Source organism: Aquila chrysaetos, chromosome 5 (genome assembly GCF_900496995.4).
Source record: "Aquila chrysaetos chrysaetos chromosome 5, bAquChr1.4, whole genome shotgun sequence".
NCBI lineage: Eukaryota > Metazoa > Chordata > Aves > Accipitriformes > Accipitridae > Aquila > Aquila chrysaetos.
The window spans coordinates 65,439,171-65,583,349 of record NC_044008.1 but is presented as its reverse complement, the minus strand read 5'-3'; the positions used below and the strand labels follow the sequence as shown (position 1 = coordinate 65,583,349).

Here is a 144,179-nt window from a genome sequence, read left to right as displayed (position 1 = left end):
TTTCTGGGGATTTTCACTTCTCCAGCCCTCCTTCCCCACAGGTCAGCCTGTCAGTCATCCAACTCTCCCACTGCAATTCCCTAGAAGCAAAATTTCAAACAAAGGGGATGCTCGGGCATGCTAACTCCAGGGCCGGTGACTTTCTACCACGGCCCAGTGCTTGGCAGGGCATAACGGGATGGGGGAACCGGTAATGGGGTGCCCCAGTCACTGCACTGTGGGGAGGCAACCCGGGGTGCCCTGAGTCCCCCCTCTATGGCAGCACAAATAGTGAGAAAGAGGAAAGAAGTGCAATGGTCTCTAAAGAGGTAGAGGCTAGAGAAGAAATCTCATTTAAACTATTACAGAGGTGCTGTTGGGACTCCGTAGCCCAGTTAGTCTTTGACTTTGGGGATTAAACCTTTTGATTATTCATGGAGAGTGCAGCGTATCTCCATCAACTGCATGGCGTCAGTGGAGAGCTCAAACGGGGCTCAGATTCACAATTAAGTCTGTTACTTTGTTTCTAAGTTAAAGTTAATTGAAAATGCCCCTTAAAGATAAGGCTTGCTCGAGAAAGATTCTTGATTTGCATCCTGTCAGCAGGTTATTGCCCTGATCTGAAAACTGCAGGAAAAATGGGGAAAGCCAGCAGACAGTGGAGGTTTTGAAAAAGGAGAGAAAAACATATGGAGGGGGAACCTATAGTCCTGTCCTATAAGGAGGTGGTCCTACAGCACACCTTGTACAACTGGTTTGGCTGATTCACAGACAACCTCAATTCAGAGGAGACAGGACATGCAGATCTAGATTTACCACTCTCACTTAAAATTTTATTCTAATCTCTTTTATTTAACTGGTCTATTAGGAGCATAGAGACTGCTTTTCAGGAATCCCCCCATGAAAGGCAGAGGCAGACTTGTTTTTTCAGTATCTCATTATACTGACCATATTTCCTCACAGCTTTTCCTATCTTTGTATGATCTATAGAGGTAGAGCTAGCACCTTTCCTTAGTAGGGTGTTTTGGGGTTTGGGGGTTTTGGTTTTTTTATTCTTTCACAGCTACCTCAAAGCAGGCTGCCTTGGTTGCTGAAGTCCCAGATTCCTCCCCTTCCCAAAATCCTCTGAAAAGTCTGGTGGTTAAGTGGAGGCAGCTGTCTGGGTTATTTTCTTTCACCCGTGTGAATGTTCACAGCATCATAATCCCTTTTACAGAAGAACCAGAGCAATCGCAAACACATACAGAAGCTACAAATAGAAGTACATTTCTGCTTTCTTATCATAACTTTCTCTTTCTTCAATGTTTGTGACTAAATAAGACTGATTTTGAATACGTGGTCCAAAATCAGTGGCTGAAATCCCTGTTTGGAGTAAAATAAAGAATCTGGCTCTAGTCCTGGCATTTCTGGCTAGATATGAACCAGATATAATGAACGCAGAACTGCTCACCCAAGCCTACAGACAGCCTCGACCCACAGCTCACGGGAAAGTTAAATGCCTCATTTGTTTCAACTCTGAAGCCTAAAGATGATCTTTTAAGGAAGAATTTTACAGATAATCAGCATTAGTTTGATACGTTGCCAACTGAAAGTAAGTATTTGTCGATGGATGTACGGAAATGTGATAGAGTGCTGAATGCACTGGAAGATCTCACCTTTACACGTCAACCCTGGAGCAAAGCTAATTCTCCTGCATGCGCAGAGTATCACTGTAACACAAAGGTGCATCCTTCCATTTGGAGGCAAAAGTGTTTATTTTTGGGTGTCTCCACTTCTCCTTCTGTTAATTCCCTGCTGAGCACCCCAAGCATGAGCAACCGCCACTGTTTCACCACATAAGGCAGCTTCTGCAAATGCACAGAATTACATTTCCTCCCCCCTCTGCCGTCTCCCGCCATTAACAGGTGGCAAATGAAGCTAGCTTCACTCATATGTTTTGCATCAGTTTGCATCATCTACTACAAAGCTCTTACAAATGAATCTGTCAAGCCTAGCTGGCACCTTTCAGGATAAATGATGCAAATCGGGGGCCGCGTGAGGCAGCCTATGCCCACAGCACCATCCATGAGTGCCTTCAGCCCGAGGAATGTCTTTGCAAACATCTGTTGTAGTTTGAGGAGAGATGGCAGAAGGGGGAGGGGAAAATCCCCAATAATGGATGTTCTTGAAGTTTTTGGAAGCTCAGTGGGAGAGAGGAAGTGGGGTGGGGGAAATCAATGAGAGGGAGGGAGAATATTTTGCCTGGCAGTCACTCATCACTCGAGCCAGGTGATTATTAATTATCTCTACGCATTGACACAATTTGCTAGTTTTCTGGGTAGGTGGGTCCTGCACTTAGTCATCTTGGCATTTTTAAAGACGAATGAAGAATTACCCGGGATGTAGAGCCAGGAGCGAGAAAGATAAATAACACCAAGAAGCTGATCGCTGCCCGTCTGTCATAAAATTTCATTAGTTCTGACAGCCTGTACATAAGCAATGAATGAATGCTAACTACACTTCCTCTCCGTCTGCTTCCCTATTTCACTCATATTGCTTAGCTCGGAGAAAGAGCTGGCCAGACAAGCCTTGAGGATGAAAGGAGGTGCTGGACCATTCACAGGATCAGGATCATACCTGGAACAGGAATACTGAAGGGTTAAGTTTATTAGAGTTACTTTGCCAAGAGCGTTTTTCATTGGGCACGGCTGGAAAAGACAGATGTTGATCCGTGCAGGTATCCAGGAGGATGGCTTTCCTTGCAGTCCTGCAGGAGAGTGAAGGGGCTGAGAAGACTGTTTATCATCTCAAAGCCAGATCTTTTGCTGGGGTAATACCTCCTCCAGTTTGAAAATATTGGGAAAATCAAGTCAGGATCCCAACCACACTCAGGTTTCATGGTGTTGTGTACAGACCATCTCCTTGGTCTGTACAAGAGCAGCCATTCTGAAGTCCTGACCTGTATCATCTACATTTCAGCTGGAAACTAACAACAGAGACCTCAAGACTTCACTGAAATATCCATCAGCCCCTGCCACGGGCTATCAGAACTGTTCTTCACTTTGGGGCCTGTAGGCAGCTGACACAAGAGAGGGTTCTCCCACCTGCAGCTGTACCCTGGAGCCATTGCTGCCCCTTTCATCTTTTAAATCCTAAGTAATGAAAATAAATATTATGAGGTCTATAATAATGACGTGGAATGGGATGTTTTGATCATATTAATTGCTCAGGCTGTTGCAATACAGGATCACAAATCAATGTTTCCCTAGTGGCTGGCTCAGCCTCCCTGCGCACGTTTAAACAGATGTGACCTTGATGAGCAGAGATACTGGGGGCTCGAGGCAAGCTTGCAAGACAAATGAATGTGCTCTGGCAGATTTATGAGAAGTTATTCCTTGGTGTAGAAAAGTCTATCTTCTTTCACCTAACTGCTCCTCCAAAAGTGACTTTTCCTGTGTACAAAACACGAGCAACCTGCAGAGCTAGTGACAATGTCAAGAGGTCTTTAAGGAAAAATGTTTCCATGGGGCTGCTGGAGCAGGGAGGCAGCAGAGTGAAAACAGAGGTGTGATTCATTCAGAACAAGGTGTCCTCATTCATTTATAGCAGTTTGCTCTCCCCGTAAAGGATATCCTACTCGGACAATGTGGGTACTTTCTTTTAATCTCTCCCTGCATCAGAAGAGATCTTGGATCTCTTCCTGTGCAACTGAGACTCTTTCATTTAGTGTCACCTTCCATCATGCCAAGAAAACCCACAGCAGCCAGTGGGGTTGAAAAGGGTGTCTGTAAACACATGTTTACTGATACTACTGGTAAACCAGCCACTGAGTCATCACCTCCCGCAGCTGTATGTTTCAATTCTTCCTAGTCTCAGGCAATAACATCAGGCTTTCACTAGTTCCTGATGAAATTAGGGACTAGAAGCCCAAACACTGTGTGTATGTGTGAGGGAGAGCAAGATGGAGATAGGAGGTTGGCGTGGGTCTGGGAGAAAATGCTTTGCCTCTTTAACCTTCTGAAAGGAAAGAGCCAAAGTAAATCAGTAAATACTAATGACAGATAGGTGTGAGAACAATAGGCTTGTTAGCATATTTAAAACCTCTAATTAGCATCACTGCTGCTGGCATGTGGGATGTACAGGAATCTGTCTGGTCCCAAGGGTCTGGAGATACCCTCATCGATTTATGAAGGTCCAAGTGCTGAAGAGGAGGTGTTCTTCTGCTATATCCACCCTGGAGTCCCTGCCTCTGGGACCCTCTTGCAGCTACATCTCACAACTTCAGAGCCCGTCTTCTGGATTCCAACCTGGGATGACTTTGGTACATCCTCCTCAAGTCAGTACTGATGTGGTCTCATAAACATTACAGAATCATTATGATCATCCGGTCTCATACTCCTCGGCTGTAGGACTTCTCTGGACTCATTCCTGTTTGAACCACAGCATGGAAAACCATCCCATCCTGACCTCAAAAATTCCAGTGATGGAAAAATCTACCATAACTTTTGCACATTTTTCCAATGATTAATTATGGTCACTGCTAGAAATGAAAAAAAAAAAAAAAAAGCATCTTGTTTTTAGTCTGCATTTGTTTAGCTTCAGCTTTCAGGCCGTCTGAGGAGAGCATCTATAAATGCATTTGGTTAACTGTGATTGAGTAGACTTTCCACCGCTACCAGCACGGAGAGGTTGAAACGAATCATACTGGTCAGGCAACCCTCACTTGAGAGGCCTAATTAACATGACAGATGGGGTTATAAAAGGTTAAGTCTCTGCAGGAGGAGGTAGCCCTCCTGGAGAGAGAAGTGGGGATTTCCTGGCTGGGGGACTCTGACACACAGCTTTGGCTAGAGGGCACCTAAAGTGTGGCTGTCATGAAAGAAGGGGTGAGAATTAGCCAACCCAATGAAGGGACATAGCGAGGTCTTGTGCTCATGTGCTGCCTGTTAGGAGAGAGAAGCGAAGGCGACTGGGCTGGGATTCAGCAATTGGGACAGCCCTTCCAAGGGTGGCTATGCTCCTAATACATGGTGACTCCTGCCTGCAGCTGCTGAACTGCCTGGCAGGGGTAGGAAAGTGTTTATACGTCGGCACTTGAAAGCAGAGTACCTACGGCCAAGAGCAGCTGAAGGACCTGCTCTGCATCCCATCCCAGCTGAGACCTCCCAGGGACACCCAGGGCTTCAGGCAGCACCAGAGAGGGATGCAAGTACACAGGGAGAGGGTCTGGGTTGTGGTCAGGACTTTCATTTGATCACACAGATGCAGAAAACTCCCAAGGCTTGTAGACTGGAAACAAGACTGCAAAGAGCTGCACTGATCTTACATGGCAGGGTGGGAGGACCAGTTTCCCAGTGCGCATGGTTTCTGTAGACTCTCAGTGCAAACCCATGGTACATGAGCACTTGCCTATGCTGGGCTGACCCCAACCTTGCTCTGCCAAGGCAGAGTAACAAAGGCAAGAGCAGAAAGGGGATTTCTTGCACTTCATCTTTACTGTAAAATAGCCCTGGGCTATGAAAATGCAAGCATGGATTCTGCCTGAGATGGCTGCATCCAGGTGTTTCACAGCTGCAACGGAAAGGAAGATCTTCCTAATCACTTCTGTAATTTGTTGACATATATCTTGCCACTGTAAGAAGCAATATCCCTTCTAAATCCTTGTTTTCCCTAGTCTTTACTGTAGTATCTCTGGCCAATGTTAATTCACTCAACCCTTGGTTTTAATCCTGGGCAGTTCATTCCCTTGATCTTGTGGAAGACTTCTCCATGTGCTAATTCCACCATGCCATCCTTAGCCAGTGTAAGAAACAGCATGACTCTGACTACTGCAACAAGTAGCCCAGCAAGAGTCAAAACAGGGTAGCACATTAGGTAGGGTAATTTCATGAATTCACCACTTTTGTCTTTAAACTGAAAATACCCCTAATTAACAACTTTTCTGCTCATGACGGATACTTACTTCCCAACAGGCTGCAAGTTCATCAAGAGGGGATACTTGCTCCTAGAGACAGCATCCTTCCTTACGATCACTGTGACTTGGAGTTGTGAAAGTTTGATTATCAAAACAATTTGTCCAGTGTTGAAAAGCTGCGAGGAAAGAAAGAAAAGTCAATATGTTTGACCTCACTTCTGGGAGAGAAACTCCTGGGAGCCATTACAAGTCAACTGTGGAAGAATCAACACTCTGATTTTAATGGATGAGTCTGAAACAAATTCTTTCCAAGAGCCAACATTCTTCTGTCCTTCAACCCACACCTGAATGAGCAGAGAACGGAGGTCGTCTTCTACAGCAAAAGGCCTCTGCTTCCTCGGGTATCTGAGGAGAGAGCAGGGGGATAAGTGGAAAATATTTTATCGGACCTGAAGGGAAACGAAGTTTGTCAGGATTTCCTCACTGTTGCAAAAGCAGCAGCAATATATTCAAATGTGGTCAAACGTGACACACTCATTTTTCTCACTTAGGTCGTGGTTCTGGAAAACGTCTTGGAAAAGCACTTCAGTATGTGCTGATGCTTAAACCTGGGTGTGAACCCCATGCAGACTACTGAAACTCAAGCACGTGCTTACAGATAAGCATGTATACACTCAAGTGCTGTCCTGATTAGGGCATATGTTTAAGTGGCTCCTTGAGCTGGAGCCTCTGGCTTTGAACAGGCACTCCTATTCTTTGTGCATTATGCAGAAAGAACTAACTAAATACTCGCTTGTTTTCTATAGCACTGACCAGAACCACCTCAAGCGCCAGGGCAGCAGACATAAGCAGGAAAATTGACTCTGATCATCCCTGGGGTCATTTAAGTAAAACACACATTTCAGTCGAGCCAAGTGTTCACCAGCGCTTTGCAACTCCCATGGTGTCAAAACAATTAGCAGATCACAGCAGCACCGATTCACGGGTGCTCCAATAAAAGCATCTGGCCAACACATGGAAATTTAACACGAGCACCGACTAAACTCCTCCACACACCGTCCATTGCCTGCAGGACAATACGGTTTGGATGATTCTTGTATCACTGGACAGGTTATGCAATTCAACTTAACCTTTTGAAAAGAGACCACTGCAGAATCCCAAATATGTACTGATATCATTCAAACTGGAACCTGGTAAGGGGCACATAAACTTACTTTCAATGGATTACCCCTGTCAGAATTGTTTAACAAGTTGGTTTTTTTCTAAATCCAAGACCTTCTGTCCATTTGCTGTTAGTTGCACCCCCATCTCACCTTGGCAATTCCACTAAGTATAATTTGATGCTAAAGAAATTATCACTCTTTCAGGCTGGTGGATGAAATCATAGCTGTCAGATTGGAAATACGCCACAACATGATAACTAGCCTGATCATTTAAAAGGCACAGGCAGGGAAGCAGTCAGTCTATGTAGATGAAAGTTAGCTTTGGGACACATTTATGCATCTGAAATTCTCATATAAAAACAGAAAAAAAAGGGGGTGTGGATGATGCCAAGTGTGTTTTTAGGCTCTTTTGTTAGGGAAGACTACAAAATCCTGTGGTAGGGATGATCAGTGTGTCTCTAGTTAACCTGCTTGTCCCTGTTAGGGGAACTGCAATGGATTCATCGGCGAGATGCGAGGGGCCCAGTGCTGCTACACAAGGGAGTTGCTCCAGTGTTTCCTGTGTTTCCAGCAAAAGGTGTCAGACTGGGTAAATGGCAGCAACAAATGTACTATGTGGGTGGTTCTGGAAATACTATTTCTTCATAATGAAAAGAAAAAGGTATCTCATCTACTTACTCTGGCATAGTGTGCATTTCTTCTGCTGCTGGAATGATTTACTAGCATGGGTGGAGCGAGCCTCTGTGTGCACACCTTGCATCAGCTGCTGGGTGACTTCAGTTCATTGTTCCAATCTCCAAAGGGGATGAAAAACTCCAAGTGACCTGCAGCATCTCCTGCCAAACAATCTATGAAAAAAGCCAACCAGATAGCAGATCTTGTGAAATATATCCTAAAAAGCTGAGCTGCAAATACTTGCCCAGCAAGAATAGGACACAGATGGATTGTCAGTTGATTATAAAAGTCCCATTCAGTCAGAAATGGATTTCATTAATCAAATGCATTTTTGACATAGCTTCGGACCTGGCTGAAAACGTTCCTTCTTATTTTATTATATGGCATTTATTAACACAGCTATTAGTTATGTTAATGCAACCTCAGTGGTATTTTCATTGACTCCTAACAGACACTTCTTGTGTATACCACATAGCAAATGTGACCAGAAGGAATCTGACACAACCAACCCTTCCTTTGCAATCAATGTGGGATCCAAAACAAACCTCTGGCGCTCCCAGCATCGCTGCCCAAGGAACGAGGCATCCTACAAATAAATACTGAATTGCAAATCTGTGGCAAGTTGAGAATAAATCTGCTTCACCTGAAGTGGAAGAGAAAGCAGAGTTCAAGGCTGCTACTGAATTGGTGGCCAAATGCCAATACTATTCACTTCAGGGCAGTATAAAATGATTCATCTGACAGGCTGACCCACTAGGCTAGGAAAATAAGGCCATATAACTTTCTCCTCTATGTCCCGCAGCAGCAGTCCTATGCCCTGCTGAATGGCATCCATCTCCCTCCATGGGCCATTCACTCATGCAGAGCCAGTGCAGGACCTCTTTGGAATGCTTTCCAAAAGGCTGTTACTATTCAATGTTGTTGGTAGGTTGCATTTCTGCACCTCTTTTCTGCGTACCTCCTACAGCTTATTCATTTGCAGTCTGCGAGCTTCCCTGTTCACCTTTCCCGTTTACATATTTTGCTTCACTCAAATGCTTTTCAGTCGGCTTTGGGTTTGGGTTTTTTTCTGCTTTCTTCTCTTCCTGTGCGTGTGCAGTAGCACACCTTGCCTAGCCCCACAGCAACAGCATGCCCATTAGCTGCAGCTCACAAACAGCAAATGAACTAGGCCATAAAATGTGCGTGGGGAGGAAATTCATTACAGGATTGCATGCCAAAACATTTCAGATCCAGATTTTTTTTTAAGAAGCCACACATGCAAGCACTGGAGTGCCATCTTTGCACGTTAATTGCTTTTTTTTCCCCTCCATTGTCCTTGTGGTAGAACATCTGTTGTCTTATCACTAACTGTCCTCCCATGGCTTTGGCGTCTCTCAAGAGGATCCTGCATCGTGCTGATGTAGCAGTCTCTGGTATCCTCTGTGATCTTTCAGTGTTCCCTGGGTTTGCCACCGCTCACTGGGTTACCTCTTTCTGTCCCATTTTGACATCTTCGTTTGACCCACTCATCATCAGTGCAATAATGATGATACCTTAAAGATGACACATGGTCTTCTCGTAAAAACACTGACACCGCAATCGGGACACCTACCTACATTTGTGCGCTGGCTCTGGCACCTACAGTCCTGCAGGACCCAGGCAAATCATTTAATCTTTCCCTTCCCATAAATCTGTGAGCACATGAACACATGCGCATGCTCCTGGGTCACAGAAGGGAAGGTAAGCTTGGATTTCGCAGATGCCCGTTGGCAGCCTCTCTGCTAGTCAGCCCTTCCTCTCTAGACCCCAAACGTAAAATAATTGCATTATTTTCCTTTATCCAACTTGTCCATTTAACATAAGCAGGGACAGACTCCTCATGCATTGGTACAGCACCTTGCCCAAGGGTGCCATGTTTTCTTATGTATCACTTTCCGTGCAGAGACCTTACACGTGTGTGAGGCATGACTTTGGGAGAAGAATTCATATACCCATGTTAGAGATCAGGAAATTTGAGGTGCTAGGAAGTGATCTGCTCCATATCAGCCATGAGGTGCCTGTGGCCATCACAAATAGGACCAGAATCATTTATAGGACCAGGAAACATTTCTTTACTGAGAGGGTGGTCAAACACTGGAAGGAACAGGCTTCCTAGAAAGGTGATCAATGCCCCAAGCCCATCAGTGTTTAAAAGGCATTTGGACAATGCCCTTAATAATATGTTTTAACTTTTGGTCAGCCCTGAAGTAGTCAGGCAGTTGGACTAATGATCATTGTAGGTACCTTCTAACTAAATATTCGATTCGATTCGATTTGATTCGATTCAATTTGATTCACCATTTCTTATTTCCTCACCCCCAAATCATCCTTCCTGCTTATGCAGCAGTGCCAGACATGAGACCCAATATTGTGTTATCCTGGCAGCAGGGTATTGGTTTGGTCCCTTATGGACCTTTGCAATTGATTTTTAGTTTTCCCTCTGAGCTGCCGCCTTTGAGGTCTGCTGTTGCTTTAATCAAGTAGTTAATTCCTCCAGTGCCTTTCCCACAAATTGCCTTAAACTCCTTCAGAATATAAACCAGAGGGTGCATTACGGGGTAAAGAGGACCCAGCCCTGCTGTTGGGAGGAGCTGGTGCCCACAGGCGAGTGACAGCAGCGCCGTGCAGTGCCCTGATGCTCCCGCGGCCACAGCTCCGTGGTGGCACGTCGTCGTCGGTCCCTGCAAGACAGGTACGGGGACAACTGGGTGCAAATCTCTCCCGAGCCTTCTGGGAGCTGCACTTGAACAAGGACTTTGTCTGCCTTCCCTCCCTCTCCCATCCCAGGCCCTTGTGCCGTTACTGATGCCCCGTCGCATCGCACTGATGCTGAGAGACTGTTCCTCTGTGGCTCCTGGGGCCTGCTGTGCTGATTTTATAATTTTACCTCTGAAATACCCTCCATGTTTTGACACTCTCACTCTACACTACAACTCCCTTCTGCTTCTGCATCTGCCTTTAAAGCTGAAGGTTTTGCTGTTTATTTTTTGCGGGCACCGGGTCAGATTTATCCCTAACAGAAGGCGACTGTTCCCAATCTGTCCTTAGGGCTCCTCTGTAGCCTGCCTGCCGTCAGGGCTTTACCTTGCTCTTTTCCAAAAGTGCAAATGTTACTATGTTGCGTCAGACCGGGATCTGTCTAGCCCAGCATCCTGTCTGGCACTGAAGGCTTCAGAGTTGCAAGAAACCCCAAATCTACATTTACAGGCTAGCAACCCCCCTTTTCCCAAGTCTCACTGGCAATGAGAACAGATTTGGTGGCTGTGTCCCGCTGCATTACTATTTTTGCTCTGCAGTTTGCACTGGAACTAGTTCAATTTTAAATTCTAATCCGTGGATACTAAGGATGCAGTAGTTCTCTTTGAAAAGATTTACTACTAATCTCTCCGGTGTCTGTGACAAAGGACAGTTTCTCAGCATTACCTCAAATGTTAAAATATTAATGAGGAGAGAGTTTGGTAGCTGGGAAAGGCTGTCTTCGCTAGCACTGGAGATGGACTTAATGATCTCTGTGCCTTTGCTACTGCAAAATGAACATCTTACACAGGAGAGATTAGACAGACCTGACACCTTTAATAAAATATGGCCTGTATTTCTACAGATGTATTTAAAGTCATTTAAATCCTTTAATGTTTTATGAAATAGCAAAGCTTTGTGTGAATCTATTTAGAATAGTCTTTAAGCACTGCAGTAGGTTTTATTTCGACCCAGCTCCCATTTGTAATGTGTTCACTCCTTATATCATGTTTATATATATATAATTTTTTTCCACCCAGATGACTTTTTGAAATTAATAAAACGCTCATAAAAGGTGCATGGTTGATAGCACTATAGACTATAGCCAAGAGTTTCAAAAAGGGCTGCCTATGAGAATCTTAAATCTCCACTTATGGGCTGAAACAAGCAGCCTGATTTTCCTCTACGCTCAGCACCAATGATCCCACTGAGCCCCGTCTCTGCCAGGGTATCACCTTGTACCAGGACACAGCCACCGTGGGCACAGACGTCTTTGGAGAGAGACTGGCCACCAACAGGCAGCACTTGGTGGCCACTCTCAGTCAGTACCCAAAATGGTACCTAGGAGAGCCTGGGGGTCTTATCTGAGTATCTGTCTTTGTATTGGCTTCACTTGATTTGGGATGAGGACAAAGCTGCTGTTATTTAAAACTCTGAACACTCAGTTTGTTCCCAGTGTTCATAGGGGAAGGCAAGGCAAGGCAAAGCCCCAGTTTCCTTCCAGCATCTCCTCGGCTTACCGTAGAGTCAGGACTGTCCCCTCATGCTTTTGATGGCACTGTATTTCTACAGTTCCTGCTGCAGCATAAGATCCTAGTAAGGTGGATCCCTGCCCCTTGGGGAATGCTGGCATTCTGTTCTTGAACAAAATACAAAAATTTCAGCTGCTCACGTAGAAAATTATGGCTCTAAAAAGTCCCAACATGCAAAGACAGGCCTGAAGCAGAGAAACTGCTGAGAGCAGCAGAGGAGCCCTCCTTGCTGCAGGCTCGACCAGCTCCGGCTTGGCCACCTCTCCCTCCACGGGTCACCCGTCATCCCCGGGCTGCGGCAGGAGAGCTGAGAGAGCACCTGCAAGAACGGTGCTTGCCTGAGCTCACTGAGCTTGCTACAGAGAGGCAAGAGCTTTTTAATTCAAGGGTTTTCCTCGCTGCTGCCTGTGACGGGGTCCTGGTACAGTTTTCAGCCGCATAAGTGGAAAGCCCTGTGCTTTGGGGCAGGGAATGGAAAGAAAGGGGAAGGCATTACCATAGCAGGGAGGTAAGGAGAGGTGAGGTAAGAGTGAACTCCTCACCCAGGAGATGGTCTCCCACTCACTTGAGGAGGCAGGTTCAGTTGTCCCCGCAGTGCTGAGCGGCCCTGCACAGTCACCTGGGGCTCAGCTCCCTGGTCCAGCCTTGGGTGACAAACCGCTGACTGTGCAGCTCTGCTGCGCATCACCGGGGCTGCCTGTCCTCAGCCCCAAATCATGACCCTCCTCTCCCCCTCTGCCCACACAGATGGGAAATACTGGACACAACTGATCTTTTCTTAGTTCACTGGTAATTCTGAAAAAACCCCCACCCCCAAACTTACAAAAGCTGTGTGGCTTCAACTGTGTTCCCAGAATTCAAACATCTCTGCTTAGAAAAGGAATATCATGTGCCCTAAAGCCTACGTGGAGGACAGGGAATCTCCCATTTCCCTGCAGCAGATCAGGAACGTGGGAGATCTAGTTCAGTTCCCACGACTGCCTGATTATGATTCGAACACTCTTCTCCCATAAAACGGCTCCAGCAAGAAGACCATTAATGCATGCTCAGGCAAGCTCCATCCATCCCATCAGTGGGACCAGTTCCACTTATTGCAAAGTATTTATCTAGTCGCTGAGACAAGGGCCAAAAGGATGCAACTGACCCCGCAGCCTGCTAGGTAGGCACTGCCCGAGGAGGGGAGTTAGGCGGTGCAGATCCCTCTGGCACACAGGAGACCTGAGCTGGGGCTGCCCACATCCCTTGTGAGCAGTCTAAACCCTTGAGATGTTGGTAAACCAACTCTCTGTTTCCCACACTCCTTTGAAGCTAGATTTGCATTTCATTTGCTTTTGTTACAGTGCCTAAAACTAGCCTTTTTTTTTTTCCCTAGAGGGAGCTGAACAGAGCATTGCACAGCCACACATTTTTGGTGGATTGGCTCAGAAAAGCAAGCTCTAAACTCAGGCTTTGGTTCCCTCCAGCCAAGAGCTGGGTTTCAAGTCCTAAGAGCCAGAGCTGTGCCTGCCCATAGCCGTATGGACACGTGGAGCACCAGGTTCTGATGCTAGAAAGAAGCTGAGGTCCCCCTTGCAAACAGGCATGTGAATTTGTCAAACCTTCAGAATTTTCCCCCCAAATCTGATCTGCAATCACAGAAGACTTTAATAAAACGAGCAGCTCCTGCCAGTAATGCCACTTTTGTTTCTACATTTGTTGCAACATCTCAGGATAAAAATAAATATATATAATTGTAGCTGGGCTTATAGAGAGCTGCTTTATGCAGGCACAGCCTCTTCGTTGGCCTCAGTCTTCCAGGCCAGTTATGGCACAGTCAATGTGTTGTAAACGCCAGTGGAGTGGGTTAGCAGCTCTGCCCATAAAACCAGCTCAAAGTCTCTCACTGTTGCTATGCATTTAATTTCCCCATTCAGAGGCTGGTGAGAGCAAGGCGACCTGTGTATGGAAACTTTTAATTAAACTACTAATACAGAGTCGAGTCATTTCTGGTGGAGGTTTAAGTAGTCTGTGGGAGAAGTGCTGAGTTGTGGGAGAGGAAGGCAGAGTTTGTCTCCAGTCCTGGAATTTGTCCATTCATCAAACAGTCGTCCCAGGAGTTGAAGCTGATCCAATTGCGTGTCAACAACATTGGCCATGCCTCATTAGAAATCAGTTGTAAAAAGTTTTTTAAAAGAGCATTAATTCATCTTGTTTCTTTTTTTCCCCTTTGCTGTGGATTTTCATCACCCGTAGTGAGAATTTTAGGGGAAATTGTTTCTGAATGGCTATTTTCCAGGGCAGATAATTTCTTTTTTCTCTGCCTCTGGTAGAAATTCAGGCCAGTCTTTTTAAAAATGAGTATCTAAAGTCAGGCTTCCAAACCCACAGCTTGATTTGCAAGTTGAGCAACAAAAGGACATCAAAGCAGCTCAGCTAGGCCAAATATCACACACTTCCTGAGGTGCATCACCATGAACTCTGAAGTCCCCTGTTTTTATAGCTCCAGCCCAGCCTCGACGATGCAATAAACCATCGATAAATGGCTCCATCTAGTTTTCCTGAATTTTCTTCGTGTCACTGACTCTACTGCCGAGAGAGCACATTAGGTTACCACTGAGAGATGGTGCTGTTTTACTTTATCTTCCGTATGCAGGTATAAATGGATGCACCAACCATGAGGCACTACAGGACATGTTTGCAGGGCAGTCTTTCATATACCTTCTCATCTCTGTGCAAATGACTATTATGGGCTTGACGCTAGTGTCTTTTCCCCACTGAAGCTCTACTGACCTCAGCAAAAGGGTCTTCTAAGTTACACTAGATCGGACCCACCCCAAATTCACTGGCATTTTGTACCCCTATTAGTTGCTCATATTCATCCAAGGGGAAATGAATCCTCCTTGTACTTGAGGAGGTCAGAGAACCACATACTCCCCTTGCCACGTCGAGGGGCTGCGAGTGCCTGGAGGTGTCAGCTAGCGGCCGTTGTCTTTCCCAGCACTTCCTGAGGCTTCTGAATCTATATTTCTTCCGTATTGGGATGAAATGGAAGCTTTCCTAATGCCTTGTATGGAAGTGGAAGCTGTCCTTGTCCCAGCCCACTCTAGAGTGGGGAGAGCAGGGACCAGTCTTTCTCTGCTGTACAGCAGGGAAGTTCTCCAGCCAGCAGGCTGGACCCCTTGTCTATCTCCCCATAGAAACAACACCATAAAGAAACTTCTTTCACAAACACGTGGAAGAAACCAAATGTCACCAACAACATACTGTCTCTGTCCTGGCTCTGGGCTGTAGGCATTTACCCGCGGACATGCCGTCTCAGACTGTGAGCACTGTCGAGGCACTTCCCTACAGCTGGGAGGTACTGAACCATTATTTACCATTCTTTGTTCCTGTTTATATTTAAAAACCTGATGGCATTATTTTTTTAAATTAATAGTTGCTGCTACCTAAAGAAAATATTTAAGTTTCTATAGCAAGTGTATGCTCCTAACACACCCAGCCCATCTGGTCACCCACCCACATGTTTGAACCCATTTTTACTCAGCTAAGAAACAACCTTCTGTTCCTTCTGGAACAGGTATTAATATTCTCCAGCTCTGGCTTACAGCTTATCTTCTCGCAGCAAAGAGGAGTTCAGCAACTGTCAGTTTGCTACTGGGATTTCTGAGCAAGCCACGGGACACCTTGGCCTAATTGAAGGTCATCGCACTGAAAGGCAATTTGATTAGGAAGAGACAAAGTAATTCAGCAGTGTGGGGAGTGGATCCAAAAGAGAAATCTAAAACTTAGGCAACTGAAGCCTTCCTGGCATTTCTGAAATTCACAAAGCAGAAACGAAGGGCCAGATCTGCCGCGAGAGCCGGGGCTGGCAGAGGTGGCACGGAGGCGGCTCTTGATGTGCCATACCTGTGCGTAGGCAGGAGGGCTCTGCCAGTCTCTCTGTGACCCAGGACAACTCACCTAAGGAGGATTAACAAAAGCAATGCTGTGAACTAGGCTCTGCGTGGGAGCTCAGCCATTAGAGGTGATTTTGAACTCCCCCGCAAATCTCTTCTTGCTTTACTTCCCTTGGTATAATGGGAAAAAGATATTTCCCTTTTGGCTCATCTGTAGAGTGCAAATGCTTTGGGACAGGGACCGTCTCTTGCTGTGCCTGTGCCATCCGTATCAGAACTGGGCCACCACTAAGTCCATAAGGACTGAACTAAATTACAGTCATGCTAATTAATACTAAATGACTGCAACTGTTACAATACTGTAATACAGGCGTAGGAGAATTAGATTTCAGACAAGATAGTTTGGGGAGTCTGGTGAACACAGTGTGCTAGGAAGGGCAATCTTTTCAAATGAAAGGGTGAGCGATGGTCCAGGAGAAAGTAGGACAGACGCAGAGCTGCTGTCAGGCAGCCCAAACCCCTGCAAGGGGAAGGGGCTACACCGCTTTGTGCCAGTCTGCTCCCATCCTTAAGGATGTTTTTACATGGAAAGAGGAAGACGCGATGACCGAGGAGCAGCAAACAAGGCAGAAAAGGGAGATGGCAGGAAAGCCGGAAAGAGCACAAAGTTTTCTGGCAGGAAGGAGGAGCGGACGGAGAAACACACGCACGTCTTGCCGAGGAGGGGAGGCTTTCAGGGAGACGGCAAGGGCAGCCGAATGAGTGACTGCTCCCGGAGGCATCGGGAAGGCTTTTAGAAATATATCATGGGGACACAAAAGGCAAGAGAGAAAGTAGCTCCATCAATAAATAAGGAGGAAGATTAAATTAATGGTGACTCCGAAATGGCTGAGCTGCTGAACTCCCTTTTTAAAAATCAGTCGTTAACAAGAAAAATAAGGGAAAGAGGTACTGTACGGACAATTAATTAGGAGTTCGCGTTGCGGGAGCCTGGCGAGCTGTGGCACGTCACGATCCTCCCTCCCATGCTCAGCCCCGGCTCAGAGAGCGGCCGTGTCACCAGGACCACCGCAGCCCGGCTCTGCTCTCGGCAGATGGCTCGGGTCATCTCTTTAATAGAGAAGAAGCCTGGGAGCCACTGAACAAACCACCAGAGCTGAGTGGCAGCCAGGGTGAGAGTCTCCAAACCAGAGCCCCAGGTGGTTAAGTCAAGAAGTGTTATCTGCTCTGTGCCCTCCTGGAGCTGGTAGCAGACACCTGTGCTGAGGGAGAGGTTGTGCATGTCACACGCAACATCCACGGCAGTGCCTGGCAGGAGAAGGGAGGGTGGACCGCTGGCCACAGAGCCTGGCTTCGGCAAGGATGGGTGCCCAGATCAGTGGGATGATGTGCCACAAAGAGACGCCGTAAATGAACGTATTTACACCCGTGGACTTTGCAGAGTAGAAAACATAAATAGAGGTGTCCTTTGAGGCTGTTGCATAGGTAAACAAGCAGTTACTATTACACTTATTTAATATCATATAAAACTCTGCATGCCTGTGTGACCAGCTTTTACTCATAATACCTAGAACAGAAAAACAATTACAAATGTGTGTAAAGGACAGGGGTGAAGAAATTAAATGAAAGCTGTGTTTAAATTCCTTACAGGACAAATCAGAAAGGTTTCTCCTCCCTACCCAGCTGATTTGTTGTCCTGACCTGATGTACTTTTTTGAGCATGATTTGCGCCCATGTTTGTACACGACAGTGATGCTGTGTTTGCACCCTCCAGCAGAGACGCACCCTGCGGAGGGTTTTCCTCTGAGACCCTCCTTCGTGGAGGGGTACGTTTGCTCTTACACTTTGTTTCTCCTTGAAGTCCTTCAGAGGCCCACCTGGGTCTCCTCTTTCTCCCTGAAATGGCAACTGTTCCCTCATTATCGAGGCGATGGGCTGGCCTGCCTTTAATTGGAATAGGGTTCGTTTCTGGGAGATGCAGATGTTTCAGACTAATGTCATCTCCTGAGTTGGCCTGGCTAATTAACAACTCCTTGTCTCAACAAACCCCATCTCTCCAGGGCTCATGGGCATGTTTGCGCGTGAAGCATGTCTTACGCTGCCCCTTGTACTCTGCATCCATCTCTACACTAACACACATAGTTGACACGAGTGTCTTTATGGGATAAATTATTATTTATTACTGGTTCATTACTGGCAGCCCAGCATAATGGTGATTAACCTTTTGGAGGTTTCAGGAGGCTTGTGGGGGCGAGATGTTCTGCCACAGCACCACAGCCAGGGTGGTGGGCTTCCTCCTGCCACCGCTGCCGCCGGCTGCCTGCCTGACCCGTGCAAGGTGCAGGGTCAGACCCTCGCTGGGGTCTCCTCTCCCACATCCCCTCCTTCAGGGTCCCCACCTCTGTGACACGTGTTCCTCCTCTGACCGATGTGAACAGCCCCTGGAGACAACCCCACTAACGATGGAGAAAACCTGTCCTCTCAGCTCAGGCTCCTATGTTTGGTGCCTGAAGTTAATTAGTGTGAATACTCCTTTCTTCGTGTCCTTGCTCCCCATCTGTAAAGTGGTGATAACAGCGCTTCCCTCTTCCCTTGGTTTTATCTGCTTGATTTTACTTATCTATGGCCTGGGCTGCATCTTATGCTGTATTTATATAGCACCTAGGGCCATGTGATCTTGATCTTGGCTAGCATACATAGTGAGCTTAAGTCAAGTAATATGTACTGAGAATAAAAAAAGCCCTGGCCAAAATCAGAACATTCCCTCCCAGATACAGCCCATAGACACAAACTTGGATTTGCAGTGCATTTCATGAGTATTAAATTGTATTTTAAAACACTGTCATGAAATAGAGTGAAATAAGTTGAGAGGGTTTTTTTATTTAGGAAGGGAAAGTTTATGATAAAAAGCTGAATTTATAGTGTAGTTCTGAAAAGAACATTTACGAGAATTTTAAAAACTCAGAAAGCTTCCTTAATGCTGTAGTAATGAAGGTCCCCTAAGGGATTTAAACTATGCAGTAGCCAAATTCAGGTCAGATAAAGTTGCTGTTAATGATGCAACTCCTTCAAATTTCCCCATGTAACAAAAACAGGCTTAAACTTCACTCATTTTTGCAGAAGTAAGAAAGAATTGGTTTGAAAATACCAAAGACAAACTGCTTGGGCTGCATGGAAAATTACAAAGGTCTCCTGAAGGTGAATATATGGCCCAAAAGACCTGGCCTACCACCACATATAAATAAGTCATGTTGGCCTGTTTTGAAAACAAACAGTGCCTTGACAAACCAATGTAGGACTGGTTAATAAGTGATACTGGCCAGGCTGATTTTACTCAGTCTCCGTATTAGCTACAGGCAAGTGGAAAACAGTTTTTCCTTTATAAAAACCTTCCTCTTTGTTGCTCCAGCTCTTACCTGGGTGATGGCACTCTGTGAAGCGTGGCCGTCCCCTCCCTGTCTCTTTCTCAGAGGTCCAGATAGGGCAACCCTGTGATTATCAGTTCTTAAACCCAGGGTAGTTATACGTATGGGGAAATGGTCTAACGGACAGAGCACAGAGGTTTTTTCATGGTATTTTGGGTGAATCTGAGCTTCATTTCCCTCTCTGCGTGACAGGGCCGATGACACTGATCTTCTGAGACCTCTGAGAGGCATGTGCTATTTCAGAGGTTGTTTTTCTTATTACACAATCACCAATCTCTCCACACCACCCAGGTACAACAACATATTGTGGTCATACCCAACTTCAGTTCTGGTTTCAGCAGGTTTGTCTCATCCTAGCTTTAATGGACACTAAACTTGTTTGCATCCAAGCTCCATGTTTCTCCAAATACTTTGCAAACCTATCCAACAAGCCTCTGAATCTTTTTTTTCTTTCCTCTTTTTCTTTCTTCTTTTTTCCTCTTACATTTAGAAGGTATAGAGGGTATTTCTGAGCTATCTTCAGTAGCTTCCTCTACTGCTGTGCAGTTCTCCTCAACCCAAACACTGTGTTTTATGTTTCATGTAGCTTAGCACAGTGTTACTGGAAACCATTACTATGAAAACTTTGTGATCCATCAAGCTGATGATGTAGGCTCCATCAACTCCCTCCTTCCAGATTGTGGATAGTGATTCACTTTGAGAAAATAGCTCTCAAGAAGCAACTTTTGCAGGCTCTTACTTTATTTCAGTGGCACACGAAACTACTGTCCCTTTGTTCAGATGGGTATTTGGTAAGAGCCCTTTCACAGAACAAGGACTGCACATCCCATATTGCTTGTCACGGCAGAAAACACAGCTCTTTACACCTCAGAACAGTCTTTAAATTATGGACTGATAGAACAGCCAGGGAAGAAACGTCAGCCTCTATCAGTGAATCAAAGCATTCAGCTGCGTTCACTGTCTTACGTTTCTTTCCACTAGGTCGGGCCAAGCAAAGCCAATGCTAATCGGCTGAGAGAACTGCAAATGTTTTGAAATACTGTGGATTAGGGAAAGTCCATGATTTGGGCAGACATGAATTATTGTGTGTAGATATAAATAAATATTGTTCCCAGCTCAGCCTCTGGCTCATGTCCAACATGCCACAAATTCATCAAAAAATGAATGGGTTAGTGTGTTAACAAGTGCCTGACAGACTATGAAAACTGCCCGGGGGGTGCACACGCTTTACTTGACCAGGCACCCTTGTTTGCCAGAATTAACCCTTAGAATATGGTAGTACTGAGCGGAGCCAGCCCACGGAAAATAAGGCTGAATTTGATGTGCGCTCAGGCTTGTCGCTTCGGCAGTGTACAAGAGATGGAAGGTGGGTGTGAGCTACATAGAGCTTTTTTCAATATCTATGTGATAGCTGCCAGAGTGAAATAAAGAGCCCTAGGTGGAAGAGAGCTCTCACCCCGATCAGAACAGCCTACCTTGTTATCTGCAGAGCAGCAAGGACAGATCTGTGATAGCTAAAACTTGACTTTTAAAAACAGTGTTCTGAATTACTGAGGATCTCAAAATGGCTTATCTGTAGGCTGCCTCTTTCATCTCTTGCTATTTTTAATAGCCCATTATGAATCATTTTGATATGTTCATAAATGTTATCCTTTCTGCAAGTTCTTTGCTATGGTTGTCAGCTGCTGAGGCTAACATGAACATGGTTAGTTGGTCTGGGATGTGAGAGCATCAAAAAATGACTGCTTGGCTGCATGATTTATAATAACTCTGACTGCCCTAAATGTCCATAAATAAGGAGAATATGTATTCTGCTTTTCTATAACCAAGACATCCTCAGTATCCTTTGTTTAAGTTGAGGAGGTTGCACTGGACCTGGTTTGTCTTTCAGGATGATGTACACCATGGGCTAAATGTTGCCCCAGTTGAAATCAATAGCAGCACAACACTCATTTTGGAGGGATGAGGACCCTCTGCAGCAGCCAGGAACCCAAACAGGCAGCCTTTGAATAACATAACTTGTCTGGCATATAAGCCTCCTTTCTGCACAGTCTGCCAACATCTCCATGAGACACTCTTCCATGGAGGCTCAAAGCCAATGGTGAAGGTGTCCAGCATCACTCTGCTCCCTGGAGCAGGGCTGCTCAACCTGCACCCCTGCAGCCCTCCCCCACGTGTCATCCCGACCATGCGCTCTTCCTTTCCTGAGTGCCTGGTAGGAACAGTCTGCAGGCAGATGAATTGTCCTGACCATGACAGCCTTCTCCTGGTATCAGCTTGCTTAGAGCCTTGGACCTGCAGCCTGCAGGCCACAAACAGCTTGTGGAGTTTGCAGTCAACAGGACACATATGGTATTTCTCTAAAAAAGAGGTTTGCTGTGTCTTGGATGTATTTTGTGACGTAAAGATCGACTGGAAACACAAGCAAGGCATTCATTTATTTTGGCCACCTAGCATCCCAGGCTGCAAGACGCTGGGGAAGGACATAGATTACTGCTAAAAGCAGTAGGGTTGAGGGGTCTCTCCTGCACCTCCTGTTGCCAACTCTGGTGTGTTTCTCTTACGTGACTTTTTTTCCTCAGAAACTAAATTGATTAACACACAAATCAGAAAAATATAAAACATTCCTCCCTTCACAGTGAGGGAGAACACTGGAGTTTCTCACTCTTCTCCCACGAGGGACTCGTCTAGCTTAACACCCAGGAGAAGGAGGGAAACCAGACAGCCCTCCCATCTCCCAGCCAGGGCGGGCTGTGCTCACTGGTGAGGTAGGTGTGAAGAAATTACTGCGAGGAAGTGCTGCTTCCCAGGGGATCCAGCGCTCAACCAGGCAGCAACTAACCAGCAAGGATGGGAAGGCGTAAGGGGAATAAGATGATGAGTGGTTACAACCTCAATTATGTTCCACACCTGAAAGGCCTCCTGCCACGCCGTGCCCCCGTACCATGCTTGGGCACAGGCTCGGCACCGATTCAGAAGGAAAAGTGCCAGCGTCTGAGTCACCAGCACCACTTCTTGTAGCGCTACGGGTTTTCCTTAGGTATCAATCCAAGTAATAACAAGACCAAATTTCACTTAACCAGTACGATGTGAGAAGATGGCAGCCCCGGGTGGTAGGACTAGCTTGGCCGCCTGCCATGTACTACAGCTCAAGGCAGTAAGTGCATGGGCGACGTGGTGGGGATAAAGCCTGAGCAACCCTTGCCCGCAGCACACCCTGTCTTACCACTGGCACCGTCCTCTCCTTCGGTGAGCCGTTCAGTCTCACGCTGTTGAGAAGTTGCCAAGGGCTACATTATTTATACCAGGATCTCCTATCACTGCACTCATACTTTTTTGAGGTGAGGATGAAGTAAGCAGAGGAGCAGATAGGAATCCTGACAGTCAGACAGCACGGTCATCAGGCAGCTGGGCTTTCCATAAGAGCAAGGTTGCTCCCACACCTACCAGGTCACAAAATAAAACAATGTCCTTTCAGCACGGAAAGTGGGTATTAAGGTTCTCCCTAATCTGACTTTGGGTGTTCTCATAACTGCTCAGAACTATAAAAAGAATAATTTATGGAATCCCTAGATCAATTATATAATAGCATCACCGCGCATAATTGCAAAGCTCAGGAGTGTCGTTACCCTTGCAAGTCAGTCATTTGCACTTACGTGTTTGGTGCTGCTATGACAGCAGAAGGCATTTTTTTGCTGAATCCAGAAATTCTGCTGCAGAACAACTGTCCAAACAACTGAGTGTTAAGGGGCTTGTGATGCTTCTTACATAAAAGCTTGAAATAGTACAGGGCAGGAGAAAGTAACACGGAACAGGAAATTTGCTGGAAAGCTGTTAAGGCTGTGAGACAAGTAACATGAGGTGCTGAGCAAGCTGTGCTGATGTTACAGGCACTAGAGCTACGGCTACCACAGGAGAGGACACGTCTTGCACAAATCCAAGTGTGAGCAAGCACAAGGTTGCCAGTGGGGCTTCAGTCACAGTTTTCACTGAGATAGTTGAGGAACTATCCTCCCTCACCTCAATGATGCAGTGGACAGTTAATTAGGGATGTGTGAGTGTTAGTAGTGGATCTGATTCAACTTCTGTTTAAGTCAATGAAAGCATTTATTGATTGATTTCAGTAAGAGCTGGTTCAGGGCTTAAGTTTCAAGATGAAGTCTATAGATGTGCAGAAATACAACTGGTTCTCTGAAGTTCAGCTGAATTATCTAAAAGACCAGAATCTGCAAAGGACATATAATTATAACGAATAATCTGTAAATATCTGGGCATGGTTTTGCTGCTTTCTCACATGCTGGGTTGGGCAGTAATTCAGACAGTACAAATTGTCCTTTCCTGACCTGGGGCAGATGCCTTCAGGACCTACACTGGCGGGAAGGCTTAGAGCACTGGCAAAGGTGCCTTAGGACAACCATGGTCTTCCACCGCTGGGTAAGGAGGAGCAGGCCACGCAGGCTCCAGCGGGTGTAGGGACAGGGTTCACAGACATTGTCAGGTTGCGGATCATTTCTCAAAACTGTGCTCCTCTTGTGGTGGCCGTCTCCATTCCCAACCCTCTAAGTCCACAACATCCCTGCACACCTGGTTGGGATGGCAACAAACGTGGAGAAAAACTGCATCCAAGAAGTTGTAGGGGATAGGGTCTGCACTGAGCTGCAGGGGACAAAATCTATTTGCTCCCTCTTCATTTCATTTTGGAGAAAGAGTAGGAAAAATACCCAGAAGCTATGAAGATTTGTGAGAGGTCTTCTATGAAAGAAACCATAAGAAACCATAAGTAAAGTGCAGAAGCTATGTCAGTGGAAGCAGAAGTGAAAGAGCAGTGTTGTGCTTGGACTCAGCAAGGGAGAAGCAGGGAGATGCCTGGTGAAGGTCAATGGGGACTGGTGGAGCTACTCAGTCCAAAATCTACATTCAAGGAACGGAGGCAAAGGCATCCAAATGAGGACAGTACAGAGAGAGAATTGCTTCCAGGAGCTCGAGCCCACAGCGACTGAATTAGGACTGTTTGGGCATCGTTTGAAACGAGGAGGAAGCAGAAGCTGTTTCCTGGAGCTTGGCACAGGGGGCTTCATCACGCTCAGTCAGCCCCCGCAGAGGGATGGCAGACAGGGACTGAGCAGATGGGTGCTGCCTTGCCTGTCATATCTCTCAATGCGAGAACTGCTGGGGCTGAGCGCTGCCTACCTGGGCAAAAATGCCGCCGAGGGAGAAAAATGAGTCAGAACGGTAGTCCTGCCAACATGGGTGCTGCAGGGTGGGGTGTAAACCTAACCAAAGCAGGAAGGTGGATAGGGTGATGGGCTGATAGGGATAGCAAATCATGGCCTTAAGGTGAGCGAAGAAGCGTGATGGGGCAGAAGGAGGAGAGGCAAAAAGAGCCATCCTATAGGTCTCATAGAACACACATATCACTCCCACTGAGAGCTGGTGGTGGGCAAAAGCAGAGAGATACTGGCTGTGGTGGGGGATACTGGGCTGTGGAGCTTGGAGAGTCTTGGTGCCTCAAGCCCCTCTGAGCAGTGTTGCCCGGGGAGCCTCTGCCGGTGCTGGGGGAGGTCTCCCTGTCCCAAGAGGTAGGCAAAATGAGTTAATAGTGGGTTAGCAAAACACAACTTTGCATCTGGTGCTGAGAAGCTGCGAGCATGAGCATTGGTGGGCTTCGTGCAACTAATGGCCATATCTGCAGAGAAGACACACTCTGCAGACTGCTGCCTGCCTTTTCTGGCTATCAGGCTGAAAAGCACTTCCACAAAACAGTTAATGTGTGTGTACCGAGCACTTCCTGAGCAGTTGCTGAGTATAGGAGATCAGTTATGCAAGCTGTTTCTTCAGTTTTAATCTGATTTCCTGCCTCTGCTCTTAATAAATCTTATTTTATTAGATCTTTTGAGTCCTAGGCAGCTTGGGAATTTCACATAGATTTTCCAGGAAAAGAAAGACCTCTGAAAGGAGGTATGAAAAAAATAGAAAGAGGCTCTGGAGATATTCAGGCAGCAATTCTCAGCTGAAAGAGCACAGGACACAGGTCCTTTTCTTCAGAATCTTGTTTTCAGGGCAAAGGGCTGCTGGAAATAGCTATTGTTGACTCTGGCTGAGAACTTTAAGGGATAATAGGTATCACTACTTGTCAGAAACAGCAATGTCAGGGTGAGTTAAAAAGGGAAGGCTGATGTGATGGGGGATTGCAGTGGGTTATGTAGCTCCTTTGTGAATCTGGGTGGCTGGTTGCTGCTGCCTTAAGGCAGATCTTGCCATTTATTAGGGGTGATTCCTCCCACGCTCCCCTCGGCAGGGTTCATCCCCAGTCATCTTGGTGTTTGCTTTCCATTGCCTACATGTTTGCACCAGATTTGACGTCCACTCCAAATCTGATCACAGCTGAATTTACACCAGACACTCGGCAATGCTCTACCTAAGGAAAGACTGGAAGTTTTTTCTTGAAGCAAGCTATTATAGCTTGTAGTCCACTGCAGGTGGTGAGCTAGCAACACAGGGCTTGCCAAAAAATGGCATACCACAGGGTCAGCACAAGGCCACCTTTGACAGCTGGGAAGAGGCAGCAGTTTCTAGCTTCTGCTGATTTCCTATGGTGTATTTGAACTCTACTTTGGGAAAGAAATCAGTCTGGCACACCACTTCAGAAAAGCTACTGAGCCCTGAGCTACCAGGACTCCTACTTCACTTGGTCTTGGAAGCTTTAACTACTCCAAAACACTGGAATCGGAATGGTGGGAACTGGGGGTTTTGATGTGTTTTGTTTTGTTTGTTTGTTTTTTAACCTGCTACTTTCCTCTTGGGAATTATTTGCTGAGGGCAAGTCTTTAATAGCATGGAATTGGCATGTTTCAGGCTCTCAGTTGGTACCAGTACATTTTGCTCCTGGTTGTGGGATTTCTTTAAGACCAAAATACATCTATGCTTCAACCTTGCATTGATACAAAGCTTGTGCATCACAAATGCTGATTTGTAGAAAATCACAGAAACCCCCAAACCCATGCCATTACAAGTGACTCAAGGAACTAGTTAACTGGTCATCAGGATCACCGGGAGTTTCTCAGCCACTGAAGCTGGGACAAACCTTGACTCAAGGAGATCTCACCAGGGATGTAACTGTAGTGTTGAGCAGAGACCTTTTTCTCAGTCGAGATGCCTTAAGCAGCCAATCAACTTTCTATCATTACAGTCTGTCTTGGCCTTTAATACTTTCTTAGTTCTTATCTGTTATTTCTGTGTTTCTGATATGTCCTAGTGTCCTTCACTTTGGACATCATTTCTCCTGTTACATACTGGGCCCCCAAAAAGCAAATACAGTTGGGCTTCAGCTGATCGGGGTAGAACTGCACAAAGCTCCAGCTTCCCCCATGGTGTATTACTAAACTACACAACAGTCACAGTTCTGAAATGATCTGTAAAGGTTACCACAATAACAGCAGGATGCCATCTTATTTATTTTGCACTTGGCTTTTAGAGTTCCCTATCTGAAAGTACATCAAGTCTCTGTGGAGCTCTAACATCAATGCCACATTCTATGAAGCAAGGAAAATATAATATTTTTACAGTCGGTCTTTAAATCATTTTCTGACAACAAATCAATCTTACAAGAAGCCTTGTTGGTGTTATGAGTAAAAGAAGGAGAGATTTTAAGATTAAAGTATAATAATAGTTTGCTGTCTCCACAAATTTGCCCTTTCGTGTATCAAACTATCGCATTCTGCTGCTGAGATCTAATTAAGCCCCACCAATCAGATTTATGATAGTGCTAATAGGAAAAAGGATCGTATAATGCTGTTAATATGTGCTCTATAATTAACATTAATGGGAGTCTTGTGGTTAAATGCCCCTTGCATCACCCTGAAAATGGACCTGTAGGTGCAGTGTTTACTTTATAACTGCGGGGAAGTAGCAATAGATACCGAGCAACTGCCCATCTTAGCAATTAGCAAAAAGTTAGAGACGCTTCAGGAATCACTCTGCCCCACAACACTGCTTGACCTTGGAGCCCCATGACAGGAGATGAGTCTTCTCCTGCAACCCTCCACGTGATCCTGTGACATTGGTACCTGGGCTTTTATGAACTAGATTGCGGGAGCTGAGCGGGGAAGGTGCTGAGAGCTCCCTGGAAGGGCAGTAACCCCTTTGCTGTAATCCCTTGCCCAGATGCTCTCTGGAGCCTTCAGTATTTTGTGGAGCCAGCTTCTGCAGAATCAGCACTTTGCAGACCCGAACCTTCAGTAATGAGATCCAAAGCCTGTGGAGCCATTTTAGGCCGACATACAACTCTGACATTTGGATACTTGTGTCCACTAAAAATTCTAAGATTTTTTTTTTCTTTCTAGGAGTAGCTTTAGTGGTTAAACCCAATCGGGTATGTGACATTCTGTGTGCCCTAAATCATCATTATTGTTTCACAAGGAGGTTTGCTCTGATTGAGGCCAGTGGATAACATTCTCCTTAATTAGAAAAGTAGTGTTTTACCCCCTCTCTCCAGGGGTGCAATTTATTGCCCAAGTGAAAGGCAATGAAAATCATTAAACCTTAAATCTCAGCCCTGACACAGAACACTCGGCTACCTCAACCTTTTCCTCTCTGACCCAAACTGCCCTAAAACCAACCAACCATTCCAGCCCTCTATGTAACCATTGTGTGTGTTTGCTACATGATGTTTATTTTATTTTTGCAGGTGTAAATTTGAGGCCTAATCTGTGGAAGTTACAAGAACTAGAGCCGCAAACAGGAACTGCAAAGTGATATATGCTCAGTGATGAGAACTCGGAGTAAAACAGGATATTAACTGTAAGAAATGTGAAGTCCTAATTTCTCCCCAGCTCCCCAAATAGAAGGAGAGTGGAAATAAATGCTTCAAAGTAGGATATTCTTGGTGAATTAGAGTGAGTGTTTTCATTTTATCTTCCTAATAATGATTTAAGATGACTTTTGCATGAATTTAAGCACTATAAAGAAATGAAAGCCTGGGAGGAAGATGGTTCTGAGGAAGATTTCCATGTTAAAATATTGAGAATGATTTTCAAAAGCATTTAAGTGACTTATAGCCTACATCTCCTGAACTTAAACTCTTAAGAGAAAACATTTTAAAGATGCCTGGGGGTCCAATTACGCTTTACAGCTAGAGCAGTCCTAACCATTCCCTTCCCTTTCTGTTCAGACTCCAGACCAAGGCCCCTTCCTCTGTGCCTTGCTTCAGCTTTCGACGTATCAGACCTTGCGCATGGTGAGTTCAAACAGTTAAACCAGCAAAACAAGCAATTTTTTTCCCTTCAGGTTAGCAAGTTGAGTCAGCTCAGCAAAGGATCCAGCCACCCTCAGAACTTGTACAAGGGGAGGATGAGATGATGGCTGGGTCAGCTCTTCAACCTGACCTCCTGCAACGCCTAACTTCACCCAAGGCGTATAGAAATCAAACTTTCATTTTCAAAAATTACTTTAGGAACCAAATACAGATTCTATTTAATTTTTTTACCAAGACTTTGGCTCTTTAAAGCTTAGGTCCTTTTGGGAATGAAACTCCATGTCCTCAAAAATTAATTTTTTTAATTAGACCTCTCGGTTGTTTTACAAGTACTATGCGATCTCCCCACGAGTTCCACGGCACCCTCTCTGTCACGGACACCACGTCAAGTCTGCAACTGTTAACTGAAAATGAGCCCAGGGATGCAGATGAGGGAATTGCAACCGGTGCCAGAAACAAGCAGCTGTGAGGATGCCCGAGGCAGGGCTCTGGGCCGCTTCTTCACGGGAAAGGTGTATGAAGTCTCCAGACCGGCCCCAACTCCCACCTGAATGCCTTAATCTGCTATCATCATACCCCACAACCTGAAACCCACCGAGCGGTTCTCCCCCTCGGGAGCTGTTTATCGGTTTACAGGTGACGCTCGGCGGGAAGCTTCGCAGGACCAACGCTCAACCACATCCCCCGCCGGATCGCCTCTCCACGCACAATCCAGCCGCCCGGGGCCGTGAAGAGCTTCTCCCCCGCGTTGCAAAACCACGGGGAGCAGGAGGCGGCGGGCTCGGCCCCTGCAGGGCACCCGCTCCGCCGGCCCGGGAACGGCGGGGCCACAGGCGCCTCCCCGCAGCCTGCCTGGGCCCGATCCCCCCGGGCTGCGGCCTGTGCATACGGGACAGCCCGGGCCCGGGCCCGGCTTCCCCTCCCGGCGGAACGGAACGGAACGGGCCGGGCCGAGCCCGGCCGCTCCGCTCCCGCCTCACCCCGTGACACACATCCCCGCCCGGCACCCCCGCCGGAAGCGCCGACCCGGAAGGCGTTTAGAGGTCATGCCGGGCAAGATGGCGGCGCCCAGGCGGTGAGGGGAGAGGGCGGCGGGAGCAGCGCTGCGGCTATGAGCGCCGCCCGCCGCTGCAGCCCGCCCCGGGCGCTGGCAGGTACCGCCGCCCGCGGGGCAGCGAGGCCCCGACGGGGTCTGGGGGTGGAGGGGGACCGCGTCCGGCGCTGTGCGAGGCCGGCGGGGTGGGGCGGGCAGGGCCGGGCTGACCCCAGGGCTGTGGGTAGTCCCCGGGGCTGGTCTATATAGCGACGTACAGAGCCTCTCTGTATTCCCCTGTGTAGGGATGGGGGTGTCGTGTCACACAGGGGTGTCCTCTTGGTGCGTTTGACTTGGTGCTGCCCTGTGGCAGCTGCTTGTGCCGTTTTGCCAAGATAATTTTGTCGATAGCATATAGAGATAGTAATGGAACAATAAACTAAAAATGCATCTCTGGGGAACTGAGAGATTTGGAAGAACCCCCCCCAACCGTTTGGGCAAGCCTACGCTTTCAGTTCTCTCGCCTGGAGCCTGCAAACATGTTTCTCTCCACCTGAGCAGCCCTGGTTCCTATTTTTTGGGATGTCTTGTGTCACAGCTGACAATAGACACTGTACTCTGAATTAGAAGCAAACTCAGTGGCAGAGAAGGAACTGGAATCTAATGTTCTCCCTTTTTTTTTTTTTTTTAAATAGGATTATTTGTCTGGCATCTGAAGAACACTGGAATACGGCAGATACCATGCCAGTTTGTGCATCTATGCCATGTAGCCAATAACAGATTGATTACATTTCAGTACTTTAACTTTCTCAAACGAATGGTAAGTCAGGGAGCGTATTTATTGCATGTTTCTCATTCTTTAATTCATTTTGTTCCATGTGATGAGTCAAAATGGAGATTAGTTGATAAAAATAGTATTTTTCTTATCAGGCAATTCCAAGCGTCTCCGTTCCTGCACTGCACCAGGGTTAAGCGCTTGGCATCTAAGACATCTGAGGCTGGAGGAAACCTGATGTAGCAAGGACAACGCCTTGTGCTGCAGTGTGTCCTCTACTTGACAAGGGGCTTTCTGTGCCTTTGAAGAAGGGCGCTTATCTCCTGTTGAGAAACATGAAATGATTTCTAAAGTTATTTATATATAAAACTGCTAATAAGAAAGTCAGATCTTGGCTAGCAGTCATACAAGTGGTAGATGGAGCTTGCTTGTGGAGGTAGTGTGTTCTGACTGAAGAGTTAGTCAGTTAATTTGAATCAAAACTCCTGAGCTCGTTAACTTCATGGGTTACGTTCTATAGTGTGCTGTTAGTTTTAGGTATTAAGAGAGCTGTAATTATAGTTCAAACCCTTGAAATTGTATCTTCTTCTTTGAATGGTTGTATCACATGTAAAAGGATGGTGGTAAAAGACATCTTTTGCTCTTCCCCAAGTTGTGTCCTGTTCACTGTACTTTGGAGCTGTATCTATGACATACGGATAAGACTAAGTCTTACAGCTAATGACTGCTTTGACCGCAAGGAGCATGTACATCTGTTGGTATTTTTTGAGCTTCAGTCCTGTGTGAAGCAAGAGATGGGGGTCTCTTCCATGCTTCTGGGGATCACCAGCACTTCTCAAATTGTTTGGTTTTTTTTTTTGCTATTGATTTGATCTGTGTTCACATCACTCATTCAGAGTTTCATATCCCTCTTCTTCATTATAATTATTAATGTGTACTTTTAATCACATTTAGTTGAAAGCTCAGCCTTTTTATGCCTATATAGAATATTTTGGGAAAGAAAATAGAAAGACTAGAGAAGCTAAATGTTCTTTTTCTTATTCTGTGTTTTATTCTGTAAGCGTTCTAAAAGAGGGGAAACAACTATCTCCTAACTTTCTGTTCAATATATGTTCATTTGAACTCCTCTTGAAAATTGCTGTCTAGTTAATTAGTATAAAGTTTGGCATAAATAGTAATGGCCTAATGTGGGAGATGATTTTATATCATAGGAGGTAGATTGTATTTTCTGGCATTTTTTCTGATTTTTTTTCATATCTTAAAGGTGCAAAAAGTTTAGTGGTTATATTTGGAGACTGGAGTTGTTATGGGCATATGTGTGCCTCTGTTTAAAGGCGAACTGATCAGTTGTAAATCAAACTATATCATCTAATGGTTTTGACTATGAATAAAGTAGAGTTTGCTGTTGAAACTGTGGAGGAGGAAGTAGTTTTATCCAGAAGCAATTCTTCAAGCTGAAGTAAACATTGATGCAGTTGTGAGTTGAAAAGCTGTTTTTGTAATACCTTGTCCAACTTCAGAAACTTTTTTGGATGTGGAATAAGTGTTTGAAATTCAGGCTTACTCAGTCGTGTCATCATAGGAAGTAATGCTCCTAGCAGTAAGAATAATATAGCAATAATATTGATGTTGTTAATAACCTGAAATGGACAGAAATATCTTATTAACTATTTGTCTTAACATTTCTCATTCTGTTTAGTATGTAACGCAATACAACAAAGACCTCAGCCAACGAGCCAAACCTAAGTCAGATTCAGTTGCATCTCCTTTTTGTGACCTTCAGCAGTTGGATCAAGAAAAAAAGGTTATACACAAGATTAGACCAATTTCACCTGTTCATCAACCTTTGTCTAAGACATCAAACAGAAATGAGTTGAGAGAAATGAAGTCACCTGCAGAAACTGAAGACTCAGTCACTCAAGTAAGAGCAGAATCCAAAGACGACAGACAATGGAAAGAAATGAAGCTACGACTGGATGATTTGCCAGGAATTTTGGCACGCTTGTCCAAAATTAAGCTTACAGGTACTACTGGTCATTTTTTTTTTACTTCCATGCATCCTGTTTGATATCGGAGTTCTTTAGCATGTTACTGGTGCTGTGTAGGTTTTTGTGTGATAATTCCCACCTTACTGACGGAAAGTACCTGGGTCAATTCCATTGAACGTGTGCAGGCAAAAAAATTGTTTTATGGAAGCATTTAATAGTTTTCCTATTAAATTTGTTTAAAAACAGTGAGGAGGAGCTTGCGTCGTACCGTCAGCTAGCTCTTGGGAATCATAAGCAAGCAAGCGTTAGTACAAAAAAATAATGTAAAACTGGGTTAGGAAGTGAATTTACAAGCATTGTATTAAGTATTTAAAGTCGTCTTGTTTAAGTTTACCAATGTTCTGTCTTTCTTACTTACCTTTCACTTTAGTACCGCTTATTGTGAAATAAGTGAAATTAGCCAATTTCTGACAAAAGATAATCGGAATAATTTCCTATCTTACAAAGGAAAAGTTTGAGTGTGACCAATTACCTTTTCTAAAATAAGGTATAATTTACTTTTCTAGTCAATCATAATATTGTATCTTCAAACCAGCAGTTTGTTAAGCAATTGCCTTGTAGCTTAACTACATTTTCCCTTGTTCTAATAGTAATACTTAACAGCTATAAATTATTTCTTTGCCAATAGGTAGTGCTATATATACTTTTATGTCTAAGGAAACTCATGATCTGACCAAAGCCTTACATCTTGTTTGTATCAGGGCCAAGAACAGAAGTACAATTTCCTAAGTCCCTACTGTGGTGCTCTCTCCAGTGGGTGAAATAAATTCTTGATAATAAAACTGTTGTTCTTTGCCATAACAATTTGTTATAATAAAAATCCTGAACTCAGTTTACTTTTTGAAACTTTTTGTCTTGCAATATATACGTTTTCGTTGTTTGTTTCTCCATGCAAAAATTGTACTGACCACATACAGTGTACAATGGTCATTTAAATTTTTCTCTAATAAAAAGCCTTATAGTTCTCAGTGTTGATGAGATCTCATGTTTTGGACTTGGCAAAACTGATCTTGTCTGTGTGTCCAAATGTTCTCCCTCATTATTTTTAAAAACCCTCAAGGCATTTATTTTGTGCTGGTAAAGAGTTGGGTTAGTAGAGTTGAGGGATGAAAAGCATGGCTTTTGATACTTTACCATGTCACTTTTATGTATTAGCCTTGGTAATTTCAAATGTAGGTATATAAAATTCTGACTAGCGCATTCAGCAGTTACCAGGATTATTGTACTTCAGATTTGCAACAGCTTTGGGGCACATACAACCTCAACTATTGCCTCTTCTTTCTTTCTGCATAATACAGGTCTTGCCTTTCTCTCCCCCATGCTGTTCAGTTTTAGTAATATTTTGTTCCTGTTGGGCTCACCATGGATAACTTGTAAGTGCTATATAAACAATTAGATCTTCTGGCATATTTTCAGTGAGGTGATTTTATTTAAATTGCTCTTTTATGTGAACCTGAAAGCTGTGCTAGTTATTGAAGTAGAATGAAATTTTAAAAATCTGAATAGATCCAGAAATGACAAGGTAAAGTGGCATGATTATGTGACCAGAGAGGGAGAAAAGGAACTGTTGTTTTAAGCACTTGAAATGTGCGTTCATATGTTTGCTGATATTCCTTATGGCTAAGCTCCGTGTTAGTACCACATCTGCATATCACTGGTGCTCTTCAAAATGGGAGTTTCAAAAACTGCAGCAAGATGGAAGAGTGTCTTTTTCTGGAGAAAATAATTTTATGTGATACTTTTTGTGTGGCCTCAGTGTTGCCGTGAAACATTTCAACAGTTTCTAGTAGGCTCTTTTTTAAACGCAAAAGGCAATATTGACAGGCGAGCAAGTACCACTCTGGTTTTAAAATAGGGTGTTACTTGAAACCTGTAGAAGGCAAAGGTTACAGAATTTCATTCCCTTCAGGACTGTTGTTTTGTATGAGTCTCCGTTTTGAGATGTGCTGTTCTTGATCCAAGGTAAGCGTAGTAAAACTTTGTACCTGTTGAGAAGGTATATAGAGATATAGAAAAAAACTTAACCTCTCTTCTTGTTGTGATCTTTATGTATTTGATGGGGAAGATGATCTGGGGTGGGGAGATTTTTTTGGAAGTAGAAAATGTAAAAGAACTTGGATTAAGGGGGTTTGTAGGAAGGGAGTTCTGTTGTTGGTCTTTATTGGTCATAGGATAGCGTAGGAGACAAGCAGGAAAAGTACTGGGTGTAGTGTGCGGAGCAACGAAACAGAATTAGCTTTTTTTCCAACTTGTGTAATCATTTAGACAAATTATATATTCTGTAAAGAATATGGTGGTGCAGTTCTTTGATTTTTTTTTTTTTTAAAAGAAAAATAAATTCTCTGAGGTCAGTTTTTAAGTTACAAATGACACACAACTCAATTCCTTTCGCCCATGAAGTTCTGATAGATCTCATATCCTGTGTGGTTTTTTTGGCAGACTCTTTATTTATACTTTTTAGAGTATGAAATAACAAAAAAACAAACTCTGCATTATGCTAAAAATGGGACTTCCTTATGCCCTTTTCTTTTCCCGCTGCTGAAGTAAAGAGAATGTTTGTTTGTATTCTGAACTGTAATTCACCTTTGAAAGGAAATGAGTTTAGCTATTACCATACCCTCCTGCTTCATGTAAACTCCAGCTCTTGTGACACGGCCATTAGAAGCTCTGCCTTACCAACAGGAAAAGATTTTTGTTTATATTCTTTTGCCATAGAAAACAATTAGGGGACTTTTCATTACTTGTCGCATAATCTACCTTTTTGTGTTCAGTTTCCATCCTTTCCCTTCTCTGGTGTTCTCTGTTGGCTGCTGTCTGAACAGCTGTATTGTAGCACCCAGGCACATGGAAAGCTAATGCATCTCTCTGATTAAATTTTCAGAATTATAAATGTCATTGTTTTCAACTTTAGGCTAAAGTTCATGTGTAGCTGAAAATAGGAAAGAGAGATGTGAAGGTATGGTAATAGGAGGAAATTCTAATTTAGAATGCAAACACATTAAGAATTTCAGGTTGTCTCATCTTCTTAAATTTAACTTCAAGTTTATATTTAAGTGATGTTTTCCCCGGTGATCACAGATGAAAACTAAGATGAGCTATATGCAAAAACACAGGAAAATTAAACTTCAGTTTTTAATTTGGGGGAAGTGTGATGAAGGCACAATATGAAAAATGCTGAGTGTTCTCATTAGATATTTCTCGAAAGTTTGGGAACATTTTGTCATTGTTGCTTCTGTAGAAAGGATGTCTTGCATGTTGGTCTTTTGGTGAGGACAACCAGGTGGATGTGTAGCACCTGTCTGAGAATTGGATGTATCATCATGGGTCAGATGCAAACTGCTAATTTCTAAACGGCTGTAGAATTTTTAATCTAACTTGCAAGCCTGTTGAGGAAGGGGCTGTGTCTTTAGCATATCTCTATCTCTACTGTGCCTGGAAGAGTTGAGTCCTGACTCCAGGCTACTGTAACATGGATCTTCTTCAGAAAGTCATACTAAAGCCCATATGTCTCAAACATTTATCTACCTTTGCTTTGTCTGGTGTTTTAATATACTACAGTTAATATTTTTATTTGTGTTCACAAGCATATTAATTTGTCTAAACATTATTTTTTATTCACAGTTGGGTATTAACGGTGGTTGTTTACCCAGAGATCAAATGCAAAGTCACAGTCTCTCTCCCAAAGTCTTTATATTCTTTTACGGCATCTCACTGCAAAGCACTTTTACCTTCCAATTCTTAAAAGGTGTTTTAGAGTTTTGGTATAATTTTCTTCAAAGTACATTTTAATAGTCAATCCATTAAAGCATGATGAACATTGCTTTTCTGTTCTGATTACTGAAGACTTGCTTCAGATCTCACCAGAGCGACTTCTGCACTTGGCATCTTGCTTTGGTTCAGTGTGTGCAGTATCCATGCAGAATCATGGGGATTAAAAAGGGACACATCAGGAAGTCATCTAATCTGTTTTCCCTCAAGGCAGGATCACCTTTAGGTATATCGTTCCCGACTTTACGTTGCTTTGTCCATTCTTAAAACCAGCCAGGGAATATACAGCTTCCCTGAGCAGCGTGCAGCAGTGTGTTACTGCTCTTACTGCTGAAAAGGGGCTCTTTGTGTCTAACAGAGACCCTCCTTTGCTTCACTTTAAGTATGTTACTGTTTCTCCAAACACTAAGAAATCTGGAAACTTTCTCAAAGTAAGCTTGTGTTTTGCTGCATTTCTTTCATTGCAGATGTGAGGTGGTGTTTGCTTATATCTGGCTCTCAAAAGAGTTCAGCCCAGTGTCCTATTAACGTTATGTAAGAAGAGTTGAGAGTAAATGACCTCTGCTTTTGTCGTGGTCTATACCTTAGAGCTAAAATAGGCCAGCCTGAGGTGTTTACATGTCTGTAAATCTGGAGTAATTAGTCATCTTTAATAGAGTCATTCTGGGGTTTACCATGATCAGATCAGAATCAAACCTATTGTGCTTTTTCCTCATCAGAGTGTAATGTGCATGTTATGGACAGAATCACAAGGCTGATATAATCAATTCTCTGAGGAGGCCCATAAATTTGTTTGATGTTTGTTTTTAAGGTAAAGATTTACATAACATTTTGATGCCATCTGATCATTAGTAGCTCCTTCCACAGGAAGGAGGATGTGGACATTCGCAATTGGGTGCCAAAATTCTTCTAAAGACAGACTTGGAAGCATCTATGCTTTAGTTTTCAAATCTTTTTTTAAAATATGTCAGTCTTTGCACAGAGAAAACATGTTTCATAAATTGAAACGGGAGGTTCTGGCTTGACATAGGGAAGAAAATGTTTCGCCACGAGGACAGTCAAACTTTAGAGCAGGTTGCCCAGAGATGATGTTAAATTTCCATCCTTGGAGATGACAAAGCCCTAAGGGACCTGGCCTGAATTCAGTGTTGACCCTGCTTTGAGCAGGAGGTTGGACTTGATGATCGCCTGAGATCCCTTCCAATCTGAATTACTCTGTGTTGTTGCTAGACAATGTTAGACAAAAACCTAGGAGTAAAGACTACCAGCTACAAAATTGTGCATGGCTTCTAAGTCACAGACTTACTGGCCTACATTTAAGATTTGCAAAGTGGACAAATATGATAATTTATGAGCATTTTCAGTTTCGGAGACTAAACTAACATGTTTTTTCATATGTCCCCTTTTAAGACAATAATCCTGTCTTGTTTACTAGAAAACAGCTGGAATTTATTGGATGTATTGCTTACATATGAATTTGTGTCTGTGCATTAGTGATCCTCTAGCACAGAAGTGTTGAACTGGAAATCAGAAGCCTGAGACATTTGCTACTAACTTATGATGTGATCATGAACGTGCTGCTTCATCTCTATGTCTGTTGTGTATTTGTAAAATGAAGGTGATGAATGACCAGCTTTGTATAACGACTCTTGAGTGTTACCAAACCTCTGTGTAATGGAGCAACAATGACTAAATAAGGTGCCTATGTTGTGTTTGTAGGCTAAAAATCTGGTAAGAGCCACTCTAGTAAAAAAATCTATTCGCTTTGGTGGACTTCAGTACATTTCCACTTTGTTCTGGAATAATGGCATTTATTATGGCATTTATTCTTTAAATGGTAGCTTTAATATAGCCAGAAACTTTGACAAAGGTTTATCGGTATATATTGTTTAGATTATTACTGGTCTACACTTATTCTCAGTTCTAAATATATTTCATATGCCTGTCAAAGTAGTTCTCATTTTGTGATTATTAAAACAGTAACTATTATCCTATCAAAGAAACAAAGCTTAATAGTTGTAGCTTTCTGGCAATTTGTTTTCCATGCTACAAGGAAAAGTAATGAAATAAAAATAAACTATCATTACGGTTTATTTTTTGCAAAGCATTTTAAAGTTGTTCGATGGTAAAAAGAGATTATCTGCTCTGTTTGTAATATTGCACTTGAATTTTATATGATATGATGCAAAGACTTGTTTCAAACTATTGTCCCACATTTAAGTTTCCTTCAGGAGCTTGGCCTTCTTTAGTATGCAGGTTATCATTTACAACAAAACTTAGATATGTCTATACCCAAACAAATCTAAATTTATAAAAGAAACATTGGTCGGTTGTATAGCACTAATACTGATGCTACCTTTAGCTTTCCAGAAACCAAAGTGTGAAAACTATGGAAGGAAAACTCCATCAGCTTTTGGAGAGCTAGTTTCCTTTAAAGAATATATAAACATTTGTAGTAAAACAGTGAAATTGTTTCTTAAATTAAAGTAGGAATGTATTTGCTTTTGTTCTTCCATATGTACAGATACATCATCTGTACAGGAGTAGAAAGGAAATCTAAAGCTGAATTAGTTTGCTTTGGCTTTCTACACTTTTATTTTGGCTTGGCTATTTTTTAATAGGAGGTAAACAAAATATGGCATAGTGATTCACATGCTATAAATACAAATACAGGGATTTATAAAGGCAGATCACGTTACCATGAAGCTGAAGAGGAATGTAAAGAATACACTGTAGACTTTTGGAATGTGTTTTTATGCTAGAAACATTATAATTCACTCTTTGTCACCAATCCATTAGCATTTTCATTTACATTGAAATGGGAGACAAATGTCCCCCGTTAATTTTTGTTAAAGCTGAAGATGTTTAAAAGACTGAAAATTAGATTTAGGCTGAGATCATAAGTTTAAATCCTGGCTTCTTTTTGAAGAGCATATATAATGCCAACTCTCATCAACAAATCTTGAAAGGATCAATTCCATCTATTATGCAATAAAGTGAAGTTAATTTGGCCCCTAAAGCACTAAACTAACAGGGATTAAAAAACAAACAGAGTCAATGACCTCATTCCCTTGATGTGATCTCAATTAAATATACTTTTCCTCCATGAGGAAAGTAGAAGAGTAAATTATCGCTTCCACAGTAAAAGAAAATAAACTTCCCAATCCAAAGGGAACATTTTCTTATTTACTCTTAACGTGTTGCATTTGAATTGCTGGGTGATGAGACAAGCAGGGAATGCCTTGTGTTCAGAGCACTGCCCAAAAATAACTGTTTCAGTGGGATAAGTGAGAGGATGTACTACACCTTTTTTAATGAGATCCTGATAAGTCACACTGAAATGACTGGCTGAAATTAATCTGGAGAAATCAATGGGGACTTTAATTAGTGCTGTAGCTGTACAGTATTAGAATTTCTTTAAGGTCAGTGTAATCGTAATGTTACACTGACTGTTTGCCAATCTGCTCCACCTTTCTTCTTCAGTAAATGAGTTGGTGTTTTCCCATAATAAATTGGCGTAAAGTGCTTTCTAAGATAAGTTTTAATTAAATTCTTGTCTAGAGTGAACATGTGATTTATTATGCAAAAAAATGAATGCAATCACTCTTAGAAATGCAAACGCCACTGTTTCGCTGTCATCTTTTCAGTGTATTTTTAAACTATCAGTTGTAAACCAATGCATTTCATATTTTCTTGTGCGCTCTGCTAAGTAGAACCCAAGAGTTTTGAAACCAAGATGCTATTGTATTTATTTAATAAATGGGGTCCAGTCTTTCAGAAGTAATCAGTACCTGCATGTCCGTTAGTCTGTCCAGTGGGGTTACAGAATCAGTGGCTGTTTCACCGCTTCTCAGAGGGGTAAGGCTCCATTGTCGATTCATTGTATTTTAGAAGTAGCTGAAGGGGCCGCAGTGAGAGCCAGGTGCTGTCTTGGGGAATCAAAGCCCCGGGACTTACCTGGGTATCAGGCAGGGACCCTCATGCAGCACTCTCGCAGCCAGCTTGTGCGACAGCCATCTGTACAACACCCTGTGAATCCATAACAAGGCTAAATAATTAATGTTTATAACAATATTATGTATATTATAATAATATTCAGCTGCCAATGGATTTTAATACTTAGAGAAAAGTTTTGATGAGCAGCAAGTTTTCTTCAGTGTCTTTTTAGGATTAAATCCTAAGGTTCTTATGCAGGCACAGATCTTAAAATTACTACTTTGCATGTGCATCCTTGCTAGCAGGTCTCTGCCATAACATTTAGTTTTTCATCTCAAGTAACGCTGCTTAGTAGATAATCGCAGTATTTTCAGTCAGCAAAGGTTATTTATTCATCATTTAACTTCAGACGAACAGGAGACTTTGTAGGAATCAGGAAGATAAGAACATTTTGATGCTTTGATTTGAGCTAGCTGAAGTCTGGAACATGTAATTACATGCAGAATATAATTTAAATACTTTCTGTTTAATAACTATTAATTTCAGATTGTAAGGTTCAAGGTCATGAGCAAGATATTCAGTAAGTGTGCTGACTTGTATAAAATTTTTCATGTCATACTATTTCTTGCCACAAGTGACGTTTGTAAGACCTATTATTTGGGTAATTACAATATTAGGATTGAGACTTAGGTAACTTACATTTTAAGGATGTGATTTGCAGTACTGACTGTACTAAAGTTATAATTTTGGATGACAAAACTGAAATGGATTTTTATTAATCCACTCAAATTTTGAGGCCTATGAGAGTTGCTGGGTCCACATGATGATGTGATTGTAACTTCTGCCTGAAGTGGGAATGTCAGATGGGAACAGTGTGGGCAGGTACTTGTACAGTGAAATTACTGGCTTCACCAGCTGTAGCCTACATGCCCTGAGTCTCTTTTTGACTATCTGCACTGCTTAAGTTCCTGCTATAATTTGATATCATGCATATCTCTCAGTTCAGGATTTTTCTTACTGTTTTTCTTCCATGTTAGACTTTGCAATGGCACGTGAGTTACTGGAACGAATGTGTCTCCTGTACATGTTGTGTAAGGCAGTTTGATCCTGTAGCAAATCCATAAAATAGGGAATACAGAGGCATAAGTTTTATTCTCGCCTCTTCTAGTAATGTGCTGACGCTTCTGGGTTTCTCATTTCATCCCTGACAGTTCTCCTTCTCATTTTTGACTTTTTTATGTAGGGTGTTAGTATTAATTGTACGCAGTTCCTGGAGCTACTTTCATGCATAAAAATAGCAAAAAGTTAATCTGCACAAGGGTCCTTAGAGGGTCTTAAAACCTTAGCTCTGTGGTGTGTACAGAGGAGATGGTTTCTTGTTGATGCTTTGAACTGTGCTCTCGCTTGTGTTGCAGCTCTGGTTGTAAGCACCGCGTCAGCTGGCTTTGCCATGGCCCCGGTCCCTTTTGACCCAACTTGTTTCCTACTCGCCTCCCTTGGAACTGGACTGGCATCCTGTGCTGCCAACTCCATCAATCAGGTCAGTCCATCTCTTCATCTGTACCGCAAACTGGTGTCATCCTGGCTTCTGAAATGCTGCCAAGCATTGTAAACGGATGGCTGGGAGTGCTGTGCCTTCAGCTGCCATGCGAGCTCTGAGCCACTAAAACTGACACTGCAAAAGGAATATATGTCTAAGAATTAAAGTATAGTTGCTAGGCACTGTGCGTTTATTCATAATGGAGTTGATGAGGTTTTAAGCCTCCCAATAACAATGTTTATCTTGATAATACTAAGCCTGGGTCACTGAAGATGACATGGGAAGAACTGTGTAATTGGAATATCAGAATAGCCATCAGGGCTCCAGCCTTATGGGCCTGGTTCTTTGGTTGTGTTACTGTATGACCTTGTCAGATCTGTCTAAAGAATGGCTCAGAGCACCTTTGTAAATGTCTGTAGTGGGACTTCAGTGGGGTTTGTGTGTTTCTGTTCAGGCTGGAATCAGGGTATCTCCTGTGCATCTACTAAACGCACTGAAAATCTCCGTTGTGTGGTAGCTGTTTCATGCTGGAGATCTTCCAGGAGCCTGAACTTGAGCTTTCTTGCATGTGTGAACGTGCCTGTGGAGCCTGATGCTGATCTCTTGGCTCTCCTGCAATCCAGCTGTGAAGCAAAGTTGCTGTTAGGCTCTTCCTAAGTCCCAAAGGAGAGCCTAACTAGTGAACAGGTAACAACACTTGTGGTGTTGAATGGAGTTACAAAGCGTAGTAGCCACAGTCACTTTCAGCTGTAAATATGGCCTGGAAAAAGAAGTGGCAGTAGCAGTGCCACCTTTGATAGCACTTTATGGTTTCAGCAATCGCTTGGGAGATGGGGGAGGCTGAGTCCTGGGACCCTGCTAATGGAACAGGGCATGGAGGTTTCCTGTGATCTACATCCTGAAGTCACTTTGACTGAGTTGGGCTCTTTGATGTTTACACCTTGCAACACCTCAGTTGTAGGCACCCGATGTGCTTTTTGAGATTGCACCCATAAACACACTTCTTGCTCAGACTGAAGTAAATACAGGTTTTACTGTTTGTTTTCACTGAGCTTAAAGTTGGCGTAGGCAGCTAACGTTGTGTCTGTTTTCTCTGCAGAATAGGAAGGATGCTGCATGATTTTTAGTTGCTTGGAAAAAAGGAGGTAGCATACCTAACTTGAAAACACTTAGGTAGCCTTGAAAAATAATTTTAAGTAAGTCACACTATTTTCTGAAGTATGCATTTGGTTATCATGTACATGTTTTTCACATAAAGTCTGGGTAGAAAAGCTGTCATAACTAAGGTGAAGCTTTCTTGGTTTTGATACAATTTGAGAGGTACACTGTTTTCCTCCCTTTTTTCCTTTACTACAGTTTTTTAATATTAAAAATTCATTTTGTGATTTATTAGTCCTTTGAAATATTTTCTGTCATATTTACTTTCACCTTTGATGTGGATACTACTGGACTAAGAGGAGGATTAATTATTGCTTGTTTATAGACTCCTGTGCAACTTGTCTTTCTCGAGATTTTGATAGATCTTCCTAGAGATGATATTCATGCACAAATAACTGGTTTTCTTTGTCTTCAGTTTCCACGTATTGCTCAGTGTTGTATTTTTTCTCAAAAGTAGCCACTTTTAAAAAATCTTGGTTTTTTTAAATCTTGAGATACTTGGGAGTACCAGGAATCCTGTGCCATAATTTGGAGTTTGACACTTTTGAGGCTGCTGGGATGGAAAAGGAAAGTTAGGAGTGCAAGAACTTTGTGCTTGGACTCATAATTCACTATTTACTCACTGCTATCTCACCATAGGAACAGCTGTTAATATGCCCTTAAATAGAGAAGGTTACTCAAGCCTCACAAAGTATAAAACTGTCTTTCACAATCTCAGCTGAATGCTTTAAATTTGCACACTTGCTTGTGTTGAGCCACTTGCCTATGTAGACAAACCTTCAAGGCAACCACTATTATTAAGGAAAATAAAGAAGCAGAGTTGGTAACAAAGCAAAAGAGCAGAGCTGTGGTCTATGACCTTGTTTATCAATGGATCCTTTCAGTCAACAAGTGTCCCTTTCCTCGTGTTGCTGTTGGTGCAGTGTCTGAATTGGCTGTGAATTTAATTTTCAATAAATACTGTAAGCTTGGGTATCCGTCTCGACCTTTGGGAAGGAGCACATTTGACTTGGAACTTCCTTTATTGCTACTTTGCTCTGTCCATTGCTCCCCATACGCATCCTCTTCTCTGGCAGCTCATGACTCATGTTTCCCTTGTTGCTCCTTGCTATCCCTTAAGGATCTTTTTATATGATAACCGTCTTTCCGCTTCCCATATTGCTATAAATCTGTACATCTTTAAGGGCAACTCGTCTTTCCCACTCCTCATTTCCCTGATAAATCTGTGTTCACAATTTACAGTCCTCAAATATGTCGTGGGAAGGTAAAGTGTCGATTGCATAAGATTCCTCCCCGTGATTTAGGACAGGATGTGAGGAGTCTGGTCCTGTGAAAATGTAATAGAGATTATGTAATATTTGTGGAAGTATTGATACAAACTTGTAACTGTTCAAATTCTGTGGTTTGGGGTTTTTTTCCTTCTCTCGACCACTTCATTTTAGCAATCTAGTAGGAGCTGAGGCCAGTTTACCCCCATTGAATTAAGCTGAATTAACTATTTAAGTTGAATTAACTACTGGGGAGCGAGCCAGGTCTATGCTAAGTATCGCACAGAGACCAAGAAGTCATGTTTTGTTTCTTTACGAAGCTGGTCTAAAATAATCTTTTAATTATCCCTTGCTCTCTTGATTTCAGATGGCTGTATGTCATACTTTCAACATTTTTTTCCTAACCGCAAGAGCTAGAAAGTTACAAAAATTTACCAGAGTGGAGGTTCTTGCCCCACTTTCACTGTCCTTAACAAGAAACCAATAATAAAAAAATGATGAGAGTTGGCAACATTGTATTTTTCCATTGTTTATGGAAGTACAGTGTGGTTATTTATCAACCAAAGGCATGTGTTTGCAAACAAGTTTCACAACCCATAAATTCTAAATTCTAGCTGTACTTTCCGATGCAAGTTGAAATAATGTATTTTTATGACAATTCTGTGAAATCGGATAATTATTTTTAAGAAGCTGATGACTTTTTTACTGTCATTTTGCAAAAAAAAAAAAAAGTTGTGTTTGAAAGTACAGAGATGAAAAGCACTGGAGCATGGGCTTGCATTAGGGCTAAACGTGGTGCCTGTTCTACAGCAAGGTCATTCTGGAAACGTTTGTGTAGAAAATGTCAAGAGAAGTATCTTGGTATAATTTATGTTAGACAGTAGTTTGATAGAAACAGAATCTCTCAGGCTGGTGGAAAATGTTATGAATTCTGAGGATCTGGATAAGTACCAGAGGGTCCCTGGGTTTTCCTGTAGAGTGTGTTGGGTCTGTGGGCTCTAAGGGAGTAAACTCCTGCTGGAAGGTGCCAAGGAAAAGATAGTGGTTTATTTCTCTGGTCCTCTACCAGCAGTTCTGCCTCTGCCTCACTCCTTCGTATCACAATACTTCAGAGTTGTACTTCACACCTAATCTAGCATTTTAGTGGCATGCTAATCCAGCAGTCCCTGGTTCTCTTCCACATCATGCAACACTGCGTTATATCCTTCAGCCCTTCAGTATTGTACTACAACATGTCACCACTTCTCAGTCCCACCTGCTAAAACTGCTTTCCTCTTTTTTCTCTTTTTCTAATGGCACTTTTTTTTTTCCCATTATTGAAGTAACTTAAAATTATTTTGGACAGGTGTTCTTTATTGGTGTTCTATCTTTTCAAAATAATAAATATTTTACAGTGGTTTTTAATAAAAAAAAAAAAATCACTTAATGCGTATACCAAGGAATAGACTGAGACTCATTTTTACTGTCACATTACTAAGCTAGCCAAAACCACCGGAAAATCTCATTGTAAGAGACTGGTTTTATTAATTGCAGTTATGGTAAGGAAATGGAAATATGTTCTGTGGTTTCATCTTGTAAACACTGCATGTTAATCTTGAATAAAACAAGTAATTATTTGTAGCATATCACTTTTTTATACTGTCTGCTTTCCTGACTCCTTCAGTGTTGTGTATTGGTATGGATACTCAAGAAAGTATTTTACCTTAGTGTTGTTCCTTACAAGTGACAAAAAAGGATAATCAAAACATTGGTTTTCTGATTGGTGAAGACCAATTGTGTAACTTTTTTTTTACCCATTCTATACTCATGCTGTCATAGAAATGGTATGGGAGAAAATGATATTAAGTTAGTTGATAATCTCTTGCTTTTTCATAGCTCTGGTTTTTGATGATTTTTGAAAGCTGACTCAAGTTTCAAGGAGTAGAGTCTTACATTTATATTATGAGAAAACATGTCATTTTTGAGACTTCTAAGATACTAGCCTCTGATTTATGGAGAAGGAGATAAAACATGAAGAGATGTTTACAACACAATACACGGCATTAAAATGTTAAAGGAATCACATGCACATTTTATATGTCAAGTACATTCTTCTGTAACTGCAGCATGGTTAAAAAGTGGGAGAGAGCTATAAAGATGAAAGCAGGATGTTTAAAATGGTTTGAATTTAGTAACTGAGAGGTACAATGATGTGGTTGGATTTGACTGATGATACCTTGAAAAGGAGGCAGAATGGACTGAGTATCTTAGCTGAAGTTAGAGAGCTGAAAGTAAGAAATATAGTAAATATGTTTACCAGAATGAGAGAACAAATGTAAGACCAGTTAACGTCCCTGTCCCTTCAGGGTCTGATCTGATGGCTGCATTTTGCTCTTAATGTTATTCTCTCTTGACAGTGATGTTCCCTTAGAAGTGTAGCTGTAATGGGAAGGATGGGCTTGGTGTTAAAATAATGGAGTGAAATTCGGGATCTGAGTTCAGTTGCCAGCCCGTTAACCCTGTGTGTGATCTTTTGCATTAAGACAAACTGTGATGGTCATTTGGAAACTGCAGTGATGGGCACCAGGCTAAATGAAGTCAAAATAGAGCAGCCTCTCCTACAGTTTTTAATCCACTTACTACCTCTATGCTGCCAGAAGGATAGCTGTAGTCTTTACCTTTTATGATATTTTGCTGTTCTGTAATGACTTGATTGACCAGTCCTCACAAAACAACTTAAAAAATGCTAGAAAAGTAATAAGCCTACTTGGATAAGCAAATATTGCCCCATCTTCCAGAGAAAGGTCAACCACAGCTTACAAATACAGTAACATTTTGAAATCTTCATCGTGCCTCAGTTGCCTGTAGATGAAGCTGTGGTTCGCTGTGCTGGTGGTCTGAAGTCAATGTTTTTACAGTTGTTTTTGGAAATATGGGTTAATTAGCAATACTTGGACTCCAGGGAATAAAATGGGCAAATTGATCCAATTCAGATAAACAGTTCATACCATAATGGCCAAGCAACAACGTCATCAGTTGGAGTCATGCTGATGTGCTTGTATTCCTGTGCTCAATGATAACAAGTTGATCTTTGTTGTGTATTTGTACGTTTCCGAACTACCTGATGTTCAAGGTCATGTAACAGGATGAAAGGAGTAGGAAAAAGTAATTTTGAGGGTTTTTTGAGTTTTGAAGTAAATGTTATGAAAGAATGTGTGGTACTGATTGTCAGAAGTCCAACACCTTGTTCCTTTCTCAAGATATATTGGCTGTAACTGTTTTAGCTTTGCTGGGCCAGTAAAAACTGTAATTCATTTTTCAAGGAGGGGAAAAAACCCATGAGGAATTAGTTATTGTGAACACCTGCATTGTTGGGAGGAGGAGGGCAGTTGGGAGATGTGCCACCAGCTTCCTTGGCAGAGCAGTCTTCTTATCAACTCTACGTTTTGTTTCAGGGTTGTCAAGCAGTAATGATGATGATTTTATATGGATGAGATGCAGCATCTGAAATAGTTTTTAAGTATTAACTCAACCCTTCTTTCCCCTGTTGCCCCCTGCCCCATCAAACAGCTTTTGTGAGTGAGAAAGAACCTGTGAGGTTTGTATGTGGTTGGGTCCCACAGATCTGGTGAGCATGGAGTTTTCTCACTTGTATCTTCTTTTGTTTCTGCAAGTTTTATAAATATTCTGGTTTTAGTTTGATCAGAGGCCCTGCAGTACTCCTTGTTTCTCAGTTTCCCCGTCTGAGAGATGTTTAATGCAGGGGTTTTGATCATAGAAGTAAAAATGGTTCACATTGGACTGTTAGACCCCAAGTAAACTGTTTGCTTTCTGTGGCTGTGAAAAATAATGTAGAGTGATGTGACGTTAGTACTTGAGTTCCTTTCAGAGAGCGCTGCTGTGGTTTCTCAGCAAATCTATAGAGAAATCTCTTATAAGGATTGAAACAATAGAAAAAATAAAACAAAGGCTAGACTAATGTGCAGAAAGTGGTGGTAAGTGATAGATGCTTGAATTGTTGAAGAAGTGGAAAAGAAAAATAGCAGCAGTCAGACCCCTTTCTATTTCCCAGTGAAGAAATTCAGCACAAAAGAGCACAGCAACAGTTCTTTTTATATTCCCCCAAACCAAGTGGTTTTTTGATGTTATCTCATCATGCCTAAACTTCTCCTACCAAATACGTGTTTTATTGAATGTCTGAAGGCATGTAGTGGGAACTTTTTATTCTGATGCTAACGTTATTAATATGCTCTCATTCAGACCCAAGTTGGAGGAGATGACCTCTGTCAGATCATCCAGCCCACCTGCACTCAATGCAGGAAGTTTTTCCCAAGTAATCTTGAAGTTCTGTCTTGTCCACTTTTCGAAAGCTCTGAAAAAAAATTTTTTTTTTTGCTTCCTGCCCTAGCAGATTACTACACTGACATGTTTGAATGAGAGAACTTGTTTTAAATGCCAGCAAGATTTGCTCCATACGAAGTATTTGAAAAATCAGATAGTTGAATGATTAGTTTAAAGTGATTTAGAAAGAGCCTAAAATGACTTTTCCAAGGTTTTGGGTTTCCAAATTAAAATATTTCATGCCTAGCTAATAGCACCTTTCCCTTCCTGCGTGCATCCTGAATGAGCCCACTGGCAGGCACTTACCCTTTTTCGGCTGGAAATGGAGAGCGAGTCAATCGGCCCGCACTCCTGGTTGTTCATTTGAGATTAACACCTGATGCATCTCTGTCTCTCTCTGAAGTCCCCTTTGTTTTGACTGAGCGGATTGCCTGCAGCAGGCGGCCTCGCCTTTCATCTGCCCCCCCCAGCGATCAAAAGATTGTCAGGAGTGGTTATTAAAACCTGGTGTTTAACTCTGGAGTACAGGACTGTCAGTGTTGGAGGCAGCCTGTGATGTAATTTACAGTATATAATAAATATAAGAGAAGTGCAACACTGGAAGTCTATCTTGTGCTCTAAAGTGTGCTGATATATGCTGCTTTGATACTTTAACTGCTAGGCAACCTTCATTAGTGGTCATTGAAGATCATAACTTACGGCTACGTCAGATGATTCATAATTGCAACAGTTAGATCAAGTTAGCATGTAGGAATCCTTGATATCGAGTAGGAATGGCTCAGCTTGTGAAGATGTATTTCACGAGCAGTGAAAATGATGAGCACTAATGAGAACCAACCTCTGAAGGACCGATAAATTTTAAATGCAGAGATTATCTTTGCAAAGCATAAATTATTTGACCTACAACTGAAACTTGATAAAGGATCTTGGAAAAATATTATAAATTAATGCATACCATTGTTGGAAGAAATTCTCTTTCCTCATATGCATATTGTGTGAGTATGGTACATGAAGAGTCTTCGAAAGAAAGTGGATATCTTCCCATAGCCCCGGAGGGAGGGACACTTAGACCCTAGTCACCAAAGTATGATGTTCAACAAAGACAATGAAAATAAATGAAACTGCATCCTTTTTCACTACTTTGCCTCCTTCAGTGGCATTCACCATTAGCATAAAGCTTCAGATTTTAGAGGAGTTTAAATCAAAATGTTTTGATTTGATTCTTTCTCTTATGTTACATTTTGTGTATATTAAAATCCAACAAAAAAACTGTAAAGAGTGGATAAAAAGTTATATTTAATGTTGTGCCCCTTCTTTGTGAATCATCATGCTTCCCGATTTGATAAAGAATTTTTTTCTGTAGATGCACAAAGTAAGTACGTCCCATTGTTTGTTATGTAGTTAATAGGGCAATCAGTGTACGTATTGGGTGCACACTTTTTCTTCCTGGTTGCATTTGTTGATGAGCATCTTATGTCCTAAATGAACACCAGAAAGTGGGTAGGATGGTAAAGGGGATTTTATGGAGAAGTTGTGACAGTGGGGACTGCAGCCTCCTCTGCACTGCTGGGACAGTGCAAGGGAAACAGCCCTGTGGTCCTGTGTTTTCTTTCTCCCCAGCTGAAACTGTCCTTTCATCTGCATAGGCTTTGGTGATAGATATGGTCTGAGAGTGAATACAGAGAAAATTCCTGTCGTTATTCTGAAATATCAGTCTGACAGGAACTGTCGGGTGGTAATGGCAGAAACTGCTTAACTTCTGTGCATACATGAATCCTCAAGACGATGCGTTTTGATGCTACAGGAAGTTTTGTCTCATTAGCACCACACTAAAAGGTTCTCTGGAAATACTGGGGGCAAGTGAGGTAGGGGGGAGAGAAAGAAATAATTTATCAAATGATTAATTGTCAGGAATGCTTCAGTGGTGTGGGGTTCCCTTTAGATCCAATGCCAGATTTCCCCTGGAAACCCTGATCACAGGCAGAACAAAGGCATTTCAAAGGACTGAAATGATGGAATGTGGAGAGAGCACTAGACAAAAGGGAAAACCTAGTACTTAATAAGATTTATCTGGCCTTTTGATCCATAGGGGTATTACCTTTCTAAGCTTAGAAAAGGAAAAGCGAAAATAACTAGTTGATTTTTTTTTTTTGTGTCAGTCTTTAAATACATGTTTTGACGTTTTCCAAATAACTGAAAATTTCTTCAGCAATGCAAGTATTAAATTTTAACCTTATTAGATAATTAGTGAAATGTCATTTTCTTTTTGTAATTTAAATGGTGTTATATTAATCCTGTTTATTGCCTTGAGTTAGACTCCTGACAGTTTCAAAAATGGCAATCTAGTATCTTGTGTACTGTGCTGTACAAGAAATAACGAGTGTGCGGTGAAGTATGACTCACAAGGGTTAAGGAAAATCATTTTCTGGTTCCCTGAAACAGCCTACCAATACCATTTTTTTACAGAACAGCTCATTGAAACACAAACCCAGAGCATTCTAACAATCCCTTCCCTTTTGAATTATTTTAGAGTTTTCTCTTCAAATTTCCGTTATTAAAAAATACTAAGTTAATGCCACGAATTCAGATTCTACTTTGTCTTCATAATTTTGGTTAGGATTTATGCGCAGTGAAATGGAGTAAAAGTCCTCTTTCTTTCATTTTGCATGACTGTCACTGTTAATACAAAGTTTTACTCTGCTTTGTCTTTGTTCTGTGCTTTTTTATACGTTATCAACAGCTGTGGCCACGAAGAGTGGACCTAGTTATCAGAGCACTGATCATGCTTTGCACCTAGCATTGGCAAAGGCAAGTAGGGCTGGAGCAAGCACTCGTAATGTTCTTGTTTGTATGGGCTGCGAGGTGTTAATTTACCTTATGTGGCTTCCGACTTATTTTTTCCAAAGCTGCAAGATTTTACAGTAAAGCCTAGTGCAAAGTTGATTCTGCTGACCTGATCTGCTGGAGCTCAGTAGTAGGGTTTGGGCAAGCAGGTGTCCCAAGGGAATAATCTCTTTCTCTGTTGTAGCTGAGTAGGGAGAAGGAAGAAGAGCTACCTCTAGGTTTTGAGGAAAGGGATGAGGAGGGTCTTGGCACACCTCTTCCTAGGAAGGAGGGAAGGAGCAATTGCTATGGATGTTCCCCACTGAAAGTGGAAGGGATCTTTCTTGTGTGGTTGCTAGGACTGCTGCAGCTGTGAGGTTGAAGATATGCACTATTTTATTAACAGTGAAACTCTTATTTTCTAGGGACTTCTCATGTGGGGAAGCTCAGAGTAACTATTTCAGGTTTCCATAGGGGTCTGCTGTAAACGGATGCATGTGTAGTGCATATTTGGGTGAATTTCTCTGTAGCCCATGCAATAACTAATACTAGAAAGTCTGATGACAGTGAAGTATCAAGTGCTTAATTATTTCAACTCTTCTTTCCTTGGTCACATTGATCCTTTCTTGTTATCTTTATATAGAATTTAACTGTCCTGGTAGTTTGACACAGATATCACAGTGACATAATTCTTTTGATTTTTCCTTCAAACTCCGTAAGTAGTTTGTTGGAAAAGCACTTCTAGGATTGTCAGGGTAGCAGGTCACTGAGAGCATGATAAAGCGGTCTCTGACAGAAGTGATGCACCAATAGGTGGGTTTGGTTCCAGTTTCGAAAACTCCTGTCATATGTAATAGCATTCATCTGCTCCTGTGTCAATGCTATGGCATTTAAACATTAAATTTTTGAAGGTACCATAACAGGTCTTTGAAGTAGAGTCTGCGGATCACAGCAGATATGAGTTACCAGAGGATCCTTCCCTTCATATCTGTGGTGGTAGCACAGAATTTTATTATTTAGTATCTGTGTTGCAATAGTGTCTTGAGAGTCTGGTGATTTTCCAGCCTAAGAAGGTAATGGTGTGTGTCCTGCAGAGTTTCCAGTCTGGGAAGCTAGAGTGTGAAAGTAGGAGGGTTTGCCTTTAAAAACCAAAACACTTCTCTGAGTCACATACTTTAGTGTTTCAGGGGAGCATAGAGGGAAGATTGAAAAGCGAGTTGATTGGTCTGTAGAAATCAAAGGAGGTAGTTATTGTCATGAGAGATGTAGTCTTGAATGGAAACAAACTGCAGTAAGCATGTAAAAACTCAAGCACCATCCATCTTCTTTCTGGACGTGACTTAACTGAACCTTGAAGTGCTGGAGGAAGTATTAAGATTTGTCAAAGCATGTGTTTGTTGGTAAGGCTACTTACTAGCGTCAGCCTAGAGTTTACTAAAAATCAACACACGTCACATCCTAGAAGAAACAAGAAAGTCATTGAGAATTGATTTATGCTGATTAAAATTCTTACTCATAAAATGCTTTTTAATTTTTCCCTATATTCCTGCTCACGGACTGGTTGGATGTTGCTCTAGGCACTAGCAAGGTATGTTGCTTGATTCTTGGAAGCATGCCTATGCTATGCAAGAGGTTTCCAATACGTGATCCACCTAATTTATGGTAGGATGAGCACACAAGGCATGTACAATATTGATGTTGCCAGCTCGTGGGGCATTTGTCAGTTGTCCTAAAAAGATCTCTTCTACCCACAGTTGCTGACGGTTGGATTTTTGTTTTAAAACTTGTCATGCTTTAAGTAGATGGGCATCTGACACATTCCTTGGGAAGGTGTAGAATATATGTATATTGCTCCACGATTCCTTGGATTCTGGTGGGAAACGGCTGTCCAAATTGCACCAAAAATTCAGCAGTATCCCCAGTGGGATTATAACACTAGTATGAATAGAAAGCTGTAGTAAATTCTTTTAAAAAAAAATTTATTTGTAGTGTCGAATAGCCATTTACCACTAAGTGACTTTTTAAGAGGATTCTAAGCGTAAGCTGTTTAATGAACGAGTAAACCACAGCTCTGGGCAGTAATCCATTTCTTCTGTTTTTTTATGAGATCTGTATGGAAACTGAAGGAGGAGGTTAGTTTTCAATACCAAAATCATTAGGTACATCATCCAGATTAAAAAGCACAAGGCATGTTGGAAGTATCATTAAACTAGGACAAATAAAATGGGACACGTGGATGGAAATGTAAGAGCTGCAGCAGCTTAATAATATAAGCTTTACTTTAAACCGAATATGTTTGCAAATCTCTGAGGTTTGGTATTCTTAGGTCACTAAAGGCTAACTCACTCTGGATCTGTGTAGATTATGTAAATTTTTGAAGCAAAACAGACTTCTAGAAGATTAAAATCTGTCCCTATATTCCTCCTTTTAAGACTTCTTTCTTATTACAGTTGAGATTTATGTTGATGCTCCTAACAGAAATACGACAATCCGTTTTAACTTCAGAGAGTATCATAAAGGTGATGGCATTTGAAAGCAGGCTGAATAGTTCAGCTTCAAACTATTTATGTTCTGAAATTAGATACTTTTAAAAATAATAATCTTTTACAAGATGCATTAAGACTTAGAATGCCTTGTGTTTGTTAAAGGGCAGTAAAAGCAAAATATTATCTTTGAAGAATGCTTATCTGAAATGGTCTTAGCAAAGGAACTGAATTGGAAATAGAAAACAAGGTTGCAGTGAAGTGGAGGACTCTGCTGTGTTCAACTTGCTGCCTGTGCTGGTTACACCTCGATTCCAAAAGCCTTTCTACCATCGTTTTCAGCAGCTTCCTGACAGCAGGAGCGTGCAGGGCAGGGACAGCCTCTGGTTCATCCAGGCTGTCCCTGCTCAGTTCAGTTTTTCTCACTCCGAGGAAAGTTCCCATTGGTTTGTGGGTAAGTAGCAGAGCAGTGTCTGGAAGGGACCAATACAGAGTATTGCCTGGCAGAGTTTCAGCTGTAATGGGGAAATGTTGAACTGCTATCTGTGTTAGGTTCACATTCTTCACCCTTGATTAAAGTCTTCAGAGCGAGGACCACTCCTAGTGGAAATCATTTGTGCCTCCTCTGTACGATGACGGTCGACTTTAACTCCCTCCTGATCTGGATGTTTCTAAAGTTTCTTTTGAAGTGGGGCCAAGAGGTGATGCAGACACTTATGAGCGGGGCAGGGTTTGTAGGGAGAGTTAAAGTATTCTGTTAGAAGTACTGCTGGAATCAGAGAAAATGGATAACCTGTAAAGCACAAACTTTCTTCAAGTCATCATGCAGATGTGGTTCCATAGCTCTGGTCATATTTAGAGACTAATCATCTTGGACTCTAAGAGCCGTTTTTATGCCAGGATTGTGGAAGAATAAATCATTGTTATTAATACAATGCCATAATTAGTTTCCGAATAGCATTAAGTAGGTGACAGTGAGGCAGAGTGTGATGAAGGTCTGTAAAAGCACAACTGGCAAGGAGAAGATGTTTAGGAAATGGTTATTTACTGTCTCTTGAAAACAAGAATGAGAGCTTTTAGCAAAAAGCAAGTTTAAAATGAACAAAAGGAGCCTGTTCTTCATGCAGTGTACAGTTACAGTGGGACTCCTTGCTACAAGAGGTTTAGATGATAAAGCTTGTGGTGATGGTGCTCGTGTCTTCTTTTACGTCTTTGGGATTTGCTTTGTTTATTTTTCAGTTTCATTTTAGTTACTAACAAGTTGAATGACACTGAGACGTAAAACTGAACGCGAGACTAAAAAAAAAAACCCAACCCCAAAACCAACAACCAACCCCCCCCCCCCCCCAAACTGCTACTGAATATTAAAGAAGCTGCACAGCAATTGCTTTTCTATTCAAAAATCCACCCTTTGGTTTCACTTGACCCCCAAAAGCTGCTTTGCTTCTGCTGCTGTTACTGCTAACCTTTTGTGCTTGGAGAGCTGTAACCTTCCTTTTTAAGTCTGGATTTCACTGCAGGTGCTTGGGTGTTTTTTTGTCTCTTCTGTTGCAGGTTGTGCAACCTCTGTGGGTTTTTTTGTGGTTAAAAACAAAGGTAGGGAAGGCTGATTTTAAGTATTTGTCCCAAAGAGAGAAATAAAAGACACAGCCAAGTGCTTAACTGCTTTGGAATGAAACGTATTTATCACAAATGGCTCTTTGCATTGCTGGAGAATGTGAAGAAGTAGTGCTTGGGGATGCTCTTGGAAGATCTGCCCTTTTCAGTGGGATCTGGAGCAGAACTATGAGTAGAAATGGTTGGTTACATCTAAAAGTAGGCTTTCTCCCTGTTTTCTATTTAATTCTCTGTTACTGATGAGAGTATCAGGTTTAAACTGTGCTTCAGGCAGTCACGGTAGAAGTTTCCCCCTTGCTGCCTCGCCACTCTTTCCAAGGTCTCTCCATAGGGGCCAAAACTGCAGAATATTTCCTTAAGCCGCTCTCTCCACGGATCAGTGTCTGTTCTGGTGCTGCTTTGGTGATATATATTTCCAGGCGTAATTGTGACTACCCGTAACTTCCAAAGAAACCCCTCAAATAAGTTATCCCATGACCTAGTCACTGTATACTTTTGCTGGCTTGAGATTTACAGCCCCAATGCAGAAGACGTTTTCGTGTGTGTCTCCAGAGCTGCTTCATTGGGTATGTTTTTTTAAATGCCTGTGAGTTATGTGTGAGTGTACTTCTGTAGGCGACAGTCGTTGTATTTCAGAAAGTGGCATTAATTGTGATAATGTAGCGTACAGCTCCTCTTTGTGAAATTCAAGTCTTTTTAACATCACCACCTTCAAAGACAATAAAAATTCCAGTCTGCATTTATCTATTCCCATGTGAGGAGTTACTGCAGTGTATATTGTATCATTCCATGTGAAATTCTTCTGCTTAATAGTCTCATTTATACACAGTTGTCTGAGGTCAGTTTTCCATTTTGCAGTTGTCAAACAGCTGTCAAATTAAGAGACCAGATCCCAAAGTTCATTTACATTTTATGCCATTCTTTGGGTGCCTGTTTCATATCTTAATATAACTAATGATTTATCTACATATCTTAGTCTTCTTTCTGCACTTGTTTTTCACAGATGTTCACATCCTTTTGCTCTTCAAGAGCAGCCCTTAAAATAAAACTTCTGTAACTTTTTTTTTTTGTTGAGTCTTTTCATTATACAACTGAAGGAAGATGGTACTCTGTCTTCAGTGCAGGCAATGTAAATGAAAACAGTTTAAATTCTGCCTCATATTAATCATAATTTGAATTCTGAACTGAAAAACAGAATAGTAAAAAAGTTTTGAAATGTGTTACTAGAAATAACAAAAGAGAAAATCTCAATTTCATTCATTTATCGTCAGTTTTGGTTAATAATTGGCCTAGCTATTGATTTCCCCCTTTAACTTTTGATTTCTTGTTCTTCAATAGGAAACCAGAATTAAAAAGGGCTTTGTTCACAAATCATCTTTGTAGTAAAATGTATTCATTTTTCATCCTCGGGAATATCAAAGGCTATCACATGAGCGAGAACACAGAGACTAAATTGAATGCTATTTGTGGTTTTGTAGTATGATGATTCTTACGTCGCTGAGTTCCAAGTGTAAATTTATACGGTGAAGATTTAGGGGTTGTTTTCTTATTTTTTTCCAATGGTGTAATGATCAAAGGAATATCTTTATACATGCCATTGATGTCTTACTACAAAGTACTTAAATAGCCTGAGGTAGCCATCTACTTTATAAAAATTCCTTAAAGACAGGTAGGACCCTTGGGTGTTAAATGTATACTTTTGAGTTCGGTGTATTTTCAGGGGAGTAAGGCAAGAGAGATACTATTACAGGCCTCAGCAGTTCTCTGTAGCGCTGAGCTTTAAAAGGCTATTTAAAAAGTAGCCTTAAATTATGGTCACTGGGGGAAGTTTGTCTAGGGTACGCTGTGCCAGAAAATGTTTCTGTGCCATTTCAACGTCATTCACTAACCAGTTCAAGAAGTGTAACTTAATTAACCCTTTCCAGGTTTTAAGGGAAAATTCTGGTTTATACATGCATATTTGTTGCCTCTTGCATTCTGGAAAGAGGCAGTTTAAAGGCTATCGATACTTCTTTTTGCCAGTTGCTTAAAGACCCTATGGTTTGAGAAGTAAAGGGAAACAATATCCTTGATATTTGCTGCATTTCGTAGGCATTTCATAGGCAATTATTAGTCTTTTCGGTTGATGGGATCCGCACTGGGATTGTAATAAAACACAAGTCAATGTGAAATTGGATGCAGACTAGGAGAGCAGATAAAACCAAGTGAAAATTAATGGCAGATGTAAAAGTTATTGGTAATAACGTAGTCATCTTTTTACAATCTTTTTCCAAACTATATTTTTATTTCAGCAGATGTCACTTGAAATCTTCAGAGTAAATCATCTCTTTGATTTTGATTATGATCTTGAGTACTGAAAGTAGCTTAATTGTGATGGGTTCTGACTTATTTATGAATACATTTTTACATTTGAGAGCAGGCACACAGGTCCCAGGCTTCTGAGTTGTTCAAAAGGGGTTGTGATGGTAGGATGCAGAACACTCCAGTAGATGTCCATAAGTCTATTTTTTATGGCTTAGAGATGTCACTAGTATTAACTGCAGGGTCCACAGAGCATCACTGAAGCTGAGGATCTGTCATCATCGCAGGTGGGATGTGGGGAGCGGTGGGACTGGTATGCTCAACGTCCCCTAAGAAAAAATGTGGGAAAGCACAAATTTTCAGTGCTTGCTCAGCTCTGAGCATAAACAGTACTTCTATAAGCAACTGAAAAAGCCTTCCCCACTTGTTTCAAATCATAAGCAAGCTTTATTTCCTTAGTTTCTCATATAAGAAAGACCATCCTGGGTCAGGCCAAAGGGCTGTCTGACACAAGGATTCTCTCTTCAGCAGGATTCATTGATGCCCTTCCTGTCTCAGACCCATCGGGTCACAGGACCTCCTCATTAATCTCTTACTGGCCCTGGTGCTATCAGCAGTGCTGGGAAGGGGATGCTCGACACGGGACGTCCCAGGAGCCGAGACCTTCTTCTCGTCCTCTGTGGAGCATGACTGGGCAGCACTCGCCAGCTCCCTGGGTGCCTGCAGGGATGGTAGGCGCTCCTGGAGAAGGGTGGTCAGTGCCTCTGGCTCTTCCCCATTTTCGCACTGTTGAGTTTACTTCTTCTTTTCATTGTCCTTTGAGCTCTCTCTGCCACACTTGTTTGGAGTGGAGATGGAAAAGGGTATTTTGCTTCGGTAGGTGAAAATCAGTAACAGAAGTAAATGGTAGTAGATCCTTAAGGTTAAGATGAGCACAGGCATGAAGGGATAAGTCTCCAGAAGACTCTCCAGCAAGTTTTGCGTCAGGGACTCCTTGAAACAGTGATGGTGTCTTTGTATCTGTGAAAACTTTCTTCCATGAATTTGTCCAATTTCCCTTTTCAGCACTGGGAGAGGCAATGACCACTCATCTTCCTGTTGGTTTTCCATGCCATTTATGATTTTATAGACAACTCTCATATTCTCCCTCACGTGCCCTTTTCCAGGCTGAAGAAAGCTGCTCTGTCTTGGTTCTCTTATATGGAAGCTGTTCCGTACCTGTGATTGTCTTTGCTAGGTTTGCAAGCTTCTCTTTGAGAAAGGGGGACCCCAACTGCATCCCCTGAGGGTATAGACAGGGATGCAGAAGGGCACAGAAGGGATTTATACAGTGGCAATGTATGTGCAGGGCAGCATCCCTCCCTCAACAGGCACGTGCATGTGTACACACGTACGCTCTGTAACACACTCTGTTAGTGAGTTGAACTGAGAACAGGAAATTGATTAATCAAGTCCTTAACATAATTAAAATTAAACAAGACCTCTTGGGACAGTAATCAATCAGAGCAATCAACTGTCTCTGGTACGGTGCTTCTAGCTTTTGTTTTTCTTTTCTTTTAAAATAATTTCTGAATAGTTACTGACTCTTTCATAGACCTATCTATTCCTACTTTGTGGTGTTCTTTCTAAGGGAACATAGCTCAGAGCTGATTGGTGTCTTTTCCACAGGTAACACAACATTTACATTTATCCATACATACTGGCCTCTGCTTCTCATTCAATATCTACTCACCTGGTATTTTAAGGTACTTCTGCAATTCTTCACTATCAGCTTCCACCCTTAAAGGTCCGAACAGCTTGATAGGAAAGCCAAGTGGTCTGTCTATCTGAGCACACCCTGTTCTTGGGTGAAATAAGATCTTGAGATCTTATTATTGTGAAGTACATTAACTATCTCTTTCTGAGGTGGAATTACCCTGTTTTGAAGTGTTGAGCTGTTGTTACAAAGGGAGGGTCACTGCAACCACCACTGTCTCCTGCTCATGCTAAGAAAAAGAAGTAACATCTTTTGAAAGGGCTGCCATAGATGTGTCATCCAGGATAGGATTGCTGACAGTGCCCGTCAGCCTGATGTAGGTTCTACTTGTAATCCAGTGAGACCCTTCAGTCCATGACAGAAAGATGATCTCCCTAAGACCCCTGTTTTCAGCCCTTCCTGTTGGTTTGCTCATGTGAGTCCCAGCTAAACAGGTAGGGAACCCCATTTGGAGGGCCCTGAATTCCTTATGTATTGCAAAGGCATTTAGGAAGGTTGTGCAAACCTCTAGGTTTTGCATTAGGACATGTATGTTTTAAAGTTAGATATGAGTTACACGCTTAGATACCCTACGTTCTCGATGTAGGGACGTCAATAAGAGGTCTGATTTACATAGGTTAAGCACGTGCAGTTTGTGCTGAGCTTAAGCAGAGCCAACAGGGAGGTGTGAGCCCAAGTCTGCTGCAGAAGACACAGATGACTTTGAGCAGCCTTACCCTAATGAGAGTGCCCCATGCTTTTGCTGCTCAAATTACTGCAGTGTTGGTTTTGACACATGGGAATATTGATTTTTTTTATTTTTTTTTAAACCGCTGTCATGAACTCAAAAGGCTTCAACTGCAGTGTGGACAGAGGGAGGCTCTGAAGGCTTCAGTGTGATTTCAAAGTTAACCCATCGTCTAAGGGATCCAAAATTTTCTCCATCTGTCTGGCTAGAAGGATGGCTTCTGCTTCTGAAATCAGACTTTCTCCCCAGTAACTGCAGTCTTTTTCTTTGTCATTAGTGCCCATTCCGGGATGTTTATTATTTGGGTGGAGGAAATGCATGTATGCTTTAGCTGCCCTCCTGCGTAGTACTGTGCTTGCCCCATCTTTCTTGCCAGCGAGCTGACTTTTCTCATTAGGCTCAAAAGAGAAAGTACCTCCTCCCCTGCCCCAACTCAGCTGAGCAGCTGCATCTGTTTCCGATCTGGAGGATCACTGGTATGCTCAGAAACGTGTCCCTTTTTTTTCTTCCCCCCAAGCTCTATCACTTGCTCCAATAAAATGTTTTTGGTCGCCCAGGAAATCGTGTCTGCTATTCTGTAGTAACCTAAAGGCAAAGCGAAGTTTAGAACTGCATCATAGCTACCTGTCTTCTGTACTAATGCGCCCCCAATACATTGTTTACCATGTTTGTGTTCACAATACCCTTTTATCTCTCTATTTTCCAAAAATGGGCCTGAAACTGAACCTGAATCAGTGTCAGGCTAGTGTGTGAACAAAAGGACCAGCCTTTTTCTAGGCTGAAAAAAAGCATGTATGCTGGTGACCAGCTATCAGAGCAAAAAATAATTAATATGTCAAAAAAGTTTATACATGTTAGATAGACTGGCATTATTTGCTATGGTTAATTATGGAAATTAAAGCTATTAGAAGGGCAGGAACATTTTCTGTCATGATTTGTATGGTTTGGTCCTGGAAAACCCAAAAATACATAATACAAACTGGATGCTGATAAATTATTTTTGCACAGATCATAAAATTAATAGTACAATCTATAGAAAAAGGTATAAATTAGAGTATTTAAATGTTATTTTTATGGCATATTAGGTGGAATTATTTTAATGTAAATGGTTTATTTCAAGGAAACTGTGAAATTGATAAATAAATCTACTCTGTTCCAGTGCTAAACATGTGAAATGTAATCTTCCCGAGTTTTACATCCACAGGCCAGGGTCCTTGTGTTTGCAGTAGGATGTAGGTGCTGCTAATGTGTGTAACAGGTGCATGTAATTTAACTGTAGAACTAGTCAAAATACCTTTAATCAGTTAATGTTAAGTCAAACCATATGGGTCCATGGCTACTTCTTTTGTGCTATCCAACCAGCCGTGGTCAGTGCTTTTGTGGATCAGCGTCCTGTAGGACCCAGCAGTGGGATGTAGAAAAGACCCAGTTGCTGAAATCTTAATCTTTCTGCTCCAAAGTAACAGCTGCAGGTAGTGTAAGCGCACGATGGCCTGTTTTGACTTTTCTGCTTTTATATATGGGTCAGTTTGGGAGATTGCAGGGTTGTGTGTGATGCTCCAAAGAGCACAGACATAGAATAGCATGTTTATGGGATTGAAGAGCCGTTAAAGAAACTTCAGCATCAGCCAACGTTAGAAACGTAACCAAGGCTTGAATGCGGAGAGAACAGGGTGTTCGTCTGGTTGATAGCTTTCAACATGGAGTCTTCTGTGATATTTTAAAACAGATGCAGTGAAAACAAAGCATAAATATCATGGGGAGATGGAAATGCTCACCGTACAGGGTTTTCCTGCAGTGACTGATGGAAAAATATTTGGAAATGTGTAGCAACTAGAAAGCAACTTCACTGCTATCCAACGCATGAAAATGTTTTCATGCATATAAATGGCAAGTTTCTTTCTTGTTCTGGAATATTAGTTTTACCAAAGACCACTTGAACTAGGACAGAAACAGATTTGCTGGTGGACTGGAGTAGCGTGAGCATCCAACAACACTGGTACCATCTACTGAGCAGTAAGTGGTTTTGGTTTGTCATCTTGTAGTGTGTGCCTTTCTAGTTTAAATTGTTGGCCAGTATTTAATTTTTCAGACACTGTGTTCAGCATGTATGTGCCCTGTTAGCTGATGCTGCTGGAGGAGAGTTATTTCACGGGGTTGTCTTTCTGGGTGGTCCTCCCAAAGCCATAATCAACGTATGCACGGTGTATCTTGTCAGCGCGGGGCTCAGCGCCACAGATTTATCTTGTAAGATAGTATTGTCCAGAGCGTGCCGGCTAAGGATCTGTTCAAGGATCCTGTCTACAATTAATAAAACTAACTTTTAAAGCTGTCTTTTTCTTTCATTGTATTAAAACAATTCAGAACGTCAAGTTTTCCCTTTGAAATTTAATTTCATCGGCTGTGCTAGTGGCCTACGTTTCTGCAGATCACGGCTTCAAAAATCAGATGATAAATTTACTCCTGAGGCATTTGTAGGATTTCTTTTCTTGAAAGCTAACCTTAATTAACATTTAGCTTCATCTTTAGTCTCTTCAGCAATTGATTGCAAGCAAATGCACGCAAATAAAAAGTTCCTTTGACAGATACTGAAAATAGCTGTGGTAGTAAGTATACCATTAAATACCAAAATACTGTCAAAATAATTTTCAAGGCAGATTTTGTACATTTTTTTAACCTTTTACTTAACGTAAATATCTTCAAGTCATTAATTTAATCATGTATTCTTTCATCTGCTAATACAGTATAAAACCCAAATGTCAACTACTGTTATTAAACTATTTTTAAGAGAACTAACTCGGGAAGCTAGAGAAAATATATTAGATGGCACACTTAGGAAGTAGGCAGAGTCTGAGAGACCCATAACTATAAAATATTTTTGATTAAAAAATTTACAGGAAAATAGTTGTTGTTGCTGCTGGTAATAGTAAAGCAAAAAAACCCCAATCTCCCCCCCGCCCCAACCCAACAAAAAAACCACCAGAAAACAAGGCAGAGCTGTGCTAGTAGGGAGTATGTGCAAGAGTATTGGCATTTCTTTTATGCCACTTGTGAAAAGGTTTCATCTTTATTCTCTGCCCTCTGAGAAGACTTCAACTCTAATGTTCTGGGTAGCAGAAGACATCCGCTCTACTTTCAGCTTTTAAAATACACGTCAGCACTTAAGTTGGGTAGACAGCAGCACTAATCATATTAAGCACAGTCTCCAAACTCCCGGCGAATGCATAATTAATACATTGTTTTAGAGGTGCGGGGACGGGGCGGAGGGCAGGGGCTGCGTGCATAGCTCCCCGCGAGCGCGCGGGCTGGGAGCCTGGTGCTCGGCGGTCCGGGACACCGCCGCTCCCTCCGCTCGCTAAATCTTGTTCGTTACACCTCGAGCAGGAGCCAAGCCATCAAGCAGCCTCCATTCAAGTGTTTGCCACGTAGAGCTCTCGCTGGGATAGTAAATGCTAATTCAGTGTCAATTAGAAAAATGCCTGTAACGGGGTGCTGCAGTTAATAAGAGGCACTTCTGTTGATTCATTGCTTGGGGGGGGGGGGGGGGGGGCGGTTCCTGCTCCCTGTGTTTTGTGCATCTCTCACCACTTTGGTTTTTTATTTTAAGCAACTTAACTTGAGTGCATTTGACTATTCCATCTCCATTTTAGATGTTACTCTAAAGTTTACTTTATGCCAATATGCCTTTCGATCGCCTAATGCAGTAAATTGTTGAACCCCTTCTGTTTAACCATTAAAGTTCAGTATAAGCCCTGTATTTGGGCATTTATGGTTCTTTTTTGAAATCAGAATTTAATATTACAGGATTGAGTGTTAGAAATGTGTGGCAAACTGCTACATAAGCACATGCATACTTTACTGATAGATCTACTCCAAACAAAAGTGAATCCTGGTTTAAACTTGCATTGCCACCTTAACTTTCAAAACGCATAGAATGTATATTGCAGATATGTGGTGTAGTCTGGCTTTTTTATTTTTTTTTTTTTTACATTCTTGTGAAAACATTGTTTCTCCAAGTTAGCCATGTGTTAACCTCAAAAATGTTAGTTTTATGGGTAGTGTTGCCCTCATAAAACAAAAATGAATGGATAACACTTTAAAGAAGTCTGCATAGGAAAAGGAGTTTGAAATAACATTCTGCTCTGACTTTCTCGACTAATTTAAACTACTGTTATATTTTTGGTTAAAGGTTAATGTTCCTTTAATTGGCCTTTTAATCGTACATCTGTGTTTGGTTGTTGGGGGGGTGTATCACATTGAACAACATGCCCTTCGCGTTCGCATTTTTTCCTAGTAATCTCGGGGGATACTTCGTCCTTTTCTGAAGCGTGCTCTCTGAACTAATTGCCTCCATGCCTTGAACAGCTTTCTGCCAACAAATATGATAATATTTTAGGAACAATGTTAGGTAAATTCTAGTGTTGACTTTTAGGTATTTTGAATAGTAGCATGTCTGAGCTTTCAGATGCTCTTTGAAGTGATTTGGAGAGGGAGGAAAAAAACCCAGCTTTGATTAGCAAAATAAGATTTTAATAAAAAAGTTAAACTATGTATTTGATTATATCATGTAAAAGTTCTGAGGAAATGATTGATTTATTGATGTTTGAAGTTTGTTTATGCCTTGTGCAGTACTATTCTCCATTCTCTTATATGGGCTAGTCTGTTAGTTCATTGTATTTGTACTTTCTTTAACCAAAGTCTGCTTGGACAGAAATCAATAGTAGATTTTACGCTGTCTTTAACAGGAGTAGGATTTATCCTACAGAGCTAAATATGAATATTGTTATGTACTACTAGAAAACAAGAGGGCAGTGAACCTCAGGAGGAGACATCTCGTAGTGAAAGCATATTTAATTCTTCCACCAGTTGGCATCACTGCTAACATGGGAATGTCTTTTTTATAATTGCAGTAATCAAAAGTGCTAGGAGACAGTCAACTTAATTTGATTTTTTTCCTTTTTTTTTTTTTTTTTTTTTTTTTAAATCTCTGAATAATGATGTGCTTGGTGTGTAGCCAATTTCGGTTTCCCGTTGAGAAGCATGTAGCTGCATTTTCCATTTGATTGTGTAGGTCTTTCTTACATTAGTAGGGGACAGAGAAATGTTGGAAAAGAAAGGAACTGTATTAGCAGGGAGTCTCAGTAACTTTGTAATGCCTGAAATAACTTCTAACTGACTTAATGCTATTTATCTGTTACGGAATAATAATCTCTCTGTAACATAATTAAAACATGAATTAAATCATTGTCTGTCCAAGAAGATGGAAAACTTGAGAAAACTGCGTGGTAATTGCCAGAAATAGACATTTTAATTACAAAAAAAGTATTTTGTGGTGCATGTATTTTTATTCCTAGTAAACACCAAGCACTCTCTCATTTTGAAAACCTGAACAGTTCTGCTTTATCTTACAAATTTACGATTTGCTTCATGCATATGCTCTGCATTTATTATCTGAATAATGATACGTTTATTTTAGCAAATATGGGGTCCTGTAAAATAAACAGTTTTCTTTAATGCAGTAAATGATAATAGTAAGAAAGATTCAAATGAAAGACTCGCTCTAAAGCTCTTACAATTTTCATTCCAGTAATGTGGACATCTACGTCTGTATGTTTGTGCATGTATTTATGCCCACACTGAAAAATTCACATTGCACTCTGGAATGACACAGGACCATGATTTCATGCTACATATGTTTTCTGTCCACGTCACCAAGTGCCTGACAGTGGCTGTAAGTCCTGCTATAGGTTAGTTTATTACCAATCCACTACTGTGTAGCGTCTGATTTTTCTCCAGTGCCAAAACAGCCTCCAGGAAGCCACATGAAAGTTCGGTTCCCCTTCCCACGAGTGTTCTTAATTTATTCCAAAGTCGCGTTTCTAATAGTGGTCTAAGACTCCAGCACTGTGTGTGGTTTTTAAATTATAGCAGCAAACCGCAAAGACAAAAAGCCCATAGCCCAGATTTTGCAGTTTCTGGATGTAAAGCTGACTGGCTTCCCCTCTTTTCTGCTATGGAGAACTTTAAAAGGATTCTGTCAAAATAACTTAGGATCACAATCTAGGTTGTGGGGACTGGTGGGAGTGAGAAATGATTTCTTGAATAGTTTGGAAATCTTGGTTAAATAAATGTTGTAAGATGCTGTTTGTTTTTTTTTTTTTTCTTGTATTCCCTATAGCATAGGTCTAGCAAATGTTTGCAGAAGTGCACACGCACCCTGCGTTGAGGGGCTTGAGCTGGAGCGGTTCTGTCCATGCAATGGGCTTTTGCACCTTTGGAGCCCGGGGGGTGTGCACGTTGCGGTTGCAAAAGCTGGATCTGGGCTGGTGCTTGTTTCAAACCCAGAGAACTGCCCTGGATCCAAAATCCAAAATGGGAAAAGTCAGTTTTTGTGGCAACGGGATCCATGTTTGCATTAAAAAAAACCCCAAACACCCCCTACATACACTGCCAGAAATAGTCTGCTGAGTATTTCATGTCTTCCCCCCCTCCCCCCCGCCCAATACATTTTTTACAACTAAAGGTACATTCCAAGATTGCTTGTTTGAAATTAGCAGTTGCTGTTTCAGGGAAAGCCTACTTTCACTGCTTAAACATCATCCTGCGCTGCTGGAAACCCTCCGGATGCTGGAACAGGTATCGTGACTTTATCGTTCCAGTGAAGAGAAGTTGGTACCTCAGCAGAAGAACTCGGCACATAGGACACAATACGTATTCAGAAAACTCATCTGAAGATTATTTTTTTTTTAGTATTAGATTTCTTTTTATTAGTAAATTAATTTTAAAAGTGCTTTTTTCGTGTATACAGTGACTTGTTAAGGCTACTATCGTGAAAGCTATTGCAGAGCTGCACTTAACAGATGAACTTTTCTTTGTCTCTTGCCGTTATTGCTAACCTTGGCACCTGCGGCCGGCACCGCTGCGAGCCCAGCAGTGCCCACGCGGGAAGAAGATGCAGCGTGCAATCCTCGGCGACGCCGAAGGGCGTTTGCGCAAACCAGCGTTTCTGCTGTGCGCTTTGAAATCGCCTCATCGATTTAAATCTCCGAGTGAGCACCGGAGGATGAAAATCATGACCTGGCTGGGTTATAATCGCAAAGCCTGTTGACTTGCAGGGGGTGATGCCTGTGTCCTACACCTCCCGGCTGGGCAGGCGCCGGCGGCGTGCGTGACTGCAGCCCAGCTCTGCCGTACCTGGGGGAGCGCTGAGCGCAGGCGGCTGGCGGCGGATGAGGGATGAAACGTGAGCAAGGCACGCTTCTGCGGGTAATCATCTTTGCTGTTGGTTGGTGTCAACTTTTAATTCAAGTTAACAGTGTTCCTGCGTGGCGCTTGCAAAGTTATATTTAGACCGCCCTGGCATATATTGCTTGCAGGACTCTATTTTTCTATTTTTAATTTATAGAAGTGCTCATCTTCACATACGGTAACATTTTCTCATTTTCCAGTAATATAACAGTTTTGACTGTTATATCATACAGGATATTACGTATTAGTCTGTACTTTTCATAAGAGCCAGCTATTTAGACAGGATTCCTGCACTGACTCTGACTATTTTTTGAGTGGTTAATTCGAACAATCTTAGTATGTGTTTTTGAGTCTGCTGGGAGGGACGATTAACAGCAAAACCTTAAATAAGAAGTAGGTACATACAGAATGAAGTCCATGGCTTCAAATTAACAACATTAATTATCAACTCCAGAAGAGGAAGTTCCTTCATCTGTGCTCTGACTCATTTATTAACTTCATTTTCATACGTGAGGGATAGTATTGTAATGCATAAAAGATGCACCTAAATATTTATCATGTAGGCTGCTATGGTTTTGCTTCTGCTGGATGCTCGCTGGAATAGTACTGAATTTTAGATGAGAGCTAGGTACTCATTCACATTTCTTTACAACAGCCGTGGTGTATGATAAGACCACCTTGTTTATATCCCTATTAAGCTCTTTTCTCATATCAGTTCCGTTTATTAAATCCTTGTAAGTTTTAATTTACAAACATTGAGGAATTCAGTTGTTTAATCACAGATGAGGAGAGGAGGAATTCTGAAAATTGTTTAAAGGGGATTTTAAGTTTGGTATGGGGTGTGCCTGTGTAAATACTTGTGTATGTATCGTTAGAAGTCCATGCGTGTGCTATATGAGGCTGGGTTTCCAGTTGAGGGCTTTGGGTGAACACATGTTCACCCTCCCCACTGCAGAACCAGAATGCTGCAGGCAGTTTTCCTTCATATCGGCTCTTCTAAGCAATGGTCTGGACTGCGAAGATAAATCACATTTAGAAAATATTTCAGGTGATAGGACTTTATGGCTCTGCAGGTGGAGTAAGTCGTGTTTGCAAGGGCAGTGGTGGGCAGGAGTTGAGGTCCATCAGCACACGGACCCACCCCCAGCCTGCTGCTTGGCCCCTGCTCTGCTGGGGTAGGTTTGGAGCCTCTCCTGACTTCTCACGTGCTGTGACAACATGAGCTCTACCTGCCTATTTTACAAAGTAAGAATATTAAATAGCTTCATTTTTATTTCAAACTTCTCAAAACAACCTTGAAGCTTCATGAGCGTGGTTCAGCACTGAAATCCGGAATGGCCAAGGACGATTTTGAGACAAATCCTTTAGAAAACTGCAGTTTTAAGTAGCTATTACTATATTCTTGCTTCTTCCCTTTCTTTTCACTTGGCTTTCACACATTGGCCTGACGTCTCTGGCCTGCAGACAGTGAAACGTATTTGTCTGCTTTGGTGTAATTTCTACTGAGAAAATCAAGCTGTTTACTGGAAAACTTTGCAGAGAGGGTGTGTAGGGAATGGTGAAGGTAATATTTATTTAGTTTGCATTTTAATAATTACTTTAAGAATGAATTTGCTTCAAATTTTAAGGAAGTTTATAAACTAAGCTCACACATTCTTGGCAAGGCGGCAATTATCTGTGTTTCTCATCATAGAGTGTTTTTTTTTTTTTCCCCCCTAGTGTTTTTTTTTTTTTTCCCTCTTATTTGGGAAGGATTATTTATTAAGGATGAAATTTCATTTGAGCTGACAAATGTTTCTAAGAATTAACTTAAAAAATGTGTGAATATAAGTTACTTCTTTAAAGAGGATGGCATTGTTACGTTTTTAATTAATGTAGAAGATGTATCCTATAACTTAGAATGCTGTATGAAGACTTCAGGTTTTGACATCTTTAAAATAAACAGAAATGACATTTAATCAACCTCCGCTATATTCCATATAAACATATATTTGGTGAACGGACTTTTTTCTTCTGTAGCCATTTGCTGGGAGGTATAGCCTTCTCTGCAGTCTCACGCTAAAGGTTTATAAGAATTAAGATTTTAACACAAGGTGTCCTTCTCCTTTGAACAGTCCTCCTATGGTAAACAACCGCAGGTCTTGTTTTTCCCCTTGATCAAGCAGGCGTGTCGAGATCAGTTAAGCAGAACTGCTTCTGAGCTGAGTTTTTAGCTTGCTGGCTTAATGTTGGATGTCCGTCTTTGGTACCTCCACGAGTCAGGAGCCTTTTTAATACTCAGTCTGTGGTTCAGTGAAAATTTGGGATGAAAATCCTGCTGGGCTTTGGGTGGCTTGGAGAGCATCTCCTTTGTCCTGCCCCATCCCGGAGGCATCGTGTATGTGCAGGAAGGAGTGAGCTGAAGTTTTCTGAGAGGGGAGCGGTATCGAAGAAGTGTTTAGTGGCTCTCCAGCAATGAAAAAAGACAATTCCTCTCTCAGACACAGTTTGAGTGCAGCGGGGCTCTGCGGGGAGCCTGATGTTGCTCAGTGTGTGCCCCAGATGTTTTCACCTCCAGAAAAGGGACACTGCTGCACCAAGGCGGAGATCAGGCTCGGTTTTGTGGAACACGTTAGTGCTATACCTAGGGGTGGGTTTAAAAAAACCAACAAATTTAATGCTATGAAAAGCAGCACTGAAGGTAATAGCCTGCAACTTCAGCAGTGGAAAGTATGATCTTGGTGACAATTCGGTGGGTGAAGTTGTTTTGCATTCCTGGGGTATAAACTGTGTACCCGAGGGACCTGCTCTGATCTGCACAAGGGAGGAGAAGAGGGGGTTTTTTTATCATTCAAGAGGAAAAGGAGTGTCTGAAGTCCAGAGAAGCATGTTCACCAGCAACAAGCATCTGATAATTTGGAAGTTTAACCCTATTACTGCTACCTGGATAAAAGAGACAAATTTGAATCACAGAGCTACAGTGGCAGTCCCCTGGTTTGTCAGCCAAAATGTGTTCCTCATGGCTAGAGTAATGCACGTCCGTGCTTGAACCTCTCTGCAATTTTAGGTACGAGTATTTTAATCACAGCTAATCTGCTGTTGTGCTTCAATTATTCTCCCTGGAAGCTCCTGTTATTGGTCTGGAGTAACAAGGATTTTTTTATCATCTCCATTCCCGGAGTAACACATTGATGACATTAAGTGGAGGCATTTGAGTAATTCAGCTATTCAACAATATTTTTTAATCACTGAGATCTCAGGTTTTGCAATCAATCCTCTTATCCTTGCTTTCTATTGGATTGATGTAGCTGTTACTTTGGGGACTGGAATTGGAGGAGTTATCTTCTGAGTAGACAAGTGATTGATTTCAGGCATTAGACATTAGCTGAGACATTATAAACATTCGCCTTTTCCTACTTCTACTTTGAAGTGACCTAAAGCCATTGCCAAACAGGTTAGTTGCCCCCAAAAGTTACCAAAAACATCTTCATACTTTCTTTGACGTAATATTTTTAAAGGGGGACGGCTGGGCAGTTTGCTCTACAGAGTAACCTTTCCTCCTCACCATATGCGCACAACTCTCATTATACTCGTAGGAGAACTACGTGTGCATCGAGGAGAAAAATAGGTCCCATGTGTCAGAGCTGTCAGGAATTTTTTCTTCCACTACATTGCTTTGCTTTCTTTCTACCTACAGGAACTTTGCAGTTTTTGCACCTTGTTATCCGCTGCCTGTCAAATGTCACATTTTCTAATTCCTTATTCTCAGAGCTGCCGTGATGCTGCGAAGGTTTCAGGAAGATTTCTCAGCGGTGTTGTGTATTGCTCTGAAAAACCTGCACCGCAACACAGAATTTCAGCTTTAATAGTAGGGAGAGAAGTCGGTAACATACGCAAATATGATGTTGTTTTTATAATTTAGTCTCTCCATTTCTGAAATTATACACCTTTCTGATGTCCGCCTGATGTCTAATGCACTATGTGGAGCTTCTCCCCCCTCTCCCCTTTGTTTAAAAATGTGACACACAAAAATCTAAGCTATAAATAAAAATCATCTCTCCTAGAATGTTTTAAAAGCTATTTAAAACATTCATATAAATAAAAACCAAGCTGGTGTTTATTCAGCATCTTCGCTCTCATAAGAACATTAGGGGTCTTTTCAGATACTAACGTATTTATGTAGGCAAGCTAGAGGTAACTTTCAGAAAAACATTTGCCTTAGTCAGGGTCTAGATTCAGTAGCAAAAAAGAAGCTTGACAGAAGAGAAATATGTCCGTGTGAGTGGAGGTTCAGTAACTGCGTTTTGTAATGCACAATGTTTTAAATATTTTTTTTTTAATAAATGTGGATTAGTTTAAGGCAAAACTTTCCCTCTATTGTCAATTTTCACCATTTTGATTAAAACTTTTATTAATCTGTCTGACACAACTTTTCGTATTTTTCTCTCTCTTGCTTTCTTTCCTTTTCTTTCTTTGCTTTCTCTTGCTTTTCTTTGGGAAAGATAAAACAGGATTGGTTAAAAAAAAAATATCTATAGTAGCTCTAATTGTTGGCGTTGATCTATTTTAGTTCAGTAACTTTGGTTGCTAGTACTCTTCCCACTCTGGTGACCTTGTTAGGCAAAAATGCAGTGGTTACTTTTGAAGTTTCTTTGTCCGTTTTTGCTGATTTGACTTCAGATTTTTGGGAACCTGGTGATGGATGTGTAAGCTCCTTCTCTCTTTCAGCCCTAGCTGCAATGGCCTAGGGAGAGGTGAAACCACCATATTTTCAGTTAAATCCACTACATGACTAGTAGAAGAATTAATCTCTATTGGGAATGGGAGATAATAGAAAAAAATCAGTGTTACCCAGTGTTTGGACTCCAGATATTTGGAGATGGGGCATAAGCTATTGATTATTAAATGCCTACTGTGTTTTGAGCACTGCATTAGTATGACTTAATCCTGCTATTTATGTCTGCTTTAACAGTAAGCTTTTACATTTACTACTTAGCTTCAAAATCCTTTCCAAAATGTGGGTGTAATTTTATTGGGGAGGGCAGTGAAGGTCCTGCCTTTGGTAGTGAGATTGTAGCAGCAGAACCTAGACCTGCACATCTGTGTGCTGCTGGCAGCGATCGTGCCCATTTTTTTTTAATAAATTGTTGCTAGATGAGTAGAATAAAATAAATTCTGAATTTCTGTGAGTAACTGATGGCAGCGCAGCTTTGCATTGTATAAACAGTTAGTATTCCTGGACGAAGTGAAGTTCCTTTGGCAGCAAGCAGGGTGAGTAGCAGAATTCTAGACGGTGAGATGGCTGAAGGAAATCAAGCTAACAGAAAAATCAATAAAATTTCTGGCCCTTAATCATTGCCTGCAAAGGTGAGAGGTCACCCTCTCTGTAATAGTGCTAATTGATACGGAGAGAAGCTGCATTAACATTTTGCAAGTAAGCTTTAAATAAAGTGAAGTAAATCTAACAGGAGAGCTTATGGAAATGCAGCAATTTTATACATATAAAAATGGGATTTTTTTGTTCAATGCATAGTGTTTCACGACTGTGTCTTTTAAATGCTGAGTACTTGTCAGCCAGCTAATGGTGGAGGGTAGTCCTGTTGCCTACAGAAAACAACTCTGCTAGCTCATACGTGAGTGCTTGCAGGATTGAGCCTCCATGTATTTAATGTATTTAAGCCACTGTTAGATTCCATCCATTTTTGGTGTGTTTTCTCTAGAAGTTAAATATGTGTGTTACTCAGACACATGCTCTTATATATGAGATTTCCTTTAGCAAATGCTTATTGGGGAAAAAAAAAATCCTCTAATAAATGTCACATTGGCTGTCACATACAGAAGAAGGTGTATGGGGGGATGATGACAGCAGTCGATCGTTTACATCATTGTCTGTTTTAATTCAATGGCCACAAATGACCATAGTGATAAACAGACTGATGGGTGCAGAGCACAACTGCAGAACAGTTGTACCGATGATGTGTAGGTAATGAGGCATCATGGTTTTTACATGTTCTGAACACAGTGACCATTTTTTCCAAGTGAGGTTTTACTAGCCGTAGTTTATGCTGACACTTTATGAACACCTAGAAAGCCCAAAGTTATTTTCTCAGGTTTGATACCCAAAACTTGTATAAGAAACTAGATAATGAAAAAAATGGCTTAAGCTACCTTCCCAGTCTGGCTAGTATGAAATTATTTCAATTAGTTTTCACTAACATAAAACTTTAAAATTTTAGTTTCTGTATCTTAGAGCAAAAAAGCCAGTGGCCTAACTTCAGCAATGCTTTTCCCTTCATCTGTTTTCCTATTTCTCCCTTTTCTATTGAGGCGTGGCTTAAGAAATTCCAGGAAGAAAGCATGGATGTGAGGGTACGCAGACGTGTTTGCCTACATCTGGGATATTTTTAAAATTTGTAATTTGGACTTGTGTTAACAAATCTCAAAAAAATCAATACAGTTCAACCCAGAAAAATTATCAGATTACAAGCAAAATGATTTTACTGGGGGAAAAATTACCACAGCTGTCTCTTCTACACAGTGATTAAAAACTGGGAGCAAAGTTTAATTTTAAGACATGGGTCCTTACAACGTACAAAGCCTCTTGAGATCAAGGCTAGAGTTCTTGTTGCCTGCAGTTAAATTGTCTGTCATGTAGCTTTAGATGAGTTAAATCAATATCCAAAATCCTATATTGCATTGTAATTTAATTAGAATTGTAAATAAATTGATCAAAATTATAATTCATTATCAGTGCATTAAAGTAAATGCATGTATGAAAAATTACTTTAACTAAAGATTCCTTAACTAAACCAAATGCTTTCTGTTCAGAAGGAGCTCTGGGAATTCAATTAGCTAACAGGATAATTTTGTTCTGTATCTTCTCTGTCAGCAACTTGCAGCTTTTCTCAAAAATATGTGAAAATCTACTGTTCCTGTTAACATCTGCCACTTAACGTTTCACATGTTCTGCTATGTTATAAATAATTTATTATATCTGTATATTTTTATTTCACTGTAACAATTATATGCAGGGGATTATACTGGGAAGGTGCTTTGTGTGGGCAGAAGTGGAGGGGCTTTTGTAATAGTGTTGTAGGGCATAAATCCCAATCCAAAAGGAGTCCATAGTGATCTTTTAATTTACTTTTGAAGTGATATTTTAATTGACTCCTGTTAGCTTTGAATTCTTTTATTAAAAAAATCATATATTATTGATATCTTTTTGTTCTACATCATTCCATTGGCAGTCTGTAGCTGTTTCCCAGTTGACTAAAAGAAAGAGCTTCTTAATGTTGAAGCCGCTGTGGTTTTCAGATATTATTTATTGCAACGATCAGTTTTTTCTTTGGGGTGTTCCATGTTTAACCTAATTGCTTTTTAGTTTTAAACCAAGATTTAAAATTATTATAGTTCCTACAAATGAAAAATTTCATTCCTTTTCCCTTGACTCATAAAACTATTTAAGAAACCACAAAGAGTTGGCCAAGAACTCTGAAATGATAAAATTCATTGCAAGATTAGAGAATTTATCCAAATCTACATGTTGATTTTTAATACTACTAAATTAGATCCATCTTTTTGTATTTACAAAGAGAAATCTCCTTACCCACCAAAGCCATTGCTGTAAATCACTTTCCGTCTGTCTGGCCAACACCTGATCGCACATGCTATCACCAGGAAGGTTTCAGCACTGTTCTTTATTATTTAATGATTGAAATACTTTTTTTTACCTGCTTCCCAAGGGCCAAAAGATTTATAATCCTTTCGGGGCCAGTGGAGCTGCAATATTTCCTTTCACAGTCGCTCCTACTCCAATTGCGAATGGTACTTGCAGGGTAACTAATATTATTTCCTCCTCCTACACTTTCCTTTTCCTGAAGCCATCAGATAACCGTTTGTTTGTTCTTATGTGCTCTTGCAACGCGCTCTGCAAGTACGGTTTCTCGACTGACCAGATTCCCTTTCAGTTTTCACATGCTTCTTGTTTGGGGGAATGCCGGGGGGATTTGATTAGAGATCATGCTCCCTCTTTATCCTAAAATCTTTGTTTCCTGTGCCTTGCTCTTTTGCAAAGGGCATGTAGGAGAAAGCTGGCTGCAGTATCCTTAAAAAACTCCATGGAATAAAAAAAAAATTGTTAGGAAATTGTCCTTATAGATGAGATTTTTTAGTGTATCGCATGTGATACTGGAAATTTATGAGGCTTTCTTCACTGCAGTTGAAAATTTAGAATCTGATGAGCACAATAATAGTTGTATTTTATTATTGTCTGTAATGATATATACCTACAGAGCTTTGCATTAAGTAATCGTCAACGTTTGAATCAAATAATAGTGCTTTTCTCTATATATCGTTTCTGCAGGTAATATGCTAGAAATATTTACAGCAGTGGAATCCTTTACGTTACTTAGCTTCTGGACACAATCATCAAATATTTTAGCAATCCTCTGAAGATTCATGTTGAAATCATGTACTCTTTGCATTTTCTAAAGTTTTTCAAAATGAGAGAGAGAAAAAAAGAAAATGGAAAAAATATGAAGAAAAGTAATATAAACTTTGATGTTCAACTTTGAGATTACCTCTGGGAATGAAGTGTCATCTCTTGAAAAACCTCATGAGATCAATAAAATTATGCAAACTTGAACATCTTAGGTGAAGCATTTTAGGAAAATAAGTCCAAAAAAATCTTTGTTTTGGCTGAACAATTGATGAGGCTTTCTTTACAAATATTTTTAAATATAATCATAAATGGTTGAACACAAAAATACATTATACTTAAACTGAGATCACTTTGCATGCACACAGGTGCATGTGAGACTCTGTGTAGTACTTCAGAATATAGGAAATCTTTTGTCTGTAATAAGGAAAAAAATTCAACATCATATTACATGTTTTCATAAAGGAACAAGCTTTCATAAACAGTAATTGTGAATTCAGTCAGTTTTTCTCTTCTGCATCATTAAGAAACATTGTTATTAGAATCCAGAATCTCATATATTTGTTTGATGCTGTTTTACTATTCTTTTTAGTTAAATTTTCAAACTTGTGAGTGGTGGTGCACATAATCCTCTTTTATTTTTATTACTTTAACTCTCTCAAAATCTGTTCTATTCTCCTGCTGTTCCACAAGCAACTCTCCTTCCTTCCACATTGTGACACTGATCCAACCAAAACCTTGCTCTTGCAGACTTTTTTAATTGGTTTGGATTTGAAAAGCTGGAGTCCTAAATATTGGTTTTGGTAATTGGATGACATAAAAAGCATAACTTATTAAAGAATTCCCTTCCTTATTTTGTTACACTAATATAAGGAATTTAATGTGTTTTTTCCTGTGGATTTTTTTTCCACCACTTATAAATTTAAGCGTTAGTATGTGGTACGGACTCAATTTCCTCATAGCTTTTATGGATTTAATTACATTTGGGGGCTTAATTTGGTTTAAAAAATCCTGGTTTCCACACTTGTGGAAACTGAAGAAAATCAATTTTTCGCAGTTTCTGCTCCTTGTCCAAACTACCGTGGTGTACAACTAGACTTTCTAAAATCCTACTGAACCTTTACCCTGTTGCTTTTTACTGCCTTCATCATACAAGAGTATATAACCAGATATACAACAGTATATAATCAGGCTACAAGGTATGCATGTGTGAAAGCAGCTTTGCCAATTACGAGTAGAATTTTAAATATTGTTTGAATCAAATATCTGGAATCTTGGATCTGAAAACCAGTGCCTGAATTTTTCAGATCTTGATTCGCTTTCATTTGGGAATGGGAGGGAAAGGGCTGCTGCGGCTCACTTGAGGCTGTTAGGTAGTGAAGTGTAAATGCAAGCTCCCCCCCTTGAAAAGCTGAATTCAGTTTTGTTTGGGGTTTTGTTTGATTTCTTTTCCAACCCACTATGAGTACCAGAAAAGCTTTGTATTGCTGTACTGGTGTTGCTAAGATCCTGAACGAGCGGTGAAGTCTGTAGCCTCAGGTAATGCCCAGTGTTTCTGAAGACTTGTGGATTCTTGAAGTTGGTTTGGATATTGGTTTTCAAGCAGTAAACTGTTTCCTGCTGCTGGTAATTCTGTTGGTTGTTTTAGGTAGTCTTTGTATTTTAATTCTTATACATGGTATTAAATAAAAAGTACATATGCCTTATTTTCAGGCACTAAAAAGCTCAGCCTTTGGCCCCAGGACCTGACCCGTCTGGGTGGGAGCAGGACTGGCCACATCCCCCTGCTTTAGGCAGGTACCACTGCAAATTCAACAGCCTTCCTCTGCCCTCCCCTGTTATTTTTGCATCGTTCTGGAAGGTGGCAACACACAAATGACTCCTTCAAAACACAGAAGCTGTTCTGATACTACGTCACAGAATTTCACAGGGATTTTTTTTTCTTTTTCTTTTTTTTTTTTTCCTTTTTTGAGAAGCAGGCAGCAAGTGGTACACAGGCCAACTGGGATACTGGGAAAATACTCAGCATCCTATCCATTATGCATGGCAAGTGTCCTTCATGCTGTGGGACACATCAGCAATTTCAGACCTTTCAGCAGCTCCTCCTGTGGTCCCACTCCTGCCCGTCTATCACGCAGGCTGCCAAGGTTGCCCCATCTCTCTTTCATTTGATATGGGCTGAGAATGACAGGCAGGGGAGCGAGGGCGATCGCAGCCGTCGGCGGAGCGGCAGGCGGGCGGTTGGGACTCCGAGTACAGCTGCTGAAAGCTGTCAGGATCTTGCCAGGTCATCCCCTAAATGAAGATCTTCCATCATGGTCTTTCTCCATGGCTAGAGACTTTTCCAAATCCACCACGTGCTTTTCCAGAAGCCCTGAACAGAAGTCACTGTTTGTAGGGATGAAAAGCATGGCAGAGATTTTCCCTTCTGTGCCTTCGGTATTCAAAGGCATCTCTGTTTCGTCTCCTCCCCTTGCACCCTGCTATTGTTCAAAGCCTTCTTCGTGTGTCCCTTTACATTGTGCTCTCACATTTTGCCCCCTTTTTTTTTTTTTTTTCTTTTCGTTTCATTTATTGCATGCTATCCCTTATGTTCTGGAAAGTTTTCCCAGTCCCGTTGGAAGCCACACTCCCTCTCTTTTCCCCCATCTCCCACCGATCCCTCCAAACCTCCTTTTCTCAAAGCACAATTTCAAGCAAGCTGTAAGTTTTCCCCCACATCTTGGTCCCATTTATGTGCCATTTGCTACCCTGTTAGGGCACAGCCATCTCCTCCTCCCTTTTAATAGCAAGTGATGGCAATAACAAACCTTTCCATGTTGCCAAAAGTCATGAGATGAGCTTATAAACCACTCTGTCAAAAAAAGGAAAAAATAAATAAATAAAGGCAATTTGTGTTAAGCTAGTATTAGGGATATATATTATTTTTTATGTTGTAAACCAAGGCAGTAGTAGCTGGCTACCAGCACGCAGTTTCCTTCTAAACTTGTGATATAGCCACAGGACTTTTAGTTGCATTTGAAAAAACCAAAACAAAAAAAAGCCACCCCAAAATACCCAACCTATGTGGCATGCTGCACGCGTGTGCAGGGGTCTGTTATCGGGGCAGCCCAAGAGCACCGAGGAGAGCGCAGTGTTTTCAGTCTGGCAGGGTGAACCCAGACTACATGTACCCATAGAGAGAGATGTCATGTCACAAGACATTTATTCATTAAACTGCATTTATCCTGCCTCCTCTAGTCACCCTGGAAAGTAAGCTGCTATGCGAGTAGTCCTATTTTTAATAGGAACATTCATAAATAAATTAGCCTCAGGGGAGCCCAGGGAAGAGGTTACATCTGCGGTTATAGATGAAATGGAGTTTCATGAGGGCAGGATTATATTATTTGCTGCTTGGTTATGTATTTCTGCACATTGCTTTGAAACACACAAAAGTCTCGACTACTTTAGCATTGAGGGGGGCTTGTTTTGAAGCTGGAAGTCCCAATTTAAAATACTCGCAGTACACAGTCGTGCGCTCTTGCTGGAAAATGGGCACTTTGTAGAGTATTTTTCTTCCCTGTGTGCCCCAAGGAGGTAATGCATTTGCTGATGATAAACCCAACAGGTGCCAGGGCTGTTGGGTACTGAAGCCAGTTGGCTTTCTGCCGGCAGGCTCACAGTGGCTATATTGTGTCTCTAGGTTTTTGTGTGCTTCCATGTCCTTATGAGGGATGGTATAACCCAGTTGAAATACATACTTAAACTCCTGGGGGATTAAGTGTGTTTCCTTTGCTTTACAGTTCAGAATTTTACAGTTTCTTTGTTTGGGGGTTCTCAGATTGCTTAATGATTTTCCCCCCCGCCCCGTTTTGCCCAGATGTGTATAATAGCAGTATTTGAACCTTACTAGGTTTGCCAATTTTATTACTCAACATATGGTATATCCTTTTATTTTTGTCTAGTATATCATTCTTCTGCTGAGAAATCCCTTGGTACATGCTTTTTCCTTATTATTCTTCAATTGTTAGGTTTGTAACTCTTCTGTACTCCGAAATTCAGCTTTTCGCTAGTGATTCAAGGAGACAAAATGTCAGATGTTTTGCTTCTGTCTGAAAAGTATTGTTTAAGCTGTCACTTATTCGAAGTATTATGATAGATTAATGTTAAAATAACCCCTTCCCCCACCTCCCCAGTAACCTATTGCTTTCTGGCGTAAGAGAAGCAGCACAGGAGAACGTGCTAGATGAAGCGGGTGCTGCTGTAGTGTATCAGTCCAGGAGCACGGGGCTCATCCGTAGCCCACGAGTGGCTCCTCCATGGGTCTGGTGCTGGCGATGCTGAAGAACCCAAACTTTCTAGCAAAGAGGATGAGCCCCCACAGGCCAATGCTGTGGTGTTTCGGGGTGTACCTTCACTCCCAGCCTAGCTTCTCACAGAGGTTTGGGGGATCACTGTTTTATTCTGCCTCTCAAGGGTTCCCAAAGCCTGAACTCTCCTCTCCTGTCCGCTAAGCTTGGCCACATGGGAAGGTTAGAAATGCAACTCACACAGGCAAGTTTCGTTTCCCATACTATAAAGATACATCCTTTGCTCTGAGCATCATATATGCATTTTAAAGTTGTTTATGAGTACATAATATCTATCCAAAACTCTGCGTGTGTGGCTCATCCTTACATGTTTATTATGTATTTATAGCGACCAACATTTGCAGAGAATGTGAGCAGAGATTGTTTTCCTGGTAGGCTCGGGAGTGGATTCTTTTGCGGTTTACATCTATATAACTCAATTAAATGGCATTAGGATAGACTTACATCAGCTGAGTTCTCAGCCCAGAGTCCAAATATAATTCTTAATAATGATGGTTTTACAAGTGATTTTTCTTTATAAAATTTTATTAGTGTTTTCTTCTGAGTGGTTTCTTAAGCTTTTCTTGCTTTAAAGTAAAGTCTGCCTGTAAGAGAGTTCAGACTAAGAATATTTTGTTTGAGAGTGAGTCAGAGTCTCAGAATAATTTGTAGTCTACTGAAACTATCCCCGATGTACTATTTGCATGATAACTCTTGTATAAGCTTCCCAATTCAGTTGTAAAGACACAAATCACTTGAATTCTGTAATTTGTTTCCCACGCAATGGGAATAACACATGGCTTTCTATTGGCAAATATTTTGCTAATGTTTGTATCTGGGTTTGGAAATTATAAATTGCTGTCTGATGCTAATTGCTGTTAATAATAATAATAACAACCTCTCGGGTAATCTTCCATATAATGAGGAATAAAAATTATTTCCTTAAAGCATTGCTAATATTCACAGTGGAATGGTTGTTATGTTGTTATATGCTTTGAGAAAAAAGGATTAAATTCTGCGTAGCAGCTAACATAAATGACGGTCACGTATCAGACAAGAAGACCCAGTTTAGAAAACTTCTTTTGTTTTCAAATGGTATAAAGAATAGGCAGAAGAAGTTGCCCACTGTGTTTTGCCACTAAAATGTATATATTGTCCAAAACACCAATAATATTCATGCATTTTACCTGTAGGAAGGGGAGCAGCATAGTGGGGTCATGTGAATTAACAGGGTGCAAGTCGTTGTGCATCCTCATGCACTAATACTGTCACTTCACCCCCGAGGGATGGGGGGCTTATGTGCTGCACAATATAGTGTGTATTTAGGGGAAATCGTTGCATGATCCTATAACACTCAGACATAAGATTTAGCGTTTTAAATAGTTTCCCAGGGGACCCGCAGGCGGTAACCCTCCTGGAGCCCAGCTTGTCTACCTCACTGGGATGAACGGCTTAAACTGGCCCCACTGGAATTCAACCACTGAATTCCCAACAAGTCCAGTTATTTCGGAGCTGATGCTCAAACCACTGAACTATCATCCCCAGCATAATTAATTCTTAACCTTTCACCATAAATAGGTCGGCTAAGCTTTTGGTTGCCGTACTTGGGTTGTCCCATCGGCGATACCTATCGGTATGTCTGCTGACTTTACTGCAGTTATTTCCACAGCAGACACTCAGCGTTGTTTTCTTGCCAGGCTGTTCTGTCCTACAGGCATTTAAATTAATAGCTGTGAATGAGTGTGGCTGGTTTGCTTACAAATACTCGGGACGAGATGAGCCATAAAGACAAGTGGTGGGTAGCTGGATAACTTTTTTTAGCACTAATTCAGGCAAATGTGTTTGTTGAGGCAGAGAATTTGAATCCAAAGTGTGTTTTAAAATAAAATAGGGCTTTCACAAAGGCACCGTATTGGGGCAGTGTAACAGCGTGACTGTGAAATGTGGGTTTTGTGGTAGTGGTAAGTGAGAAGGACCAGCATCGGCCATTTCCTTAGCTCGAGTAAAACTTTCCGCATTGAAATTTCTTTTTGAGCTTCTTTGTCGGCATTACTGCTAGCCTGAGAAGTTTTACTTTGCTACTAGAAAGGCACCTTGCGTGTGCGTGGGTCAGCCTGAGTACAGAAAGTACCTGGCATTGGGCTGCCGGAGCCCGTGCAGAGCTGCTGATGCCTTTCCCTAGTCCCACCTATTAATTTGTCGGCTCCTCCAGTGCATCCAACCTGAGTATTTCATTGAACCTGCTGTTACAGTTGAAGCAGTTTAGCATTGCATGAGTATCACACAGGATATATTTTTGCTCCAATAATAAGATAAAAGATATTTTAGCACATGTTCTGTTTTTTAATGTGCCATTTGGAAGTCCTCGTGCCTAGCTCTGTGAATGGGGAGGGTTTTCCCAAGCTCAGCTCCTCAGGAGGGCTCGTCCTCAGGTGGTGGTGCAAGTGCCAGCAAAAACTTGGATAATGCCACAGCTCCTTGCTGGCTATTGCTACCCAGCATATTTTTTTAAATGACTGAAAAAAAAAAAAAAATTCGCACTTAGAACTTTATACATTCAGAAGTGATTCTATTTTATATAATTACACATCTTACACTATTATATTTTTAATTAGAAATATTAGCAGCTGCATTTGGTGGGTTGCAGTTTTGGGTTGCAGTTGTCTGAATTCTGGGATTTTTTTGTGTGTGTGTACATAAATGGAAATCTGTAGGAGCAGTGGTAGCGATGCACTCTCCTAGGAGACATTAAATTCCTGTCTGGATATTGGTTGGTAGTATAGAGTTTGTCTGTGATAAGCGTGATGGTATATTAGTAATAATGCTTAGATCTCACATGCCCTGTGACAAGTCTAGAAGGATTGGTTTCCTCTGCTGTGTATACCCTTAGATAAGAGGGTTTTTTCTAGTGCTGAGGGTTTTTTTCATTTTTTACATATTTCCTTGTGAAGATTGACTGAATATCAATTTGTATAATTTATAAAAACTTCTGAAAAATATCCAAGAAGATTCATCTTCTGTTCACAATTTCATTTTATGATAGGGGCAGCATGCTGGGAGCCTGGAGTAATTCTAACCAGCGCTGTCCCCATCCGTGCTGGTTTTACAGCAGACATTGCAAATTGCCCAGTGAATTTATGTCTCCCTGAATCCAGCTTTTCTTCTCATTTTCAGTAAATTTCACACCCGCTGCAGTCTCCCCAAAGATTGCTCAGTAATGGATGTTTATGGGAACATTCACAAAAATAATAGAAAACTTGCAAGTTCCTGGAAATGCCTTCAGATTTTGCCATGATTCAGTATGCCATTAGCAGCTGTCCTTTTATTTACTAATACCACCCCATCTTACACATACTTGTGTGTGTGCATTTATATATATATCCTTCCAAACGCTGACAAACCGGTAAAATAATTGAGAGTTAGACTGTTTCGGGAAACTTTCCAACCTGGAAGGCATGAAGATTTATCCAGCCACGGGCAGGATCCTTGTGAGGCACTGCGTTAATTTACATTAAGAGGTGATTCTTGTCCTCAATGAGTTCTGGATTTAAATAGGCCAGTGTGGGAATGAAAAAAAGGAACATGAAGTGACTTCTTCAGGATCACTCTGTGGGCTATTAATACCTGACCTAGGTGAAGAGCCAGGTTTTTTGCTTTCTAGTTCAGACTATTATCTACTCTTGGATCAAGCCTGAAGGCTTCTCAGGCAGAAAGAAATGAAAAAGAAAGAAAAAGAAATCTACTTTTCTTAGAGCATGAAAGGCAAATGCAATCTTGACTCTCTGAAGCAAGGCATTTCCATGGAGGTAGAGAACTATTAATGCTGTTAGCAGATAGTCATCTGGAAAACTGTGCACCGTTCTGGTCTCCCATATGCAAGAAAAATTAATTCAAATGGGAACAGGTGCTGAAAAGGACTTGCTGGGATGTGGGAGGGAACGAGGAGCCAGACTTACAAGAGGTGGCTGAAAGAGCTTGGCTTGCGTGGCCTGGCAGGACAAAAGCTGGTGTGGATATGATTGCTCTATAAATATATCAAGGGGTAAGTACCAGGGAGGGAAAGGACCTGCTTAGGCTGTAGAGCAGTGTTGGCAAAAGAACAAATGGGCATAAATTAGCTATGCGTAAATTTAAGCTGGAAATTAGGTGAAGGTTTCCAGCTATTGTAAACTTTTTAGCAATTTATGAAACGGTAATCCCTTTCATATGACATGGTTGCCTGTGTATCAGAGGCAGCACAGCCCCATCCGCTTCATTCAGCAAGGGGGGTGACTTTGTTTAGCAGGAGGGTTCAGTAACTTGCTCAAGGTTGATGCCCAGCTGTTTAAAACAAATAAAAAAACCCCATAAAAGCCTGGCCTGTTGGCTTGTATTTTGATGAAATTACCAAGAAAGTATGAATGTTGTTTAATAGATCCATTATTTGTCTGTTTATTTCTTTAATAAATACTCATTCCCTTTGGAATTCTTCTGTTTTGGGTTTTTTCTTATGAATGGCCCTGTCTGAATTTAAAATGTGAAATATTTGCATTATGCAGAACAAAAGCTATTCAAACCAGCTAAAATCTGTCACCTTTTTTCATCCCAAAGAGTTGATAGACCTGTCTGGACCAAGTCTGTTAAATTTATAAAAAAAATTGAGAGCTTGGAGAACCTGCCCTTGAGGCCCATTCTTATTGTGCTCAGGGTCATGTTATGGGGTTTGCGCTTCTTCCCGATCAACGCAACCACTACATTTGAGGAACCTTGGACCCTGGCAAAGCTCAGAGTAGAAATCCATCTCTGAAGGTAGTCCTGATGCCTCCTTAGCAGGCACAGCGGCTGCTGCTTGGAGAGACTCGAGTGACTGATGGTGCCACCTAATTTTAAATTGCAATTGAAGCCTATTAGTCTGTGATCGCTAATCAGAGTGAAAGGTGTTTTTTGTTGGCTTTTATTACTCATTCCACTTTGTCCATATTACTTACAGGCATAATGTGATTGCTGTTCTGCTTTGCCGATATACGGTGTTCCCAAGGGACCCTCTTCACTAAAATCTAGATTTCTCTTTACAGCTTGACAGGTTGCTGTTACAGCCATAGAATGACTTTTAATACTTTATAGTTCTTAATGCAAAAAAACTTTTTATTATTTTCATAGGTGAGGGTGACATAAATGTTAAAGTGCCTCCTGTTACTTGATATTTAATTATGAAAGCATCCGCTGGAAAAACAGTATGAGCCTGGTGTAATCAGCACTGGAGCAGACCTGCTAATCTTTTCATTTGGTCTAGACATCAAGGATGCTTTGTACTAGTCTGGCTGTAGCGTGATAATCTAAGACCTTCTGGACTAAAAGTTTTGGGACTCTTTATGAAGGGAAAAAACTCCTACATAAAACCCTATAGGTTTGCGTATTCCTCTTACAGCTGATAAATGCCTATTTGATTAGTTCATGGAAAAGGTATTTGGATGAACCTGACTGTGGAGGCAGCTTGGCTGTTAAAGCCTTGATGTCTGGGAGAGCGGCAACCCCTTTGTGCTTGCAGTCAAAACACGGGTGATGGTCCTGGCTCTGTTGATTCTTTGAACTTGGATAATTCTGGTTGAACAGCATTGCCATTTGCCATGTTACTTTATAGAAGATTTTTTTTAATTAGTTGCTTTCCTAAAGAGATCCCTGGTCCTTGGCATTCGTTCAGAAGTGAGGAATGCGTTTCCTTGCACTTTTCTCCTCTTTATTGTTAAATTGCAATAGTCCTCCTTGCTATCTATTTTAAAACAATTTAAATATTCTAAATAAACACGAAAACAGTTGCTAGCAGTCTGTTTTCCCAAACCTATCCCTATACTTATTTTTCATGCATCACAGTCTAGTTTTAATCTGTAATATGGTTTCTGTTAGACCTTAGCATTGTTAATTAAGGAATGGGTGGGAGGGCAGCAGCAGGAGAGGGAGGGAATCCCCTTCACCTGTAAGATGCATTAGGAAAGTCATTTGGGGTCAAAACAAAGAAATTCTCTCAACAGTGGCCAAAACTGAATGCCTGAGGAGGAGTGTAAGAATATAAATGAGGTCTTATACTTTTGATGAGTATTTTAGTTCTTTGCATGGAAAAATTCAGATTTTATCTACCTTGGAAGGATTCCAGTGCTGTCTAAAGAAAAATCAGTGTCTGAATAAAACCACTGTCTGGTCTGGCACAGCACTGGGAAGCGCTGGTACGGCTCATCGTTTGGGAAGTCGCAATGACATTACCGCTGGGATAGATTAAGCACAGTGTTGCCTGAACTTGTCCTTCCTGGGGTCAGACCAGGACGAGTTACCGGTGTGCCTGGGCCGGTTGCACTGACCTGCCCCAGCAAGTTTATATTGAGATAAAACTGAAGGCCCCTGTAATCTCTGGTGTTACCTTAGAAATAGATGACCATGAAATCAAGAAAACAGAAACTGGGGGTGCGCAGTGGGATTACTTTTTTCCCCTGGATGTGAAGGCAAGCCCTGGGTGGGGCATTTCTGCAAATCATTCGCCCTGTGCTGTGCACGGCGTGCAAAACCGTGCGAGAAAGGAGATTGAAAACTGAGGGGTTGAGATGGAGACGCGTTGCTAACCTTGCTGGTTCATCCTTGGTTTGACTTGTTCTGCTGATGACCTTTGGTACCACTGCTTGGTGATAGCAGGAATACCGGTGTTCAATGTTCAGAGGGTTTCAGAGAAGGCGTGAATACTTGCAGTAAACATCTCCTGCACTCCCAGATGCATTTGCCTTTTTTCCGCCCCCAAAATTATATCTTTTGTAAAATGAAGATTATACTCTGCTTCTTATTTGTGGGAAGGAAAGGCAAAATAAAACAACAGAGGTTTTTTGTCTTCATCCTATTTTAAACAATTAAGCAGGAGAAACAAACCTTTTTAAATATATCTCTGTTAAATATATTTGTAAATATAATTTATTTAAGAGGCTATAACTTGATGGAGCAACATTTTCTCTCCTTTTTTTAGTAGAAGGCTATGTCTGTTAAGAACTTGAGTGGTGCTGGGCAACAGGATGGTTGGCTAAGATGAGATTTTTCCTTGATTTGACTGAAGTACTCTGGAATGAGATGCGAAGCATCCTAAGGAAAGGCTCAGGGCTTGACTAGCTTTTCCTCTGACTTCTCAGTGTTTGCAGGCCACCATGCCTCTTCTCTTTAAGCTTATCAGATCTCAGTGCCAGATTATCCCTCTGCCAGCTTTTAGAAGCTCGGCTTAGTTGTCAGCAGCTTGTCTGCTAATAGGCACAACTGTTCTCCATCAAGGCTGTATGAGCAAAGCATCTGGAAATGTGGAAATTCAGAGGAAATATTGCTGGTGAAACCCAACAGAAAACCCATGCAGATTGGGAGAGTGAACTGCCAAACTATAAATATTTATATAGTGAATGCATATGCTTGTGTGTAAATGAAGTGCTTATAAACCCTATGAGCAATCTTCCAAACCTGCTTTATGTACGTTTTAGTGTAGAAAAGATATTTTAAACTTTTATTTGTATGAGCGTATATTTAGAGAGAAATTGCCAAGGTGCGTAAAGGAGTTGGATGCCCAGCTGCGTTTTGCTGGAACAAGGCACTTGCGTTCAGAGTTTCTTTTGCCTGATTGCAGTTATTTTCTTCTTTTTTTTTTTCCTTCTTCGTTTTTTTTCTTTTTCTGGGACCACAATTTGAGATATTTTGCATTTGTATCATTTCTGCAGACATGAACAGGTGATTCTTTTTCAGAACTGGAAATTTTTTTATGGTGAAACTGAGAGTTGTACCTCAACTTTTCACCACTCAGTTTAAACAAGTGCTAAAGTGTAGAGCTAAGCAGAAAATTGTATTTACTAAATAGAACAATTCTGTCAATTATTTTCATGATGTGTTCAGTGTTTAAATGACTTGTAAAATGTAATTAGATTTCTTTCTAATTTTAATACTTCTATTAATTGGATTAAATAAGTAGGGGGGCTGAGCATTGCCTTCTGCAGCACAAGTTTTGGTAAGATGCCTGTGCCCATATCTGTCTTTTTTTTTCAGTACAACATGCAGACACGGTAACCATGTGCTTTTTTAGTTTTATTTCATGCTTCCTCTATAAATCTTAGTTCATAAGAAGCATTACTAAATGTTGCAATTCATTTCACCACTTCATATTTAATGATTATCATGTAAAAGCATCTTGGGACTTGTCTACAGAGGAACTGCAGCGTAATTAAATGGAGGTATACATTTAAGGACTTGCCTACCTACAGAAATTCATTTGAATTTTAGTAGGATGTGAATTTTAAAGCAGAATTTTTTTTCTCAAGATGTCTTTTACGGGTACCTTTGTTTTGGAATAAGAACTTTTTGTTGCAAGCTTGTTTTTGGAATTGCAAAGTTAGTGTTTCTCAGGTATATACATATACTTTCCTCATGGAAGAATTTGAAATCTGGCCCAAAAGTAGATGTTTCAACAGATTTTTTTTTTTTTTTTTTTTTTTTTTTTTTGGTCATAGAAATACGACAATGTTCATTTTAGTTCCAATTTGTAATGATTTTTTTTTTTTATTTCAAGAGTTTCCATGAGAATGACTGATTTGATTTTTACAATCCTTTCTTGAGAGGACCTGATAACTTTTTATTTTTTAATTTTTTATGCCTGTCCATAGATGATGCATAGATGGGGTGGGTGGCATAATATACTGATCTGGGCCCTGGGACAAACAAATTGAATTGTTCGTTTTATCCTATACTTGCCAGCAATGAAAGCCTGCTTTGTTCAGTGGTACCTTGATGCTGGACTTCTGATCTTTTGTCTTCTTACATATATATTCCTACTTTCCTAAATAAAGTTTTTGGTCCAAGACTAGATACTGTAATGCACTTCCATTATCCCAGAAAGACTTTTCATGATTCTGGGTTTAGTTCCACGGAAAGTGAACACAATGTCAAAAACTCCCATGATGCCGAGTCTGGCTTTAACCCCTTGCACGAAGACCCTCAGTCAACTCTGCTATTGAATCCAGGTGATTTTTTTCTTTTTTCCTTGTGGTTGAATACAACACTAGTCCCAACTCTTCAGCTTTAGTGAGACCTATGTAGTCAAAGCTTCCAGATCCCTGTGGCGGCACAGACAGAAAGGAGTTTGAAATAGTCCCCCAAAAAGCTCTCAGATGGATACTGGCACCCGGGGGAAATCAGGCCACTGAGGTACAGGGTTGATTTAATTTTTTTTTTCCCCATAGATACTCAGAAAACTTCATATTGGACTAGCACTTAGCAAACAAAGGTGACATTTGAGGCACCTGGAAGACAAATCTGACAAGAGTGGCATTTCCATGTCAATATTAAAAAGCTCCTGCAAGTTCACTGCTAGGTAGAGGTAATATCCTTTGCATGAGCGCCAGGAATTGGGCGGGAGCATTGAGCCCTTTGGGTGGGCAATGAGTTCATGCTTGAATAACCTTTTTATAGGAGGGTTGTGCAATTTTGCACGTTGGCATCACTCAATTACTGCTTTGACGTAGAGAAGTGCTGCCGTAGCTGGTGGCACTCGTGAGCAAGAAGCCGCCGTTGGGTTGAAGGCTGCCCCAGGTTTTGAGTTGAAAGCACCAATTTATTCCAGCATATTGATGCTCATGCAGGACAAGTTTTGCTTATATGTCATTATGTTTCTTATTATTGTTCTTTTATTTTAAGAATGGCCTTCCAAAATAGAGAGAATCATGCTGTCTTGTCCATATCTTCGATCTCCTTTTGGCAAAAATTTTCTTCTTGCCAGAAGCCAGGACTCAAATTATTGTTGTTTAAGCTTCTAAAGCATTTGAAAGGATCACTGTCACAAAATAAATAAATTTACGCAAGCAAATAGGTCATTATACCTTATAAAGGGGGGGAAGTAATGCTGATTTGGTGTCTTAATTGGTTTCCAAGCTAAAATTAATAGTGTGTGGAATCCCTTTTAGTAACATGACTCAGAACTATTTATTTTTCAACTCCTCTTTTAACTTTAGCCGAGATTGATGGGCATGTTATCTTAGCATTTGGGAGATGCAAGCAGTATTGGAATGACAAACATTTCTTGACAGCTTTAGAAAGATGGATGATGTGATGCCCCTGCAACAGGTTTGGGTGTTTGTGCTTTCTAATGGGTCATTGTGAGACTCTTGGTTCACTTTCGTTCTTAACAAAGGGGAAGGAAAGGTGACACCTAATTATTGCTTTGAAATGTCTTTGTAACTTGACTTTTCGGTGTATAGGTTTGTCACCCAGCCTTTAGCAGAAGAGCGGAATCATAATGATGGCCATCCTTAGTTAATGGTCGCAGTTTGTGCATTATGCTTTTAAAAAAGAGAAAAGTAGGTGGTTACTGGATTTTACCTGCAAAGCTGGTGCTAAGTGGTTAAATATACCTTGGATATCTGTTATTATATTGTACCGTGTTACTTTATTTGGCAGATCTACACATTCTACATAAAATCATGTTTTTATGAAAAGAGGTCCCTTACCAAAACTAACTTACTATGGGTAAAATCCTTAGGCTTGACCAGAAACTTCATACAGTTTTGTGAGCATCTCTTCCGTGTCTTTTGATCAGCAGAGCTGCAGTAGCTTTAGGAGAAGAGAATGCCTTGAAAATGTCACATATGTGGCCTGCCACATCACATATGCAGCTTGCTTTTCTTGATCGTCTTTAACAAACCTCTTCTGTGCAGTCTGAGGACCCTTGGCTGAAACACACTGTTTACAGAACTGCAATTTTGTCTTTAGCTGTAGACTTTTGGGAGATTTTGTAACTATTACATTCCTCAGCAGAGATGTGTCTTTCCTTTGTGGTCTTTGAAATTAATAAGAAAAAAATATTATTAGTATATTGATAGCTTTCTGTTAAGTTCTGTACAGACAGGAGAAAGGAGAGTGATTTCTCTTAATTTGCTTTATTGCCAAGATTTAAAAAAAACCCAAACCAACAAAACTATTGTCATACAAATGAAGTTACAATATTGCACTCATCAAGGTGCCTTTGAAACTATCTCTTAACATTTAAAGCTCTTCAGAATATTAAAAACTAGAATCCTTTTGGCACTGAGAGCACATGGTGGAGTGAAGCGATGAGGCTGTTCTCTTGCCAGTGAAGTGTAAATCATGAAATCCCCTGCAGAGATTTCTTGCTCTCTTTCCAGACATCTGAACAACAGGAAGAAGTTGTTTTTAAATTTTATTGTAAAGGGGATACTTGTAAACTCTCTCCTAGAGACCTGGTAGATGCCCTAAATGTGCCGTATATAAAAATGTGACTTGAAACTCTTCCTGATACCGACTCTTTAAATACTTTAAAGGAATAACTCTTGAGGAATGATTTTATTAATATTAACAGGCTTGAGCTGCGGGTAAATCCAGCAGATCAGTTTTGCGACAGTTGGGCAATGTTATCGTACTGTTTGAGGCCTGTCAATAAATGCTTTACACCCTTGTTCACATTTAGGCTTTTTTATTGGCTATATTACAGTGTTCCCAGATTTAATTCCTTGTGGGTTTTTTTGGTTCTTGTTTTGTTTTTAAATATTTTGGCCAGAAGGAGCTGTAGATTTTTCTTCTGCCAAATACAGATGTACCAAAGCAAATTATTTTTCACAGGTGCCAGTAACTTCAAGTAAAAAAGTTAATTTATTTCTAAAACTAAAAGATGTTTTGAATAAGTAATTTATGTGTATGCAACTACATAAATAACCTTTCCATAGCCAAAAGCAGGCAAGCCTGCTGCTTTATGTACGGTGCTACTTTGTCTGTCTTGTAAGAAAAAAAGCATAGCTAACAGGACATGTCAGCCATAAGCAGTTAAAGTGAACACATCTACGTGTGATGTAAGAGAACAGTTTATGGATTAATATTCGGGTGCCTGGCAGGAAGCACACTGCAGTGGATTAGTATTCTTATCATTTGAGTGACAAATTATAAAAAGCTGATTAAAATGACCTGGATCCTGGACACATGGGTTGGAGCCAGGAGATGTGTGGAAGTGATTTAAATCTCACCTTTCCACTTCCTTGCTCTAATCTCCTGGGCAAGAATAGAGCAGCGGCGAGGCTGCTTTATTTTATAGCTCTCTCTAGTAGTCACAGGGGACTGAAAAGCAGCTGATACTGATAGTCTAGAGGGCTGTCTTGTTACCTGCCCCTTTTACAACTGCCCTGGCTACAGCTAGGAGCTCAGGATCCCTCTGTAGTTACTAGAAAGAAATAAAGGTTTTGCATCTCAATTAGACAAGCTCCTGCCTCTGTTTGCTCTCACTTGCCATCTGGAGGAGATGCGTGTCTCCCGGTTGACTCTGGATCTCCTGCTTGACTTAAGCACTTGCATTGGGCAGCAGAAATACTTCCCCAAGAGTTCCTGAGTAACAACTTTATTCCACCACAGGAATTTGTCTAAGCCATCTTCAGTATCGGATTTTATCTGCAGTATTGCTCAAAGCAGCTGCACTGTGTCCAGAGGACCTGGCCTTGTGTATTTTAGGACATACAGTAACTTAAACCAGATACTGACCTTGTGCAATTCCTATCTTCAGCGAAGAGATTGTTATTTGAAGTTTTGTTTGTTTTTTAAATTATATGTTGCACTCATGGCATGCTGGCATGGTGACAAATATGATTTAATGCAAAGGAATCTCTTCAAGAAAATGGCTTTGCAAAGTGATTCAGAGTGTATCTTGGTAGGCATAAAGGTTGTATTTTTCTTCAACTCTAATAATTGTTCCTAAAATATGTAGAGATAAAATAGTTCCTGAAGAGCAGAAAGTATGTACCTCTGCATCTGACATCTACATATAATTAATCATTAAAAACTTGCAAACATCCTGCATGGGTAGGTGGTGGATTTGGGGTGATCACAGTCTAGTGTTGAAATGTGCGTGAGTTGGTTAAGTTTTCCCTTATTATACCAGGGCAACACGATGCATAGAGATGAATGTTGCTTCATTGCATTTTCTCCGTGAGCCTGGTTAGAGGTTAACAGTTTAACCCCTAAATGGGAGACACCACGTTGTGTTGCTGCTTCTCTCTTGGGGTGCGTGATGCACTAGCTCAGCGGTGGGAGCTGAGTCACAGCTTCACCCTTTCCCTCTCCTGTTTTCATGTCCTGGGTGACCTGATCCAGTGACACAGATCAAAAAATGAAAAGATCCAGAGGAAAATCAGTGATTTTTTTTTTTTGCCAGATCAGGTCCTTCTGTGGGTGCAATTGGTTGGGTCAGCACAAGGGAAAGGCACGAGGTGTTTTTCTAACTGGGGGCTCAAACCTGAAACATACTTTTTAGCAATTTTCATTTTAAGATTAACAGGAAGAACCCAATGGTGGCAAAGTCCTTGTCCAAAAGAAAAGGATGGGAAGGCATTCAGTGCAGTATGTCCTGCGCTTTGGAAATTGCTCCCTTTGGTTCAAGGAGCCCAAATACGTTGATGGGCAAGTGGCCTCCTGGAAGTGGGGCTGGAGTAAGGAGCTTGCTTTGTGGATGCATTAATTGCGTGCTAAATAAAAAGACTTGGTGGTGGTAAATATTTAATATTAGCTGAAGTCTTTGGCAGCTGGCCAGAAACCAGTATTTCTTCCTGTGAAAGCTGCTTCTCCAAGGTGGATCACATAGGGTGAAAGCCTGTCTGCGGTATCCAGCTTGCATTTCCCCTGAAGCTGTGGCTGACCTCCTTCAGGCCTCGGGAATATGCTATTTAGGAGGCTCACAATGTCAGCAGTTTGCAAGATTAAACAGCTTATAAAATAAGGGCCTGGTTTTATTTTTATTATTATTTCATTTTTGTTACAATATCTTCTTAGCAAAATATGATTTTAGTGGGAAGAGCAGGGCTCATCAGTGGTTACCCAACGTTTCCTGTTTACCAAAACAGGAGATTCACGTCTTTTCTCCCACTTCAAGTCTTGGACATCAGGTGCACTGAAAAAAAATTAGATGAAATGAGCTTTTTTTTTTTTTTCATGCATTGATGCTAGCGAATTTGATTCAAAGACGAAGACAAGAAAAATGGATGTAGGAGTAAAGTAGGTACAGTAATTTGGTGCAAATGCCCCATTATTTCATTCGGAGTTATTCATACTGCATGTAGTCCTTAATTATCTTTTTCTGCTTCATTAATTCCCTGTGTACTGCAGCATGCTCGGACACATGCACGCATATACCCAGGGTCTTTCCTTCCACGCATGCTGCTTTTACCCAGGTGAATGCCACGAGCGCATCCACACCTGCAGTGACAGCGGTTCATCCAGCTGGGCTTCAGCAGTTACAGGCGCCGTGTTTAAGGATGCGTCCATCATCCTCACCTCCGTCCAAACCCCTCATCGTCGTGACGGGACCTGCGGACAGAGCAGCAGTGTATTAAGACCATGTTGCTTTGACACTCCTGAGTGTTAACACGGTCGTGCGCTTTTCAGGCTCCTGGTAATGGTACTTCTGATATCGCCAAAGGATATTGCTTGGCCAAAGTGCTGATGAAGAGGCCACTAAGCTGCAAGAGTTTAATGACCACTTGTTTTGTTGGTCAGACCCACTAAAAGGATTTGGATGAGCTGAAAACAAATACAGCCAGGTGTGCCAGCGGCTCTGGGCACTGCTGCCGGTTAAGTGCACTTAAATACTAAATGCCATGTAAAACCTAAAAATTCTCAGTTTGGGGGACAGTGGATGTCTCTGGGAGTCTCTAGAAAGTCACATGTTTGTAAGTGGTCAAGGAAATAACATGTCACCTCTTGAGCACTTAAAAGCAGAGCCCACACAGCCGGTTGTTAATCTGAAGGGACAAATCAGTGCTAATTGAAGTCTGTGAGTCTTTGCATTCTCCATCCTGAAAATAAGTTTCTGAAGTGACAGGTATCAACATTTTCTTTGCAATTACCTCCTGTTCTCTTCCCTGTATGCAGCAATGGGCTTCTAAACACTGGCTAATAAGAAGAATGTGTCTTTTGTGGAAGCTTTTTGAAACAATAAATAAATTAACTGTGGCAGATGCTTTACCTAGCAGACCTTTCTTGAGTTCACTCAAACATGACAGTTTGGGGTTTAGCTGCCCTTCCCTATCTGTAAGTAACAATGTTCAGGCTTGCATCAATCTCTTTTTTAATTAGAATCCTCTTTGAAATGGAAAATATTAAAGCAGATCTATAGCGAGACTGGGAACTGCAGAGCCAGAGGGTTTTCAGATACTGCCTTTAAAAAAAAAAAAAAAAAAAGCGCCATTTCTAATCCTTAAAATATTTGCCTTGCTTTATTTTCATATCTTGAAGACAAACAGGTGCTGTGTGCCCTTTATGATTCTCAAATATACAATCTCCGAGCCAGCAATCTCTAAAGCCTTCCCTTGTTTGTACAATTAGGGTGGGATTTTCAGAATCACTCAGTGTTGGTCTGTCTCTGCTCTCATTGAAGTCAAACTGCCATTGACTTCAGTGAGAATAGTGTTAGATCAGTACATGAGTGCTTTTGAAAATCCTTCCCTTCACTTTTTTTTTTAGTCACATCTGTGTACAATTGAATAAGAAGACCTTTGTAATATACTTTAATTATTCTTTGTTGTTTTCATATAAAAGTGATTGAAAGGAAACCAGAAGAAAACCTATAATAATAATCTTGACTTTGATCTTATTTACCATAAATTATATGTTATGTTTTTCTTCTCCTTTTATGTAATTATATATTACTTTATCACAGTGTAAGATAAATCACTGAAAACACGAGGAGTAGAAATAATTTGGTAATACACAGGGGAAGAGCACTCACAAAGGAAGGAACTCGACTCTTCATGGTCTGATGGGTTCCCAGTCCTGCTTATAGCAACTTCCCTTTGAATGCATGGGAAAATCAAGAGACTTCACATGAAAGGCTAGTACTAAAACCTGATGAATTTGGAGGCCGCGTGGCCAGCTGCAAGGAATGGCTTTCTGGATGTCACCTTCCCAGGAAACCTCAGGTTATTGTCCAGGTATCTGGACTCCACTCTGCCACTGCGCTCTCTACCTGGTTTTGGTCCACCTGCTCCTCCCCGATTCACATACCTTTTTCGTTTCCAACGTGTGTTTCAGTGATGTTTCTGGTTAACTGCTTGCTCTTTGGCAACACCAAAGAAAACCAAAGAGAATCAGAGCTTGCTGTAGTGCAGGGGAAATCAGAGAACCTCAGAAGCATCTAATTCAACAAGACCAACATTTGGAAGACTTGCTTTATACAGCCCAGTTTCACGCCTGGCTGTAGACATACAGTGAAGTGCTCAAGTGGGGAGTCCAGTTGTACTGGTCGTTATTTGCATTGTGTTAAAAACGTTTGCTTAGGTCTGTAGCAAGAGATTTTAGCTGAGGGGAGGCTTCAGCCACTACCCACACCCATCCCTGTAGCTCGTCTCCACCTCCCCAGTGCGGTGCAAGGCTTTGGAGTCCTTTGGAGGACTTTGGAGACCAGCAGCACTTCAGTGCAGGAGGAGGTGACTCATCTTCTCATTCACTCATTAGTGCCATAGATTCACCTGAACTGTTCTTCAGAGAGGCTTCAGAGAGAAATACATACATCCAGAGGGCAATTCTGCTGCCAAGGAGCACGTGGAAGCCTGCTCAGATGAAGGGATGGTTTTGCAATGGGAAGACCTCTGAGTTGCCTTGAATTAAATTGTCTTTTGATAGCAGGGTTCCGCTCCGTCTTTAGACTCATGGGATTATCGGTTCTGATGTAAATATGTGTTTAGCATTAGAGTAAAATGTTATGTCAATACAGGGAAGACCGGTTGCCTGTTTCAGCTGCTGCTGTTTCCACCATGTGTCACAGATTAGAGCTGGCCCTGGATGGGGGCCAGGCTGGTGCTTGATACACTCTAAATCCGAAGCGGTGTATGAGAGACATTTACTAGCCTGAGTACGGGTGATCTGGTTGATAAACTATACGACATATTGTTCCTCTTAATGCACTCTATTTATGTTTTCGTGTGAACAGGAGTAAAGGTATTGAACCGTCATAATTCGGTAGTAAAAATCTCTCCCACAGGAATGACCATGGATGGCAAACGCAGCACGTGCTCAGGGCTTTCCATCCGCTCCGCTGGCTTAATTAACTGCAAATACTCAGGCCACTGTCTTTGAAAACTTAATAGGTGGTGTCGGTGTTTAACTGATGATATGGAAAGAGTGAGAGGGCGTCCTGTAAAGGCATGTTAGTCATCAAAGTGCCAGCGTAGCGTAGTGCCGTCTGTATCTGCAAGGTGATGCTATGGGAATCTTGGCTTAGTCCAAATAAAATTATTAATGTATGTATCCCCCAGGAGGTCTGAATGATTAGCTACCCTCTGCATTCACTGCTGTTTCCAGGAGGTAGCTTAAAGAAATTAAACGTTTTTTATACATTTCACTGAAGAACAAAGCAGAAACCAATAAGAAGAAGCTGAAGGAAAAAAAAAAAAAAAAAGACTGTAAACAGCTATAAGCAGTAATGTGACAGCTAATCTAAGAATTGTTAAATGTTTAAGATATAATTACTGTATATTAACTAGATGAGATCTACACAAAGAGTCTGATGAGCCTGCCAGAGAAATAAACCACAAAGTACTATCTGGCCTGATTTATTTTTTTCCATCATCATGTTTTAAATGTTCATGCATACTGATTAAAATTTAGGTTAGGGTCTTGAAAGCTTTTGCCAAGTTTTGTCACTCAGGGATTTTTAGATGCTGTAGATTTAATCCTCTGTCTGTCCTTTTGATGGCTACATTCCCAAATACCTGGGACAGATAATATTCTGCCTTGTCCAGCTGAACTGATGCATTCAGACTTCCCAAGGAAAAAACCTCTTGAGTGCTTCTAAAATATTTATTTATCCAGTATTCATCTTACTGAATTTACTGTTTGCTAAAACAGGCAGTACTGTGTTGGCCTGGCATGAGATAATATGTTTGAGTTCACTCTTTCATTCTTATGGAATGATATTTGAGATGCACATTTTTTTCATTTTTTTCTAGAATATCAGGGGAAAATAATTTCAAGTGGAGAGAGAATTTTGCTGAACATCTGGGAGGAAAATGGGAAAAGTTTGATAAATGGCATCTTGCTGACATGTAATAGCAACTAGCTCAGTGAAAGAATCTAGGGCATTGCAAATAAAAGGATTTTTCTTAACTGTAGTTCAGTTGGATATGTAGTTTCGTGCGTACAGCTGACAGTAACAGATTATTCAGATTGTCAGATTTAAAAAAGCGAAAAAATTCAGACTTAAGTCATGCAGTAATCTTAATTTTGGGAGCAACCGTGTCTGTATACAACAGAGATGGACATTTTTGACTACTTAACTGAGCAGAGGAATTTCTTGATCAAAATTTATATTCTGTTCAGGGGTTAACTACTATATTAAATATATGGAAATATTTCATACGCTGATTATGGTATTGCCAGGTTATACTAACTCAGCTGTGTAAGTTTAAATTCTTTCAAGTGTTGAGTGTCCAACTCTTCTTCATTTCAGTCATTTTATGTTTGAGACACAATGAGTTTAAAACTTGTGCGTTACTTTGATTTTATCCATCACACACGGAATACGTTTAACCGTAAGCTTAAATACTCTCAAATGAGCCCGAATCTCCTCACATGCACAGTTTAAACTAGAAGTAGGCTCAAAGCAGTCAGACTTTGCAAATATAAATAAAAATTCTGTCTTTAAAAAAAAAAAAAGCAAACCTGAGCATAGCACAAAATATTTTCAGGAGAAAAGACTTTAGCTCTATAGAATTTTTCCCTTGTGTTGCTCTACCAGTCTGATGTCAAATGACATTTTTTCTTCATTTAACATAATTGTCTCTGAAATGTAACAGTGAAACAAACCATTAGCAAAATGCTGAGCTGTCAGGAGCAATCACTGGTTTCGGATCCAAACGGGGTGCTTTCCCTTCTCCGAAGGTAGTCGTTGCCATTTCCTATAGAGGTTCTTTGTGAAACATCCAAGACTTCAAGGGCAGCATCGTAGCCATGAAGATCCGACCTGTCCCTCCGAAGTGAGCTGCCGGGGCTCCGTGCGTTGGGGCTTGTAGCTGCCCCACAGACTCCTCTGTGCTTTTCTTCCAAACCAGGGTCTCTACCGACGTTGGGTGTAGCTGGGAGTGCCATTGCCGCTGCAGATCAGGCATAACAAACAGGGGATGAGAAATAACCTATTAGCTGCCTATCTAAAAAGCTCTGGGAAAGTGAAAGCCATATAAACTAACCCTTTTTCTTCCTGAAGTCCCTTCCTCTTCTGCGTGAGTAACTCTTGGCTGAGCAGCCTCAGTTTGCTTCAGGAATATCGATAATAAAATTGGAAGGCTTTGAGAGTTGGTAGGAATTGGAAGCAGGTCAGATGCTCCATCCAGTTGCTCCGGATGGAGGCTTACTGCGAGCAAACCATCTATGGCTGCGTGGTCCTGGCCAGCTCCACCACACAGGTGGAGATGAGAAGTTTTAGCGAATTGGTTGTGAACTAGTAATTAAAAGCTGCGTTGATGATTTCAAGTCCCGTGCTTTTATATTTCTTAACTTTCAAGCATTTAATCTGTAGCCTTTAATGCAAATCGACAAATGCAGGATTCCTCACCTGCAGAACTGTGGTGGTTTTTGGATCCATCGTGGGCAAACTGAGGACTTTAATATGCAGCACAGGCTTCACCCCAGTTAACAACAGTAATTATCCATTAATTTGTGTTGGCCAGCCACTGGAGGGGGATGAGGCAGCCACTGTTGCAGGGGGTTTCACAGCTGCTGGCTGGCAGGGAAGCAGTGCAGGTTTGGGGTCCCCCAGCCAGAGCCCCCCTTGCCAGCTCTGCTGCTGCTTCCTTGACCCTCTGCCCTTTCTCTCCTGCCACCCGCCTGAGTCGTCTTCTTTCCCAGGTTTGGACAGTCTCACAAGCATGACTGAACATGAAGATGATGTGCGCTGCCAAATTTCTTGGCTTTAGAGCATACTGTTAGCAAGGTTTGTTTAAGCAGGATAGCTTTAGCACGCGGGCTTGAGCACATGCACGCGCTCACTCTCACTCATATGCAGGCAGGACTTTCTTATAGCCTTATTCCTGGGAATGGTTAAATCCATCAGGAAGATGATTCAACCTGAGGTTAAAAAAGTCACCACAAATGGAGAATATCGTGGGCAGTGTTAGGCAGGATGATCCATGGGTATCCGATCCCTGCCGCGCTTGCAATACGTAGGAGCAACAGCAGAGGTTCCCAAATTGTTATATAGTCATTACTTCAAAGTAATAGATGGGAAAGGTGGTTCCTGTGATCTCTGTGTGCCTGTAAATGAAGCGTCTTTCCCCTAATGTGCACCGGTAGGGCTCTGATGGGGTCCCTGCTGCTCCCAGTGTGCCAGTCCGCTGGCATTGCCCTGGGAATGCAGCCCCAGCAAGAGGGGGTAGCAAGACCAGTAAGGCAGCACTGTCAGAATGAAGATGTTTGTTAATTTTGTCTTTTGTTGTGTAAAAAGTTACATCAGTTTGCTGGAATAACATAGATTTTATCATGTAGTCGTTTATCATATAGTCACCTTAAATCTGTCTGTAGTTTGACTATACTGAGCTTACTGTCAGCCTGATTGTTTGAAATTATGATTTGTTATGGTGCTTTTCCTACATATTCACCATAATTGGGATCCTACCCCAAAACCTCAGACATAACGTCAGTAGAAAGTATTCTTTCTATAAGTAAATACATGCTTATTATTTTTGTTATTATTTTACACACGTAAAACTAAATGACTTTACAGTTTGCTGTATGGCAAAGTGCATTGAGCTTTTCCAGTAACATTCTTTATAAAACGAATCATACAAAAGCCTGCAGGAATTCCTAGCGTGAAGATAGTGCCGCCTGAATTTTCCCATAGGCGATGTTTAAAGTCAAATTGGGTTGTGACATTAAATAACACCATATGGTGTGTTCATTCCCTGCTGCTAGAACTAGATGCTCGGTGCAGTTTCAGTAGCGTTTTACAAGAGTTGATTGATTTTGGAGTGGGTTATAGGTTCTCAGAAGTTAGATGATCTTGAAAAAAATTTAGTGTTTGTCTTTTAAATACCAAAAGCACAACATTTGCAAGGGCTGTTTGTATTAATATAAAACTGGGGGTAGGGCTGTATGTATGTGTATACATAATTATGTACATATAAAAGCTGTGTCAAACCCGTCGAGAACAGAACTTGGAATCAAACTGTACTTCAAATGATTAACTTTTGGGGACTTGTGCAAACTATTTTTGTCCTCCAGGTGATTTTCTTTCTAAGGGGGTGCCAAAAGCATTAATGCAGACTATCAAAGCTCCGTAAAAGGCGTTTGCCATTTTCGTTGTATTTCTGAACCTTCAAAAATAGAGATTAAAGCACCTGCAGATGCAGACAGTACATTCCATGCATGGCATGCTTTCCGGCATCCTTTCATTTTGATTCTTCCTTTTTTTTTTTTTTTTTATTACAGTTCTTTGAGGTTCCATTTGACTCAAATATGAACAGGACAAAAAACAGACCACTGGTGCGAGGACAGATCAGGTAAGGCTATGCACACCTGCTCTGGTTAATGAGAAATGAGTCTTCACATTGCTTTTATCTATCTCCAAGGTTCTCTCTCTCTTCAGATGACGAAAAATAGCAATTTCAGGCAAAAAAAAGAACAAAATACAGCTCTCTGTTCTTCGATATTTTTTCATGTTTATAACTTTCATGCGAGGAGTTTGGGTAATCAGCTGTCCTCTAAAATACTGAATTTCTCAAGACAGCAGAATTCCACTCCTGTTGTGTATTTCTTCACGTGTAACGACTACATGCACAGTGTGGTAGCAAGGACTTATGTCCCACTGAACTTTTGCATTAGTTTGTAACAACAAGTCTTCAAAATTTCACATTTAAGAACAAACACAAAAGTGTATATTGGTTTTAGTAGTCATGTTTATCTCTTGGATCACAAACATTCTTTTGAATCTCCCAGCAGAGGTATCTGCAACTCATTTTTTTGGTGGTTTTGTAAGGCACCATGTTGTCTTTGCCTTTTCTACATGTTTAGCATAAAGCTGGGGTGAAAATTCACAATGGTGGCTTCTTATGAAAATGAAGTAAAAATTTGTCATCATTTAGTTTATCATCATCCACAAGTAAATCCTCCCCCCCCCCCAAAAAAAAGAGCCCTGCATTAGCATAGGGATGCCCTTAAAAAAAAAAAAAAAAAAAAAAAATCCTTCATTCACTCTGTTTTCTGGATTATATATCAGTTCAGTTTCTCAAAGGCTGTTTTCCAGCTAAAAAAGCAAAGTGAAAAAGAACATCAACAAAAAACTCTAACTTATTTGCAAACTAAAGCTGAAGGCCCAATTCATAAATGATTCAACAAACAATTTTAGTATTGCATTTCCATGATTTGTGCCAAGGATTATTTATAACAAAATTATGTTTTCCCTTAGGCTTCTGCGAACAGTTGGTCCTATTTATTTCTGTGTTTTATCCATCACCTTTGGAGGACTGAAAAAAATGTGATGGATGAAATTACAAGAAAATTGAGACAAAATAGTAAAGTGAACCTCGGGGGTAAATTCACTCTCATTGTAAATAGTTAGAGTGCTTCAATAAACTTGTTCCGATTTGTTCTCGAAGATGGTGCTAATTACAGATTCCTGAGTTGAGTTAATTTTATTTAAAAACATATTTTAGGGACCACTGCAGTGAGGGCATCTGTTGTACATACAGCAAGTCAGCCTTAATCATGCAGTTCAGGGGAGCTGCACTTCTGCTCCACTTGCAGGTGGTCCTTTAGCCCTGGAAGAAGGAACACTTGTTAGGAAGAACGGTGATGGGCAGATTGATTTTTTTTTTTTTTTTTTTTTTTTTTTTAAATCATCGTCTACTAGCATGGCTTGCAGTGTTTCTGGAGTCAGAAATATATCTAGGAAACTTTCTGTCAACTTTCAATTCAGAGAAAGCAATTTGGTTTATAAGTTTCCAGCGTACTTAAACAAACTTCACTGTCATCTGAATGCACCACAGATTGGCAAAACCATATTTAATGGATTTTCTTACTTCCCCCCCTTCATATGTGCTTTCACCACAAAATGGTAATGTTGGGGACTTCATGTAATCACTCATCAACCTATCCTACCTGACTGTCAACAGCTAATTTAAAGTTCTTTAAAGTGTCACTTACCTTGAATAATGCCAGTCTCGTTCCCTGTAGACCATTGAACGTGCAGACCTTGACTGGGGTTATTTCTTCTGTGGTGTGCCAGAGGAGTATAATCCAGCGCAAGTGATCTAATCTTGTTATATTTTGCCACATATTCCCTGGTGTTCCTTGAACTCTTTCCTTCCTGGCTGATTAAATAAAACCCTTAAATGGTTATGCTAAAACTAGTCAAAAACAGATGAGACAGAGATGGATAAATTGTATGTAAGAGACTGGTGTCTTGGCTCTGGGAAGGAATCCAGAAAGCTTGGGGTATGTACAGAGTTCTTGCCCAAAATTTGTCTGACATTTGAGTTTTGACATATTCTTCTCTTTGGCTGCTTCATATCATGAAATGTTTGCTGCTTTCTTAATTGTGCTGTGTTACAACATCTGTGATATCCAGTGCAAACGAGGCATCATTTTACGATCTGTCTTCATTTGCACTGTTTGTAAATATATTGTGATTTCCCTTCTTTTTTTCTTTCTTTCCTTTGTTTTTTTTTTTATTTTGCATAGTCCTTGTTACAGAACTGGTCCGTATGGTGTCCTGGTTTCAGCTGGGATAGAGTTAATTGTCTTCCTAGTAGCTGGTACAGTGCTATGTTTTGAGTTCAGTATGCGAAGAATGTTGATAACGCTGATGTTTTCAGTTGTTGCTAAGTAGTGTTTAGTCTAAAGTCAAGGATTTTTCAGCTTCTCATGCCCAGCCAGCGAGAAAGCTGGAGGGGCACAAGAAGTTGGCACAGGACACAGCCAGGGCACCTGACCCAAACTGGCCGACGGGGTATTCCATACCAGTATATAAACTGGGGGGAGTGGGGGGGGGGGGATCGCTGCTCGGGGATTAACTGGGCGTCGATCGGCAGGCGGTGAGCAATTGCACTGTGCATCATTTGTGTATTCCAATCCTTTTGTCATTGCTGCTGTCACTTTATTGGTGTTATCATTGTCATTGTAGGTTTCTTCTTTTTATATTCTGTTGAACCGTTCTTGTCTCAACCCACGAGTTTTGTTTCTTTTCCCGATTTTCTCCCCCATCCCACTGGGTGGGTGGGGGAATGAGTGAGCGGCTGCGTGGTGCTTAGTTGCTGGCTGGGGTTAAACCACAACATATGGGTAGCAGTTTTTCTATGGTCCAGTCCTGAGCTTGAGATCCCTTTTGAAGAGCGAGAAGGTTGTTAACTCTCTGTCGTGTTGGCTCACTGCACCTCCTTGGAAAGGCGTTCAGTGGTGGCTTTGATGTGAACTTCTGCCCACTGAGAAACTGCACGGAGACCAGTGACATTTTTTATAGAGGTTGTGACATCATGAAGACAGTTCTTGGATGCTTTGAGCTTGCGCCAGAATCAAACTGGTAACCCCCAGTGAGAGGTCCTTGGTGTTACTGAGTCATCCAGTCCTTGGATGAGCTGGCGTCTCTATTTTAGATAAGCTAATTCATGGAGCTGGCTCATTAGGAAACGTTACGCTGTTGTAGAGAAATTATTCCCGTGTGTTTCACTTTATGGCCTCCATTTGCAGCTTCAGCCCCAAGTTTATTCAGGTTTAAGATCAGCTGTCAGTTCTAACTGACCTTGCTTCCAACATTTCTCCCCTTCCTTTTTGCCTGAAGCCTTCCCTTTGAGAAAACAACACCCCCCCCCCCCCACCTTGGCAACACTTGTGTGTGCTTATTTCCCTGCATGCACATTCATGTGGTTCCCAAGTCCCCACGTCTCAGCCTTTTCTGCAACTTGCTGAGGACTTGCAGTTTCCTTTGACATCAGTGAGGAACCTCAGTAGCTCTCAGAGAAACGCTCTGTGGCCAGGGCTGCGCTGTGGAGTGTGAACGTCGTCACGGCCTCTGAGGTCTGGCTGGGGACAGAGGCTCGTTACCTTACTGGTGACACTCAAGAAGTTAGGCAGCTTTGGCCTGACCATCGCGCCAGGCAGCACTGTGTGAGCCAGGAGCCAGTTCTGCAAAGATCTCTGGAAGGATGGGATTTGGAAAAGCAATTGTCCTCCATCATTCATGAAGTCCTTTCCATATTGCATCAACTTTATGGCTGAAATAGTTATTTAGAGGCTCGGTGTGCCCCTGCTGCATATATTTTATATCCTTTGGCCTGGACCAAACCGCACAGGCAATGACAGAGAAGGACTCTGCAGAGCTGGGGTCTGCTGTACGTAGCGACAAGAGTACATATACCTTATTTGCCAGCCCCAAACCCACCGCTGATGCCCCCAGGGAATCTTCCGACACTGTTGCTAGATTTGTGACAAACAGCACTTGATAGTTCATTGACTGCTTGCTTTACGATGTCCTATTTAATTTGTAAGGCTCTGAAAAAAATGTTCCCTTTGAGCAATGAGACGTAACCATCCTTATTCTCTATTCAGAGAGTAATCAGAGACATCCTGTTGCAAAAATAACAAGAGTAGACCCAAACGCAGCATGCCACTAAACGCCATCCATCATTCCAGCCTGCCCACATGTCCTCCTCCCTCCTCTGACCTCTCAAGTCTTGTTTGGAAATACAAACAGCTTGAGATGTTCTTCATACTTCAGCTGCAGTGTTAAAGTCATTGAGAGTATTTGCGTTTTGCATTATAACAACAGCTGATATTATTTTTCCTGCTATGAATTGTTTTTATGTCATTGACAAGGAAAAATTTCACGTGCTCACACAACCTTAGATTTGACTGAAATGGCAGCAGCTTTTCCTGGTTTCCTGTTGGGTATGATTTATTCCCTTGCTTTTTAAGGTAATGGATTTAATTTTCCTGCAGATTAATTTAAATAAATCTCTAGTATTAGCTGCAGTAGCTGAGTGAGCTTAGCCTTGAGTATGACAAGTGTCCTGCTCCATTATATTGTACAAAGTGACAGTTTTGATTGCCCTTCTACACAGAACTGCACGCACTCTTGTTAAAAAGTGGCTGTTTTTACGAACTTACAGTACTGCTGGATCTGCTGTGCTAAGCACTCATAAAAAACTTAATAGTTGTATAGGAATAGTTTTTCATCTTAAAAAAAAAACGTCTTCAAACAGCGTGTTCTAAATAACTAATTCATGACCATGTAGACACCTTTCAGTTCTGCTCCCGCAGTATTTTGCAGCTTGCAACTGTTTTATGTACCATGTCCTTTGGCTTTGGTCTTAGCAGTGGCTGCAGCATCTGTCTGGGAGTGGGGCTGGGATTTCTCCCTCGCTTTACCTCCAGGTTTCATGTCGCCCAGGCCATGAAGCTTGTACAGGCAGCATCAGAGGATGGTTGAGGCTGGAAGGGACCTCAGGAGAGCTGTAGACCAATCTCCTACGCACACAGCAGGGCCAGCGCTGAGGTTAGACCTGGTTGCTCCGGGTTTTATCCAGTCTTGTCTCAAAAAGCTTCACTATGAGAATAATATGTTATGGAATTTAATTATATTCTCCTTATGCAGAATATTTGCACTCTCAAGCTTGCTTTTCCTTGCGCATTTAAGAAGTTCAGGTCTATTAACTTAACAGAAGAAGACGCAACACAGATAATGCCTTGTATGCTTCAAAAGAAATAAATCTTCATGTTGTTTGGTGAATATTTTTTCCTAGAATCCCATTAACCTCCTCACTTAGCAATGCACAAGGAGCTGTGTTCTGTATGCGAGCTTCCCGCTTCTTATGGCCACGGTTGATGGTTATTGCAATTAATGGAGACAGTAAAGCTTTTCCTGCTTGTTGACATTTCTAAGTGGAGTGTTGACTTTGGTCAGTTTAAGCGATAAGCCAAACTCTTGAAGAATCAGACCCAAAAGAGCTCCTAAGGTACTAATGTTTCTCACTGATCGCTTATATTTATGAATTGTAGTTACAATTGCAAATATATACGTCAGGCATTCATAAACTGACAGAAAATTGCAACATGTCAAACTTTCCCTATTTATTCAAAAACACAGTGTGATTCAAGACTAGTTCTATGTAAAGCTGAGTTTTCCACTGAGTTGCCTGTAGCAGACCTACTGTTGGAAGTGTAACAAAACCAGTCCATGCTGAAAAAATGTGTGTGCATTTAAAAAAAAAAAAAAAATCGTCCTGTAATCACTGTTGATAACTCAGTGTAATTAGCTTGATTCCTTGCTTGCTAACACTAATGTAAATCAGGAATGTTTCTACTGATGTTAGTGGAGCTACACTGATGTAAGTGAGAGGAAATCCATGTCCTCGGCTTATGCTGAAACCTGCATTAAGCATTTAGCCAGCCCTGTTTTAAGCCAGCAGTTTAAAACCTCCCCAAGGGTTTCAGTACAACTTCAGTTCCCATTTAAAGATCAGCCTCTACTTAGCTGGCTGGTCTGCTCCCTTGGGTGGTCATTTCAGACAGGTTTCATTCTACTTAAGTTAAAACAAATAAAACAAAAACTCCATAAATCTACAGTTCTTCAAGAATAATCATTTTTAAGAGATCAGATGCTCGTTCCCTGCAGGGAAACATTCCAATATTTTGTTTAGAAAATACCTCATTTTAAAGGGACTGCCCTGAGATCTTTTTGAATGATAAAAATGTTTCTTTTTTCAGTGGGAGGCTTTCCTCTTGTTTAAACAGGGCACAATTCAAAGCAGACACCACCACGGCAGCCTTTTCAAGCATTTTTTATCCTGCTTGTATTCAGGCTTTATTATTTGAAAACAAGTAAATGCATTCCTTCCCCACCACCACCCTCCTGGTTTCCTTTTTTTTTCCCACCCTGTGTTTTCCAGAAGCTGTCATTGACTGTATTTGGTAAACAAGAAATTAAAAAGGCAGCTTTATATTTTTGACATGTACAATTGCTTGTAAAAATGTAGTTCTTGCCTTTTGAACAGCAGGATATTTTTTAATTTTTTTTTCTGGCATGGCCACATCATGGAGAGGTGGTGGTGGGAGAAACCTTAAGGCTAAAACATAGTTTAATGAGAATAAAACCCACATCAAAGGATGGACTAATGGAATGATATAATGCTTACTGTGTCACTTTCCCAAAGGGGATATGGATGACAGTACTTATATTTCAATTATCTATTCACTGCCTGCATAGGATGTTGATTAAATGGTTCTAAGGTATTAGAGTCCTTTTGTAGAATGCACAGAAAAATGGTGATACTGCACATTATCCTCAGATCAAAATGTGTATTAGCAGGAAATTATATAGCTCTAACTACATATATATTTTGTTTCGTAGAGCAATAAAGAGGGTTGTTTTAATAACTCTAACATTACATTCAAATTCGTTTCAGTTGAAACGAAGAAATTGCTAGCTATCCAGCTAGCGCCTTCAGCGTACTCCTCCTGCCCGGACCTAATTCTGCCGCAGCTCAATGGAGGCATTCCTTTGCAGGCAGCTCTGTTTGGTAAATATAAATCCTGCGGAAACACTTGACCCCTCACGCTTTACTGCTTTTCACTTCAGCCGAGGGGCCTTTACCGCCAAATTATTTATCCGAATCTTTAATTGCATGTGGGACAGTTGATAAATCGGAGTACATTGTACATCGCCCCACGTTAGGAAACATCCCAGATGCTCATGTATAAAGCAGGAGTCACGGTGCATTTGGCTAAATAGCTGCTCCATCTGCTTGTGGGGAACGCTGCGGAGAAGTGATATGGGCTCCTAATGGAGTTGTCTTATCCTCTCATGTCAGCTCCTCGCCGGGGGGTAGAGCCCCGTGAGCTGGAGGGAACCAAGCTATTGTACACTAATCCTTCCATCTTTGTGTCCGATATGAAGGGGCCTCTTGGACATTAGTTGTAACCATTGACTCTTTTCTTTTCCAACTGACTAGTGATGAGTCATTTTCTTCAAAGGTGATGTTAAAGTGAGTTTTCTCCCTTACACTGCACAAACAAGCAAAATTAAAGCTCGAAGCCCAATATCCTTTCCCCAACTTAACGCAGTGTTCTCCTGGTGGCTCTTCTTCCCATGTCTGTCAAACATTTCAGGTTCATGTTTGTAAATTTTGGCTTAATGCAGTCAAAATCCCCACACTTTGTTCCCTGTATTAGTATTGAACCTTATCTGGTTTAACCACAACAGCATCATTATTCAACGTGTGCCAAGTGTTGTAGGAAATGTCACCGCTCAACAAGTCCATTACAGAGCTGCCTCTGATTAGAAGCTGCTATACCCTGAGATCTGTTTACAGTAAGTCATGTTAGAAGTTCATTTCTTTCTGTGAAGGACAGAGTTTATCATGTCTTATTCAAGTTATAACTTACATGTTATCAACTTCACAAGTCAGATATAAAAGAGGTTTTTCTTACACTTTAATTAGCTGTGCTAACACAGATGCTTGCTCTCCAGTCTTTATGACTAGAAAAGCTGCATTCCTGAGGTTGAGATATGTGGAGAACCTCTTTGATATGTTTTATTTAATTTTTTTTTGCTAGGGACGTAGAATCACAAGGAATATTATATTATAAATCATGCTGTAAAGGAGTGTGAGCCACAGTGACTCATATTGCTGCCCATGTGTGACAATAATAAAGTTTTACTCATGCAATTTGATGGTATATGAAGGGGTTGGTTTTTTTTTTCTCCACCAAACATTTGTAAAATATAACTCCAGATGCTAACTGTAGATAAACTACCAAAATAATAATGCAGAAATCCCAAATACAGCCATCCTCGTTGTCTTCATCTCTCAGGTGAAACATAGCAACTACTTAAGAGCATGCTATAGAGTGTTAAAATGATAGTATCAAATGCGTGCTTGCGATGTTGCAGAGGAATCTGCAGATAGGCAGGAAGGATCTGACTTAAACTGCAGTTTGACAGGCTCATCCGCTCCATTGCTCTTCCACTTAATGGTGTCTAAAGCCAGATCCTCCTTCCACTGTAGACCATTGCTTCTTGTCCTGCTGTCTGTGGCTGTAGTGAATAACTTATTTCCTTCATTTTCATTGCTACTGGGAACATATTTAGAGTCAGTGATCCTATACCAAGAATGGCTGGACTATCTGTTCTCTTTTTTTTGAAGAACAGGTTGATAAATACTCTAGAGCTTCAGTTTTCTCTATCTTAATGAGCTTGAGAACTGGCCCAAGACTTCTTTACCCGCTGCTTTCCAAATGTTGTCTGAAGGTTCAGCAGAACCACATGTTAGATTTAATCACTCTAAATCACATAAAAATGTTTCTGGAGAGACCATATTATCCATCCTGTTTGTCAGCTAGTCTCTGGTTCTTAAACAAAGAGAGAACTGAGATTTTGAAATAAAATGAATGGATCACTTAACTGCCATGTTGTAAGGTTAGGGTTGTTAGGTTAAAGAGGAGGATTTAGTTTAAATATTATGGGGGACATTTTTCAAATTTACTGTAGGTTTGTCTTGTAAGCACTTTAAAAAAATATTTACATTTTCGTGACTGCAGGGAAGCTGTGAATATTATTATTCACCCTTTCACTCCTACCTAACAAAGCCATATAACAAGGAGCATGCTAACGCTCTGCAGGGTTGCTTAGGGTTGTTATGATTAGCATTCTGGTGTGTATAGGAAGTGTAATAAGAACATAAACATTTTATAAGTATGGGTCCTTTTAATTTTTAATTTTTTATTTCAAGTGAGGTGACGAGGCTCAACTGGAGCTTCTGCTTAATAACAAAGGGCAACATAAAAAGTTTTATTTCTGTCTGAACGTGGTATTCATGAACTGCAAATCTCCCCAGGGTTTGCTCAGTTATCTCATCCCAAACCTGTGGTTGCTTTGGTCTCAGTCCTCCAGGCAGACTCTTGAACCCGTGAACAATGAAAGACCAGATCCTGGCTTTATTTGCATGGAGTTAGACTAGTAAAAATGAGAGCAGGATATGCTTAGGAGACAGCTCCATGCTGAGGGTGGGACTCCTGATTTCTCTTTTTTTGACTGAGTTGAAATTCCTCTTGCCTCGTCTTAGCACACATGTTGTGTCTTTATGGAAACTTTCAGCAAAATCGATGGAGCCAATTTTGATTTACGCAAGCATAAAAAAGAGAGATGTGTCCCTTTCAAGATGAAATGATTCTTTTAAATTAGCCATGTTTGTTTATGATAGTTTTAAAGTCCCTCACTCTGGCAGGGGAGACAGCACATCTGCAGCTTGGATTCTTGAGGAGTGAGGGGAACTAATTGCCTCCAATTTGGTTAAAATACAGTGTTGATTATGCTTTTATACAATAGCGATACACAGCCGTGACAGGGCAGCTTGGGCTTCACGCATGGGTTGTTTCTTCATTGGGAGAGAAATGAATTGACACAGACATGGGATATTTTATCCTAGTCTGTATTTATTTACACTAAGTACACTTCTGAACAAGTATATTAGATAGCAAAGCCAGACCTGGGTTGGCAATTTAGTGCCAAAACTCAAGAAGGCAACTCCATGACAAGACCCAGCCAGCTATACGTGTTTATCCATTGCTGAGCTCCATATATGCCCAGCTCTCACTGGATGACATTCCTTGGGAGATTTAGACATCACTCATTGAATTCAGTCCCGTTTCCCTGCTGATGGTCCGGATGTCATTCAAAACCACATCCAGGTTGGTGCTGATGCCTGGCTGAGCCCTGTGGACAAAGGAAAGGTATTAGGGGCAATTCCTTTCACAGAGATTTGCATTTTAAAGAGGTTTATTTGAGGTTCAGGTCTGCAAATTCTTCATCTGGAGACACAATGCTATGGTGTTGAACTCCTGATTTAAGTGTTTAAATGCTACCGATTAACCCAGCTCATTAGGCTTTTTGGGAGCACCTACAAGTTTCATACCTCCTCTTAACACAGAGTTCCTCCTCAGCTCAGGCTTTGTGTTACAAGTTGGCTTTAGAACTGTTCTACTATTTACCACACTATTTTTTTTACATTTGGGGAAAAGTACTGTCCAATCTGAGATTATCAACATCTTTGTCATAGTTATTGCCAGTAACCAAATCACAAAAAGGCAGTTACAAAAACATAAGCAGGCAGAATTGCAACAAGTGCGTTCTGGAAATCTTAAAAGTTGTGGTAGTGTTATACCCAGTTAAAGGGGATTTGATACAAAATTCAGTACTTGCAGTGCATGTAGAGCCTGATCTGCCACAGCAACACATTTTTTGGGGATGAGGTACCAGATGCTGACAGAACGTAGCTACTACTTCTTAACCTGTGAAGACAAAGTTAAATAATTCGTTAAAAAAAAAAAAAAAAAAAAAAGACTTGACAGAGCTCTCCATTTGTTTGCACCTCCTAAAGGACGTCTTGTCAGTATTCAGTGGTAAATGATAGACAAGCATGTATTCTGATATTTGGAGTTGATGGGGAAAAATTGAATTCCCAATTAAAAGTGTAATTTAGTTTCACGTTTTAGTTTTAAAATGCATCATCCTTCATTCCTTGTCATGAGTCATGAACTTTCTTGCATGATTGAGAGAGAATAAATGAATATCTATTAAGATCTTTCTCTACATTTTTTCCCTTAAAATAGTATCATTTTAGCTCATTGATGGATATTGTTCAGTTTAATATAATTCTGGTACTTTGCAAGATTAAGCCTCAATCAGCAGGTTCCTGGGTTTTTCATAATGTTCAGTCACAATGTACCTGTGGAAGATGGTATCAAAAGTGAGAGCGTGGATTGCTTGTGTCTACTAAAGCTTCTGACTGATGCTGAATCTGATCTACATGAAAGAAAAAAAGGGGTCTAGCAGTATGTCCATTCTGCCAACGCTAAAGCTATTTTTCCCTTTTAATTGGAATGAAATATCTCTCCTTGACACTAATCCAATCTGTAATTGAAAATTGTAGTTGAATATAAAAATATTTTGTCAGTCATGCTTTGAGTCCTTAAAAAAAAAGATTTGCTGCCTCAAACCTATACCAGTTAGGGGTCATGATGCATCATCATGTAACCACTTCAATTTAAAATCTCAAATCTAAGCGTGGATGTTTTTTCTATCAGGCACATCCCCAGTCTGTCTGTAGGACTCTTCTGGAGTTTAATCTAATGTCTTTTGCAAAAAAAATTAGAATCATTTTAGAAAAGTCATCAGCAATGAAGCTACTGATCCAGGCAATGTTTTTCCAGTTTCAGTTTCCATTAGTGTTGTTGTTATTACTATAGAACTTTTACAGCTGACAATGGTCATGAATATGGTTTTTATTACTAAATATATAAATATGCAGCCTGAAAGGATTTGTGTGGAAAGTTAAAATTTAATTTTACTGTTGGTAGATTGCCATCATTCAGTTGTCTGCCATGATTACTGATTGGTTTTGAATGCTGTGTGCCTTACTTCGAGCTTAGAAGCTGCATGAGTGGTTTTTTTAACCTCCCATCAAAAATAATTTCAGGGAAGCTACCGTTGCTATTCAGGGCAAAATGTGCCTTTTACAGCCTTCTGGCTCATTTTTCAGAGTCAGCTGACTCTACGGCACTTGCGCCAGCAGACGACCCCACTGCTGGTTTCAGGCATCTGTCCATCTGGGGAAGCAGAGCTGGAAATTACACAAATGCAATCCAGATGTGTGCTTGAAGGAGATGGGCTTTCTTCCCCATTACCTAAGTCATAGGAGCAGAAAGGCTTCTCTATAGTCATATGTTGCTGCAGTGCGTAACGTCCTCAGCTCCTTGTGTCTCTTCCCAGTGGGATGGGATTGCCTGGTATAACTCTTGGGGTTGATGTCCTTCCCTAATTTTCTTGGTGGATCTCTAAAAGCTGCTGAGGAGGGTTCAGCAGTTCTTGGGTGCTGATCTTAAAAAAAAAAAAAAAAAAAAGTTTAAAAAAATCCCTTGGCTGGTACTCCTCTGGCTGAGGGAGGTGACCAAGCCATAGCTCAGTACCATATGACAGTCATGGTGATCACAAGCTCAGCTCCTACCCTGGGACTGGTTTTTGGCAACTCTTCATGTTGCCTGGCCACCGGAATCGAGAAGATGCCAGGAGATGAGCAAAACTGTAAATCAGCAGCTGGGGAGAATTAGGTGCATTTGTGCTGGGGATCCCCACAGACATCCTCTCCTCTTGAAATGACCATGGGCTTTTGCAGCCATAGAAACCTTCAAAGGGATGTGACTTGCACTTCAGTTTGTGTAACCTCTCATTGTTGTTGGAAAAATCTAAAAACTTCAGGCTGATGCTTTTGTCTGAGTTTGTAAGTGGCTTCAGAAGCCTTAATAACTTACTGCTGACCTGGAAAAAATTAGGAAGAGGAGGGGGCTTCCTCCAGCAGCCTTGTACTGGCAAGTAGTCTGGGGACATTTTTAGTACCTACAGATTCCAGAAATAATAAGCAACTTATGATGCTTACTCCTGAAATCTGATTTTAATTATGGCTTTGGAACAGTGTTCATGCACTGGACTCATATCTCAGCCTGTGATGGCGAAATGAAATTGCAGAGATGAGAATCACACTTGTATTCTTTGTCTGCCAAGTACCTTCTTCCGAGCTCCCGCTATTTTCAGCCTGTCTGTGTACGAGGCTGGTTCAGGCTGTTCCTCTTCTTATTACGACAAATTGTTTTGACTCTATATGCAGATGGAATTTGCACCCAGAGTAGCAATACTGAGATTAATCTGAGCCGTCAATCTCACCTTTATTGTCTCGGCACTGTTTACCTGCCACAGTGGAAGATGCTGAAGTCAGGGATAATTTAGGACCGTTTCTGTGGGCAGCAGCAGCAAACGAGCGAGGGGAGGAAGTGTTGGTGGTCTTGCTGAACCTGGGTCTTGAATGAAACAGAAAACTCGCCAAAAAACAAAACCAGCTTTTATCTCATAAAAAAAATAAGTAAAATTGCAGTTTAATTAAAGGGTATAGTCTGTGCAGAATATTTGCCATTACTAAAATCCCATGCAGAGGAAAGCAAGGGTGCATATCTTGGCTTCATCTGAATGTAGAAATGACTGTAAATAAGTTCCTTCTCTTCCCACCTTCCTTCTCCCCTTGCAGCCCATGCCTGGATGTAGAGGACGTCTTAGGGAGGTGCAGCCTGGCTGGAGGTGCCCGGGAGCCGAGCAGCGGGGCTGTGCCCTGCCTCTGTGCAGCTGCCTGCCCTTCAGCACAGCGATTGCCCACCGCACTTTATTCTTCACCATCCCTGTCTTGCTTGTTTTAGATCATCACCCTGCGTTTGGCAGAACGGATCCCTGGCCTTGTGGCTCGAGGGACAGTTGTCAATAATAATAAGATCTAATGCAAAACAATCAACCGGGAATTTAAATGTTTCAATCCATTAAGGTATTCTGTGCATGCTGCAGCAAAACAAAAGGGCATTGTTGTTTTGGTTGGTTTTTTAGTTTGCCCTTTTAGAAGTGGGTGATGTTTCTATAAAAGGTTTTTGACAGACAGGGCGAAGACAGATTTTGTTTTATTACCTTTTGTATTAGGCTTTGAATCTTATTTTCAAATCTAAGCACTTATGCTTCACCTGAAAAATATGCAGGCAGTCTTAAATGGACACTTACATTCAGGCTTACGCTTTTATGTAAATATGTTTTGCGTGCCCGATTTCCCATTAACACAAGGTCACAAATTAAGTTTCTTATGTATTTACATAACATCTGAACATGAATTGCCTACAACTGCTGATTGCATGAATGCGCCTATTCAGGATTTGTATGGGCTTTGTGTCTGTATTTGTATGAGTGTCAATATATTCACAGAGATAGGTCGAAGCATTAGATGCTGATACAGGAATTTTCCATATTTCTAAATATTGATAGGTTTTAAGAGGGAATTTTGTCTACCTTCTTGATTGTTTTTTCCAAAGTTTTCTTTAACCTTTTTCCCCCTTTTCAATACCTTTTTTTAAATTGTAGTTCGAACTGTACTTTGACAGTCATCTTTACAAAATCTTTTGCCAGAGCCAAAGACAGCATAGAAAAACATGTGTAGTAGTGATGCTATTGATCTTTATACACATTAAGTTTGCTAATGCTGCTGTGAAATAGGTAAAATAGTACATTAATTTTATAGATGGGCAAATGCTTTAATTTGTTTTCCCCTCTCAATTTTTCCAAGTAATACTGTGAGTCAATAAGTACTATTATCCATGACTCTGGAGCCTATTAAGTATATGTCATGCACAAGTGTGTAAGATCATTATATACGTATAACCAGATCATCTGTAAGTGGCAACTAGATTCGGAGATTATGCTATTTCACATGAATTAAAATAGGCTGCTGCATTGTCCAAAGTCTCCATCAACAATATGACGAGCGAGGGTCCACGTGGATGCCTCATGGTCATGTGTGCGGGCGATACCAGAATATCACCCACATGAGATTCCTTCTGCCTGATCCCTGTTCCCCCCAGCAGCTCCGGGCTGTCCTTGAGCGATCCTTCTCAGCCTGACCGACAGCATCTCTCCACACTCCTCTGTGTCAGCAAAAGCTTTGAGTTGAAAGAGTAGAAACCTGGGTCTCTATTCTTCCTCCTGCTCCTCCTCTTCCTCTTGGATGCTCTCAGTGGAGTGTGACTGGGGAGTGTCCTCCTTGGGTGAACTCTATGGGAGAGAAATGTCAACACATTTTCTTTGGATCTCTATTCAAGCTGAAGTTCTCTCAAAAGCTTTTAGCTGAGTGTGAATGTCTTTTAGCAGTATTATTAGGCAGACTTCTGCGTATGCATTCTCAATAAAGGAGAGAAGAGGAACGAGGCAGAACTACCAGTTTTTGGTTTCCTTTAGGAGGTGTCCTATGTGGTGACATACTGGGTATTTTAGAGTTGAAATTTGAAGAGAACTCATTTGGCACTTAAAGTATTTTTCCAAAGTCTGATTTTAATCATCCAAATAACTGAAACCAACTCCTCCCAAGAATCCATCATAAAACCTAGTTTCTTACTCAATATGTTTGCTTTCTGAGCTAGCTCCTTGGCCAGTTTTCCAATGGAAGATTGCCTTTTTTTCCCATGAGAGCAATTCCCTTAGCATAAGTGAACGCCCAAGTGAAACGTGGCTTATGTACCAGCATCTGTCATCAGCATGCACTTACTGCATGCGATGGTTTAAGGGTGAAGGAAACCAGCAGAGACCCTGCAGCCACTTTTGACCACGATGTGAGAATTCCCTGGCGTTGGGTTACCCAAGACTGATGCTCCTGTGATGAACGCCGGCCTGTGTGATGGCAGGAGGCTGTAGTGGGAGGAACTGCGTGGACATTAGGTGATGGGGCAAATCCTGTGACAACTCAGCATCACAGCCTTTCTCCTGCTCCAGAATGAGATCCTGATTTCCTGTGCACCCTCGATGAGATACAGGCAGCCGGGCAAAGGAGCGTGCATCAAATCAATGAGCCTCACACAACATGCCTGAGTTTTGACAGACCTAATGTGAGCATGGAGATGCATAATGGTCCCTAGAAGACCATAAACTAGTAGAAATCAGAATACCCCTTAAACTGCTGTGATTTAAACCTAGGGTCAGTCTTCTCTTCTTAAAATCCTGGGAGTCGCTGAAGCAGAAAGAACTGCACCACTGACTTAAATCTCTACATTTTCCTCAAATATTCTCTCTTTCCCAATGAGGAGTTGCTTATACTTCTCCTAGACCTTATAAATGTGACATATTTACATGAGAGTAAGTTGAATTCTTCTCTGCCTCATGTCTCACCAAGAAAACAAAGTCCTAATTTCTGACTGCAGTGTCTTTGTAATGCCAAATAGTATTTTAAGGGGCAGAAATAACAAAGCTGAATCATCAGATCACAGTTTGAGTTTCTGATCTCAGTTGGAGTTTTAGGGGCAGGCGTTTGTAAGTCGGACAATTACTCTTCTAGAAGAATTTTACAGTTCCTTGATTGTTAAAGAAACACTGGAGAGAAGTAGAAAATGTGGTACTTTCAGGATGTCTAAAAGTAATATAGTTCAACTGCTTATGAAGAACAGCCTGCATTGACTTGATGCCCTCCCGTGAGATCGTTAGGACTATTACAGATACTAATCAAACTGCCCCCAGGAACTTCCTTTTAAAGAGGCAAAAAAGAAGAAACTGAGAAACAAAAATGTGTTTTCATCCAGCAGGAACAGAACAACTTTTTTGAAGGTCTCAGCTGCATAACTTCACCCTTCCCTTTTGATAAAGCCTCATTTTTTAAAGGTACTTTTCCGATCCATCGGTTGGACGTGAAGGCGGCACACAGCTGGTATCAGGGCTGGCACTGCAGGGCTATCGCTGCTGCAGGGAAGCGATGTGACAGAGACGTGATGCTGGGTTCAACCATGGAGGAGGGCTTTGCGCTCCCAGCCTCCCATAAGAGGCATGAAGGGCTGGTGTCTGCTGCTCCGTGACCAGCTCATGGTGTGTAGTGTTCATTTGAATTGGAGACGTGTAGATAAGTCTTCACTCTTGATTAGTGAGAAAAGTGCTCGTTGCATTAGGTCAAACTGTGTCCTCATTTATGTCTGTGAGCCCTGCGGGACCAAACGTGGGTAGCCCGGCCTCGTAGGGTCACACTGGTCTTTTGTTGCCTCAAGAGTGTGTATTGTGTAAATCTGGTGTTTACCGTCTGACTGTATTTTATTCAGGAATCAGTCAAGATAGATTTGTTTAACTAAACCCAGTCAGGCTTTCACTATAGAGGGGCAACGTCTACAGAGTTTGTAGTTGGTGTTGAGACAGTTTACGGTACAGATTGTGTTTTTGCTGCCTTTCTGCAAAAGAGCGCTGCTAGCTGCAAAACCAGAGGGCACAGCACCGTATGGCTCCTTTCACAGTACAGCTCCTGAAAACAGTCTCAAATTTTATACATCTCATTGTCAAAGGATGGCAAAGATGTACCCTGCCTCTATTCCTGATATATTACCAACATCAAGACTGGTAATGCTGGAGCATCAATGTGCTCTGTGCACGCTCTGTAACCTAAAATCTGTTCATAGTTTTGAAAAGATGGATAAAATGACTTAGTCAATTTAATTTAAATTGAAGGCAGTTCTTTAGTGTGAGATTTGCTCATTTTAGTTCTTCCAGTTATTTAGGATCTCCATATCATATTGGTCCAACAAAGTTCTTAAAAATCAAAATTTGAATGGTAGGATTTTTTGCTGATAAAACTCCCATAAAATTCATCCCCACCAGCAAATTTTTCTTACGAGGGTTGGAGTAGTGCTTGCAACACGTATTTTAGGGTTAAGGATTTGGCCAGAGGGCAGAATGATCATAGAATACAAAGGCTGCATAGTTTTCAATTAGACAAAACGTGTAAAGCTAAACTTCATGCAGAGACATTTGTTGCAAGCACACATACTTTCTGCTCTTATATGGATGACTAGAAGTGTGTATTTAGCCACATGGGTTATTAAATGCAACACAGTTAATGGCATTTTCCTCCCTTCCAGAGGTTTACCACACCACATTACTACTTAGTGGCATTTAGTTCTCTCCTTCCATTATACCAACCCCCCTCAAACAAGCACGTGTGAAGAGATCTCCACCAGCAGCAAACATGGTGATCTGGTGCAAGGCATCAGAAATAAAGCTTCCTCAGGGTTGCATCACAGTGCTGCCTGTGAAGTGTGATTTTGGAAGCCAAACAAAAAATCCTTGTTCATCATATTTGGATGTTTATTGTGGAACTTATTAGTAGAAGTTTACATAGCTTCAGCCACTTTCTTAAAGATTTTAACAGGAATCTCCAACCTTCTCTGAGCTCTTAGCTGATGTGCAGTAGAAATCAACAGAAATAATTTGCATCTTTGTTGTTTGCTGCTTTTGGCCAAACCTAAAATATTTTCAGTTAATTTCAGTCATACATAGAATATAATAATTATTAATTTTGATTCTGTTGCCAGAATTGCTTTGGTGTTTCAGTAAAGCCAAAAAATACTTTATACCTGTTAAGGTAATTGCAGAATTATTGAATGTACCCTTTTCCTCGTAAATGCTTCCTAATTCTGTGTCTAACCCTGTTGCATTTCAGTCAAAGGATCTCTTGGATAATTGCAACCAGTTAAAAATCTGATAAGCTACAACCATTCTCATTTACTCTAAAGCCTGAGTGCTTTTTCCAGAGGTCAAAATTTACTAAGATTAAAATGAAAGAGGAAGATCTGCTGGAAGCACCAGTTCTCCATAAAGGCTGTTTACCTGCAGAGGTTGAATTTATTTGGTGAACACAATGATGACAAGAATAAGAATCACCTATCATGGCAAATCTGTAGCAAGGTTGTCTTAACTTTTCAGAAAGGCTTTTCTTAGGATGGGGGTTCAAATGGGAAAATTTGGGCTGGGCCAGTAAAAAAATAACAAAAATCCAATCTTAACTTTTGGGAGGAGGCAAAAGGAGCAGGGCAGTAGTCATTCTTTAAGACAGACCCTTGCTCAGTGTGCACCTCCTGCTCTCTCCCCGCAGCCCACTGCTCGCCGTCTGTTTTGCTGCTTCCTGCGGAGTCCCAGGAATCGCACTGCTGACGCTGGGAGTAAACCCTCTCACCGGGGCCCTGGGAGCCTTCAACATTTTCTTGTACACGTGTTGTTACACACCCATGAAGAGAATGAGCATTGCCAACACGTGGGTGGGAGCTGTCGTTGGTGCCATTCCCCCCGTCATGGGCTGGACTGCAGCTACTGGTAGTCTCGATGCTGGTGAGTATAAAACCCTTGCATCTGGGCAAGCGGTTGTCAGCATTGCCTTCGGGATAACTAAAAAGACCTACTCAAAAGGCAGTAAACCTCCTTCTTTATGCTTGTTGACCCAGTACTGCTTCAAAAGCAGATATATTCTGCTGTTTGCAATGCCAAAGTCTGTTACGGTGTGGTACCATAAGGACTGAATGAGTAGACAGGATGGTATCATTCTCCTTACGGGGGCATTTCAGGGACAAACATGAGCTGATAAAAGACCGTGTCCTATTGAATATATGTTTAGGCCATCTTAAAAAAAATAGTCTGGAAGGAAAATAGTGTCTTTGGGGTTCACATGGAAGAAAACATTACGTAATTTCAGGATTAAAACCATACCCAGTAAGATCCAACTTACAAGTCAGGAGCTTTCAGCTGGAAAACTCCCAGATGTGTTTATTACTGTCTTTCCACAAGCCAGAAAATATCCTAGGAAGATTAATTTATTGGTGTATTTCTTAATTGCCCATTTCTAAACTCTAAGTTTTAAATGTTCCTTCCCCCCCTCCTTGAAAAGCAAACGAAGATTTCTATTTTAGTAACTGTGAACCATTTTTACACCCCTCATAAAACACCGATCTCTTCAACAGCTAAACTCTGACACAATTAGGGCTTGTTTTTCCTGCCAGCTAGAAACTTAAGAATCAAAGTAGCTCCACATACTTATATTCTGAAGAAACTAATGAAGTTCAATTAACAGGTCTGTTAAGAATTGTTTTAGCGCACACTTGTCCCACAGTGTGGCATATTTAAGGCTTGAATAATACTTTCAACAACAAGGCTTTTAACCAGAAATTATCAGAATCTGTGCAAAATCCAGTCTTCACTTACGCTACACACTCCTTCATTTCTGTGTGCACGCCGTTCTTCATTTATGCTATGCACTTCCTATAAAAGTCAGTCTGAATTGGCTTTGTGTATACATTGTGATACAGATCTAATCCAGAGCTAGGATGAAAGGTTTTGTGGGTGTTTTTTTAAATGTGTGTACTACTTCTATACAAACATTTACTTCTCTGAAAGTCTTTTTCATATTTAGACCTATAAAAGATATGTATGTATATGTATAGTGTCTCATGTAAAGGAGTGAATAACAGACATCATTAGAAGCTCTGTATTTCTAAAGAGAAGAGAATGAAATAAAACCACAAAAATAGATATTTTTAAGGACTGTGTCATTCTGGCTGCAGTTGCCTAGATCTTGGATCTTACGTTGTTTAGGGATTTCTGCGTTAGTTTTGGCATCTCTTTGCAGAGTTGACGCTAAAAGATGATTCTCATGTGCCCATGCTTCACCTGCAAAGTCCAGCCTGGAGGAGCTGGCACGAAGAGCTCCATCTCACCAAAAGCCCTTGCTGTAGAGGCTGTCACAGTTCAAATTTTCACCTCTGGTTTTAAAATGGCAGCTAAACTGCTGCAGCTAAAGCCCAGCACATTAAAGTAAACTGGCACTGATTATCATTATCTTTAATTCGTCAAATTACAACTTGCTCTTCAAGACCTATTTCTCAAAGAGCGAAGCTGTCCCTGTGCGGCAGGCAGGGCAGGCAGCAGAGACCGCCGTCTTTGTCCCAAGTAAGCTCTTCCTCTCTAATTTGCAGCTGAGATGTGGTTACGTGTCCCTCTGCCAGCTCTGCTGTGGAGGGGATAATCTCTGGCAATGATGCCATCAGTGGAAACTGATAACTTTAAACCACCCGAGCAGACTTTGCCAGAACATGATGATCTGCGCTGGTGTGTAACCCAATGTATTGTTTGTTCTGGGTAGCTAAAACCTTCCGCAGTTACCTCCCAGGCTGTGTCAGTGAGGCCAGGCAGCTGGTTTAGCAGTGGAAGAGATGTTACTGAGCTGATATTGGTCTTTGTAATGAAGCGCACCTGGGGAGTCCTGAAAATGGTGACCTGAATGTAATATTTTAGTGCATTTCAGTATTAAAAAAAAAAAAACCACAAACACCTTTAAAAAGAAAAGAGAGAAATAGAAGAAAAGGATTGCATTGTAGACTATCATTTCCAGTGTTAAACATTCTACCATTGCGAACAAGAAGAGAGTTCAGCACCTAGCAGCATCAGACCCATGTGGAGGACAAGGGTGCATCCACATGCATACATACACGACGTGCAGACCTGCATCCCTTCTCTAACCAGCCTACCCACAGTTGTTGAACTCATTAATAATGTGTAATTAGCTTGGAGACTTAACCTAGTTTTAGGTGGAGGTGTGAAAATGCATTTGCACCTCGTTTAAAAAAAAGATCATTCCACTCAATAACAAAGAGGAATGTGAAGGAAAGGAGTTAGAAAACTAATGAGAAGGAAGGTTCTCACCACTTAACTGGTGTTTTTTTGAGTTTACATTTTCCTGTGGATTTTTTCTCTCCTTGTAATCTTCTCACAGCAGCCACATTGTTGTATATGTTGCTGGTTGTAGGGAAAACAATATTTAAGTGTAGACCTTTCGTTACCATTTGAGGGGGGGCAACGAAACATTACACCATACTGTATGGTACCCGAGGACAGCCATGTCTGCACTCTTCTGAAACATCAAGAGTTCAATAACATCACTGGCATGGTTCATAGATATTGCTGCGAGATGCTCTTGGTCGTTCGAGAGAGTTGGAGATGATTCCTAGTTTCCAGAGATAATAACAAAGAGTCTCAGGTTGGAGCAGCCTTGTTATAATTTGTCCTCATTTTGTTTATAACTTTCTTATTTCAAAGATTAATACCTTGACAGTTTCTCGCACAAGAAACAAATATCGCATATTTGCAGATAAAAATCTGGGACCTTTATATTTCCAGTGATGCCAACACTTGCTGCTATTTCTTACAGGACACATCTTTTGCAGATCTTACGGTGATTCCCAGTGATGCTTGCTTCCATTTCTGCCCCGATAGGTAACTTTAATTGTATGCTCTTAAGCCTGATTGAAAATCCTGCCTCCAACCCTGGATTTTGTGCCAACGTAATTTAGGGAAAACCTCACATTTCCAAAGTGAAAGATAAGGTTATCTCTGGGAAGATGTGGAATTCTTTGTTGTGGGTTTGGGAGGTTTTGTGTTTTTTTAATGGCAGCTGTTTGAAATTGATGAAAGATGGGGAATGTTAACATTTCCTCATTGGGGGAGCTGAGTGCAGGTGAGATGGTCAAAGGTGCGTGATAAATGTAATTTATCACGTGGATATCGCTACCACGTATCTGGTGTATTTATGCACAACTTAACTGCCAGCCAGTGATTTGCAGTAACACATTTGCTTCCTTTGAAAGCAGATTTCATTGCTCCTTTGTGGTATTATTCATTTCTAAAGAGATTTGTTTTTCTAGTAAATCTAGACACCCTCAAATTATTTCTCCTGATTTTACAAAGGAAGGACTAGCAGGAAAATAATGAAATTCACTTAAAGCCTTAAGTGATAGCATAAAGACAGGAAAAAGAGGCAAAGCTTGGCAGCGTGTCCTCTCCTGTGCTGGATCCTCCTCCTGCGCAGGATCCACATGCAGGAGAGCTCCTGGCTGTGCCACGCTGCTGTTGAGCCTGCGTACAGACATCTTTAGGAAGTAACAGAGCTATTTATTTTGGCATGTGAGAGGCACAACGTATACGTCCTTTAAATTACTTTTGTTTTGCTGGTCTTTCTCCTCAGACTAATGCTGCAGCTTGCTTGTTAGAAATGTTTGTTGTCTATTTAAACTTGTTATTTCTAGTTAGCAGAAAAACTGAATCTGGAGTAAACATTTCCAACTGCCATAGCCCATGTTTTGCCTTACACATTTTGCACTTCTTCTGCCAACCTTTCTGTGCTAATGCACTGAAGGCTCCATCGCAGCCGGCGAGCTGTATCGGTGTCTTAGAGCAGAGCAATTCAGTGCCACGGTGTTCATATAAACCACCCAGTTAGATGGAAGTGACAAGCAGGGGTCCTCAACATAATGTGCTTATCAGTTAAGGGGATTTATTCTGAGTAGGTGGCAGTGGCATAGCAGATAACAGCCCTGACAGCATAGCAGACATCACAGACCCGTGGTGGCCTGGAGCCATAGGTATTACTGCACCAAAGAATGTTTATCTCAAGAGACTATTTAGTTTATCTCAGATGCTCCACTTCTGGTCTCGCTTTCCTGAAAGACATCTTGTACTGATTTTCATTCATTTTCAGAAATTTAAATAATTCCTGGGGCTGTGGAATTTATAGACTGAGTATCAATTGTAATCATGTGGAGGCTGATTTTTAAATTGCCTTTACTTTGTAATTCAAATTGTGTTGTATGGTAGACATTAATTATGTCAGCCAACATCTATTTACAAATGGGGATTTAAAAACGGGCAGTTCTTATCAGCTAGTGACATTTGGCAGATGGATGGTTTCAGTAACAAAAAAAGAGAATAGGGGAGAAGGGGGGGCTGCGCCCAACCTGTCAATGGCTGGAGTCTCTCATACCTTCCCCGGTGTAGCACTTGTCTGCCAGGAGGAGGGAGAGCAAAGCAACAGCTTAATTGCATGCAGAATAAGCTTGGAGATCTTTGTGTCCCTTCCAGTTAAGCACTTTGAGCTTTCAAAGCCCCTTGATGTGCGAGGAGGTCTGGGAGCCAGCCAACCTCCCCCCGCCCTGCCGGAGCAGGGCAGCTCCGTCGTCCTGCCGCAGGACCAGAGGAGGCTCCAGCTGTAAACTACCTCTAGTAAACTCAGGTTTTTGGGGTTTCACTTCTTAGATGAAAGATGACAGAATCTGTGGTCTGTTCCAGAGGAAACAGAGATATTCATGTCACTGACATCTGAGAATTGGAAGCTGGGGGCCCAGGAGTGTGCTTTGTGGGGTAAAAACCAAGGCAGAGGGACAGTACTAGTAAGCAGCTGGTCTGAATTTAGGACAAAAGCCAGTGGGCTATTTTTTTCCCCCCTTTCTATCTTCACAAGGGACAAAAGAAATGGCAGTTTCACCGTTGGGGCATCTGGGGGACTGACCCCACGAATTCACAGGTGACATGCCCTTACCCAGTTCTCTGCCCCACACATGGCTGTTGGGGCACGGGGAGGAGATGGGGCTGCGCAGCAGCCCCCATACCCCGGGTGTGTGACACAACACCCGTGGGAGAAGCCCCGGTGCCTCTGGTGTGTGACATGACACTCGCGGGAGAAGCACGGCAGGGGGGTCTGCAGGAGGGACTCCCACCCTCAGGTTACATGGGAGCCCCAGAGGGAGCCTGGAAGAGGCGGTTGATGAGGAGCCCGGCGTGGCTGTGCAGGTTTGCAGTCCTCTGCTGAGTCTGGTCCTTTGGCAAATACTTCCTAAACACATTTGCACATAACGAATGGTCTGTGCAAAGACCGTATTTTCATCTTACCCAACAGGCTCACTTTTTTTATGGCATCTGTTGCTGGGGTTAGCGAAGACGAATTATGTACGACCTTGTTGTTTTTCTCAACCTTGCCTGTATAATGAAAAGTGTTTCCCTGTGAGGCTTTCAGCTGTAGTAACCTGTTGTGTGTCACACAAAAAGTGTGCATGCCTGTCTGTATCCATATGCACACAGCTTTTCTCCACATGGCGAGCGTACCTGAGGACATCTGGTTCTTCCTGTTAAAGGCAGTGGCCAGGAACACTCCCTCGAGGTGAAGAACCCCACTGCCAACTTCATTTCCCATTCGTGGTGGACACCGAGGATCATCCTTTTGTTTTGCAGACAAGCTGTAGACACGGCCAACATCCCCTTCCCTTTATGTGCTGCAGCAGAGAAGTCTATCGCAGCCCCGAGACGCTCCTGTTCCACAAGCCTTTTGTGCCGTCCTTCAAAAGAAACAGCTATTGAAACCCATGACCATGAAGCTTTTGAGTTTTCCAGTGTTTTCCTCCTCACCCTTCGTTTACATGACCGTGTAACCTTGAGGGCGCACAATTAGGGCTGCACGCGGGGCTGTGCGTGCCCGCACTGACAGCCGGGACCATTGTTTGCAGCCCAGAGACCTTGTGCAAAGCTTTAGAAGCGATACTTTTCCTTTTTTCCTTCTCAAGGCTGCTTAGCCGCTCACGCAGCATCTGACACAAGCAGTAGCATCTGCTTTTGTTTTCCAGTGGAAGCAGAAGTGCCGGTTGTTGTCTTGCTGTGGTGCTAGTATAGGAAATGCCACAGTGGTAAAATAGAGGGGAATTGCATCAGTTTGGTTAAGGTTTGTGACTAGATAACTCCCAAATGTCTTTGTGTTTGAGAAGGCTTCATAATCACAAATTAAGATGTAAGTTTTGTAGAGCTAATCCCTTTTCTACTCCCAAAGACAACGATAAAAATTAAATGGTGGGTAACATTTCCTCAGGAGTGATTGTATCGGGGTGGTATCTTGACCGCTTATAATCGGAGGCCAATTGATTTACCCTAACAGTCATTTTCCATCAGCGAAATAAGCTGAAGGAAAGGCAGTAATTACTGCATCTTCCAACTCTCCTTCACAAACAGAAAATGCCACTGCCAGCTTAATAAACCAATCCTTACGTAGCAGGACACTACAGCTGTGTTATGGACATGACTCTCCAAACTGCTCTGAATATTTGTACCAACTCCCCCAAACAATCCTTTGGGTGTTTAATATTACACTGAATCTGCAATGAGCAACAAGGCTTTGACAAGACTTCAAAATCTTTCTTTACCCCCATAACTGCTGCATAGTTAGAAATCTCCAAGGAAGACTACCGTGTTAAGCTTGTTGGGAACGAGCAGAAAAGAAAAGAAAGAAAATAAAAGGTTTGGCGATTTATCCAGTACGTTTCCTGCGAGTGTAACATCCTGTAAAAATCCTGCAGGGCCACAGTGAAGAGTTTTGGACTGGTTATGTTAAATTTCCTGTAGAAAAAGTGAAAAACACAGTCTGAGGCAGCACAGTTGCTCACAAGCAGGTGGCTACAGCTGGACCAAGTCAAGTCTCTGAGCTCTAATCTACCTTGTCTGGATTAAAGAGGAGTAATTTGTTCAACATCTTTTAAGGTAGGAGAGCCAGTTGTGTGCTATCAAGTAAAACGGTGTGTGGTTGTTTCCTGACTACAATCCATTAAAAGGCTGAGCTTAGACTACCAAAGCCTTCCCCTCCTGACAGCAGCCAAACTCATACCAGTTTCCTAAAGACAAAAGGCCGGTGCTTTCTTCTAATAAGTCAGGGAGCTACCAAGGTCTGGAAATAATTTTAAAATTCCTTCACATTATTCAAGGCAGAAGAATTACTAAAATTGTGCTTTAAGCAAAACAGCATTCTTAGGTTGCCAAGGCAGTAAACACCAGGTTTGGGAAATGCAGTAAGATTTCAACATCTGTTTTGGAGCTGATATTTTAACCATTCCATGTTTATTTTAATGCCTGGTTGGCCACCTCCCAGTCATACATATGCAGCACCAAAGCAAAGGCAGAAGGAGCGAGTCCGTTCTTGAATTGATGCTACAGATCAGCTCCCCCTTCCCTATTTTCTTTGTTTTATTGATTAAGTAAATAGGTGTTTGTCCTGTCTAGAGCTTGAAAGTGATACCAGAGGTTTGCAGAACACTGTGTAGAGGGAAGGCACAGCGTGTTGTCTAAAGAACAATAAGAATGATAAGAAGAAATAATAAGTTGTTCATCTCCAGTGTGTTTTCAGGAACACCATGTCAATGCAGCAGTCTCTGTAGATAACCTTGGAGATGTTTGCCTCGACTTGTGCAGACAAGCCTGTGTTCATCTGCCTGCCTGGGCTGGTTGGACTCCAGCTGGCTCTGCTCCAGGGGCTGGTGCTCCCACCAACACGCTGTGCTCCAGCCTGTGCCTTCTTGTAGCTTAAGTCCTTTTCTGCCCTGGAAGAACTTGCCTTCAGAAATTTTTTGGAGGTTTTTAATTGGATCATCCCAAACTATTGTGCCTTGTTTAAGGCAGACAGCTGAAATAATTCAGCTGCGGGTGAAATCATCGCTACTGCTCCATGTGCCAACTGTACAATGTATAAAGCTCTTTGATGATGAAAGGTATTGCCAGCATGAAAGAGGCATATTTCAAATCGCTGCTTAAGAGAGTGGCATCCACAGCATGGGACAGTCAAGCAGGATCCAAACATTACTTTTGCCCTTTAGTGGATGAGAAAATAGCTTTGCAGTCCTCAGGTTGCTTTACATGAATGCATTGATTTGCTCAGAAGGATGTTACCGGCGTGATTTCTGTTGGCACTGATAGCTCAGCGGCTGAATGTGCCCACTCTTTCTTGAGCAGGTGATGTACAGACTTGAACAGGCTCTGTATCCTTTACAGGACATGAGAAGTTTGGGGGACTCGCACTAGGGTCTGGAGCTTTTCGTCCCTAGGTCGCTGATCCTGGCACAAGCCCAGGATGGACAGGACAAGAAGCTGTTGCTACCTGATTGCTCTGCTCTTCTCTCCATGTGTTAACCAGTGGTCAGAGTTCTCACCTTGCAAGGACTTACACCCTCAAAACCATCTTCCAGTTTCCTGCTCTTAGGTGCTCTTTTTAGCAGAGAGACCAAGGACTCAACAGGCTCAGGCGTTGGCATTGCTCCCTCACCTGAGATTTGGACCATCCAGCAAATGAGGTCATCATAAATTGCTTTAAAAGGAAGAAAACGTGAGATGTTAATCAAAGTTTAGAGGTACCACATGGCCTTCTTGACACTGTGAAGCACATAACTTCAGAGGGGGATGCTTCTTGCTCTTGTAGTTCTGAAAATTAGACTGTCAGCTACTGCGGTTTGCAAGCCCAGAATCACTAGTTGCTTTTGGAAGTCTCATCGCACAATTATTTCCAAGTCTTACCCAAATTTATTGAACCTTGAAACTTCTTGCCAAGCAGTTACTCAATGACTGTGGAATTTAGTGTCTTGTTTGTTTTAGGAAAAATGCAATTTATAAAGCTTCAGTATTTCACTAGATAAAAATATATTTACAGAAAGAAAGAACCATTTTCTACTTTCTTCAATGCCAGTTGACATTTTGGCTTTATCTTAGATATTAAAATAAAAATCTCATCTTGTTCTTGTTTATTAAAAAGAAGATATATTACTATTTAAATACTTCTAGAAGAATTTAAGGAAAGAAATAATAGCTTAACCTTAAAATTCATGATGAACAGTAAAACCTGTTATTTATCTTTAACTCTGTGGATGCTATAGGACCTACCTGGTTCTCTGCAATCCTGTAACTTTTGAGATGATTTAATCTAGTACAAAGTGATTAAACAATAGGAACCCAACCAGGAAACATTTTATACCTATTTTGCACACGAGAGTGAAAGAATACTGGAGACCTGGGTCCTGTTTGCCTAAAAAGACTTCTTTTTTTTTTTTTCCAAAATCAACCAGGACTTGCTTGCCGAGGTATCAGGATTTATAAGTGTCTGCTCACAGCTGTCCCAGGTTCTCACACTTGGAGAAGTGAAGAGGTTGGAAGTGGTCATGAACGAGCTAAATTTGCAGCTATTAAAAATTTGGCCAAAAGGCCAAAGAGTTTGGGATATCCACGAGCCAGGTACTTGTGGTCTTGCAATTCATAAACACTTGCGGAAAAGCGGAGAAATCTAATGTGAATTTCTATCGTTCTGCCTGCACTCAGGTTTTCCATATGCCGAGGAGCCCAAGGGCTGCGGTGTCCCGGGATGCTGGCTGTCTCCCACTGCCAAAGCAAGCGCGATGGCTCTGCTCCGACGGTCAGCTTTGATTTTGTGAACTCTGTGCCAGCTCCACGTGTTACGGTTGTGAACGACCTTGTCTGGTCTTCACTTAATTATAAACTCCATAGAGAAAAAGGAGATTTGCATTGATTAAACTGAGTTCCCAAACTGTTGGGAACTGCACAGAAGCAGCAGAGTAGACTCTGCGCTATTTTGAACCAGGTTAGTCTCCAGAGTTAGTCTCGCTGTAATATTGCTTAAAAACACTGCTGACCTAATTATGACATAGTTAACATTCATCTAGTAATTAATGAGTATTACAGTGTCTGCTCTGGGCTTGACAGGATTCCTACTGTGGGCTCATTTGATGCTGAATTGTACTGTACCATGTGCTGTGCTTTGCAAGTCATCAGTCTTACGTGACACTTAAAAATCTCTGACAACCTGACAATCTCAGCCTGGGCAGAGGAAATTACAGGATGTCCAAGGCACATGGGAAACTAACAAAAAGATCGGGTCAGTTAAATTCCTCATAATGGGCTATTAAATTGTTTTACTGTTCAGCTTCTCTGTAAAATATCAATTATCTCAATGGTTGTAATGTAATCAAAGTAATTAAATTCCAAAGGCTTGCATGTAAAAACCAGAGCTTTGTAAATGGGAATCCAGCCTCAAGTAGTTTAGTTGGTCTGTTTGTGTTTAAAAGTTTCTCCAGATGACTTTTTTTTTTTTTTTTAATGGTGTTATAGTTAGAGAACTGTTAAGGGTTTTGTGTGTTTGAGGTTTAGGGTGTGTTTTGAGCTTGGCTGCACACAACGTTTGAACAATTGAATAAGCAAAGCCCGCGTTACAGCCGAAACACAGGGACGCAGCACATGCCAGATGAGAAGCCGGCTGGTCTGTAGCCGTGGGAAGCAGGGACAGCCTCTGCCTCTGGATCCTGGCCCTGGTTCCATCTACTTAGGTTTCCTCAGCTGATGGATAATTGTAGCTTACCTTTCCCTAAGTTATGAAAAATGACAAACTAATGTCTCTAAAGCACTTTAGATGTGAAACTTGAAAAATATTCCTATCTTAGGTTTATCACATTCAGGATCTTGCCTCCGGTAATACGTTTTACAATAATAGGAAAAAGCTAAAGAATGACATATTACAAGAACATTTTCCCCATTGTTTCTCCTGGTGTAGGGAATACTCTTTGATTAAGTTTTATTTCAGTTTATTTCAGTAGAGCTACTCCCTTAGGTTTCAGCAGAACTGAATCAAATCCTATTTTGTTAGGGCCAAAATTACTTTTGTTGCCACGATTTTCTGAAATTAATGGTAATTTTGGGGTGCACCATTTTCAACTGTCTTAAAAGGTTCCAATTTAGAGAAGGTGCTAAGGATCCACACCCTGAAAGTCAACTTTAGTAGGATCGAATGGCAGGATTTGCAAGAGTTTGGGGCCGTAGTCCAGGAAATCACCTGTAAGTTGTAGCAGGCAATGTTGTTCTGAAAGCTGCATGCCCAATATATGCGCGTCTATCTCCATGCTTCATGTAATCAACTTTCAGAGGCATATACTCACCTGATGGAGTATTTGTTACTCATTTTAAAAAGCGATGAGACAGGTCTTTTATACCACTACTAGATCTTACAAGCAACTGGAAACCCACATTAAGTCTAATTGGCTGTTCCTTCACTGGTTGATAAGGTAGGGCAAAAAAAGGGCTCTTTTGCAAACTTAGATTGTTATTATTTGCATGATAACACCAGTGTATTGTGTGTTGTTTAAGACAAGAACTAGACATGCACAGCTCCAAGAAGCATAGAGCCAGAACAGGTGGAGAGAAGACATGAACCATGAAGCAGTTCAAAGAAGACGGTGACTTAGTCTTTGTTAAAGCCCAAGCAGTTGCTGGGGGAGAAGTGAACGTTTGGGGAAGAATTTGAATACATTAACCTGTGTGCAGATAAGTGTTGCTGTTTCTGTTTCTATCAAGTCATTAAGAAAATGATAGACACACGGCTCCAACAGAGAAGTAGTTTCTATAGAGGATGAGCTTCTGGTGGCAGGGAGATGCAAAGAAAGTGTTAATGCTGGAGCAGAGTGTTTGGGAGCTGGGGAAACAAAAGGAAAATCCAGGAATGCTCATAATGTGCAACAGCCTTGGGGGATTTTTTGTGTCTTCAGACAAAATTAGTGAAGGGAGTTTACTCTGAGGGCCTCCTTGAAGCTCGCCAAAATCAGCGTATAAGCTGCTTCTGCCTCGATAAGCCCTGTACCATGTCCCAAGGATAGCTGTGGAAAATTGTGATGCCTCCATAGCTCCTTTTTAAATGTAAAAGCAGGTAATTGGTGTGAATAGAGTTACTTGGTCAAACTACTTAGAAATTCCTGCAATTGGTTTGAAGAAGTAAAATGTTTTCCATCTTCTGTCACCTCATTAGCAGCTTCTGCCAGTTCTGCCGCCTGCCCGAGGTCTGTGATTGAGGTGCTCCCGCACCGTGAGCAATTCCCTCCCTTCACACAATGGGCAAACAGAAAGCTCAGTCATGCTTCAGGCTACCAAGGTGCTGGTATTTTCCCAGTTCTCAGGAAGAAGCAGCTTATCCTCCTTTTCTGCTGTCATTGAGCAGAGTTCCCTGTTTCTGGTCAATGTGACACTCTGCTCTGGATGCACCAACTTAGGAACCCAGGAGTGGAAGTTAGAGGCTCCCAGGAAAACAGTCTCTTGCCCAGCTTTGCTTCATTTCCATCAATCCTCCCTCAGGTAGAGACTGAATTGGTGCAGAAACCAATTAGCAATGGTTCATTAGGAAGAAGTGACTTGTTGAAATGCTTTTCAAATTAAGTGCTCCAAAAACGAAGAACGACCGTGCACAACCCTATGTAAATGCCGTTAAAAACAGAACATGCCTATGTCTTACAGAGCGTGCCTTGTCTTCTGCCTAGAGTGGTGTAACAGGTTCATAGCACTGCTCTTTTGCAAATACAGCCCGAATCTGCTGAGGTCTTTGTGTAGCACTTCTTGCAGTGGCCCTCTAATGCATGTTTCCTTCTCTCTCTCCTACTGCAGGTGCGTTACTCTTAGGAGGAATCCTCTATTCCTGGCAGTTCCCTCACTTCAATGCCCTGAGCTGGGGTCTGCGGGAAGATTACTCCCGAGGAGGATACTGTATGATGTCCGTCACCCACCCGGGGCTGTGCAGGCGGGTAGCTCTGCGTCACTGCTTGGCCTTAATTGGACTCTCAACGGTGGCTCCTGTTCTCGACATCACCACGTGGACTTTCCCCGTCATTTCGCTCCCTATCAACCTCTACATCTCCTACCTCGGCTTTCGGTTCTACAGGGATGCAGACCGCAGCAGCTCCAGGAAGCTCTTCTTCTGCAGTCTGTGGCATTTGCCAATGCTGCTGCTTGTCATGTTCACGTGCAAGAAATCGTTCCTAGAGAAGGAAGACAAAGGCGATCCGCTCGGTGAAAGTCATGGGAGGGCTATGGAAATGAGATTGCCTTAAATGTCAATTACTTGTCATCCTCGTGACACATCAGGTAGTATATTTTAGTAATTACAAGGGGGAAACCTGTGGGGATCTGTTTGAAGAAGAATCATTTGTGCCTAGCGACCACTTCATGCGATAATTTTCTGTTTTCTTCTGAAAGGGAATAGACACGAGAGCTTAAAGCGTTCACGGGCCTTAGGCCCGTTCACTCGTCACGGATTACAATTTAGCCTGTGTCAGAAGCACATCACTTTGGGATGACCTTCCAAAGCCTCCGTGAGTTGTGGTCTCTCATCTCATGGATAGGTTTTTAGTTAGCAAGTCACATGCGCACACTTAGTAACTGCCAGCACTGGCAGCCTTGGCGAAGCCGTCAGGAAGCGACAGATGAATGATTTATCACCCCTTCTTCCCAAGCATCCTTTCCAAATTAAGCTTTGAGGCACATGGTGGGTTGGGTGCACTCTTCTTGTCTCGATCCGTGCCGTCCCTGCTCTGATAGTACACGGAAGCCTTCAGTTTCTGAGGCTTTTTTCAATCAGCTACTTTTCCCAAGGTTCCCATGCACCCCGGTAGATTTTTAGTTTTCATACAGCTGGCACAATGCTAAAGCAGTAAGAAAGCTGTCTTTCAGCACGCTGCACATCAGCATTTAAACAACCTCCAGATGAACCGCTATTCTGTAGCGTATACCTTGAACACATCCTGGACCATTCTGCTGTACATCCATCACAGGGAATTTCTGACTCCCGTGTGGTTTTACGTCATTAGAGTTTGAGCCCTGTGTGTCAGACCTTCGACTGGTAAAAATTGCCATTAATGTTTATGTCAGTGACGCTTTGAAAAGGTGTAGGAGGTGAAAACCAGTTCTCAGAGTCTAGTAGTTTTAAGGCTTTTCTGTGCTAACGTGTCTTGTGCCATCCTATTCAGTCTCAGTGTCCTTGGACGAGCTCTGGACTTGCATCAACAGTTTGAACTGTATTTAATATCACACTGTGGTGGCTCAGAGAGAAAGCTTCGCTTTTGGGGTATGTAATCGGTAAGGAAACACATTTTACAGAAAAAAAACGTTGGGGATTTTTATCTAATATTATAATGTTCAAATTGCTGATGCAGCCAGTATCTCTCAAAAGCAATTATTATGGATGGTCTCACCAGGAAAATGCATTATCTTTGTTAACTGATATGCTAAAGAACATTTCTAGCCACACTCTAATGTTCTTGCGATCCCACTACAGGGCTGTGTCTAACCCTCAGCCTACCTGGGGCTGGCTGTGACCCACTGGGATGCTTCCAGACACAGCAGCATCCAGCGCAGACAAAGACTGTGTTACAGTTTATTGTGGTAGTTAGTGCCTGTTATGACTTGATGTGTTTTCACGCCAAGATTTCTTTCCCACGTGGAGAGGGACTGGGCAGCACGGTTGTGCATCAATCCAAAGATACAGTAATACCTGAAATGGGAGACACTGCCTCTAATCTGACCCCGAATAAAGCCCTTCAGCAAACGTCACAAATCTGCCACCACGTGCGTATCACGCTGACATAAAATCTTCACTGGCTGCTTTCATGATACAAGCCTGACTTCTGGTCTCAGTTACACTGGAGTAAATCAGGAGTGACACGGTTAACCTCTGTTCTGCTGGTGGAGGTGGTCGCAGGAGCAGAGCCACCTGTTTTACATGGCTCTTAAATAATCGCTTGCAAGATTTTCTTGACTCTCTCAAGTGATTGCAGATGACAAGATTGAGTTCCCTCTTACTGTTTGTCTGACAGACTCCATTGTACTTGAGTTACTGTGGGCAACATGTCGTAGAAATGTCTGGAAACTGTGCAACTCCTGAATTTGTTTTAAAAATGCATCCAGTCTTCTCTGCAATAAAGTGCGTACTGTACAAAAAAAGAGATGAATGCTCAAAATCTGTTTTAAACAACTCACTTATGATTGAAACTCAGGTACAGTTCAGTTAATCGCAGAGGTATTTGGTAGTTTTGTGGCATTTCTCGCAGCAAAAATATTCTTGATCACTGAAAGAGCAAGGACAGCTTGTGAAATACTGAGTTATTGTGCAAAAAGCACACTGAAACTAAGTTGCATGTGAGCGGAAAGGGTTTGTGCAAAACCAAAGAATTTGGTCAACCTTTAGCTGGGAGAGGAGCCTGAACAGAGCAGGTGGCTCACAAAAACCACAGATTTTGCTCCCAGAGGCAGAAAGTGGTGCTGGAGCAGGAGGGTTGTGGTTTTCTCCTAAGTCATTATAGAGCCAGGCTTCAGGATGGCCTGCAAGTACCGGGTGCTGTCCTGACAAACTCCATTTTGATTAAAGGTCCCAAGGACATGCCTGTGGTTCCATTTTGAAGAGCAGTCATCTTATTTTCTTGGGCCAAAATGTGTAATATTCACAGGTTTTAGGGCTAGACAGGAGCTTTATAATCTTCACTGAGTGTCTGCAAAATGCAGGTCACCAAGTTGCACCAACAACTCCACACCCAGTCAGTCTGGCCTGGAAAGAAAGAATGGTTTTAGAATAAGTGGATCTGGGATTTAAAGGTAAGAAATACCTTTTTAAAAACAAACAAACAAACAAAAACTTTTTTCACCTAGGTGTTTCTAGAACACCTAGAAAGTGTTCTCTGCTTTGCTACAAAATGGCCATGCGTCAGGTATGGATGAAGCCATCTACTGTCATTTTACTGCCTTTAGGAATTTTTGCTGTTGCATGTGCTTTGAAAGTAAAAACATTGCCAAACTGAAATCTTGGTTGCAGACGGATAGTACAGTAGGTGCTCTCAGGTGTCCTTTTCAACATTGCTGGTACCACTACGGAAATGAAAAAAATACTGAACTGTCTGCCCTCATCCAAGGGTGTTTGTGGTCCTTGTGACCCTACCTGGAGGATTAATGTCAGCCATCCCCACCCCAGCACTGCTGGTATTGCTGCCCAAATTCTGCAGGGAAGGAGGCAGGTGAGGTGCATCAGAGTGTCTTGCTGTGATCGCTTTGCACAGCTGGGGCAGTGCCGAAAGTTAAACTTGGGCTTCCTGCATCTCAGTCCTGGGCTGCGCATGCATCAGGCTATGCACGGCTCCTTGAATCTGAAACAGCGGTTCCTGCATAGAATTGCAATGTTTTTTTTCCTTGTCCCATTTGTAGAACTTGAATATAGGTTGTTTGTCATCCTGTTATCCTGGTTACTCAGGATCTCCCCGTGAAATGGCCCTCCTGGAGAATACCTGCTATATATGTGGTAGTGAAAAAAATAGCAGCAATGTGCCATGTCCCTCCAGCCCCTGGGTCTGCTGGTAGCTGAGATGGTCCCATCCAAGTGTTGCTGTTGCAGCGGGCAACTTTGTACCACCAGAAGCCTGTGCTGAAGCTCACAGAGGAATCTGAGCCAGTGACTCAAGGGCATGAAGCTGGTTTTAGTCTATTTGGATTTGAAACCTTTTGTGTGGTTTTGTGGATAAAACAGTAGCCCTAAGGCTCAGGGGATCTTCATTCTTTCCAGATCTCTGTTGAAGAAATGCACTCCATCTGTAAAATAGGGATGATGATGATATTTCGCCTTGTTGGACGAGTAAACAGCTCATGTTTTTGTCAGTCCCGTACCCGTTATTCTGTACGGCCCTGTAAAGAGAGCGCTGGCTAATGGTTTGAGGAGTATTTGCAGAGAGCTGACACTGGATTTCCCCCCACATCTCTTCTTTGCTCTGACCTTCAGCAAATTACTTAATCTCAGCACAACGCTTGCCTTGCAGGACAGCGTGAGGAGGTGAGCTACACTACTGCAAATTGCCCTGAGCTCTTGCTTTTGCAAGGAGCCCCCAGGTCCTGCGTGAACCCGCTTGCGGTACCTCAGCATGGCAGGCATCCCAGCAAGCCAGACAGTTGGTGGGGCTCTGCGCTTTGTTCCAGCATGAATGAGGAAACCCAATCCCTGCACGCACAGCTCTTTCCCTTCTCGTTTCCCCCACTGGGTTTTTTTTTTTTTCTCGCTTCCTGTATCAATCTCCGATATAATCTGCCCCAGCAGAGTAACACATTCACACTCTCCTGGCTCCAGCAGCGTTTCCCACTCAGCCAGGCCACAGCATTTCAAGGCTTACACAAAACACACACGTCCTTTTCAGTTCTGACGATCCCACGAGAGTAGGAATGGAAACAGAGTGATACTATTAGAAATCATTATCATTACAGATAGAAAGCGTGTTGTCCTGGTCGCTCTCCAGAGGTGATTAGATATTCCCCTTCCCTTGGAAATACAGGCTGTCTACAGAACACTTTGCTTTTAAAACAGAAATATCAGCACTGTTTTCCTACCAAGCAGCTCTGCTGGAAGTGGTAATACTAGAAGCTCCATTGCAGGCTGTCCCCAATGGCATTTCTAGTCATGGTATTTCTTAACCAGGCAAAGAGCCTGCCCTGGCGAGGGCTCGTGGGATGCAGGATGCCACTCATGCTGGCAGCGTGGCCATGGATCAGTTGTTTGCCTCTTGGTGCTGCTATTTCTTCTTCCAGTCATGGAGAAGGTCAGTCCTGCAGATCAGGGCTTGAACCCCGTAGGTGTGTGTCCCGCACTTGGACCTGCTAAAGCCAAGTCCGAGTCTGGTTCCAATGTTCATCGTCTCCCAAACAGCGTGTTGTTAATTTGCAGTCAAAGATGACAGCTGAGTTGTGAGGTCAGAAGTGTCATTGCTGAGGACCCATCTCCGTGAGAGTCCCTCAGACTGTGACTTACTGGGTGGTTCCATCAATGTTTTTTAGTCCCCTCTGAAATAAATGTACTACAGATTTTCAGGGCTTCAACACAAAATTTAGCAAGCTTTGGAGATGCCTTCCAAACCCTTCTGTCAACTGAGCTTGCAGTATTTCTTGAATGTGAGACAGTTACTGTGCTCTGTTAGAGCTTGCGTTGGTCTGGATTGCCATGTCGCAAGGATGCCTGCCCCTCCGAAAGGCTGTTTGTTGTCAGGCCCAGAGTGGTCAAATTCTCCCTGACCCAAAGAAAAGGAGGTCTTTCGAGCACAGCGTGTGTGCAGTGTCCCAAAGCCATTTAGACCGCCATCAGAAGCACATGTGTTTAAAAGACCTGGCAGGAACATCTCTCATCAGGTCTGCCTTGTACACTTTCCGTCACCTCTGCTTTTCTGCTTCCAGACTTTAACTGTTTGCACTGAAGATTTTCCAGCCTGGGTCAGCGCCTCAGGCTGGGGTTTAGTTTCCAGTGTTTCAAAAAGGCACAGTTCAACTGTTTCACAGAACAAGGTTGGCAAAACGAGCTGTTTTCCCACAATGTGGAGAGGTTTTTCCTACCGCTCCTAACCAGTTCTGGCACCTCCAGGCCTTGGAGCGAGAACTGACGATTTGTTAGCGGGCTCGTGCGGGTTCAGGTTGGTGCATTTATCCATTCTGGGAAGGTACCGTGTGTTTCCCTGAGTCCCTAAAAGGTTACCGCTCCCAAATGCTTGTCGGAGCATTGCTGCTGACACCTCCGAAGTGATGCTCTGAGCATGGTAGGCACAGACCGTACTGGGAAGCTCGTGGGGAGCTGCTGCCATGGTCCTTGTGCTTTAGGGGAGCACAAGGACTAAAAAGAGGTGCCTGGAAAGGAGGCTTCCCCTAGAACTGGGAAAGTTGTCTGAAGTTCATACCTGTATTACCATTTTTCTAGGAGCCCTGCTTCAGTCCTGCCTGTGGAGCGAGGCAGAGGGCGATACCTGAAGGGAGGTTTTCATGTGTCTCAGAAGTGTGTGTGGTTGAGGGTTTTTTCCCCTGGTTTTTCAGTCCAGGATGCATGGCAAGGTGCTTTCTGTCCCCTGCTCCCCTTCTTCACGCTTTCTATTGTAACTACAGCTTCCTTTGATACATTTTTTCATGAAATATGTGCTATAAAATACCCATCTAAACTGCAGCTGTAGCCGGACTGTCTTTTCTTAAACAGAAACACAGACTTTGGGGAATTGCCCCAAGCGATCAGAAACAGAAGGGCTCCGATCTCCCAGACTGACCAAACTGTCTCTAGTTGTGATCAGTAGGGTCATCTTGCCCATCTTCCTCCTCTGAAAAGCAAGAAGGGAGAAGAGGGAAAAAGGCATCCCTGGGGGTGTGGTGGCGTGGGGTAGAGACCACACCATGGTGCCAGGGGAGGACAGAGCTTCCAGCCAGGCAGGACGGGCTCCGCCGCCGACCCTCTCATCCCAGTGCACGGGAACTGGCTGCCCAGATGCAGACTGGTACATGGGAGTTGAAGCCCGTTCACAAAGAAGTGGCTGGCACAGGGACTCGTCTTTTGTTTTCTAAGCAATGAGAAAGATCAAGATTTGTGCTGCCGAGAAAGGCTGGGAGATGTTTAGGATCCTTTTTTTTGGCTGAGGAGAGGAGGCACTGTATCAAATTAAACTTGAAACAGAGACACAAACGAGGTGATTAAGGCATTTCCGCCATGCTTCCAGGGGAGCTGCTGGACGGCATCCAAACCGGGGAAAGGAACAGCCTGAGTTTATCAGCTGAACTTGGAGGTTAGTACAGATACTCGCACTGCAGAGCAGCCAAAGGGCTGGCTGACCGACACGCTGGCCCTTGGCCATCCCTGCACCAAACCTATGCCAGCCAGCGCAGAAGGGAAACTGAGGCATGCCAAGGGGAAGCGGGATGCCTGGGGCCACGTATCATCCAGCAGCAGAGAGAGGAATATCATTTAGATCTCTTCTCCCCTGTCTGATGCCCCTGGCCTGCTGCCTAGGGCCACTGTCTGCTTGTTACATGCACTTGGCTTTCAATGGGAGCAAGGACTGGCAGGAGCTGGCGATACATCAGGAGTGAGGCTGATTAACCCTCCTCGCTTCAAAAATGAGCAGTGAGAAGAGCATAGCAGAAGCATCTGCAGGCAGATGTTCCCACAGCAGCTCTCCCCTGTGCTCTCACTCACAGCACTGCATGGGGTGCAGGTCTGTCCCCACCCCGTGGGAGCCCCGGGGACCTCGGCCAGCCCGGGCATTGCCTCCAGGACTTGCCATTAGATGACAAATGCTTCCATTTGGGGATGGGAAGGGGTCTGTCCTCTGCGCTGCTGCTCTGCAGCCTGGCGGGTCTGGTCCCCAGGCGTCACCCAGCATCTGCAACAGCATTTGTGCTGCATCCCACACTCCCGCTTGGGAGCAGCTTTGCTGGGCTTCCCGCAAGGACTGCTCCGCGGGGATGTTCAGAAGCTGCCCATGGGTGAGATGAGGAGCCACCGCACTGGAAGGAGCACAACAGTATGAACTACCTGCAGGGCTCAGCCCTGCTGGGATCTGTCCTTAGAGCCGTGCCCCGTGCCAAAGACACTGTCTGACTCTGCATGCTGCTGCAGCACCGCCGGCCCTTCGTTGGCTTTGCTTATAGTGGGGACTGCAGGAAGGCCGTGCTGGACGGATGGATGGACAGACGGACATGCAGCGATCCGGGCTGCTCGCAGGGATGTGCAGGCTGTGTCTCACTTGGCCGCGATGGCAGGGAACTCCCTCTGTTGACTTATCCTGAAGTTGCACCCCTTAATCCAGTGGTGTCCCTGTCTCTGGTAATAAATAGCACCTTCCGTAAATGTCTTTAGCCCTGACTAAACCACAGACTGGACTGATTATTGCTGGTTTTGTAGCCTTTACAGAGCTGTTTTTATTTATAATTGCACCCCGCTGGTGTGTTCATAATGATTTTCCCTGCTGCGTCCCATGCGGTCCAGTGCTACAAAGCCACATTTTCATAGTAGCTGTTGTTGGTTTTAATCACTTGTTATTCGGATGATATATTAATAGCAGTATCTCTGTGAGGCTTTAGAGTGTTTTCTTTTTCAAAACATTTACAACAAAAGCGAAGTGTTAGCCCTAATAAAACGTGTGTTTCATTTGGCTCCCTCCTCCAGCGATGAATCCAATTAAATGAGCGCTCAGCAGAGAGCCCATCTCACCCCATCCCATCCTGCCTCAGCCCCAAAACCTGCTCCTGAACCTCTGATTAAAAGGTGTTTGAGACTCCAGCGGGAACAGGGGTGCTTGAAAGGCCCCGCGTGGTTGGAGGGCTGTGAGTTTGTAATTGCCTATGTGTAGACTGTAGAAGCCTGTAATAAACCAAAATATACTTTGCAGATGTTCATTTGCGCCTTGCAATTCTCCTAAAACCCAAATATCCCATTATACCTTATTTCACAGAGAGAAAGGGCAATGAGGCTGGGTGGTTTGATGCTCTTGTGACGAGAAGCCACTGGTGAAAACAGAAATAAAAGCAGAACTGCCTGTTGCCTCCTGAGCAGGACACTATCACCGAGCTTGGCATATGGGTGGGGAGGAGTGGGGCAATGCTCTTTATTTTAGCCATTTATGGGAGGAAAAAAAACACCCAGCAAAACTTATCTTTGCTGGAAGCGGTTTAAATGAAACATTTAACTAGCTGAGGCCGCTGCCTTTAATTTCATTCAGAAGGGGACTGTGAATGGACTCCTCGCCCACTTCAAAAGGCCGTGGCAGCATGTCCTCTGTGGTGCGGGTCATTCATGGACACTACAGGAGATGTGAAAACATCTGCTAGGTCCATGCCTGCTCCTTTCAGTACAGTTACTCCCCTTGCTAATAATTGTCTGTGTTCTGTCATCTAGAAAGGGACTTTGTGTGCCTCCCAGGTATTCTAATGCTAATTTGTTTAGTTAAAAAGGAGAAGAGGCTAAACAGATGTGAACCATTTGGTTAGGTTGTAGTTCATTTGTTAGGAAGTGCAAAGGATTCTTGGCAGGATATTAAATATTACCTTGGCTGCTCACAAACACTTCATATTTCAAGAGAGGAAGGGAGGTAGGGGCTGCACTCCATAAATCAGCCTTTTCAAAGAGACAGAAAAAGGCAAACATTTGATAAATCTGTGTCATTATACTTGGAGATCAAAGGAGGTTTTACATATGTATTTATGCAACTGGCAACCTAGGAGACAATAATAACAAACATAGATCTCTGACAGCTTTACAAAAATAAAAATTAGCCAGTTCTAATCTGTAATTATCTGGGAACTGAGCGAGGTAGGAGGTTGCTAGCAGTAGAGCTTTAAGTTGCTAATGTTGAGACAGTGAGCGAATGTTAAGTCATTCATAAATACATTAGGAAGTTCTGTGGGCAAGAGATTGCAAAAGCCACCGGGTGGTAGCTGGGCATGCCCACTGCATGTGCAGACCCGGTTTTATACACCGAGCCCAAAATAGGCAGGCAGGTGTTATCAGAACCAAAAGTCACCAGGGAAAACAGTGTTTCACCATGTGCTAATTGCCTGTATGATTTTCCAGCAGATGATCTACCAGGAATCTACCTGAACGATCCCTGAAGACAGGAAGATTTTCATCCCTGGTCTCTCTCCTGCTTGCCAGAAACTTACAGATCCGTGTCTGATAGCTTCCGTAGCCCGGCGTGCCTCTGTGTTGGCCCGGATGAGCCCCGCCACTATTCCCAAATTAGACTGACTCATTTTGTACAGCTACATAAGTAAAGAACTGGAGCCAAAGACTCAGGTAAGTCAGGGAAGAAGCTTGAAAAGACCCCAGAAGAGGTTTGCAAGCAGCAGGAATAACAGGAGGACTAACAGGGGCTGCAGTGGGTATTGCTTTAATCCAGGACAGAATTTAGCGGAGGAATTGAAACATCTCCAGAAGCAGCAAGGGCCGTCTCATCGCTCAAAAAACAAGGAGAAATCCAGTTACATGAAAATAATTCGATGGACAAAGCAATGCAGCCACAGAAATTAGAGAAGGAGAAGTAGCATTATGTCATCTCGCCTTTCCTTTTGGCCAGTCACTGGGCTGATTTCCTATTCTCTTGTGCTGTTTTAAAATGACTTCAGCAACTTGGTTTCTGCTTGTTCCCATGGGAAACTTCCACAGTCTATAGATTTCGCTGGTAGGAAACTCTTCTTGACATTCAGACTATATTTTCCTTTACTCAATTCCATCACATCACTCCTACTTACGCCTCCTTGGAGCACCCTAAACGCTCTTCTCCATTGAAGTCGGTGGAGTTATGCGAGCAGTAAATTTGGCCCGTGGCACTTGGAGAAATAGATATTAAAACCCCAGGGACGAATTAGGGGGCGAGGGGAGGGAGGGCAGTGGGGGAAAGGAAATGGTTTCAGGTTGAGAGAAACAAGATCTCTTCTTACATCTGTACAGCGGTGCTGCCCGCTGCCCCGGTGG

The 144,179-nt window shown here is 41.9% G+C and overlaps 1 protein-coding gene across 1 annotated transcript; it reads left to right on the top strand.

Annotated features, from left to right (window-relative positions):
* Positions 1-29,284: 29,284 nt before the first annotated feature.
* Positions 29,285-135,877, top strand: LOC115342070 (protoheme IX farnesyltransferase, mitochondrial). Its single transcript, XM_030015877.2, has 7 exons — positions 29,285-29,706; positions 30,281-30,405; positions 32,060-32,384; positions 41,528-41,652; positions 101,548-101,618; positions 120,585-120,817; positions 133,547-135,877. Exons 1-7 carry the CDS (start codon positions 29,664-29,666, stop codon positions 133,987-133,989), a joined length of 1,365 nt encoding a protein of 454 aa, XP_029871737.1. The 5' UTR covers positions 29,285-29,663; the 3' UTR covers positions 133,990-135,877.
* The last annotated feature ends 8,302 nt before the right edge of the window (positions 135,878-144,179 follow it).

Bases quoted from the DNA above. Each gene is read 5' to 3' on its own strand.
- LOC115342070 (XM_030015877.2), top strand. From the start codon at position 29,664: ATGAGCGCCGCCCGCCGCTGCAGCCCGCCCCGGGCGCTGGCAG. The intron at 41,653-101,547 runs GTCAGTCCATCT...TTTTTATTACAG, and splicing joins CTGCCAACTCCATCAATCAG to TTCTTTGAGGTTCCATTTGA. The intron at 101,619-120,584 runs GTAAGGCTATGC...CTCTCCCCGCAG, and splicing joins CTGGTGCGAGGACAGATCAG to CCCACTGCTCGCCGTCTGTT.